The sequence below is a fragment of the Tursiops truncatus genome, chromosome 2 (genome assembly GCF_011762595.2).
Source record: "Tursiops truncatus isolate mTurTru1 chromosome 2, mTurTru1.mat.Y, whole genome shotgun sequence".
NCBI lineage: Eukaryota > Metazoa > Chordata > Mammalia > Artiodactyla > Delphinidae > Tursiops > Tursiops truncatus.
In genome coordinates, this window is record NC_047035.1 from 10928409 (window position 1) to 11037491 (window position 109083).

The following is a 109083-nucleotide window of genomic DNA, read 5'->3' on the forward strand; positions in this document are numbered from 1 at the left end:
ATCTTTATCCTTTATTAAATTTATATGCATATACATGTATCTGTGTCTATTTCTGGACAATCTCTTTTATTCCATTAGTCTGTCTGGTCATTACCTTTTATTACATTCTCATAAAAATGTAAACTCCGTAACAGTCATCTTGGTACCACCAGTGGCTAGCTAGAATGGTGCCTATCAAAAAGTAATTACTCAAGAAATACACATTGAATGATTGAGTGGACTATTTCTGTGCCAGAATCATGTTCTTTTTGTTTTAAACTCAGATTTGTTGAGTATTAATTTACCTATAGTAAAATTTTCCCTTGTTAGTGTCCAGTTTAATGAGTTTGACAAACACATACAGTTGGGGAATCACCATCACAGCCAATGTATAGAACAGTTCCACTACCTCAAAAAAAAATCTCATGCTTTTTTAAAATTAATTTTTTAAATTTAAATTATAATTTAAAAAAACTCACATAACATAAAATTCGCCATCTTAACCATTTTTAAGTGTTAAGTATAGTAGTACCATGGTACTAGTGTTAAGTACAGTAGTACTATAGTACTAGTCAGTAGTGTTAAGTATATTTACATGGTTGTGCAATGCGGCGAGCCGTTTCTGACCGGCAGAATAACGAGCCGCCACACGGAAGATTCTTCTCGTATCACACTTTATTGGAGCACAGCTTGGTTGAAGAAAGATGGAAGGAAGACCCCGCAATCCTATAGCAGTCTGCTTATATAGGGATTAAGAACATGTGTCGCTCTGTGATTGGCTTTCGCCGATGGTGCGATTTGTGAGCCAGCATCGGATAGGTCGCTACTTTAAAACCTCATTAGTATACTTAGCGCAAGCGCAGTGGCCACAGGAAGGATGACTCAGCTTATTTCAGCTTCCTGCCGCGTAGCAGTTAGCTGACCGCGCCCTACAGTGCAATAGATCACCAGGACTTTTACAGCTTGCAAAACTGTAACTCTGTATCCATTAACTACAACTCCTTATTCCCTCTCCCTTCAGCCCCTGGCTACCACCCTTCTACTTTTTGTTTCTACAAATCTGAAGACTTTAGATGCCTCATATAAATGAGATCACACGGTATTTGTCTTTTTGTGGCTGGCTTATTTCACTTAACATGTGTCCTCAAGGTTCATCCGTGTTGTAGCAAATGTCAGAATTTCTTTCCTTTTTCAGGTTGCATAATATTCCACGTTCTCTACCAAGTCCTTTTGTAGTGAATGCCTTCCCCACCTCTCAGTCTTCTGTCTCAGCAGTTCGGCCTTTTCCAGGCTGTTACATAAATGGAATCTGACAGTTTGCAGCCTTTTGAGTCTAGCTTCTCCCACTCGGCGTAAGGCATCTGAGGTCCATCCACGTTTTTGTAACTATCAGTAGTTCGTCTCCTCTTATAGCTGGGTAATACATCATTGTATGCATGCATCACAGTTTGTTTACCCATTTCCCAGCTGAAAATAAATTTGGGTTGTTCCCAATTTTAATTATTATGGTTTCATAATGCATTTTTATAGTGAAACCATTCAGTAAGATGCCAAACATATACCAGTTGTAGCCAGAACTAGTGGAGAAGCAGGTGTCCCTGGAATGTGGAGATAAGATTTCATTCTGGGATTGAGAGCAGGAAGAACTCACTTCTGATGAATGTGGAGAGCATCACTGATAACAGAAGACTTGTGGGAAACCGCCAGGTCCTGCCAATAAAACTGGGCCAAGTGAGCTCACCGGCAGTGTCATGAGGAGTAAGGCATTAGGGACATGAGCTCTGAAAACGAGGAGCTCTAGATGTGGCTCTTTCCCCTGATGCTTCCTTGCTGGTGATAGGGCAACCTCCTGGCCTGCTGGAGGCCTTGGTTTTCCATCTGTAAAATGGGAACACAATAGCACATTCCTCATGTGAAGCTGTTAGTGCAGCCACTAGCGCAAAGTAAGTGCTTACTAATTGCTTCTTTTTGTTAGCTATTCTCTTGGGAAAGTGAGGCTGGATCATGAAAAAGAAAGCCACGTATGGATTCATTCAGCTGTGTTTTTTCTCTGAAGAAAGAATGCACAAACAATGCAGGTGATTACGGTGGTTTTGAAACACGGCTGCAAATTCTTCAACATTCTTCCTTTCAAGACATGAGTCTATATTCTCTCTGCTTGAATCCGGATAGACTTGCAACTGCTTCCACCAATAGAGTGTAGCAGAAGTGATGGCGTGTGACCTCTGAGGCTGAGCCATGAACAGCCATGTGGCTTCTGCCTTGTTAGCTGGGCCTTCTGCTTTTGGAGGCCTGAGCCACCGTTAAAAAGGAGCCTGGCTATCCTGACGCCTGAAGCTGCAGGGGTGAGACTGTAACTGAGCAGGACCCCATGGGGCCTTCCTGGGACAGGCCTTCCCTTATATCCTCTGCTTTAGCTCCTCTCTGTGAAGTACCTAGAAAGCAGGATTTGATGCACATTTCCTGACTTGTTTTACAGATGGGAAACCATACCCCCACCTGCTCCCCACCAAATGGAAGATGTTAACAACTTGATCACCATGAGCCCATAGCCCCAGGCCTCCTGGAGCCTAAGGACTGGTAATGTGAACCCCTGTGACACTGTTCCCTCACTATCAACCAGTCAGAGGGTTGTGCACTAGCTGATCACATATCCCCCCTCACCTGGCTTTTTAAAATGCTTTGCCGAAACCCTTCGGACAGCTCGGGGCTTTTTAGGACATGAGCTACCCATCTCCTTGCTTGTCCCTGCAATAAACCTTTCTCTCCTCCAAACTCCAACGTTTCCGTTTGTTTGGACTCACTGTGTGTCAGGTACATGAACTTGTGCTAACAAGACCACATGCAGACCACACAGAAAAAGAAACCCAACAGGCACCTCAGCCCAGGAACCAGACGTGTGAGTAAAGAAGCTTCCAGATGATTCCAGCTCCCAGCCATTTGAGTCATCCCTAGCTTTGGGGACTCCCCAAATGAGGCCCCAGACATTGTGGAGACAACCCATCCCCTTTGTGCCCTGTCCAAATTTTTGACCCACAGAATTTGTATTCGCAATAAAATAATGGGGATTTTATGTCACTAAGTTTGGGTTGTTTTGTTACAGCCATAGATATCCGGGACGGTGGTCTAGAAGGGATTTAGGAAAAAAAAAAAAAAGGAAGGCAAAGAGGGAAGATTTATCAGTGTTCTGTTAGCAGCTGGTGGAAGCCTCCACCCACCCACTAGAGGAGCCTCACACACGTGGTGGGAGAATTAATCAGGCTTTTCCACGGCCTCAGTGAAACATCCCCCCAAGAATGTGTACCTTTGCTTCCTCTGCTTTTGTGCCTACTGAAAACCAGAGACTGACTAATTCAGCCATGATGGCCAGGAGTATTCCGGAGCCTGGAGGAGTTACATCAAAGCGGTAAACCAATAGCTCTGCGTTCTGGTTTGTACAACAGTCTCTTATGACTTCACATGTGTGAATCCCTTAAGCCCAAAACTTCTGGACCTCCTCAGCGGCACAGTGGAAAGTCACAGGCTGAGGCTCTGGGTCTAAATCCCAGCTCAGTTACTGTACCACCTTGGCAAGGTGCTTGGCCTCTGTGAGTCTCAGTTTCCCTGTCAGTAAAATTGAGTCAAGAATGTCTTTTTCGGGCTTCCCTGGTGGCGCAGTGGTTGAGAGTCTGCCTGCCGATGCAGGGGACACGGGTTCGTGCCCCAGTCCGGGAAGTTGCAGTATAGTATAAAAAAAAAAACGAAAAGACAACCTACAGAATGGGAGAAAATATTTGCAAATGATTCAACTGACAAGGGCTGAATCTCCAAAATAGTATTTCTTAATTTCTCTCCCCACACCTCCTAAAAAGCTTGAGGGCAAGTTCTAGACACAGTGATTCCTCCTAACTCTCCCTCCCCCTCTCCAGGCATTAATCCTCAGAAAACCTGGCCATGGGAGCCCAGCTTGCTCCTCTCTGACCCCTCCACCTCCGGCTACAGTGCTGTCCACAAAAGTGGAAACTCTTGGCCTGGCTGTTGGAGCCAGGCTGGCTTCCTCTGTGGACCCGGAGATGTGTCTTGACTCTGCTCCTAACCCCACAGGCTCCGACTTGAGAGGCTGAGGGAGAATCAAATAGGAGACGACAGAGAACACATGGCTGGGATGACAGAGTATATAGTCCCTGAAGGTAAGCAGCCCTGTCCCATCAATTGGTAGGATGGGAGAGAAGATGGGGCTTGGGAAATTACAGCCCCATCAGGCTGCCATCATCTCTTGCCTCTCATGAAAGTGACCAACAGCCCTTCGACTCTCATTTTAAAGATCAAATGGGAGGAAGGATGACTCCATCAGATTTCAGCCCAGGCCGCTGGCAGCCCCAAATGCCAGAGAGTGTGATGGATTGAGTGCCTGAAACACAGAAAGAAAACATGAATCTCCATATATCACTGGAAGACGCCAGTCAGATCCAAGGAGGCACGTGGTCCCTGCATCTTCCGGCCTCAAGACAGATCCTTGTGCTCTCTGGGGGTCCAGGCCCAGGCTCTGGAACATCAGTTTCAGGAGAGCAGGGGACCAAATCCATTTTGTTCAGCACACATTAGGCACTCAGTAAATATTAGTTGAATGAGTGAATGAACGAACAAACACTTGTTCTGTCTTTCTAGCTATGAGGTTTTGATCAAGTCACTTTGCTCAAATCAAATGGCCTGTCTTGGCCTCAGTTTCCTCATCTGTAAAATGGAACCAGGAATATCTACCTCTCCAGGGTTGTTGTGAAGATGAAATGACATCGTACAAAGAAAGCACAGTGGCTGGCATCCAGTACAAGGTGCCCAGGCAAAGGAGAGGCCAGGTGGGAGAGTCAGGTCACGAGGCAAAGTCCAGACGGGTAGGATGAGAGCCAGAAGGCCAGGCAGGGCCGGGGGAGTGGCTCTGTAGGGCACAGTCCTGAGACGTTTGGGGCAAAGATGGCTCAGCTTTGACTCATCATCTTCACTCACCGCCCAGCTCTCTGTCTGCGTCCCGTCTGCCTCAGAGGAATCATGCAGAATGCTGTGACATGTGCTTAGCGGATCCTTCACTCCCGGTGACAAGAGAATGGTATTCACAAAGGATTCACGGAAGGGGGTCCCTTTGTCAGGAACAGTTCTGAAGGCATTGTGGAGGGAGGGACATCTGTACCTGTCTGTAACAGGCAGACAGAGCATGGCTGGTGGGGCTGGAACCCAGGCATGTTTGTGGGCTGGGTGCACCTTCTCTGGAGGCTCCAAAAGGCCAGGCTGAGGACTTCACACTTCACATCAAGGCAGTTGGGAGCTATGGAAGGTTTTAGAGCAGGAGTGATGACTCCAAAAAAATTCCTTAGCTTTGTTAAACAATTAGTGTTTTGACTCTTCCACAGAAAGGGGTCAGCAGTTCAACATTAGCGCCTACCATCCAGGCGAAAGAAAATAGCAGGGACGTGATGGCAGGAGTCACGAGCTCTGGGTTCAAGCCCCAGCTCTCCTGCTTACGGGCGCCAGTCCCACAGGCAGGTGACTTCACTGCTCCAAGCCTCGGCCTCCTCGTCTGATTACTGAGCTGGCTGCACGAGGATTCTGTGTCAACGCCAGGCAGGCTCTAGCGCAGTCCCCACCTGGCAGCAGGAGCGAGCAAGTCTCAGCTGGATTTTATTAGTATTTGTGTGAAACAGAGAAGGAGCGGGAAATGTGGTGAAATAAGTTATCTTGAAAGGGGGAAAAAGACTTCCCTAGTGGCGCAGTGGTTAAGAATCCGCCTGCCAATGCAGGGAACACGGGTTTGATCCCTGGTCTGGGAAGATCCCACATGCCGCAGAGCAACTAAGCCCGTGCGCCACAACTACTGAGCCTGCGCTCTAGAGCCCGTGAGCCACAACTACGGAAGCCCACACGCCACAACTACTGAAGCCCACGCGCTCTAGGGCCTGCGTGCCGCAACTACTGAGCCCACGTGCTGCAACTACTGAAGACCGTGTGCCTAGAGCCCGTGCTCCGCGAGGAGAGAAGCCACCATAATGAGAAGCCCGCGCACCGTAACGAAGAGTAGCCCCCGCTCGCCGCGGGCACCTAGAGAAAGCCCGCGTGCAGCAACGAAGACCCAGTGCAGCCAAAAATAAAAAAAGAAAGGGGGAAAAAGAGGGGGAGGCAGGACATTGAAGTTCAGGTTGTCAGATGTGGGCGTCACCAGGGTGCCTTTGGGAAGTGTCCTGTGAGTGATAGCACCAAAAAATAACTGACCCTGGGTAGGAGGTTAAGTTCTTCTTTGCCCCCAGGATTCTTCTCCTGCCCCTCCAATTTTTCCAAAGCCCTAAGGGGCCTATTGGCTGAAAGAGGCAGTGTGTGGGTTTCTTCTCTCAGTGGGGGATGGGCTGGTTTGTGGTTGAATCTCGGGTTTCCTCTGGCCAAGGGCTGCCTGGTTACAGATCCCATCTGAGCGTGGGGTTCCTGGAGATGCACCCTCACTCCCCATGGCCAACACGCATCAGGATCATAAACTCACTTTGTTTCCCCATAGATGACAAACAGACAGGGAGAAGGGAGCGGGGATGAAGCCCAGGCTGGTGCCTGGAATCTGGGATCATGACGTAGCCTGTTGGAATGGGATCCTTGGCCCAGAAGGTACACTCTGCAGCCTGGCAGCCACTGGCCTTGGCAGTTGGCCAATGTTCCCAGAGCCCCTGGCACTGACTGCCTTTCTGCTTAAACAGGCTGTGCCTTTGCAGAACAGGGAGAGGGCTACAAGCCCAGTGTCCACCTCAGCTTAGCAGGACGTACCCAGTCCACAGGTCCAGGCAAAGTTGGCTTAAATAAACACAATGAGGAAAAAAATCTAACTGGTCACTCATGGCTTCTCACTGGGACCTCCCCGCCACAGCCCCGTAGCTGCCATTTCCTAGCCCTCCAGACTCACTCCCTGCCCCGTTTACACCTGAGCATGCAGCCAGATTTCTCTTCCCAGATTACAGCTCTGGTCAAGTTATTCCCCACCTCAAAATGTCTGCTGTGCCACTATGGAGAACAGTATGGAGGTTCCTTAAAGAACTAAAAATAGAATTACCATAAGACCCAGCAATCCCACTACTGGGCATATACCCTGAGAAAACCATAATTCAAAAAGAGTCACATACCACAATGTTCATTGCAGCTCTATTTACAATAGCCAGGACATGGAAGCAACCTAAGTGTCCATCGACAGATGAATGGATAAAGAAGATGTGGCACATATATACAATGGAATATTACTCAGCCATAAAAGGAAACAAAATTGAGTTATTTTCTGTGAGGTGGATGGACCTAGAATCTGTCATACAGAGTGAAGTAAGTCAGAAAGAGAAAAACAAATACTGTATGCTAACACATATATATGGAATCTAAAAAATAAAATGGTCATGAAGAACCTAGGGGCAAGATGGGAATAAATAATAAACAAGATGGGAATAAGCAGACCTACTAGAGAATAGACTTGAGGATATGGGGAGGGGGAAGGGTAAGCTGGTACAAAGTGAGAGAGTGGCATGGACATATATATACTACCAAATGTAAAATAGACAGCTAGTGGGAAGCAGCCGCATAGCACAGGGAGATCAGCTCGGTACTTTGTGACCACCTAGAGGGGTGGGAGGGAGGGAGACGTAAGAGGGAAGAGATATGGGGGTATATGTATATGTATAACTGATTCACTTTGTTATAAAGCAGAAACTAACACACCATTGTAAAGCAATTATACTCCAATAAAAATGTTAAAAAAAAAAAAAAAGAAACATGTCTGCTGTGGCTAAAAATTACCTGCACACTCCTCACTGTTGTTTTCCAGGCATCTCTGTCTCAAGGCCAATCGCAAATGCTATCTCCTCCAGGAAGTCTCTCCTGATTTATTTTTCTGAACTGTATGTGACTGCCCCCTTCACAATCCCCGTCAGCTTTCACTTATATCAGAACCGGTCCCAAGGCCTGGGGTGTAACACACAGAGCCAAGGAAGAGAAGAGGCAGTCCTTCCCCAGGGAGAGCTGATGGCTTCCCCAAGGTCCTACAACCACACTGCCATCTGCGAAATAAAGAACATGGTCACACAGAGAGTTACCCACCAAAACTGAGAGGCCGGGGAGGTCAAGCGCTGGGCAGCTTTGGTGTGTGCCTGAATGTGTGTGTGTGTGTGTGTGTGTGTGTGCGCGCACGCGTGTGTGTGAGTACACGTGTGTGTCAGGGAAGCCCGGGGGCTGGGAACATCCCAGGTTGACAAATTTAAATCAAATTAGAGCGTTAGAACTGAAAGAGGCCTCAGATCGTTCAGTCCAACGCTTTATACACAAGGAGGCTCCAGAGAGGGGGTGGGATGGATTTCCAGTTAGAGATCACAGGAGTCATCATTTAGTTCATGCAATCACATGGTCATTTGTTCTTTCAGTTATTCAACAACTTTACTAAAGCCCTGATAGATTCCAGACCTCCTGCCAGACTTTGGGAACCCAGAGCTGAAGAAGAAATGGCTCAGCCTGCACGAGGCTGAGTCCATGGGGAGTGACAAATGCCAGTCTGGAGGTCAGCCCAAAGCGAGAAGAAGCAGAGAAGGGAGCAGAGGCCCTGTTGGGGGTGGCAAGGTGGGTGGACAAAAAGTGATCCCGGAAGGCTTCCCAGAGGAGGTGACATCTGGTCTGGGTGTGAGGAATGTTTAGGAGTTTCCTGCAGGGTCCAAAGAAGTAGAGTTAGCAGAACCCACGCATGAGGACTCCCTGCCCACTGCTCTTCCCTACCCTGCACTGTAAGATTTTAACATGTGAGCACAGCCTGAAGGTAGTGGGAAGAAATGGGCCCTCTGTCACCCCAGCTTGGCCCAACCTCCACATAGCCACAAGCCTGAGGCTGCGTAAGGTACAGCAATGATTGGTCCAGAGTGACTCTGAGAGAGCCTCTGCAGGGAGACAGAGAGACGAACAGCAACTCTGGGGCAGACCTTGTGTTCAATGATCCATCCACACTGCAACGCTTGACACTTGGAGTGGAAAAGACTGGGTCATTTTACAGACAAAGCAACTGAGGTCTATGCAGACAGAGCCGCCTGCTCAAGCTACGCAGTAAGTCAATAGCAGAGCTGGGACTCAGAACAGGCTTCTCAGCTCCTAGGCCAGCGTGCTTCCCTGGCGGGGAGTCAAAGAAATCAGGGAAGCCTCCCCTAGGGAAGCATCAGAACACATTATCTTAAAAGTCTTTATAAAACTCACAACCAGGGCTTCCCTGGTGGCGCAGTGGTTGAGAGTCTGTCTGCCGATGCAGGGGACACAGGTTCGTGCCCCGGTCCAGGAAGATCCCACATGCCGCGGAGCGGCTGGGCCCGTGAGCCATGGCCGCTGAGCTTGCGCGTCCGGAGCCTGTGCCCCGCAACGGGAGAGGCCACAACAGTGAGAGGCCTGCGTACCGCAAAAAAAATTAAAAGTAAATTAAAAAAAAAAAAAACTCACAACCAAAAAAGACCGAGAGCCTGATAAGAAATACAACCAACACCAAATGTAGAGGTTAGGAGATAAGTCAAGACAACTTGTAAAAAAGTGTTTTTCAGGGCTTCCCTGGTGGCGCAGTGGTTAAGAATCTGCCTTCCAATGCAGGGGACACAGGTTCGAGCCTTGGTCCGGGAAGATCCCACATGCCGCGGAGCTACTAACCCTGTGTGCCACAACTACTGAATCTGAGCTCTAGAACATGGGAGCCACAACTACTGAACCTGTGTGCCACAACTACAGAAGCCCGTGCACCTAGAGCCCGTGCTCTGCAACAAGAGAAGTCACCGCAATGAGAAGCCCTCCCACCACAACGAAGAGTAGCCCCCGCTCGCCACAACTACGGAAAGCCGGCGGGCAGCAACGAAAGCTCAAGGCAGCCATGAATAAATAAATAAATAAATAAATAAATAAGTTTTTAAAGGTGTTTTTCAGGGGTCATTGATTCCCCTTCCTTCAAGAAGCATTCTCCCTTGAAGACTCCCCTCCGGTTGCACTGGCTGTCTCCACCAAGCAACCCGGGAACGGAGTACCGTGTATCCTCATCTACACTCGAACTTAACAGACCTCTTCTCCACAGTGAAGGAGAAGCTCCTTGAAGGCAGGAATGGTGTCTCTTTTATTGCTGTGCTCCAATTACTCGGCGTATTGTAGATGCTCAGTAAACATTTGTTAAGTTAATGGCTGCATTAAAAAAAAAAGAGTAATGCTTCTTCCTAAAGACAAGGTCTCTGCTGTAAATTGAAGTTCCATCCATCGTCTCTCTATTCTCCCATCCCTCCTTCCAACCACCATCCTTCCATCCATTCATTCCTCCATCTTTCCATTCATCCATCATTTCCTGCCTAACCCCTTCCTCCCTTCCTCCTTTCCTCCCTTCCTCCGTCTCTCCCTCCATCACCCATTTATCTATGTATCCAACACCATTTTTTGAGCACCACCATGGGCAGGCCGCTGAGTTAAACAAAGAGAAACGGAGTCTGGTCTCTGAAGTGAAAAGCTTTCTGTTGGCAGGGGCCTTCATAGAAAACCATCATCAGTGTTTTGGAGAACACAGCAGAGTAATTTAGAGATGTGATTTAATCAATACTTCCTGGTCCCTGAAATCCATCTCTGTTAAGTGACCAACAAAAGATGGAGGCCAGGGAAGTACCACTGACAAGTGAGAGGGGAGAAAACTCAGTGTGACATCTGATGGGGAAAAGATCCACCTGCTGGGTTAGGGCTGCTAAAACCACCAGACACCTTTGTTATTAGTAATCACTGTACAGGGGCTCCTGACAATGAAAGCAGCGTCCCCATGCCTGAAGCTCTGCTGCAGGCAGCGACAACAGGTCTCAGATAATCACCTGAAAATTCCTCCTTGTGGGAAGCTTTGCCTCCAGCTTGACTCCAGTCGGCCTCCACACAGCCCATCACCACTCAAGACCCTCTGCCCCCAGAGAACCTGCCCAAGGGCAGCAGTGATGGTAGTAGCTGCATATTCTTGGCAGCAGGACACGCCTTCACATTCTTTTCTCCTTTGAGCCCTTCCCCTTTCCCAGCTAAGAAAACAGAGGCACAGGAGGATGAACCGACTTGACAAGGTGATAAAGTTTGCAACTGTCAGCGGGAAGGCAAACTCGGTTCCCTGACGGACTGCTCCCCTCCCCAGGTCTTCTGGGGAGTTGACTCAGTATCAGGACATAATTAAAATCCTAAATGGCATTTTCCAGGTGACACCCAGAGTGAAAACAGCCCAGTGCTGGCCTGGAAACTAGGAACATTATTAGGACTTAAAGTTAACACCCCAGCACGGTGTTCTAGTACCCACGCTCACGATGCGGGTGGATGCCCCCTGAGCTCCAACTGCCTTTCAGAGGCTAGGAGAGTCCTTAGTCAGAGTACTGTATCCATTTCAAAGCAAGAAGGCATTCGTGAGGGCTGCCAGCTGTCATTTCTATAATGGAATTTGCTTTCAAAGCCCCAGGTCATGCTAATGACAAAATAAAGCACACTCAGGAGAAGTAGGCTCGAGCAAGGCGGGTGGGAAATGCCAGGACACCTCCAGCAAGGGGGGGGGGGGCTGCGGAGCACCGAGAGTCACGACTGAGTTGCCTACACTTGTGTGCTTTTGCACACACGCACACATGCACATGTACTCACACACACTCCATGGGGAGGTTCTGGAAACCAGGGAGGGGGGATTTAACCTGGGACGGAGATCCTGGGGGGCACTCGAGAGCTGTAAGTCCGTTAAGGGCTTTTTACATGGGAGAGAAATTAGAATTAATTTGAACGATGGTTGCTCCTCATTGAGTGTTTACTATGGGCCAAGCCCTGCACTGGGGGCTTTTATCTTCTCAGTCAATCCTCACAGCAAACGCAGGAGGGATCCTTTTCATCCCCATTTTGTAGGTGACAAAGCAGCGGCTCAGATGTAAGACCTTTTGCCCAGAGTCAGAGCGCTGGTAAGGAAGGGAGCTGGGACTTGAAAGCAGATCTGTCCTCCTCTCCTTACTACTCCACCTCCCTGCAGGTGGAAAAAAAAAATACTATAATAAAACAACAGGCTGGTGTCTCCACAGGGCAGAACTGAATCTCATGGGGAGATGTCACAGAGATGAAGCCACTGTCTCAATCCAAGAAAGAACTAAAAGCCAGGGCTGACCCCAAGTGGAACGAGTGGTGAGACACCTGCCCCAGGAGGTATGCAAGAAGCAGCAGAAACCGGTCACTGGGATGACCCGAGGGTCTGTTGGCTCCTGAGGCTGAAGCCAAAAGAGCTGTTTTTCAGCCCCCGCACAGAGCATCCACCCTCACTTCCGACTAGCCCCCGAGCTCCCAGGCAGAGGCTTCGCCCACATCCCGCGCTGCATGGCTCAGGGAGCTGCCGCGTGACAGTCCGCCTCCGAGGGCACCTCGACCCGTGGGTCGAGAGCCCCCATCGCCAGGGAGTTCCCACGCAGGCTCCGCCCCGCAGTGGCTGAGTCAGGAGCTGCCTGGTTGTCAGCACCGCCGGCAGCCCCGCCCACGGCAGGCGCTGCGGGGAACTGCCGCCCTGCTAACCGCCCCTGCGTGTCAGGTGCCACCCTCACGCACTCTGCCCCAGGCGCTGTCTTCTGCCTCCCCAGCTCTGGAGCACTCTCTGAGTGCCTGCTATATGCCAGGGCGGTGCTCAGGAAGCGGAGTCCGGACTTGGATGGAGTCCACCAGTGCATTGCCGATCCGGCTTCTCCGGGATCACCCCATGACTCAGTTTCCCCATCAGCAAGACTGAGTAGTCACAGCCATGACCCAGGCTGGCAGGAGCACTAGAGGCGCTGATTAACATGAAGGGCAGAGAAGGGTGCCCGGCACACACCGGACAGCAGTCACTACAGCCTCACTTAGTGCCCCCAGCAGGCCAGTGAGATCTCGCTTTACAAAGGAAGAAACTGAGGCTCAGAGAGGCAAAACCATGCTCTCAGCTGGCAAGGGGCGGAGCCAGGACGGGAACCCGCAAAGTTCTGACACCAAGTCCAGGCCCCTCATCACTTCTCCTCTGCTCAGTCCCAAAGCCTGACCACACCTCTGCCACATCCAGCAGCCCGCCCCCACCCCAAGCTTCGGGTCACACCTGGGCTGCTGTGACCATTTCCTCTTGGCTCTCCCGATCTGGGGTCCCAGCAGGGTTTTCCCATCCAGCTGGAGGTGGGACTCTCATCAAAGAAGAAGCAGCGTGAAAGGTTTGGGCCAGATAGATGGCAACCACAGAGGGCAGACACTGGGGCAGGGGCACCAGGAGGGAGGGGGCTGAGGGCTGAGGCTCCTCCAGTTAGTCACTGGTAACTTGGGACAAGTCATTCCACAGTTTTTTCATCATGAAATGAAGAGAGAAGAATTCTTGCAGGGCTGTTGGAAGGATAAAGTGAAGCGATGAATAGAGTGCCTAGCACGGGGGCTGGTATAAAAAGGTGCTCAGTAGCTGAGAATTGGAATTAGGGGTGGAACAAGCAGAGCTCACCAGGGCATCAAAGGCACCATCTCTGAAACTTGCTCTGCCCCAGAGGTAGGTCCATGGCTGATCTGCTCCCCATAAGTCATTCTTCTCTTAGTCCCACAACCAGGGATTGAACCTGGGTCCTTGGCAGTGAAAGCGTGGAGTCCTAACCATTGGATCTCCAGGAGATTCCCTCCCCGTAGGTCATTCTAATGTTTATTGAGCACCTACTATGTGCAGGGTTTTCAGCAGCTGCAGCGCTCTGCATTGAGGCTACGGAGCTGAATGGGGTGGGATTCCCAGCCTCAACAAGTGTCTATCTGGGGAGCTCAGACACACAAAAATAGCTCCAATACACCGTGTGATGCCTCCGTGAAAGAGGAGCAGGTAAAAAGCAGTGAGTATGTGGCGGAAGGAAAGCGCAATTCCGGCTGTGGGAGGAGGGGGCAAGTGGGGAGCTGGAGGTCAGGGAAGAACTCTAGCAGCTGGGTTTTAGGGGACAGGATTTGAATCAGGAGATGGGCGAGGGGCTTTCATCGTAGCAGGCACAGCCTCGGCAAAGGTGTGGTGGCTGGAAGGGCTGATGGAGCTCCAGGAGGGCAGAGCCCTGCGCTGGGAGTCTCTGTCCTTCCAAGGCAGGTGAGGTATGTTGTGAATTCCGCACGTTCCGTGTGGACAAGGCTGGGCCTGTACCCAGGGCCTGGCATGCATTAGGCACCCCGCAGAGATCTGTGGAATGAATAAGACGTGAACCAGTGTCCAGTTCCTCTGAGTTTTGTCCAGCTGTTTTCTAGAACACGTAGCTGAGTAGCTTACGGATTTAGTTTCTGGAAAAACTGCTCGGGTCAGAGTTCTGTGTCTGACTACCTTGAAGAGTTACCTAAATTCACCATTAGTAGTGAAAGTTAACATTTATGGAGCCCTGTGATGTGACCGGTTCTGTGCTAAGCAGGTTCAAGGATTGCGCCTTTAAGTCTTTATAACGACCATTTAAAGCAAGGGCTGTTGTTTGGTTTAATTTACAGATGAAGAGATCAAGGCCCAGAGAAGCTAAGTAACTTACCCAAGGTCACACAGCTGATAAAGGCAGGAGAGGAACTTGACTATAAATAAAGTGTTCATGCTTTTCACCACGATATGATGTTGCCTTGTCTCTAAGTTGCTGTACTTTTGTGTCCAATATTATTTGGACTGGAAAGAAAATTTATCCTCAGAGAAATGTTTCTACAGTGTAGATTTTTAATTATCTTATTTTAGCTGTAAAGTAAAATAGAGGTATATGTAAAATACATAAATATGTAATATAAGTAAAATAATATGGAATAATAATTTGAAAGAAGAACTAAATGACACTCATTTAAGAAAAGATCGATTCACGCACTCAACACTCAACATTATTTGGCGCCTACTGTGTGCCAGTGAGGCGTTATTCTCAATGCAGTGGTGAACAAAGCAGACAGTGCCCTCAGAGTTTACATTCAAAAATAAATGATAAGTGGATGATGGAAAGAGAGAGAGATACAGAGTGTGATGAGTAAAAAACTAAATAAGAAAAATAAAAAGTAGAAATAAATCTGAAATTTAGTATTGCAAAGTATGAATCTAGGGTGAAGTAACAAAAATAGGGTGAAGTGATACACAGTGACTCGGTGATTACTTCAGATGGGGTGGTCAGATCAGGGGGGCCCTCTTGGGGAGGGGACAGTTAAGCTGAGAGGTGACGAGAAGGCAGCTGTCTGACCATTCTAGAATACGGGAAAGGGCAGTGCAAAGGCCCTGAGGTCAGAACCACTTGGCACATCCCTGAAAGAGAGAAAGAGTTCTATGTGCCGAGGTTGAAGAGGTGGGCAGGGTACACCATGGGGACTTCCTGTGCTGGGCGAGGGGGCTGGATTCTGGTCCAAGTGCTGGGGGAGGTTTGGAGGAAGTTGATGGGTTTGACTCCCACTGTTTCAAGGTCACGCTGGTGGCTGTGTGAGGGCGATTGGACTGCAGAGGGCAGGAGAGGAAGCTGAGGTCCAGGTGAGGTCCAGAGTAGTGACAGTGGAGATGGAGGACAGGGTCACACTGGAGACACACTGCATTTTGGAGGTGAAGTCAATGGCTCCTCCTGATAGAGGAGATAGCGGACAAAGGGGAATGGAGATATTCTCCATTTCTAGGTGCTTTGCCCAAAAGACCAGGGGGACGGTGGTGCCTCTAAAGGCACAGCTGGATTTGGGGAGGGGATGGTAATCAAGGGGGCTCCTTCAGATGCCCACGTAAAGTCCATTCTGGAAATACCAGCCTAGAGCTATGGACCTAGCGGGGTAGAGACGTCCATCTGGGTGGCATTGGCATATGGATGGTTCTTAAAGCTGTGAGCCTGGGTGGGGTCCCCTCAGGAGGGAGGGAGTCAGACAAAGGAGGTGGCCCAGGTGTGCAGAAATAAACAAGAATGAGGGACCAAGATGCCGTGTAGGTCTTCTCAGAGGAGGAATGGCAGCACCGAGAGCTGAGCTGGGCGGCCAGAAAAGTAGGGAAGGCCAAGAGGAGAAGGAGGAAGCGGCCGCTGAACTCACTTGCTGCCCATCAGCAAGATGCTGGCAATGTGCTTGGCTGGAGTGAGCCGGGGGGAAAAGGAGGTACGGAAGCACCAGAGATGGTAAACGGAGACTGAAACAAAGCTCAGCTGAGCTTTTCATAATTTGTGCCCCGGGAAGAGTAGCAGAGAAATGGGGTGACCCCTGCAGGGGGATGTGAAGTAAGGAGAGAACATTTTAAAGCTTGGAGATGCTAAAATATATTCCTGTGCTCCTGGGAATGATCCAGTAGCGAGGGAGGAATTGCCAGTTTAGGAGATCATGGATAATCACAAAGCTGTACCGGGAGGGAAGGCAAAGGGTTTGGGCACGGAGTGTACCCACTGGTTGCTTTGAAGCCAAGACAAGGAGGGAACCCCTGTCCACTTGATTCCTGGCTGAGGCAAGGCTACCAGCTGAGAGAGGGAAAAGTATGCATTGTCAACTTAGAGAGCAAAGAGGAGTGTGGGAGGACTGGGGGCAGGGTGGAGGCCCCCAGGGGCTCACGTGTGCCGATCACAGGCTTCAATGTGCTCAGAGTGGTCGCTGTATAAATAACATTGCGGTGAACATCTTTGCATATCGACCCGTTTCTATACTGTGCGCTGTTTTCTCAGAATTGAGTCCTCGAAGTAGCTGTACACATTGTTGTGTGTACAGCTTTTCCATTTATTTGATTCATGTTGGAGTGAAGCATTTTTTCATAAGCTTACTAGCTACTTGTCTTTTCTCTTACTGTAAATTGTCCTTTTGTGGCATATGTAAAGAGTCTCCGAGGTAAATCTCAGTGAGGTGATGGCCACACAGCCCATTAGGAGTGAACCAGGGGGTAAGCTTGCAGAGAGGGATTTTCTGGCTATTTCTTCTCCTGACAGTTGCAAGGGGGTAAAAAAACCTGTAAACTGAGTCAGGGCCATAAACAGCATATTTTGAAGCTAATTTAAAATAGGAGGCTTCTTTCAAACTGTTACCTCTCTCTTTCTTTCTTACATAAACACAAACACGCACATATATGATGATGATAGCGAGGAATTATTTACGGAGTTCTATCTCGGCTGAGCTTTTTCTGATGACTTTTATTAATTATTGACTCATTCGATAAATAATTCATGATTTTCCTGCTGGTGAAGGCATCATCAAAAACTCTTGAATACCCGTCAAGCCATCTCCTGGTCTTCCTGAAGCCGCAATAAACCCTGATTGTATTTCCATGAATGTGTGAATGTGTGTGTGTTTGTGTGCGTGCCCGAGTGTGGGCCAATGAGTGTGGAAGCCTGGTGTGAACAAGTGTGCGAGTGGTTATGCGTATGAGTGTATATCGAGCATGTGGTGTGAGTGTGCCAGTGGGGCGGGGCGTCTATAGCCAGGTGAGAATGAGTTGAAAAGGAATTTCTCTGTGACACTATTCTGCACGTCGTTATCATTTCTTTGGCTTCTGGTGGTGGGAGCAATAGTTCTTTCTTTGTTATCTGTATAGATCGTTCCTTAATAAAAACAGATTTGGGATAGAGGAAATTGTAATAAAAAAAATGTGTGCCTTGGGGAGCAGTGAGGAGCTGGGGGGGCCGGGGAACGATGGGGAAAATAAGGAATGTCACCTCCACCAGGAAACTTTCCCTGATTCCCCAGGCTGGGCTTCTCAGTGTTTGGCACCTAATAGTTTTGGACAAATCACTGAAGGCTATAAAAGATAAAGAAAAGGAGAAGCTCCTTTAAAAAGGAAGACAGACCCAGCCATCGATCTCATCAGCAGGGCTTCTAGTCTGACCCCTTTGGAGGAGGGACCTGGGGCTCAGCCTGGAGATGGAAGGGAGATGGCTATGGTGGCCAGTTTGAGTACCCTGTGTACTGGGGTTGTTAGTTAACATGTCTGTGCTGCTGCCTATAAAATTACAACGAGAAATCCCTGCCCTGTGACCACTGGGGGCTACTGTTAGAGCCTTGAAGAGAAGTGAGTGCTTTGTGCCCAGGGTCCCCAGGGCTTCGTGGGAGTGGAAAGAACAGGAGACAGAGGACAGTTCTCAGTTCCTGCCTGGTCTCTCTACCATTAGCTGGCTGTGCAGTGAGGGGCAAGTCATCTCGTTTCAATTAGGCTCAGTTTCCTCAAGTGGAAAATGGGACACCATCAAGTATGAGATGGGAGCAAATGAAATCAAGCAGGACCATGGTGAGAATTAAATGGCTAACCCTGGCACACAGGGTCTGCACACAGCTGGCTCGTGGTAACAGTTTACTCATTCCCTGTTCATCCCCAGGGGGCAGCATCTGAGCCCACAGATTGCCGTCTAGTTGCAGCACCAGTTACTGAGAAATAAGCATTACCGTAACCAACTCTGTGGATGTGTCCACTTCATTATGCTCTGGCCGGTTTTGTTTTACGCATTTGGAAGCTATTATGTGCCCCCACATTTAGGATTGTTACGTCTTTCTGCTGTATAGACCTCTTTATCATTATGAAATGTCTCAGCTTTGTTCTGAAGTCTACTGTGTCTAATATTAAGACAGTCACATATCAGCTTTTCTTTGGTTAGCATACACATGGTACATCTATTTCTGTCCTTTTAATTAATCCTATGTCTTTATAGTTAAAGGACATCTTTTAAAGGCAGCATATAGTTGCTCTTTTATCCAGTCTGACAATCTCCGCTTTTTAATGGACATTTCGATCCATTTACATTTAGTATAATTATTGCTGTGGTTGGGTCTATGCCTACAACTTGCTTTCTTTTTTTTTCTATTTGTCTCAGCTTTTTTGCTTTTCTATTTCTCCAGTACTTTTGCTTTTCTACTTCTCCTGTTCTTTTGTATTAATTGATTTTTTTTTTTTTTTAGTTTTCCATTCTATATCCTCTATTGCATTTTTAGCTATACTTCTTTTCATTATTTCTACTGATTGTTCTGAAGATTCTAATATACATCCTTAACTTACCATGTCCCCTTAGAATCAATATTGTACCACTTCATATTTCACTCTTCACATTTCAAATTTAAGAACATTACAAGACTACAATTACATTTATCTTCTTATCCTTTGTGATATTATTGTCATATATTTTACTTCTACATAAGTGATAAACTTAACATTATAATGTTTTCATTTTTACTTTAAGCTGCGACATTTTTTGTTAAAGAGATTAAGAGAAGAAAGTAAAAGCTAACGTGTTATATTTACCAACATCTCTATCATTCTGGTGCTCATCATTCCTACCTTCAGATCTGAATTTCCCTTTAGATTCATTTCCATCTAGCCAGAAAAACTCCCTTTAGTGTTTCCTGCAGCACAGGTCTGGTGGTAAGAAATTTTCTCAGCTTTTGTTTACCTGAAAATATCTTTATTTTCCCCTCATTTTTAAACAGCTTTACTGAGCTGTAATTCACATCCCACATGATTCACATATTTAAAGTGTACAATTCAATGGGTTTTGGTATCTTACATTATTGATTTTTTTAAATTGTGGTAAAATATATATGACATAGAATTTGCCATGTTAACCATTTTTAGTGGCATTAATTACATTCACCATCTGCATGATTATCTCCACTATTTCCAAAACTTTTTCATCACCTCAAATGCAAACTGTACCTATTAAGCAATAACTCCCCATTCCCCACCCCAGCCCCTCTAATCTATTTTCCGTCTCTATGAATTTGCCTTTTTAGGTACCACATATAAGTGGAATCACACAGTATTTGGCCTTTTGTCTATGCCTTATTTCACTTAGCATATGTTTTTAAAGTTCATTCATGTTGTAACGTGTCAGTACTTTGCTCCTTTTTAAGGCTTAATAATATTCCATTGTATGGATAGACCACATTTTGTTTATCCACTCATTTGTTGATAAATACTTCGTTGCTTCTACTTCTGACAATTATGAACAATGCTGCTATGAACATTAACATACAAGTATGTGTTTGAGTCCCTGCTCTCAATTCTTTTGAGTTCGTTCTTCTTTCTTAAAGGTATAGAACTCTATGTTGGCAGTTTATTATTTTCTGTGCTTTTAAGACCTTATTCCATTTTCCTTTGGGTTTCCATTGTTTCTGATGAGAAGTCAGCCTTGATTTTTGTTGTCCTCCTGTATGTAATATGTCATTTTTGCCTGACTGCTTTTAAGATTTTTGTTTGGTTCTCAGAAGTCTGACTATGATGTTTCTAGGTTTGCTGAGCTTCTTGGACCATTGATTGGTGATTTTCATCAAATTTAGGAATTTTCAACCATTATTTCTTCAAATATTTTTCTACCCTATTTTCTCTCTCCATGTCTTCTGGGACTTTAAGTACATGTGTGTTATACTGCTTGATATTGGCTCGGAGGTCACTGGGGTACTCTTTATCAAAAAAAATTTTTTTCTCTCTGTTCTTTAAATAGGGTAATTTCTGTGAACTGTCTTCAAGTTCACAAACTCTCCAATCTGATGTTAAACCCATCCAGTGAATGTTTCATTTCATTTCATGTTGTATTTTTCTGTTCTAAAACATTCATATGGTTCTTTTGCTTCCATTCCTCTGCTGGGATTCCTCATCTGTTTGCTCAATCAGACCATCTTTTTCTTTAAGTCCTTGAAAATATTTATAGTAGCTTCTTTAATGTTCTTGCCTGCTGATTTCAACATCATGGTCATCTCTGGATCTGTTCCTACTCACTTCTTTTTTATTATTTATTTATTTATTTATTTTTGGCTGCATTGGGTCTTCGTTGCTGCGTGAGGGCTTTCTCTAGTTGTGGTGAGCAGGGGCTACTCTTCACTGTGGTGCATGGGCTTCTCATTTTTGGTGGCTTCTCTTGTGGAGCACAGGATCTAGGCGCGTGGGCTTCAGTAGTTGTGGCTCGCGGGCTCTAGAGTGCAGGCTCAGTAGTTGTGGTGCACGGGCTTAGCTGCTCTGCGGCATGTGGGATCTTCCCGGACCAGGGCTCAAACCCATGTCCCCTGCGCTGGCAGGCGGATTCTCAACCACTGCGCCACCAGGGAAGCCCCTACTTCTTTTTTCTTAATTATTGGACATACAGGGGTTCAAATCCCATCTCCTCCACTTTTTACATGTGCAACCTTGGGCAGATTAACATCTCTTAGAGTATTTCCCCTTCTATCTACTAGGAATAGTAGCAGTTACTTTGCAGGACCGTCAAAGGACTGAATAAGGTACCGTGTGTGAAGAGCCTAGCACATAGTAGGCGTTTAATGCAAGGTGGCTATTACTGACCTTCAAGATTAGGCTCATGAGACATCTCTCCCACAGGAAGCTCTTTCGGATAACTCCATTTGGAGTTGGTTGCCTCTTTTCTGTGCCCCTCAATACCTTGGGCTTACCGCTCAATGGCACATTATTGTACTATCTACTCACCCCTGTCTCTCCTGCTAGACTATGATTCTTCCAAAGTAGGAACGGGTTGTATTCAGCTCTGTGTCCCTGGCTCACAGTAGGTCCCAACGCACATTTGTTCCACCCAACCAAAGCAGCCCTTTTCTGAGAAGCCAGGAGCAGTTTCACAGACAGCACAATTTACTACAGTCTGCAACATGGTAGAGAGTTGCAATAGTTCAGGAATTCCCCACGGGCCAGCAAACCTGGGGTCCCTTGTGCCTCCAGCCCTGTAAAACTCTAATTGAAGCTCACGCTGCATTAAGCATTGCTTGTATTAGGTCTCGAGGCAGTGCAGTTGCTCTTTGCCTCTAATATACCACTGACATTTCATTTTTGTAGCATCAGTGTCTCATTATTACCCATGGCTTCTGCCATGAGACCATAAACACCTGGTACACGCATCAGGATTTTCTCGCCACGTGACACTCTCATATCTGAAACTGCCCCCAATCCTCCCCCTCCCCTCTAACTCAGAAACCTGACTCCTGGTCCACTGTTCTGTCCAGTGAACTCGCGAGGCAGATATCAGTGACGGTGAGAATGATGATAAATGGGCCGATGAAGACTAAAGCTAATGAACTGAGGGATTACCGCGTCCCAGGCACTGTGCGTGCTACCCCACTTAATCCTTATCAACTCTGAGCAATGGGTGTCATTATTCTCATATAAGAGAGGAGGACTCTGGAGGCAAAGGGAGCTGATGACTTGCCCAAGGGCATGTAAATGGTAAGAGAAAACCCAAACTTGCTGACTCTTTGTCCAGTGCTCTACATTTTTTTTTTTTTTTTTTTTGCGGTATGCAGGCCTCTCACTGTTGTGGCCTCTCCCGTTGCGGAGCACAGCCTCCGGACACACAGGCTCAGCGGCCATGGCTCACGGGCCCAGCCGCTCCACGGCATGTGGGATCCTCCCGGACCGGGGCACGAACCCGTGTCCCCTGCATCGGCAGGCGGACTCTCAACCACTGCGCCACCAGGGAAGGCCTGTCCAGTGCTCTTTTCTGTGGACTGTTGGTGGTGCTCAGCAAACCCTGACTCCGTGGACAGGTGCATGTGCCCAATCTTACCAGTCACATCAAGATGCTCCTGGCTCTGAAAGCTCTGGGGAGTGGTGTTTTTTTTTTAAAGGGATGTGCCTATCTGTGACGATTAAGGTGGATGGGGTGACCAGGGAGAGCTGGAGAGGGTGAAGTCCACAACAATTGTAATGACAGACGTCACTTTTTGAGGCCCCATTGGAGCCAAAGCATACGCTGGGCAATTGACTTATATTATCTAAGTCCTCACAGCAATCCTGCAGGGTAACTATTATTCCCATTTCACAGATGTGGAACTGAGGCCTGGAGAGATTCAGTAACTTGCAGCTCCCCAGGGGGCCTGCTCTCCCCTATCCCCAGGCCTGTGTCCATCCTCTGCCTCTTTCCCTGCCTGGTTCGCTCCTGGTCACCATTTGGGTGAACTGAGAAGTCACCTTCCTGGCCTGTGGCTCCCCCAGGCTGGGTCCGGGCCCACCTGGCCCCATAGCAACCTTGCCCTTCACCTCATCATGGAGCTTCACATACCGCACTGTTCTTACCCATTTTCTACCCCGAAATTGAAACTGTGAGTAGCTCACATCTCACTTGGCTCAATATGTTTAAATGAATTAGTAAACGTAAAATGCCTGGCGCTGTCTCTGGTGCATAGTTGGGGCTCAGTAAATGCTGTTACTTTTTTTTTTTTTTGGCCACGCTGTGTGGCATGTGGGAGCTTCGTTCCCTGACCAGGGTTCAAACCCACGCCCCCTGCACTGGAAGGGTGGAGTCTTAACCACTGGACTACCAGGGAGGTCCCAGTGCTGTTACTTTTATTGTCTCTGTTGCTTACCATAATACCAGGCGCACAGCAGGCCAAGAGACATCTGTTAAATTAAGGAATGAATTACCACCATATGGCCATGCATTCACAGAGCCAGGGATATGATTCCTCTTATCCCTGAAACCCACACATTGCCTCTGTCACCCAAGCTGGATATGTGGGATGACCCCCAACTACCTGTTGCCGACGTGCCTTGACCTCCAGGCAGCACCCCAACTCCTAACCCACCAGCAGAGGCAGGTGAACACATTGGGAGCAGAGCTCTCCGGACAGAGCTCACAGAGGCCTAAGACCACTGCCCAAAGCACCTTGGGAACGGAGGGCCCAAGCTCTGTCCTCTGCAGGGCTCGCGGAGGGAAGGGGACTCTGCAATTTTTCTTGGAATTTTCCAACATAAAACGCTGACCTTTCTCTTCTGAAAGAACAGGGTTTTAAGACTGGATTTGTTAATTGGCCTTCCTTGGTCATCTATGAAGGGAAGCCCTATGGCTGCATTTCTTGCCGAAGCTAGGAATCGTGTGCCCCAGGCATACGCCTGGCACTGGGGGTCCAATGGACCTCGTCCCTCAACCCCATTTCGTTGGCCAGTTCCCCTCTTCCTCTTCATCTTCCCCTCACCGCCACCACCATCATCATTATCATCACCATCACTGCTAGCTCTTATTAAGGGCTTACAGTGTGTCAGGCACTGTTTGGAGCACATTACATAGGTAAACATCATTTCATATAACTAGATCCCTACACTACTTTGGACAACTAGGGCCTGATCCTAGAAAACAGGTCCACTTGGTGGAGGTCCTGAGACCTCCACTCAGGTAACTAGACACTGTAACCATCATGGACAGAACACCTGGAACTTCATCCCAACTACCCTTTAGAACCGAGGCTGCTGATTTGCCAGGTTCACCCATGAAACTGACTTCTCTTGAGCGTTGGCACTAGACCAGATGGGGTCCAGCTGTGCTCTAATACCTGGATCCTGGATGTGGGTTGTGGGATCTGCCATTAGGGCCAGGCCAGCAGGCCAGGGCAGCTTTGCCTTCCTCCCCTTACCCAAGTCATGCCTGAGTTCCCAGCCTATGTCACGGCCAAGCCCACCTGGGTTAGGACATGAATTCTCCATTTGAACATCCACAGTGACCCAGTGCCCCCAGTAACTGATGAACTACCTGCTTGAATTGTCTTGGTGGTGACTGCCATCTTGAGCTGCCTCTCTAGTTCTTCTCCTCCCTCTACCCTCTCAGCTTCTATAAAAGGCAGGATGGAAACATCACGGGTGTGACTCTTGTTAAAGCTGAAAAAGTCCATGTAGAGACATGGTTATCTTGTTAAAGCCATAAGAGAAAACCTATTCCATTTTATTTTATTTTATTTTATTTATTTATTTTCTATTCCATTCTAGACCGAAGTTGAGGGTCCCCCATGGAGAGGACGGTATTCCAGTTCCTACAGCTGCAAATCGAAGTATAGCAGCATCAAACAGACCTTTGTTATGCTCATGGATTCTGTGGCTCGGGAATTTGGGAAGGGCTCAGCTGGGCAGTTCTTGCCTGGGGTCTCTAATGAAGGTGCCGTTAGATGTTGATTGGAGCTGCAGTCATCTGAGGGCTTGACAGGGCTGGAGAATCCACTTCTAAGGAGAATCATCACATGGCTGGCAAGTTGGCACCAGCTGTTGGCTGGGAGCCTTGGTTTCTCTCCACAATGGCCTCTCCATGAAGCGGCTTGAGGGCTCTCATAGCATGGCAGCCAGCTTCCTCCACAGTGAGATATCCAAGAGGCCAAGATGGAAGCTGCAACACCTTCTATCACCGAGTATTAGAAGTCACTCACTGTCGCTTTCACCATATTCTGTAGGGGACACAGGCCAGCCATGATTCAGTGGAGGAGGGGTCTACACAGGCGAAAACACCAGGAGGCAATGACCATTGGGACCATCTTGGAGGCTGGCTGCCATGTACACCATTCTCGAGGAGGGAGCAGGTCCCCCAGGTGGGAATGGAATTGGGGGCCGAGAGAAGATGCCACATCCCTCCCTCGGTTCTGGATTTGAAGGTGTCAAGATGTCCAGCCACACTGTCCTAAACTGTGGGTGCCACAGTCCTGTCCACCATGCGAAGTAAGACTGAGGAGGAGATAAAAGGACCCTGGGATGGAACCCAAACTGGAAATGGGTAAATGTCACTGACACTTTTGGCACCCGCCCTACCCCCCTCGCTCACCTCTGATGCCAGCTGTAGCTGTGGTGGACAGTTCTGGGCACGCTGCAGAGTGTCAGCTACAGCGCCAGACACATCTTGCTTCCCTGCCTGGTGCTCACTTGGCCCCGACACAGGGCAGCCCAGAAATGCAGAGGAGTTAACAACCCCTACCAACAGGGGTGGCAGTCGGTGGGTACAAACCCCTGCCTCCTTTCCCTTCCGGGAACAGTGCTGAGTTCCTTAGGGGTCCTCAGTGAAGCTGAGCCCCAGTGGCCCACAGCAGTGTGATAAAGCACTTAGTATTGCCTGTTTCTCCTTCCCTGTTCTCTCGCCTTCGGAATAAACACCTGTCACCCAACTCCTTGACTCAGACTCTACTTTGAGGGGAACTCAAACTAAGCTTCATCTCACATTCTTTGTGGGCCCCATTTCCTCAATTCATAATATCCTCTGCTGGTTCTTTTATTCAGCAGACGCTTTTTGAGCACCTGGTCTGCACCAGACGCTGGGCGCAAAGGCAATGATCTCGGTCCTCGAAGACCTCAGCCTTGCCCACGGCAGTCCTAGACAAAGGCACCGACTATTAGCACGTTGATGAAGCCAAGGACCCGTGTGTGAAAGGAGCCCAGAAGAGGGGTCTCTAAATCAGACAGGGGTCTGGAGGTCTTCTCAAGATAAATGATGCTTGAGCTGAGAGTTTCAAAGGATGAAAAGTTGCTAATGAGACAAAGCATGGGGTGAGGTTGGTTTGAGCCAAGAGAATTGAAAGGGAACAGCATTGCCGAGGAACTACTGCTAAGGCTCTTTGTTGTTGTTTTTTTTAACACTTCTGGAGGGCTTTTCCAAGTGCCCAGCCCTCACGTGGATTATTTCATGGAATCCTCACGACACTTTATGCGCTAGGCATAATTGTCGCCATTTTATAGATGAGAAAACAGAGGTAAGAGTTAAGTAATTTGCCCATGGTTGCCCACCCAGTACGTGGCGGAACCATAATTCAAACCCAGGTCAACCTGATTCCAGATCCCAAAGTCTCAGCTCTACGAACGTACTTGCTTGTACGGTTAGCAGTACATGTGGAGGGTGGTGGGGACAGAGCGGGGACAGGAGGCAGGTGCTAGGTCACAGACAGCAACAAACTCCGAGAGCTTAAACGAGGGAGTGACAAGCTCATGTCTGGTATTTTCCAAAGATAATTCTAGGCATTGTTAGAACATTCTCTCCCACGTTCCAGAGGATGAAAGAAAGGTTTTTGTCCATGTTGCACCCAGAGGGATAAAGGGCAAGCAGCGCCCCCATGAGGCTGGAATGGGGAGGCAGCAGGTGGGTGACACCATCCTCGTCCCAGTATCCCCCCACCTCACCCCAACCCCGACCTTAAGAAAGTGCCCTCCAGTGCGAACCTTCCAGGGCCCGGGATTTCATTAAGGAAAGAGGCATTTTCTTTCAGGTTTATCCCTCTTGGAAAGCGTAATAAGCATCACCTAATGAGCATCAAGGGCCTCCAGGGCGCAACGCTATACACGATGACTATTTTTGACTCACCCTGTTTTTTTCCAGGACAATCTTAATTAAGTGGAAGGTGCCAGTAGCTCTAAAAGTATTTATCAACTGCCTCTCAAAGTGACTCTGATTAATAGCAGAGGCGCAAATGTGTCGCCATAACCAGGTCACATGACATAATACAAATGACTGTCTGTTGCTATTTTTAAATAATGTTTATTAGAATCCCTTGGTGCGTAATAAATTTAATTTACAGCAGCTTGAAGCCCAGCCTGCACATGGCCTCCTGTGGCTTAGTTCATTAACACACTCAGGGAAGAAATGAGTTTTCTCCTTAATTCTCCCATTCCATTTCTCCTTTCTAATGAGGCCAGACAGTGAAACTCTTCAGGAGAGAATTTCTCCACTGTCTGCAGTAAAAATCATTCCTAAATGTTCAAATTTTTTAATTGTCACAGAGGCACACAGCACAAATTCATGTTAGACGGCTCGGGGCAGAGCTGGAGGAATAAACAGTGAATCATCCATTCTCACGTGAGTGGGTGCGGGCCCTCAGAAGGGAGGACAACAAGAGGAGTCCTGTGGGTACCAAGAACATTCCAGTTGGAGACTTGGAGGCTTTTAAACAAATCCAACTAGAAAGTCCCCCTAGAAGCAGTAGCAGAGCTCTGGACTAGGAGACCAGAGACCTTGAGTCTAATTCTGCCTCTGAGTTTTGATTAGAAGACCTCTGAGGGCCTATCGAGCTCTTAACTGTCTGATTCTTTCCATTTCTGGGCCTGAGGACCAAACTGAAAGACCAAACATCTCAATCAAACTATCATGTAGAACAGGAGTGTACAAACTTGTTCTGTAAAGAGCCAGAGAGTAAATATTTTAGGCTTTGCAAGCTAAGAGGCAAAATAAGGATATCGTATAGATACCTACATAATAAGAGCAAATTTCCCCAAGTAATGATTGATGAAATTAGAAATATAATAATTACGTATAAATTTTGTATAATAAGTCTACCAATGAGAAGAATGGAATTCCTTTTTGTGGGATAGCATTTGTTTAATTGAGGTTCAAAGTAACTGTTCCCTATCATCAAACCGATTGAAAATATTCATCTATAATAACCTTTCTTAGCTCATAGGTTCTACAAAAACAGGGGGTGGACTGGATTTGGCTTGCAGGCCATAGTTTGCTAACAGCCAGAATAGAAGAGCATCTAAGAGTGTGGGCTCTGCAGGAAAACCACCTGGGTTCAACTCCTGGCTGTACCGGTGATTGGCTGGGAATTTACGTAATCTCCTGCTCAAGCTATCCAGTGTCACAATAACGCTGCTAAACCTTGGTGGTGTACAGTGAGAACTATCTACCTAGCTCCCAGATCTGCGGAGGCCCCCTCAATCTGGGTGGGCTCTGCTGATCTAGGTGGGTTTACTCATGCAACTGGAGTCAGCTGCAGATTGGCTAAGTAGCTTTGCTGATCTTGGCTGGGCTCACCCACAGGTCTGAGGTTCAGTTGGTTGTTGGCTGATCTAGGGTGGCCTCAGCTGGGAGCAACTCAATTCTGTTCCATGGGTCTTTCACCTCTGGCAAGCTAGCCAGGGCACCATGTGACCATGGGAAGAGAAGCAAAAGTAAGAAAACCCAGTTACACAGCACCCTCCAAGCTCTGCTTACACTACACTTCCCCATGGGTCCAAAGTAGGTCATCCCACGTGTCCAAAGTAGGTCACAGAGGCCCAGAGTCAGTGGGAGGGCAATACCGAGTCACGTGGCATAGAAGGTAGATGCCGCAAGGGGCACACTCTGGAACCACTGATGCAGACTCATCATTCTTTCCCAGTTTCCTTATCTATAAAATGGTGACAAGCACAGTAACTACCTTATAAGTTTGCCATGAAGATATAAGGAGTTAACACTGTAATATCTTTGAAACAGAGCCTGGTGCTGTAAACGGCCGAGAAATGGTAGTCGTTCTCATTGCCTGGTTTACCCAACTCTGGGTACCAGCATCTTAATTCTATTCACTGTGTAGGAGCTATGCCTGCTAAGGGTCTACAGATAAAAGTACCTGGAAAGAATGATTTACTCTGGGGCTCTTTTAAAGCTTTCTCTGTGCTCAGTTAGGTATGGACCATGGATGCCAGAAGAAGTCTGGGGGTGTCTGGTCTCAGCCTGCCGCTCCACCCATTAAGGAAGTGCAGAGAGGCTGGGAGAGAGGAGCTGGGCTTTCAGGGAGACATCCCCGTGTGTTCCAGGTTGTGTGGCCCCATGCTGTCTACGTGGGCTGGCTGCCTCTGGTTTAGAGGCTCTTTCACACTCTTGCAAAACTCAAAGGTTTGCCTCCCTCCGGACGGTCCACCTGGCCTGCTGCTGCCATGGGCCCCTCAGCCCCCTGCCTCTCTGACCTGAGCTCCATGAGGCTGCCCTCTGTCTTGCTCATCATGGTTGCATCAACACGAGGGGCTGCTCAAGCCTCTGCCAAGCAGGTAGGTGTCACTGTCTCCTTGGAATACGATCCAAAAGAGGGCCCCCATTACTGGGGAAAAACGGATATCCTTGAACCTCTTATATAACATAATTAAGCACCCTTCCTGCAACACAGCCTCTGGGGTTGCTCTTTCTTGTCCCATGTCCTAGGGGTGACATACATTTCACGTTTACGAAATCTAACATATGAACTCCACAGTGCAAATCAAGAAATTGCTAGTTGTCTAGTTGCTCCCCAATATCAGTATCTCTCTTATTCATCAGTAATGGCATCTCTGATTTTAAGCTGGGCACATAGCTGCTCTGAAATGCTTTTCCCAGCTTCCCTCGCAGCTAGGTGTTGTCATGTGATTATGCCCAGGTCTATAGGCTGTAAGCAGAAATGTCATTTGATACTTTCAGAAAGTGTTCTTAAAGGGAGGAAGCTACCCTTCTTTTTCTCTTCCTTTTCCCTGCTAGTTGGAATGTGGATCTGATGGCTGGAGTTCAAGCAGCTATATTGGACCATGAAGTAAAAAGAAACCTACATGCTGAGAACTGCAGATCAACAAGCTAGAAAAAGCCTGGACCCTACTCTGTAGAGCACCATACTAGCCCCAGGCTTCCTTTTACCAGAAATAAACTAACATGTTTAAAGCCCCCACTGATTACTGATCATGTCTAGTACTTGCATGGTATTTTAGAGTTGACAAAACCCATTCCCATTTATTCTCTTGTGATCTTCCCAGGAAAAGAAAGTAATTTCATTGTTCCCATTTTACAGATGAGGAAACTGAGGCTCAGAGACTGTAAATGATTGCCCAAGATCACACAGCTAGGTAAAAGCTGCGATTCAAACCTAGACCGTGTGACTCTAAGTCCAGGCTCTCAACCGGCACTCGCTTTGCCCACCTTCCATCTGAGCACCCCTTCACTCATATCCCTCTTTCCTGTGATGCCAGCATGGTCTTTATAAGTCACAAATGTACGATGCCATTTTCTTGCTTAAAACTGTTAAATCCTTCCCTACTGCCCCCCAAATGAATTCCAGATATGTTTGCATGGCTCACGAGGCCCACCACGGTCGAGTCTTTCCTTCCCGCAGCTCTTTCCTTGTACTTTCCCACCCTCTTCTCCAGCCATGCCCGAGAACACATAGCCAGGAAGCAGCAGTACTAAGATCCAAACGCAGCTCTGTTTGATATCAGAGTCAATGTGTTTTTCTCCCAAATCGTGCGCCCCACCCCTACGCCATCAATTACTCATTGCTCACACAAGAGGGTAAAAAGGGCAGCTCCTAAGAGGCAGGCTACAGACAGCACAGGACAGGATGAGGTTGGTGGGGCGTTGGGATAGGGGAGAGAATCTTTCCTGGGCAAAGCGATGTAAGCCAGGATTTGGAGGATGACTAGGACTTTGCCATGAAGATGGAGGGAAAGCATTCCAGGTAGAGGAAACTGGACATGCAAAGGCAGGGAGTTGTAAACAGCAAACGTGTGCAGAAAATCACAGTTTGGTTAATCTAAAGCAGAAAGTACAATTATGCCGAGATGCTGAAAGCACTAGGTTCTTCCTGAAAGTTTGCAGCCTGCGCTCACCTCTATCACAGCCCTTCTCACACCGTGTTTATAAGCATCTCTTCCCTTCTCTGTCTCCCCCACTAGCCAGGAGCTCCCAGAGGGAGGGCAGGGACCCCGACTCAGGCAATTCTGATCTCCAGTGCTCAAGTCTGGCCCATAATCTGTGTTCTATAAATGTTCGTTAAGTGCCTAAATGAGCACAGAGTATCTCAGTTATTTCAGGGACAAACACACCAAGGTAATCCTTCTCATCATGCTCTGAGGTAGGCATGCTCTTTGAAAAGTTATAACAAATAGCTGAGCGATGGGCCAGTCAAAGCGGGTGTTAGCAGATCTTCAGGCTCCTGGATGCTTCCGACATTTCTGACTAAAGTAAATGGCAAAATTCCTCATTCCCTGAAAAATCTACAAAGCTCAAAGACTGGCTCCCGGGCAGAAGCCATTCTGTGAAAATCCTAGTGTAAACAAGAAGAAACAGGATTCAGCAAGTTCACCTTGTGATTAAAAAAGAGTCACCCAAACATTGCATCAGAAAGCAAGACACAAAATGGAAAATTCTGTAAGTTGTCTCTCTTTCCGTTCACTCCTTCAACAAATATGTACCGGGCCGTCATAGGTCAAGCATGCTCTAGGCTTGGAGTGTACTGGCCTCTTGGTTTGGGTTCTCCCCAAAGCGGTGTGAGACCAGGACTCATGTGGGTGATCTGTTTGGAAGATGAGCCCAGAGGAGGAGGGAGGAGCCAGTTAAGGCTGTGTTAATGGAGACAGTTACCCGGCCCCCTCACCGCAGTCAAAAGGGCCTCAGTCCACCGAGGGGGGACCCCCAAGGAAGTGTAAGAACGAGCTTCAGAATAGTCTTCAAAGAAAGGCAGGCCAGGGTATGTGTCCACAGCCCTACTCCATTGTTCAGGTCCTTCGGGAGGCCTCGCTCCCCACACTTCTGGTTTCTCCCTGCTTTCCTTGGCTCTCAGGCAGCTTACTGGGCGGGGCGGGGGGTCGGGGTGGGGGGGACCCCAGCGTGCAGAGGAGCTGTCCATCATGGCTGTGCTGAAACCAGTGGTGTGTTGAGCGGATATGGTGCAGGATACAGGAAGTATCCTCTCCAGGCTATGAACAGAGAAGTCCAAAGCCCCTGCCCTCAGGAAGCTTACATTTTAGTATGAGAGGAGACACATACTGATCACAGGAAACAAGGTTTAAAAGTGTGTATTAGGAAGCAATATATACTAGTGAGAAAAATAAAACAACATGGGAGAATGGGGAAAGCCAGCAGGCATTGTCTATCAAGTTAAATAGGGTGGTCAGCACGGGTCTGGGTAGAAGAGTGACAGGCAAACAAAGACTTGAAAGGTGTGAGGGAGTGTGCCCTGCTGAAATGGGGGAAGGGCGTTCAGGCAGAGGGAACAGCCAGGCCCAGGCCCTGGCCCTGAGGCACGCTTGGGTCTGAGTGTTTAAATAACAAGGAGGCTGGAGGCGGGGTAACAGGAGACAGTGAGAAGGGAGGTTGGAGAGTGAAGGAGACCCTTGCACAGAGGCCCAGTGGCACTGGGTTCTACAGTCACTCTCAAATATTTACGGAGCCCCGGTTAGACGTGGGGGGCTGCCGGGTGTCTGAACTCAGAGATGAATAAAACAGAGCCCCTTCCCCCAAGGCCCGCACAATTAGGAGAGGAGACAAACTTGCACCTAGGCGGAACAGACAGGATTTCTTGAGGGCCTGCGCTGTGAAGGCACTGGGCTCTACGCTTTACATGCGTTATTTCTAGTATTTCCCCCTGTAGCCCAGCAAGGTGAATGTCAGCACCCTTGTTTTGCAGACAGGACAAGTGAGGCTCAGAGAGCTGAACGGAACTTTCCAGATTCCTCCCCTGGTCAAGCAACCCCAATACCAGAGTTCTTTCCATTAAGTCCACGCCCTGCTGCATCCCTGACTGCCCATGTCCTGATAATTCCAGTGCCACGATGGAGAGGTGTGTAAGATCGGGAGAAGGGAGACAGGGACAACTGTATAGGAATTAGCCAAGTTGGCAGGAGGAGAAGGGATTCTCAGCACAGGAAACAGCGTGAGCAGAGCTGGGAGATATGAAACAGCAGGAAGTGCTGGAGCACCAAGGACAAAGAGGGGAGTGAGTGCGGAGTGGCAGGGCCTGGGGACGCTTGGGCGCTGTGTGAGAGTCTTCTGGGGGCTTGAAAGCAGAGAAGAGAAACGGTCCTATTTGCAGCTTAGGAATCATGTATGTGTCTCCTCCCTCTACTAGAATGTGAGAAATTGGGGAGGAAGATCTATCTCCTTCATCCTGACGGCTCCTGCTTGGCCCAGCACGTGGAAGAGAAGAGATGAAGCCAGCTCTCTCAGCTGGGCTGGCATTTGGACTTGACCCACTGGGCCAGAGGGGTGGCCCCCCGAGCAGTTCCAATCAAACGTCCTCTTGGATCATACCTGTGTGGACTCTCCTGTGACACTGGAAAATGGCACTGGACCAGGCGGCACCACCAAGCATGCCCAGTCCTGACAATTTCCCCCAAAGTTTTGGTCCTTTCTTAGGATTTAAGAAAGGACAACAAATGAGGGAAGATACAAGTGGTTTTAAACAAAAGTTTAAAATCTGGGCTTCTTCCTGACTCTCCTCCATGTCCAAACGTCTGGCTGCAAGAAATCTAGACCAAAATGTTCTTGGGGAAAGGGCCTAACTCAGAGTCTGGGGCAAGGCAAATCTGCCCACATAGCCCTTGTAATGAATCCAGCTCAGCTCTTAGGTCACTGGTTGGAGTGTGGGACCAACCTCAGAAAGACCAGTGAGGTCTGGGACAACACCTAGGAGAGACTTGGGTTCCCGCTCCCCCGATACGAGGGCAATCAGGAAAATGTCCTCTCTGGACAGAGTCACAGCTGATCTATCAAACGTGACATAGACGATTCCATATTTCACTCAAGCAGAGGTAATGAACGATTTGGACACCACCAATGTCTTTTTCAATAACTGTGTTTATTTGCAGTATTTCAAGACGTAATTACCCTGCATAACTTCATGGTTCAATGAGGGCTCTTTTACTGGTCATAAAGTGTTTCCTTTGTTTCCTTGTGTTTTACTTAAAAAGATTCCTGATGCCAATTAGCACTTTTGCAAAAGGGCAGCGTTTTTGCGCCTTTATCCGTCAAAATAATTAGAGACTCCTTCGCTGAGCAATTATTATGTGCCAGGCTAAGTGTTTATATGAATTATCTCAGTTAATCCTTCCAAGAACTCTGCAATCTAACTCTATCTAAATACTATAATTCCTGATAGACAAAGAAAAGGAGGCCAGCTTTTTTTTTTTTTTTTTTTTTTTTTTTTGCAGTACGCGGGCCTCTCACTGTTGTGGCCTCTCCCATTGCAGAGCACAGGCTCCGGACGCGCAGGCTCAGCAGCCATGGCTCACAGGCCCAGCCGCTCTGTGGCATGTGGGATCTTCCTGAACCGGGGCACGAACCCGTGTCCCCTGCATCAGCAGACGGACTCTCAACCACCTAGCCACCAGGGAAGCCCTTTTTTTTTTTTTTTTTTCCGTAGAGGCCAGCTTTAAAGGTTAGAGTATTCTACAAAGACTCCACAGGTTATAAGAATCAAGCAGTCTGGCTCAAGAGCTGGTGTTCTCAACCCTCATGAGACTCTTCCCACCTAGAACTTGCCTGGATGCACAGGAGTGGGGACCTGAAGAAGACCATCTGGATGCTTAAGGAACCCTTTGAATTTGTTGTGGGCCTTCAGAGGCTGCAGTAGGAATGCAGTGTCCTACTTCATCTTATGCATGTGGCCACACCCTCTAGAGCCCATGAACCCTCCGAGAACTTGTCTGAGCCTAAACTCCCCAGGAACCGGAAGTAAAGCAGAGGTAATAACAAATGTGGGGGGAGCGAATTTCTAGGTCAGAAAGAGCAAGGGGAAATTGGCAGGGAGGCAGGGAAGGAAGGAAGGCAAAGAAAATGTGGGCCCTTCACTGGTCTGGCCACAGCTTTGCTGGGGAACACAGCCAACTGCTTAGTCACACAAGACAGACTCGAAGAGGCCAGATGGAACCAGATGGAGATGGAACCACGGATGGAGAAAGGGTGATGGATCATCTCCCACATCTTTCCCGACCCTGTCTCTCCTTGATCCAAGTCTGTATCACAGAGACTTAACTCTCTACACTTTCAGGTCCTCTTCCTTGGCCCCTACAGATAGCTGCTCTGGGAGTCGGATCCCATCCACCATGGTGTGGGGCTTCGTCTGAGTATGGGATTGGTAGTAGGAGCCCAAACCTCCATGAGTCTGGCCCCCTCCATTGCTGTTGGGACCCCTCCTACAGTGGGCATGATGGAGGCCACACTGAAGCTCAGCTCTGCCAAGGCGGGGAGGCTGAGATGGCCACAGCGTTAGGAGATGGGATGGTGGTAGCTCTGGCCGCCCTCTCCAGGGAGCAGAGTAGGGAAGCAGGTGGAGCCAGACAAATCTAGGTGCCTAAATGTGGTCTAATAGAGTCCACCCCCTGCATTACTCAGAACTGTTCACATCCTTCTATGCTATTTGCAAGTAACTTGAGAAGAAAATGCCATCAATTTGAGAGTGAAGGTACAAGTCCAACTGTAACTTCCTAACAAGACAGAAAAGATGAGCAAGCCAAGCTATAGTCCCACTGCTGCAGCTGGTCCTAGGGCCATAATTGATATTCATCATCTCCCCCCGCTACACCTCCCATTCTAGATCTCTATGGCCAGCTTTTCAGCTGGTCCGGGGTTCTTACCTGGACGGTCTTTGGACGTCTTAACTGCCCGTTCATGTTATCTCTGAGCAGAGAAGCTCCAGAGAATCCCAGAGTATCAGCTCGAGCTGCCATAACAACATACCACAGGAGGGGTGGCTTAAAGAGCAGAAATTGGGCTTCCCTGGTGGCGCAGTGGTTGAGAGTCCGCCTGCCGATGCAGGGGACACGGGTTCGTGCCCCGGTCCGGGAAGATCCCACATGCCGCGGAGCAGCTGGGCCCGTGAGCCATGGCCACTGATCCTGCGCGTCCAGAGCCTGTGCTCTGCAACCGGAGAGGCCGCAACAGTGACAGGCCCGCGTATTGCAAAAAAAGGAAAAAAAAAAAAAGAGCAGAAATTCATTTTCTCACAGTTCTGGAGCCTGGGAGTCCCAGATAAAGGTCCATAGAGTCGGTTTCTGGTGAGAACTCTCTTCCTGGCTTGCAGAGCTCTTCCTCTGAGCACATGCAGAGAGAAGGAAAGAGAGCTCTCATCTGTCTTCCTCTTCTTGTAAGGACACCAATTTTATTGGATTAGGGCCCTACCCTTATGAGCTCATTTAACCTTCATTTCCTCCTGAAGACCATTTCTCCAAATACAGTCACATTGGGGAATTATGGTTTCAACATACGCATTTGCGGAGTGGGGGCGGGTACAAAATTCAGTCCGTAGCCAAATATACTCTTCCCCATGCCCACTGCGTAACAGCAAGCCTAGATCCCCATGGTAATCAAGGATGACCGCCCTGCCAGTATAGCAACTCCTCTCTCTGACTGCTGGTCCACTGGCAAGAGAAGCCCAAGGTGCCCAGGTAGAACTTACGGCTTTCAGTTTTGAGCATCCCTTTCTGTGTTCACTGGTGGAGGCATCAGCTTCTAGGAGCCAAGACCGCTAACCGCTTAGTGTCTACATTTGCAGGAACAAAAAACACAGAGTCTGCAGGTATCTCTCTGACAGGTGGGCTCAGAGGGACCAATCGTACTTCACTCCTTTGTTCCCAGATTTCGTGTGTTCTTGCTGTTGGAGACACATCTATCAACTCACATGCAACCAGGAGAACAATGGCCCAACCCCACAGGTTGTTGTCTCCCAGCTGATGCCACGGCTCAGCCTTCAGCAGACCAAGCCATCGTTCAGGGAAGCACTAAGATGGCCAGAGAGAGGGGCTGGCTGACTTCCACAGGATGGGTCATCCTGTCCAACTGATTGCTGAGAGCCTCCTTAGCAATGGATGCTCCCTGGTGAGTATGAATATGAGGCAGGACCATCCGTACCCTTTGTGTCCACCCCTACGCGTTCATCCATTGACTATTTACCTGACCTCCATGCCCCTGAGTTTTCAGTATTGTTATTTCCACAAACAATTAGCTGAGCCACTTCCCCCTGTAGACCTAAGATTTTCAGGCTTGTTCGCCCAAATATTCCTATTCTAGATCACAAGGTCCATCTCTTTCCCTATCAGAGCCCTGATGTGAACAGCTGGGTGGCTGCACGTGTACTGTTCTTTCCAGCTCTGCCACCCTTACAATCAGATCCTGGGCCTATTGTTCAGGTGCCTCGTGGATGTCAAGAGATGAGAGTGTCCTCAAAGCTTTCACAAAGTATGCCTCAAGTTGGCAAATAGCTTCCCTATCACTTTCTTTTTGCAAAATCTCCAGTGCTGTCAGAAGAAGCCATCTAACCTCACAGTCTTTATGATTATCATTGATCAAACACAGTGGCCACTTGACCTCCCATAGCCTTGCTTTTTACCCACATCTCATCTCGCTTAGCCAGAGGTGAAGCTTTACAAATAGTAATGTCAAATATATGCGTGATTATGACCTGCTTCCCGTCAGTAATGGGGCCCCTATGGCTTCCAGACAGATGGGAAATCCAGCTCCAACATCTGACCCTGAAGACTTGCTTTCTGGACCACCTGTGGTGCCCATTGTCCCCGGTTCCTTAGGAGACAAAGCATGAAGCAATGCTTGCTTGCTAACACTTTATTGAGGGCTACAATTCTAGGACAAGAAAAAGAAAAGAAAACGGAAGTAAAGGAAGGAAGGAGGACAGTAAATACAAGGCCGTGGGTTATCCAGGTGGCTGCATCTTTGGAAGAAAACATTGCCAGTCACTCAGCCACACCTCCTGGACATCTGACAGGCCAGATGGAACTACTACCGTCCATGTGCTGGTTCCCTCCCATCTCTTGTCTTTTGTTCGTCAAAATTTGCTGCAAGGTTTAACGCCCCTGCATTTCTTTTTTGTGTGTGTGTGGTACGCGGGCCTCTTACTGCTGTGGCCTCTCCCGTTGCGGAGCACAGGCTCCGGACGCTCAGGCTCAGCGGCCATGGCTCACGGGCCCAGCCACTCCGCAGCATGTGGGATCTTCCCGGACCGGGGCACAAACCCGCGTCCCCTGCATCAGCAGGCAGACCCCCAACCACTGCGCCACCAGGGAAGCCCGCCCCTGCATTTCTCGAGGAGAGTTACCTGGCCCTGGTAGGCAGATCCCAGGTACCATGGGTTGCTTGGTCTTCACCCTAACAGAGGTGTGATATTCCATGGCGTTAGGAGGGCTGGGAGAATGTGGAGCCAACTGACACTCAGGCGGTGCGTAGACTGGGTCCAGTACAGGAATACTGAAGATCAGAATGGATGATGCAGGCTTTCCAAGAGGCACAGCCTGCCTAGGCTCTCCAGAAGTGTTGGACCTCTGGTTGGGGCCAGTACTTCTGAATCCCAGGTGAGCAGCTGTATGATTCTGGGAAAGTCACATCTCCGAACTTGTCAAATGGGGCAATTACATTTACCCCACAGAACTGTAAGAACTGAATTAGAATGTGATTTAAGAACATTTTTAAGTAGCAAAGTGTTCTATATAAACCTCAGGGGCTGCTGTCATATCTAAAGACTGAAGTCGTGGACTGAACAAAATACCCTGGCCAGCTTAAGTGGAAAGGCGTTAGAATACCGTGTTATTTTGACCTCAGCTGACCAACAGGGCTCATTCTGTGCCTCATTCTCCTGCTTCAAACCACTGGTGAAAGCAAGTCATCCAGGAAGCCCCTCCTGCCCCGACACCTATATTTTCTTCCCGTCCCTCCTCCCACGATGATGGGCCCCTTAAAGGCAACAAGAAGATCTGATTTGTCCACTGTTGTATACCCAGCATCGAATGCTCTGTCTGGCCCTTAGTAGGTGTTCCAGACACTATGTATGGAATGAATGAACAAATGAACAAGCATCTCCACATCTTTGCCCAGGGGGTTCCCAATGCCTGAAATACTCCCCCACTCCCGGCTGGTCACCCAATCTTGGAAGCCTTTCCTGACCCTCCCTCCAGTTTTCACTGCTCTCTCCTCCCCTTATAGTGCTGTTGTCACACACAGCTGACAGCAGAATGCCAATGGACAGCGGAATGGCTGGTTTTGTTATCTGTCTCCCAGATCAGACCCCAAGCTCTTGGAGGGAAGGGACAGGGCCTCGTTCACGACTGTGTCCAAACATCTCCTTGGTTCAGATGCGGCTCTACGGAGTTTGCATGGAGAAGAGCCTCGGGTCAGCACTCAGTATGAAAGAGGTCGCTAGGAAATTGGTCTGAAAGCCGGTTTGCAGAGCAGTTTATAGAGTGTGTGTTTGCAGGGGGTGACTTAAGGGTGCCCAGAGAGATTGGGGAAAGGAACTAAGTAAATGCTCCTTCGATGAATGAGCTATGGTGTCTGACTCTCCGCTCTGTCCTGACCCCCTGGTTCCTTCACCCAACCTAAAAATAAGATTGTCCATGCGTTGGGGGCGGGGGCGCTCTGGAGAGGCCCTCTATACATCAAAGCGCTCGTCAGGTGCTCTCACCCGACCAGCGGAGGCCATGCATACCTGTGGTGCGGCCTGGCGGGGCCCGGGGCAGCTTGTCTGAAAGAAACGTAACGCGCTGCTTCGCCACCGACTTGTTGATAATCTCGCCTCAAACAGGAGTTTGAGATGGCTGACGAAAAGCAGTGGTGGAGAGGTCCTCCCCGGGGCCGTCGGCAACTCCTTCCAAGGTGCAGCCGTGTGGCTGGAACGGTCCCCCCGCCCGGGACTACAGAAGGGAGAACACAGCACTTGGCCCCGAGAGTGGCGGCCTGCACCTTGAGCCCGGACAACCGGGGCGCCTTCGGCACCGTCCGAATGGGGTGGAGGAGGGGAGGGATTCCGCAGGGATCGAGCGCAAAAAGGGGTCTCCACGAGTCAGTCCTTACTCCCTTCCCGCCCCCTCGGAGAAACTTGGCGGGGGGGGGGGGACGACAGGCAAGGAGCAAGACCCTCGGGAGCTGGAGTCTGCCTCGCGGGTGGATAAATTATTAAGCGCCCAATACACAATAGCCTCACTAGATGGAGACGAGGAATCACTGCAGCGGCGCTGGCGGCAGCTGCGGCGGCGGGGAGCGCGGGCGGGAGCGCAGCCCCGGGCGGGAGGCGGGCGAGCTCTGGCTCGGCTCACGTCTGTTTTCCTTTTTCGTGCATTATTTATTTCGCCTCCGCCCGCGGCCCTGCGGCCAGAACAGGCGCTCGAGGCCAGCGCCTCTAGCCGCTGCTTCTCACGGGCTGGCGTGACGGGCGGCCGGAGCTCGGGCACACCAGCGTCCCGGGCAGCCGCGCGGCGCCACCGGGGAGGGCGGGGACCCGGGGAGGGCACGCACCGCCCGCTCCAGGCGGCTAGGAGGAGACTTTCCCCGCCCTCCGCCTCCGCCTCGGCAGCCCGCCCAGGCCCTGGGCGCGGGGTGCAGCCCCTCCCGCCCCGCGCGCGGCCAGGCGCAGCCCGGAGCCACCGCGCCCTGCGCCCTGTGCGAGCGCGCCCTGCCGGGGCCCCCGGCTCAGCCGCCCCGGAGGCCCAAACCGCGCACAAACTTTTGCTCCAGTGCCCGGCGCTCCTCCCAGGCATGTGAAGCCCCCAGGCGCCCGCGCAGTCACCAGGGTGAGGACCGAGGCCCCGCCTAGAGGGCGGGGGACTGGGGAGGCGGCTGGCTTTAAATGGGGGCCGTCCGGCCGCTCGGGAACAGATTCTGCCGCGGGGGGGAGCGGGCGCCTCCCTTCCTCGCGCCGAGGATCGGCTGGGGCCGCCGCCAGGCAAGGTGGCGTAAGGCCCCGGAGGGGTGCGGGCGGAGATGGAGACGCGGGGGGAGCTCGTGCCCTGAGGCCGGAGGCCGGGGCTCGGCAGAGCGCGAGGGCAAACGGGGCGCGCACTGAGGTGCATGTGTTGCAGTGTGCGCAGTGAGGGCCGGCGGGGCAGAGAGGGTGCACGCAGCGTGTACATGCGGGGTCAGCGAGCGTGCGGGCAGGAGTCGGTGGGTGTGCACGGCCGTTTCTGTGGGTGTGCACGCAGGGTGAATGGTGCCCGCCGGGTTTGAAGTGTGCTCACAGTGGGAGAGAGTTGTGCATGGCTGTTTCTGGGGAGGTGCACGGGCCTCAGTAAGCGTGCTTGGCTGTTTCTGGAGGTGTGCACGGGGCCAGGGTTTGCGCGCAGGATTCCGGGGGCGTGCACCACGACGGACTGTAAGTTCTTGGATGCCGGCCCCTGTGAGTGTGCATGAAGGGTCAGCGAGGATGCAAGCTGGAATGAAAGGCCAGGCTTGGTTTACGAGGGTGCCCCAGGGTGCGGGGCGTGCCCGCCCAACCTGGACTGCTACGTGTGTGCGGGTGCGCAACCACGGTGGTGCCGGCGGCGCCTGCCTGACCCGAGCTTTGCTCCCCTGACAGTTCGCCCCGGGAGCGGGTGCCGCGGGCCGAGATGCTCCTCCGGGACCTGGTGCTGCGCCGTGGCTACTGCTGGCCCTCACTGCTGCTGCACTGCGCGCTCCACCCGCTCTGGGGCTTCGTGCAGGTGAGCGGTGGCGCGGGCTGCGCGCGCCTGAGGACCTCCTGGTCAGGACCGGGTAGGGGGTGGTTGTCACTTCACTCCCACGACCCTGGCTTCCTGAAATCGCCCCTCTGATCGGTCCTGGGAAGAGTTTAGGAAAAGAAAGGATGCATACTCTCGCTCTGAAAAGATAAGAAACTCCTGAAGGAGGCTTCGGTCCTGGCCTGCTGAGGCCTTCAGGACAGCGCCTTGGAACAGAAAGGGCTGAGGGAATGCCTTCTTGGTGATAATATTCTATTGCAGAAATGCAGACAAAGAAACCTTAGAGCTTTTACAAAGTTAAAAAGAAAAATGATACCAAGAATATACCTTCTTTATTTCCCATCAGAGCCACTAGTAAGCTTCATATTAGCCTTCTTAAACTGGACTTCAACACAGAAGGGGTTGTTTCTTGTAGGTAGTAGAGTTGAGGATGTGGACAGGTTTTGCGAGGTGGCCACTGGTGGGGGAATGTAAGAAGGAGCTGTCCATCTATAAGGACTGCCTGAGGATGGAATCTTCACCCCGGGCCCCCCAGTCCCCAGGGCAGAGACCAGGTAGCCACCAACTCGAGTGACCTGTGTTAGAGTCAGAGAGATGGTAAGATGGGATGGTCCCTAGTCCCTCCCAGAATGCACACAGTCAGCAGTACAGTGGAATGGTGAAGAGGTGGACTTTGGTGTCAGCTCTGAATTTTGAGCCCCAGCTCTGCCCCTTACCAGCTGGGGGACTTTAGACAGTGCGCTTAACCTCTCTGGGCTCTGGTTTCTTCTTCCTCCCTGTGCTATTATAAGTACTTGATGAGATAAAGATTACTTAGCGCAGCTCCTGAACCATAATAAACACTAAATGGTAGCTGGTGCTGCTATTATTGATGTTAGTAATAGTAACGTCACTCCTCTGGTTAGCCAGGTACTCTGTTGATTGCTACGTAGTCTGATCAACAATTTTGAATGGTTTTGATCAGCATTTTTACCATTTCAGTCATTGAAATACCCACTCTGGGGTGTTTGCAGCTTCATGTCCTTCTGTTGGCATTTTGGGGCTTGGGGACTATTCAGGTAGTTGCCCTGAGTAGGAGGTGACAGTCCAGAGAAGATGGGATTGAGCAACACTGCTTGCCAGGCTGCCAAGGCTCATGAGCTGTCCCAAGTGACGGGGCGTTGCTGGGAACCAGGGTGGTCAGTCCTGCTTGTATGGCAGCCCTGGTGAGCCCTGGAGAGAACCAGGGGCTCTAATGCTGGAACCAGCCAGCTCAGGGGAGAGCTCGAGTGGGGGAGGGGCATACCCCCTGCTGCAGCGCCAGGCCCATCTTGTGCTCTCTTCCCTGGCTTGCTTCTGTGTCACTCACAGTTGTTTTCCTTTCGGAATTTGACAGCTTTGTTTAATGTGTGAAGCGGCAGTTATTAAACTCAGCTGTGCCTCCTTGGGATTCAGAATTTTGTCACTTCGAAACACTTGGGTGGTTTGGGACCAGTTTCTCTCGTTCAACTTTTAGCTGAACCTCAGGTGTTAAGCTCACTTCCTTTTTGTATTCGTTTGTTTACAATTTTCCCTCTTCTGGGAGACTTTTTCAGCTAGTACAGAGAGCAACATGATGATGTTGTTAATCTCCAAGGACTGGAATTTTCTGCAGGAACTAGCAGGATAGAAACAGCAGCTCCACCACCTCCCTACCCACTCCCACCACCAAAAGAAAGGATTTTGTAAAGTAGCTTCATTTTTTAGCAGTGTTCTTCAGCCAGGCAGTGCTCACACAAGCAAATGTGTGTGTGAGTTTGTGTGTGTGTATTTCAGATGCTGTTTACTCAATACAAATCAAGTTTTGTGGAAATCAATTAGAAAAGAAATCCTCCAGGCAAGTAGAACGGGTAAAATCTTGGCTGGAGGCACTGGAAAGATTAATCTACAAATGATAAGGACTGAGAAGTCAAGGGAAAAGGGGCTTTGGAAGGAATGGATTTGGTTTTTGAGCAAAAGAGCTGAAACCAGAAGAGAGAGGAGAAGAGGAAAAATCAAAGTGCACAAAGCCATGTGTTTCCCTTTAATTGGAGAGAGTGTCATTTGTCACGTCATAGGAGTTTCTTGAATATAAAGAAATCTATCTGTGCTTTCATGAACTTTTTGCCAGAAGAATCCCTCTAAGTCGTAAACATCTGGAAGGGTGAGACCAGCACAATAATTGGTGAAGCAAGAGGTCTGTGGTCCCTCAAAGCATCAGGTTCCAACCTTGAGATCAGCCCGGAGCCTCTGGCTGCTGCCTGGATGATAAGAAACTTAATCATTACAGTCAGATGACATTAAATGGCCACAAGGTTGGTGGGGGCACTCTTGAGGCTCTTCCCTTTTTTCCTTCATGTGTCTGGAGTTGAGATTTTGAGCTTTTGTGATTTAGGGTTCTTCTAAGTTCACTTCCACATGAGTCCTTTTTTTTTTTTTTTTTGCAAGTGAAGAGGATGACAGGCTGGCGAATTTATTAGGTGTGACAGGAGTGTGTCTCATCAAGTTACTGTGGTGCTGTAACAGTATCGAGTTACTGTCTCGATAAAAGATGCCAGAAGCCATCATCCTTGTGGGCGCCCCCCTAAAGCAATTGTCATGGAGACAGGCTCTGATCCGGGCCTGTGGGTCTCTGTGTGGCAATGAGGAGCCATCCCAGACCCAGGCGATGCCGACCCCCTGCCCCTGTGGTCAGTCATTACAGCTTCACTTATTTAGTCAGCTGCAATTATTGGGCACCTACTGTTTGCCAGGCCTCCCGTGTTAAGTGCAAGGGATCTAGGGGTCCCTGCCTTCATGGCATTGACAGTCTAGCACCGGAGAGATTGTGAGACAAGTCATAATAGGCAGGAGTGCTCAATAGGAGCAAATAGCTTAGAAACGGGAGCTTGTGGAGGATTCAGAGAAACCTCGCGGATGCAGCGCTTCGGCTGAGACACGGACAAGGAGAAATCAGGAGTCAGGATGCAAGCGTGAGTGAAGTGTCCAGGCGGAGGAGGGAACAGCCCCAAGGTGGGAGGAGAGGGCAGGGCATTGGAAGAACGCAGGCGAGGCCTCTGTTGTAAGCCACTAACATCGTGTCTTACAGTTTGGACTTGATCCTGAGGGCTCTGGGGGCCGTGGAAAGTTTTAAGAAAGAGACGACACAACCTCAGATTGGCATTTTAGAAATCTCAGTCCAGCTCCAGCACAAAGTTTGGATTCAGGGAGGGGGCGAGGCAAGGGGCACAGGGGCTGGTGAGAGTAGGGTTGCCAGATTTAGCAAATAAAAATACAGGCGGTCCAGTTCAATTTTCAGATGAACAATGGATCGTTCTTGAGCGTTAAGTATATCCCATACAATATTTGGGACATATTTATACTTAAACAATGTTGTTTCTCTAAAACTTTACAGGGTGCCCTGTATTTTATCTGGCAACGCTAGGAGAGAGGCAGGGCTACCCGGTGGGGATGTGATGATGTCCTGGTTTAGGGCTGTAGCACTGGGAGTGAGGAGAGGTGGATGGATTCAAGGACTATTTAGGGGGACTGGGCCAGAGAGCTACACTGGTTGGCCAGAAGTGGGAACTGGCTGCCACAGGACTGTGTCCCCCAGACCACGGTGCCAGGGACCAAATCCAGGTGACTGCGGAAGCTCTCTGGGCCCCAGGATTCTGGCCCCAGGAGGACGCGGCAGAGCAGGGACAGGATGGCAGGAGATGGCGAAACCGGAATAAAAAGTGGTCACAGGAAGTCACGATACCGGCTTTAGGCGGGTGGTTGACCTCTCTGGGCCTCTGCTCCTTCTTGGTTAAGTCTAGCTAAGAGCAAGTGACTTCAGGGGCAAGTTTCTTCTCCTTGTAAGACTCCCCAGGATGTAAACCAACCAAGCCAGGCATTGAGACAAGCTCGTGGTACTGAGGTTTCCTCTCTGCTGGGCTAAACACAACACTGCCGACCCGCAGAATCCCAAAGTGGACCCGGAGCTGGGGGATGGGGTAGATCCCGTGTTTCTCCACTGCTGGGCAGACAGTCCCCGGCACACATTTTTACTGAGCGCCCACGGAACGCCAGGCCCTGTGCAACTTTGGTAAATCACTTAGCTTTTGCCAAGCCTGTCGTCCCAGCCAGTAAGCGTGGATGATAAGAGCTACCTCTCTTGATTATCCTCATGGCGAAAGGAGAGCCTGTTTCCCATGACTGACACACAGTAGGGCTCAGGAAGTCACGCTTAGTCAGGATTGATAAAGCACAGACCCACTACCTTTCTGCTCCAAGATGCTCACAACTTAGTGTGGGAGGACATTAACAGTGGGAAAAGGGCCCCAAAGGGGAGGGTTTACGAGGTGAAGAGGCAGCACTGGGCAGCTGGGTCTCATCTGGGGGGGCGTGGGGTTCAGGACAGATTGCCTGGGAAAGCCATGTAAGAGCTGGGTTTGAAGGATGCATAGAAGTCGGCAAGTGGATAAAGGACCCGTGTAACCAGCTGTCAGTCTAGAGAGGCTCAGCGGCCACAGGCTTGCACTGGACCAAACCAGTGAGGAGCCCCAGGGGTCCCCGCCTTGGGGAGAAGGACAGCCCGCTCAGGCTCGCTAATTTTGTGATGACCTTTGGGTAAGCAGTTATGCCCGCTCGCATTTCAGTGGGACCGTTACACGAGAGACCACAGATGTTTAACACGCTGTGTGTGCCTGCACTTCCCCCACTTCAGCCTTGAAACTTGGCCCTGGTTTCCCTGCCTGTAATTTCATCACATTAAGCACTCTTATCCATATGTGCCCTTACAGCCTCTCATGAAAATAGGTCATTGTTTTGGGCCAGGTTAAAGAAACGTGCTCCCCTTGAACGTTCTTGCAGAAATTGCACCTCGGAGGGTGGGAAAGTAATTGCTTTGGTGATGGCATTGCTTGAGGTTTGCCCACTTGGTAGAGTTCAGCGGAGGAGCAATCTCAGAGGCCAGCCGTTGGGAGAAGGGAGAGTTCGAGCAACCGCCATGGTCTTAGAAGGTCAGAATCCAGATGGTGATGGGAGGGCTGACAACTACGCTGGGGGAGAAGCCAGTGGATTTGCCATGACATCTAAGGAGTTAATCATCTCCGTAAAATAACAGAAAAGGCTCACGGTCTGAGGAGATGCTCTTCCCGGCGGGAGGTAAGATTGCCTTCCAGAGTTTGAAATGCAGTCAGTGGTCCTTTAAAAACACTAAAAGGTGGTGAGCAGGAGCTTCGTGGCCTCGTCAATATTAAGTCAGGGCTGTGAATCAATCCACCGCCTGCTGCCATTCCGGTAGCCGTTACCCATCCTGTTCACACCTGCCAAGTGGCAAGGGAGCAGCCGACCTGCTGGCTCTCTCTGCGGGCCTGGAACACGCGCAGCAAAGGGTCTGCACTGGCCCCCAGAGGCAGGCCTTCCGTGGCTGGTTGCAGGGAAATTGGGGATCTGGGTTTCTACTCACCGGAGATGACAGCCAGAGAGATGAACTGTGGGCATCACTGAAGTAGGGGGTGGCCACCAACTCTTCCTTCATGCCTTTAAATCAGCTGTTCTCTGGACAGGCAGAAAATGCTAGGTTCAAAGGTCTATGGCACTCTGCCATAGAGAGGGATGTTGGCAGTTGGTCTAAACCAGCCGTTCTCTCACTGGCTACATAGTTTAACCTGGGCTGCTTCAACAAATACGCATGCGCAGCTCCGCCTGTAGAAATGCTGACTTCACTGGCGTGGGAAAAGCTCGAGCATGGGTATTTTTTAAAGCTGCCTGGAGATTCTGATGTGCAAGAAAGGCTGGGAACCGCTGGGTGAACACAACCCACTTTTGCTCCCCTTTTTAGTTTACAGATGGGGAACGTGGGACTGGTGTTGAAAGAACACCAGCCCAGGAATCAAGAGGTGTGGATTTTGGTGAATTCCAGGCGTTTCCTTAGGTGTTATGATGGCGAGAGAAAAAACAAAAGGCCTGACCCCTGACCCCATAGACCTTAGAGTCCAGTGGTAGATAGGCGGCTGAGCTAGGTAAAGGCCCCCGTGTGGATTTCTGCCTCACAGAGTGAAATCCGGTGCCAGGAGAACCTGTAAAATGGAGATCTGACCTGGTGGGGGCGGGGCGGTCAGAGATGCTTCCCTGAGGAGGTGATGGCCAAGCTGAGTCATGGCTAAAGCAGAGGGAAAGGTGTCGGAGAAGATTCCAGGCCACTGGAGCAGCGTGCTCAAAGGGAGGGAGCGTGACCAGGCGCCAGGCACCGGAAGGAGGGCTTCGAGAGCAGAGCAGAAGGCCAGAGCAGGAGGGGAGGGGGGCCCTCCCTTGCAGGGCCCTGTGGCCCGGTGATTCCCCGGAGCTGTGGGTGAGCGTCCGGGCATGGCGGGGCGGGGGCTGCAGGCAGTGTGGTCAGGTGTGTTTCCCACAAGGCCACTCGGGTGGCTCGTGCATCACACTGGGGAGGTTGCTCTGCTCCCCTTCGTCACGTGCGCCACCAGAGCAGAGGCCTGGCCGGGTAAGGTTCCTCCCCCAAGGCGGGGGGACCTTGGCCCAGAGTGGACACAGAGAGGCCATCAGGAACTGTGGCCAGAGAGGAGGCGAGGGCTTGGTCCTGCACCGTAGCCGGGCAGATGGGAGAAGCGGTTAGGTCAGGTTACGCAGAAGGTAAAATCAGTGTCCTGTCACCATCTGGGTGTGAGAACCTCAGGCGGCCACTTCTCCTGCCTGGGCCTCAGTTTCCTCATTTGCACGATGGGGAGATTCTAGAAGCCTCTCATGAATGCCCAAGCCAACTGTCCCGGTCCCACAGAGCTGGAAATACAACCTAGGGCTCCATCCCTGCCAGGCCAGCCCCGCGTAACACCGTTCCCTGCGAGCCAGCCCAGTTTCTGGCTCTTCCTCCTGCCTAGGTCTGGGGAGGGGTGCGTGCGTCGGGGTGGTCCCGTTTGGGCTCCCAGATGCCGCATTGGCTTCTCTCGGGCGCCCGTGCCCATTCCTGCAGGTGACACACGGGGAGCCCCGGAAGTCCTGCTCCAAGGTGACGGACAGCTGCCAACACATCTGCCAGTGCCGGCCCCCGCCCCCGCTGCCCCCGCCCCCGCCGCCCCCGCCGCCTCCCCGACTCCTCTCCGCCCCAGGTAAGTAAAGGCTCAGCTCTGGTTCCGGTTTCTCTTCGCGTTTTCCTGGGCCCAGGAAGGACCTGGGAAGCAGGTTCCCGGGAAGCCAGGAAGCAGAGGGCAGCCTTGCTTCCTTTGTAATTTTCCACTGGCCGAGCAGGAGGGAAGCCAAGACCCAACTTTTCCCTGCAGTCTGCAGAACGCCTTTCCCACAGAATGTTCCTGTGAGATGGAGAAGGATGTTTCTCCATTGGTTAATCAGATAAAAGTCAATCTCCATTTGATGAGTGGCTCTGCCTGGATTGTTCCGAAGGCCAGACCTTGAAGGGGGGCAACCATGGGCACTGGTCTGAAATACCCCTCTCATGAGCATGGTTTCATTTTTTGATTTTAATTCATGTGTAAGGGAGCAATTAGTATAGAACCGAGGTGGAGGCTCTGAGAGCAAAGTTACACGGGTGCCGTTCAGCTATTTGCAGCAAGTTCTGCCACACACACACACACACACACACACACACACACCCACACCCGCGCATCCCCTCCCCCGCCTCGTCACTTGTTTTCCTTGATTTCATCTCTGAACAATCTGATTGCAAACAAAGGAGGGTTTCTTTAGCCAGAAATGGCTTCAGTCCTGACCCGTAGGGGTTAAGCTCCCTGCTTACAATTGCCAGTTGATAAGGTCTCTAACAAGAGATTCTGTATTCGGGTTTGATCACTCAAGTTGCGGCCTATAGAATGCCCAAGCTCATGTGTGGAGCCACCTCATTAAACACATCTCCGTTGAGTTATTTGGGGCATGTTTTAAATAACTTTGACGAGGCTTATTCTCTGGTAAGCCATGTTTCCAAGCTTGCGGTGTGCAGGCAGGGATGCGGTGTTCTGGTGGAATCTTTTGCGGTTCCCATGTGTTTCTGCAGTTTGTCTGCTAGGCCCCCACCTGTCTCCATTCTTCCCTGACTCAGTGCTTCTCAAAGTGTGGCCCTCAGCATCGCCTGAAGCATTCGTTTTAAAGTGACGCTGCACAGGGCCACTTCAACCCACTAAGTCAGAGCCTTTGGCGTGGGACTTAGGAAGTGGCATCCTAACAAGTTCTGAGATGATGCAAGTGCAAGTTAAAGTCAAGAACCTCAGCCTACCAGGCCCTGTGCTCCCGGCCTCTGCAGGGTCCTGCCATCCCAAGATGCTCACCCTCCTTCTCTCTCCTGAAGGAATCCCTGGGCTGTACTGTAGGGCCCCGCCTCAGGCCCCTGGCCCCTCACTCCCTTCCCTTCCATGAAATTCCTTCTCCCTCTGCTATTCAAGCTCCAGGCCCCTGCTGCTTCCAGGTGTGTTTGTACCTAAATGGATCCACATCCGCCAGTTAGAGTCTGTTCAGTTCATCTTGTGCGAACCGAGCATCTGTGCCAGACACAGACCTGAAAGACCATTCTGGTCTCTGGGATCTCTCGGCCTCAAGGAAGGCCTTCTGTCAGCAACCGACAAAAAGTGACCTGAGAGAGCACAGAAATTGTTCTCCAGGTGCACTGGAAACCCTTGAGTGGCTGGGCCAAACTACAGCCACAGTAACATTGACTTGGGTCTTCATAATAAATGGAATTGTTCTAGGTCATTGAAGGGGTGGTGGGGAAAGGGCATCCAGGCAGAAGGACCATCGAGAGCAAAGGCTTGGAGGTGTGACGCTATGGGACTTCTCATGGGAGGTCCAAGCCCCTCAGACTGTGATGTGCCTTGTGTGCCTGGCCGAGTAGATCACATTTCATCCTGTGAATCGCTGTTTGCCAAACATTCCCCTATCCAGATACCTCCTGTTGTTTGCCTTATTTTTTTTTCTTTAAACAGACTCCCTTTTGTGTTGATACAAATTAATCTCCAAAGAAAACTTTAATAACTACCATCGGTGAAAAACCAGAATCACTTGCGTAAGTAGAAGGTGACATAAAAACAAATGCAAACACACCGGTGTTTTAAAGTTCTAGCCTGTCGTGAAAGGTTCTGAGCTCGAGGCCTCCTTTCTTTCTGCTAAAAAGGGAGCGCAGCAGGTGGTAGGTAGACGGGTGGCAGACCTGTCGTAGCCCCGTGCGGAGATGTTTCTCAAGAAAGAAATCAGAAGGTTTGTGAGAGAATCAAAAGGGGCCTAAGTTTCTTCTATGTTTCTGTGTGTCTGAGCACCAGGTCCACGTGTCATCCAATACCAGCTCACTTACCTGCAGGGACACGCGCCCCATCCTTTAGGAAACGCTACTCTGGGCAGCGATGAGCCCACGAAGGTATTAAGCAAAGAAGTGACACGATCCCACACCGTCCGCTTCAGAGTCAACTTTCCTGACCATGTGGAGGGTGGATCGGGGTGAGCTACCCGACTGGGGTAAAGAGGGGACCACTGAGATACTTCAGGCCCCAGACCAGCCATGGAGGCCTGAAGCCAGGTGGGGGCCTGTGGAGAAGGGGAGGCGGGTGGCCGTGCCAGGTGTGAGGGGACAGAGGCCTCCTGTGAGCTTGAGGCCTGAGAGCACTTCTGGGTTGGAGGACAGCAGGTGTAGTTTGATTCTATGGTAGGACTTTTTCAGTTACAGATTCTATGGTAGGACTTTTTCAGTTAAAAGTAGCAGAAACCCATCTTGAAGTGGCTTAAGTGATGCAAAAACTAGAGAGAGCTGTTCGTTTTTTGGCTCATGTATTGGAATATTCCAGCAGCAGGTCTTATATGATGACGGTACTGGGTTTCTGTGTCCATCTCTCTCTTGTGATTTCTCCCGGGTCACCTTTTCTCTCAGGCAGGCCCAGTCTCTGTGGCTCCAAGCTCCAGGATTCCATCAACCTTACAGTTAGTAATCTCCCTACAAGGAGAGCTCCTCTTCCTCAATCATTCAACTAAAGACCCAGGGCTGACTTTCACTAGACCAGCTTGAGTCACATGTCCATCCTTGAACCAATCATGATGGCCTACGAGATGGAATGTGCTGATTGGTCAGGCCTCGGCCATGTGACCACGGTTGACAGTTGAGGCTTATGGATAGAGGTTAAGAGGGTGGTGGCTTCTGAAAGGAAAATCCAGGTAGAGGGGTTGTAACCCAAGGATGAAGACGTGGACACTGGGCAGGAGGACAGTGGATGCACCCCACAGCCATGGGGTTCCTGGCAGATTAGACCAGTGGCAGAGAACGTATTTTGTACACCGTCTTGGTCCTCACTGAGCTCAGCCCAGAACCCCACACACGAGTACTGCCCGGTAATGTCAGACAGAGCTATGGCCACATCCACAACTTCTGCATATTCTTTAATCCCTGAGGAATTAGCCTCTCCCAGAGGGTACGGGGCTTCAGCAGGTGTGCACGGAGCTCCCCAGGTGCTGGCAGGGGCTTGGAAATCAGCTATGATCAAGAGAGGAGCAGCTCCTGCCCACAGGGAGCTCACGGTGCGGTGGTCCGTAATCTGCAGAGGGTGTGTCTAGGAGTGTCCTTTCCTGCCATCTTTCTGGATACACTGGCTCCAGGCACATGCCAGCCTTTGCTCCTTTGGTCATCAGATGTGCCTGCATCCCTGCCGCTCACAAGGGCTTCTGATTTACCTGGTGAACGTTTGCCGAGTGTCTGCTCTGCGTCCAGCCCTGTGTTGGGTGCACTGAAGGCCCACAGAGAGTTGTTCTCAATGGCGGGGCCCGAGTAATGAAAAGACTGAGAACACGGCATGAGAGGTTGAGACCCTGAGCCTGGGTTGATATGCCAGCCCTGCCACTTCCTCTGCATGATGGTAAGAGGGCTGATAAACTTTTTTTTTTAATTTTTATTTTATACTGGACTATAGTTGATTTACAATGTTGTGTTAGTTTCAGGTGTACAGCAAAGTGAATTAGTTATACATATATCTATTCTTTTTCAGATTCTTTTCCCATATACGTTATTATAGAATATTGAGTAGAGTTCCCTGTGCTATACAGTAGGTCCTTGTTGGTTATCTATTTTATATATAGTAGTGTGTATATGTTAATCCCAACCTCCCAATTTATCCTTCCCCCCAGCTTTCCCCTTTGGTAACCAGAAGTTTGTTTTCTATGTCTATGAGCCTATTTCCAGTTTGTAAATAAGTTCATTTACATCATTTTTTTTAGATTCCACATATAAGTGATACCATGTGATACTTGTCTTTCTCTGTCTGACTTACTTCACTTAGTATGATCATCTCCAGGTCCATCCATGTTGCTGCACATGGCATTATTTCATTCTTTTTTATGGCCGAGTAATATTCCATTGTATATGTGTACCACATCTTCCTTATGCATTCATCTGTTGATGGACATTTAGGTTGCTTCCATGTCTTGGCTATTGTAAATAGTGCTGCAGTGAACATTGGGGTGCCTGGATCTTTTCAAATTATGGTTTTCTTCAGATACATGCCCAGGAGTGGCATTGCACGATCATATGGTAGGTCTATTTTTAGTTTTTTAAGGAATCTCCATACTTCTCCATAGTGGCTGTACCAATTTACATTCCCACCAGTGGTGCAGAAGGGTTGAAATAGGGCTGGTAAACTTAAGCCTGAGTTTTAGGTGTGAGGTTTTCACCCACCAATGGGGTTGACTGGAGGATTTATGGAAGTGGCAAGCACTTTTGAAAACTGGACCGGTATCCATTGCTGCTAACCATTGTGGGAAACGGTATCCATTGCTGCTAACCATTGTGGGAAAATCTTTCTGATAAAGAGCAGCCTCTGAGTGTTAGACTTAGGGAAAAAAGCGGTGCTTTGGGGGAAAGATATTTAATTCCAAAAGGGGCAGGAAGGGAGGATCAGGACAACATGGGAGAATTTCCAAGTAGACCTCGGATAGGCAGGAGCACAGGGTGGCCGGACAGTCCATGGAGAGGCTGAAGCAAAGGCCCGGAGTTCGGAGCCCGAGGATCAGGCAGGAGGCGCCCTGCTGCAGGAATGTCCTTCTGCAGGAGTGTGGACATCGGTACATGTGTCGGGGATAGAGGGAGAAAGAGGACACAGGGAAACCTCTGTACCTACTCACACAGACCTATAAAGTCGCCTGTAAAAGGAAGAGCCAGAAACGTTTGCCAGAATTGTTGGGCATCCTCCCTGTGGCCACGCAGGCCTCCCTCTTCATCCAAACAGCACCTGCTGCTGCCCTGCTGCTCCGGGCTACCAACGTATCCCGGGTTGGCCGGGACTCTCCTGGTTTTAGCCCTGAAAGCCCTGCCTCCCGGGAAACCCTGTAGTCCTGGGCAAACTGGGATGGTGGGTCACCTACTGCTGGGCCACCCTTCTGGCAGTGGCAACATGGTCTTTCAATTTATTTCTTATGTTTTATTTTGTTTTACTGTGAAACTTTCAAGAGCACTGTCCCCTCACCCCCCGCCTCCAGCTCCATTCTAGAACGTGTTGATCACGGGGGCAGCTCAGCCCCACATTTGTCTGTGGGTCCCCAGCTCGGCTGCCCCTCCCAGCCGCCCTGGGACGTCTGTTGAGACAGCCTTGCCCTGAGTCCTACTTGCCACCGAGAAGGAACTTGGAAAGGGTTCTTGTGATGTGGAAGATTCTTGACCGGCATCTCCAGTTTCTGCCCTTTGTTTCCCAAGCTCTGCCCACGTCCTTCACACTTTAGGTGGCGACTGCCTAGGGCAGCTGCACTTTGTAAACCTTTGCAAACAGTGGGAGGCACTAGACTGGGTGATTCTCAAATGCAGGTGTGGTCCGAATCCCCTGGAGGGCTTGTCCAAACACAGGTTGCTGAATCCCATCCCCAGAATTCCTGATTCAGTCGGTCTGGGGTGGGCCAGAGGATTTGCATTTCTAATATATTCTCAGGTGACACTGATGCGCTGGCCGGCCAGGGCACACCCTTTGAGAACCAGTGTCCTAGAGAACGGCAGTCAAGTCAAGGGACTTTGGAGTTACGTGCAGCTCTTCCACTCCGAGCTCTGCGACCCTCGGCACACCTCATCCCTCTCAGCCTCAGTTTCCTCATCTGTAAAATGGAGCTAATGATACTTAACCACAGGAGGGATTGCAGTGAAGACTGGAAATTATACAGCCTGTACTTGGCAGAAACTACATGCTTAAAAGTGGTGTTACAGCACAGTGGCTCAACCTGGCTGTCCTGCCCTCTAGATCTGGGGTCCACCCTTGTTCATGAGCTAAGTGATTTGGGCAACGTGTCCTTAACAGCTTGGGACCTCAATTTCCACATCTGTGAAGTGGGGCTAATGACAATACCTGCTGCATATGGGCTGGGCGGTTGTGAGTATTCCATGCCATGAAGTTAACACAGCGCAGAGCCTGGAACCCAAGTGACACTCACTGAATGGCAGCTAATAAGTAATACTAATGATAACAGTAGTAGTAATAATTATAATACTAGGTCACTGACGTTCAGGTTGGGAGTTGTTTAAACGTGGTTCCGGCACCTCGCTGCTGAGAAAGGAACATCTGATTAGAAACGCAGGGAGGAAATGAGTGCTTTAAGGATGTGTAGATGCCCCTAGGTATTCAACAGGAAAGAAGAGGTTTACTGAGAGTACCACTCCTGCCCCAGTAGGGGCAGCTGTCACCAGGCTTGTGATCCCCAGGGTCAGCCCCAGAGTCCCTGGGTGAAAGTATTTCTGGAAGGCATGGGCAGGGGTGAACCCTGGCAAAGCAAAGGAATAGACGTGCTCGAGGACCCGACCAAAAAGCCCACGGCAGCTGCCAGGGCTCAGGACTGGGCCGACTTTGTAAATGTCAGTGATGGCCCACTCGTCCCCGCGTGTGACTCAGACGCTGCGGCCGAGGAAGGAGCCGTGTACCAGCCCTCAAGGAAGAGCATGTACACCCCCTCCACGAGACCTGCTTCTGAGGCTGATGGGGCCAAAAATAGCTGTGGCAGAACAGAGGCGTGAGCCTGCATTCCCATAGTGCCTGTCTTTAAGGAGCTCAAAGCACTGAGATAGATTTGATTTTTCGCCTTCATTTTATTCTTAGAAAAACCCGAAGAGAGGTTGACTCCGCAAAGGTCACACAGCAGTGGTGGAGCTAGGAATGGGGCCACCTGGTTCCCTTCCTATGTGCCAAGGGCCACGTTTTAACAGAGAGAAGCAAGTGGGACTGTGGAAGTTCTAGAATGCTTTTTTTACTCAGCCAGAACACTAGGAGGAACTGGTACTCAGCCCCCGGTACTGAGGTGGAAGGTCTGTGCTTCTCTTCTCCTTTAATCCTCACGTACTCCTTTGTAGGAGGTCGTATCAGCCCCGATTTCCCTTAGGAGCCTGGGACTCAGAGAGGGTGACTTACTTGTTCTCGGCGGCCCAGCTGGTAAGGAGGGGAAGTACTTCCAGGTCACCAGATTACTTCCTGCTGAGTCCTCTGCCTAACTCTCCTCCTCCATCCCTGAGAGTCCGCTTCAGGGGTCCCCTTTCCTCTCCTTGAATGGGCCTCGCTCCTTCCTGTCTCGGAGCCTCTTGTATATACTAGTCCTCGTGTCTGCCAGGCATCCCCTCAAAGTAGTTAACCTCAACTCAGGCAGATCTCAGCTCAAATATCCTCCAGGAAAACCTTCCCTGACTTCTACAGAGGTCGCTCCGTTGCCTGTTCTGGGTCTCGACGGCTATGGGGTCAGTTGCGCCAAAAGTTAGTGGTTAAAAAAACAACCCAAGTGTACTGTCCTTTCCTCTCAGCAGTTATGGGGGGTGACGGGGCTCCACCAGGAGGGTCTTGCTCGGGGTCTCCGTGCAATTGTAATCAGTTGGCTGGAGCTGGAGCCACGTCGAAGGCTCCCTTGCTCGTGCCTGGTGGCTGACGAGGGTTCCTGGAGGGGTCCCCAGCTGGTCTTGTTTCTCCACGTGGCCTGGGCTTCCTCACAGCATGGTGGCAGGGTTCCAAGCTTGAGAAGCAGGTAGAAGCTGTACGCCTTTGATGATGTAACTGAGGAAATCATGCGGCATCGTTTCCGCTGCATTCTGTTCCTTGGAATCGAGTAACCAAGGCTGCTCAGCTTCTAGGTTCAGGGAATTCGATTCCACCTCATGGTAGAGGAGTGTCAGGGAATTTGTGTACGTTTTAAAACCACGCACATACATACACACACTCTTTGAACTTTTTCTTTTCCTTTATAGCAATCATCCTACTCTTTATATCTAATTAATCATTTGACTAATGCCTGGGCTTTTTGCTCGATACAAAGAATCGCGTGTGTCCGCCGTGTCCACTTACAGCCCAGCTTGTTAGCATATGCCTGGCGCATCACAGGTCCTCAGTAGCTACTAATTTGTTTCTTTTGCAAAGATTCTTATGCTCTACTGTATGCCAGGCACTGTGCAAGGTTCTGGGCACTGTGCCAGGCACTGTACAAGGTTCTGGGAGTGCAGTGGTGAACAGGATGGAAGGGTCCCTGTGTGGGGGACAGAAAATAAACCAAAACTATCGCCAGAAAAATAGAAGATAGCGTATCCTACAAAGGTAATTAAAATCACAAGATCTGATAGGGGGTGACTGGGTGGTCACTTAGATTGTGTGGTCTGGGGACAGGAGATGACATTTCAGCTGAGACCCGATTGAAGGGAAGGTGTGGGCAAGGAAGACGTGGGGGAAGAGCGTTCCCAGCAGCGGGAACAGCAGTGCGAGTTCCTCGTGCGCTCGGGGTGTGTGAGGGGCCATTGTGGCTGCTGGCTGAGGCGAGGCCCAGGGGGAGGGCCTGGGAGGCCAGGGAAGGGGTTGGGGTTTTATCTTAAGTGTAAGCAGAAGCTTCGAGAGGGTTTTGAGCAGGGCTGTGGTGTGGCCTCATTTATACTTTACAGAGCCCGGCTCCCAGCACGGAGGGTGTCCCTTCGGTCCAGGTGGTAATGGGGAAGCCTGTGAGGTGGCCTGGATGGGGGGAGGGGAGAGGCAGCAGCGTCAAGGCCTGGTCTGATTTAAGATGGTTTTGGAGGTGAGGTGATGGCTGCGGTCGTAGGGAGCAAGGGCAGCAAGGATGCTGTTAGGTCCTGTGGAATGAAGAAGCGGGGAAGCCTCAGGACGTCACTCACAAGCTCCCCCTCCTTGGTCCCCTTGGACGTTTGTGATCTCAGCAGCGGGATAATGATGCAGACCCAGGTGCTGCCGGGAAGAGGCGAGCGTGTGACACGGGACTTTGGATATCCAACACAGGCTGTGCCACTTGGGTCGCTTCTTGTTTCACAGGCCATGTTGGTGCCAAGCTGGTCTTCACTGCTGCCGTTGATCTGGACCTTGGGGTATTGGATGTTCATCATTTGCGGGAGGAGGGGTTTCTGTGCTGTTATCTTTGAGCCACTTGTCTGGTCTGTGAGTAGTAGGATCTGGTGGCTGGGCCCGGCTCTGTCTCTTACCAACTGTGTGCTGGTCACTCAACCTCTCTGAGCTTCCGTTTCCTCATCTGCCGAAGGGGGTTCAGGATGCCGTCCTCAGAAGGTACTTGGGGAGCATGAATAATATGTGGGCCTAGCCCAGCACCCGCTACGTTCCCACTCCCAGTAAATGGGCTCTTGTCAATATAATCCTTGCTTGAGCAAATCTCTTATCCAATCCAGTCTCAGCTCTCCCATCCCTAAAAAGGCCTGGCTGGCTCTGCCCTGAGTTCCCCTCGACACTGAGCATCACGTGTATGGTAGCATGATTTTCTTGTGCCCGAACTCGAGTGTCTGATATCCGTAATATCTTTCAGTACATGGAATCGTTTGTCTTCCATGTATTTGCTCATACCCAGCAAATAAAAGATTACAAATTGACGTGGACTTTAATTTCTTAACAAACCTATACTCGTTGATTTGAACAAACGTTTGCCAAGAGGTTGTGCCCTGGCAGGTCTTGGGGCTGCAGAGGTGAGCCGTGCACAGCCCTGCCCTCAGGTAGCCTGCCTCTGGCTGGATGCCTGAGCCCTGCTGCATATCGGCATCCCCCGGGAGCTTTAGACACGACTGGTGCCCGGGCCCGCCCTCAGTGGAGATGCTTCTTGCATGAATCAAGGTTGAGACCCTCAGCTGGAACCGGAGGCCAGAGGCAGGAAGTGGTCTGTACCAGAAGGAGGAAGACGTGAGGGCCCAAAAGCCCGGTGAGGCTTGCACGTGCGTGACCTCCTGGTACGGCTACGGGCGCTGTGATGACCCCAGAATTGGGGCCAAACAGGGCAGGGAGGGTGCGGCCCCCATAATGGAAGGGGAGCCTGCTGGGTGGGGGGCATGATCCTGGCTAAAGGGCCCCGCCTGTCGCACCGGGATGGAAGGCTGGTTCTGACGCCCTGTGACTCTGGCCTCACGTGGACCTCGTTTTCCTCATAGGGCTGTTGAGAGGGTCACATGAGTTTGAAGGTGACGGTGCTTAGAACAGTGCCAGCACGGGGTGATCGCCCTGCCAGACGTAGCTATCTCGTATTATTACGGAAGTCATCTAGAATGTCCCTCTTACGTCCGGGTCAAAGCGGCCAGCCTGGCCCGTTTAGTTTCTGATCCAGCCCCTGAGGTCGGGAACTGTTGTTTCGTCTTTGTCCCCAGAGACAGCTCAGAGCTTGACATGGAAAGCGCACACTGAGTGTTTGAATATATGAATGCATGTGTGACTAAATGAGGAAGACAGAAGAGAAACTGTCCAGGGCAGGGGGGTAGAGAGGGGACTGACATGTTTTTAAGCGTCTGCCATTTGCCGAGGAGCATTTGGGACCATGTCTTATTTAGGGCTCGATGGAGGGTGGGGTGTCGACTTACCCAGGCAGAGCTGCAGCCCTGGCAGTTGGAAGCCTAGCCGGCGAGCCCAGGAAGGGCACCGGCAGCACCTGGTACAAGTTGGTCCTCAGTAGCTCCACTGTCATTGCCACAGGTGACCTTGCCCCCGTCAGACCCAGATGGACCCACATCTCCTAGCTAGGAGCCCACACCTCTCTTTAGCAGCCAAGAAAGCACGTCAGCATTCAAGCGAGTGTTCTCCTTTCATAAGGATACCTAATTCATATATTTAAAGAGCAGCAAATCACTCACAGACATTTACTCATTCCACAAACATATGGAGAACTCTGCTGAGGCCACAGACTGAGGAGGACACAGTGGGTAAGACTGGGCGAACCCAGGGAAGCTTCAGTGGGGGACGATCCGGGCTCTGCTTTCTCTCATGTGGAGTTTGGGATGCCTGTGGACAGCCAGGAAAGGCAGAACACACAGGAACTGTAGGCTAAACGGAGCACCAAGTGTCCGCAGGCCGTCAGGCCCCTGAGAGGAGAGGGTCTGTCCTAGAGCAGGTGTCCTACAGGAGGCACTGGCTGAGCTGAGCGGGGATGATTCTCCAGGTGAGGGCTGGGCGTGCTCACAGCACAGAGAACGGCAGGGGCAAAGGATGGGAAGCCACGGTGATGGGAGGCATGGTGAGAGAGGAGTGGAGGCGTGGCAAAGCCTGACAGTGTGCGGGAGTCTCAGACTCACTCCCCGGGCGGTGCGAGCCCTGGAGGGTCCGACTGGGTCCGACTGGAGAGGTGCCACCTAAGCTGCCTTTACTCAGCCCTGGCTGGGGTCAAAGTAGAAGGAAGTTGAAAGCAGAGGGTGGGGAGGAGATGGTGCCCTGGGACAGGCAGCAGCTATGAAGCACGAGAAATTTCAGGACTCAGTGACCAGCTGCTGTCCAGGGTGAGGGAGAAGGAAGACTCTGTCCTGGAGACAGGACACGAGGGAGAGGGATGGCCTCAGGAGTTCCAGGCTTTGTCACGAGGCATTGGAGGTGGCACAGGACAGCGGGGGAGATGGTTGGCTGCTGGGTCTGGAGTTGAGGGCAGAGGGCTGAGCTGGCCCTAAGGATGGGGTGGGAGCAGCAACGGCCTTGGGGCCCAAGCCACTGGAGGTCACCTGGGGAGAGCAGGGGGAGGACAGAGCCTAGGGTTCCGGGAAAGAGGATCCCGAGAAAGGGCAGCCAGAGGGGAAGGAGGAAAACCAGGAGAGGGGAATAGGCAAGGAGTCGAGCGCTGGGAGGGCTCACGGGATTCGTAACCAGGCGCTGGTATCCACCCTCCTGTATCCACTTACCTTCTCCTCTAGAGTGGAGAAGAATGAAGGAGGAAGAAGCTTAAGAACTGAAACAAATGCGTGCTCCCACTTAGGGACCACTGGAAGTCAGGTGGTGATAAAGTTAGTCCAATCCAGGGAGGCTTCAGGGAGGAGGTGAGCCCACTCTGCATACCTGCAAGGTGGGGAGAGGTACGATTGGCCTCAGGAAGATGAGCTGAGTGGGAAAGGGCATGAGCAAGGTAGGGGAGCTAGTGTGGACGTGGCTGGGAGCAACCAGGGGCCCCCAGTGGAAGATCTGGTCTGCGTTGTCACAGGTGGGTGTGCTGATCAGGGTTCAGAAGCAGAGTCCCCGGGATGCTAGGAGCTGAGGCTGGGGGAGGCGATGGCAAGACCGGGAGACCTATATTCATTCAAACATTTCTTGAGCATTTCTACATTCCAAGAGCTTGGGCTACACCGTGGAACAAAGTCAATGCAGAGCTGCTACTCTGGCAGGGGAGAGAGAGCAGAGAGCAATAAACTTGATGAAACTTTAGGCTGTAGGGTGTGCTAGAAATGTAAGTGCTATGGGAAGAAAGCAGCGAGGGGTGGCCGGACACTGCAGTTGCTACACGGCGAGCAGCTCCAGTGGGGTCTGCCCCAGAGATGCTGGGACCAGGGCTGTCCTGGAACCAGGACAGAACCATCTGATTTCAGGTCCCAGCGAGCCCCTCAATGAGCACTCGGATTCGAACAAGGCTCTGATGAAGGGCTTTGTAAGTGGCCTGGTACTGGTGTAATTAAAAGAGGGAAATGATTTCTGCATCTGCCAGGTGGGGGATGAACGCCTACCACCCAGTGCTTCCGGGTGTGACGCCTGAGTCCTTCATCACTTTCATGGCACTGTGATTGGCTATGCAGCCCAGATCTGCCCCACCTGTATCTCCAGGGCCCTGGGACTGGCATTCCCAAAGTCACCTCTTGGGTCTCAATCCTGGCACCCAGGTCTAGCCCAGAGCAGAGGCCTATTGTGGAGGAACCATCATGAGGTCATTTCCGTGGGTACAGGAAAAGAGTTGAACTCTGTAAGAAACATGGTGATAGTTTCTCTGAAGTGAATCAATGCTGACAAATGAAAATAACAGTTGGGTTTAAATATACTCAGGAGCAAGAAGCCACTCTTTTTTTTTCTTTTTTTTTTTTTTACTGAAGTCTAGCTGATGTACAATATTATATGTTACAGGTGTACAATATAGTGATTCACAATTTTTAAAGGTTATACTCCATTTGTAGTTATTTAAAAATATTGGCTATATTCCCTGTGTTGCACAGTATATCTTTGTAGGTTTTTTGTTTTTTGTTTTTTCTTTAATTTATGGCTGTGTTGGGTCTTTGTGCGCGGGCCTTCTCTAGTTGCAGCGAGTGGGGGCTACTCTTCCTTGCAGTGCGCAGGCTTCTCATTGCAGTGGTTTCTCTTGTTGCAGAGCACGGGCTCTAGGTGCATGGGCTTCAGTAGTTGTGGCTTGCGGGCTCTAGAGCACAGGCTCAGTAGTTGTGGTGCTTGGGCTTAGTTGTTCCATGGCATGTGGGATCTTCCCAGACCAGGGCTCGAACCCGTGTCCCCTGCATTGACAGGCGGATTCTTAACCACTGTGCCACCAGGGAAGTCCCTGTAGCTTATTTTATACATAACAGTTTTTCCTCTTAATCCCCTACTCCTGTATTGCCCCCTCCCCCCACTGGTAACCACTAGTTTGTTCTCTGTATCTGTGAGTCTGCTTCTCTTTTGTTACATTCACTAGTTTGTCGTATTTTTTAGATTCCACATATAAGTGATATCATATAGTATTTGTCTTTCTCTATCTGACTTATTTCACTTAGTGTAATGCCCTCCAAGTCCACCCATGTTGCTGCAAATGGCAAAATTTCACTCTTTGTTCTTCTTTCTCTAGTTGCTTTAGATGTAACATTAGGTTGTTTATTTGAGATTTTTCTTGTTTCCTGAGGTAAGCTTGTATTGCTATAAACTTCCCTCTTAGAACTGCTTTTGCTGCACTCCATAGGTTTTGGATCATCATGTTTTTGTTTTCATTTGTCTCTGGGTATGTTTTGATTTCCCCTTTGATTTCTTCAGTGACCCATTGATTGTTTAGTAGCATATTGTTTAACCTCCATGTGTTTGTGGTTTTTGCATTTTTTTTCATGTAGTTAATTTCTAATCTTGTAGCGTTGCGGTCGAAAAAGATACTTGATATGATTTCAATTTTCTTAAATTTAGTGAAGCTTGCTTTGTGGCCCAGCATGGGATCTATCCTGGAGAATGTTCCATGTGCACTTGAAAAGACAGTGTATTCTGCTGCTTTCAGATGGAATGCTCTGTAAATATCAATTAAGTCCATCTGGTCTAATGTATCATTTAAGGCCTGTGTTTCCTTATTGATTTTCTGTCTGGATGATCTGTCCATTGATGTAAGTGGGGTGTTAAAGTCCTTCACTATTATTGTGTTACCGTCAATTTCTCCTTTTATGTTTGTTAACACTTGCCTTACATATTGAGGTGCTCCTATGTTGGGTGCATATATACTTACGATTGTTATATCTTCTTCTTGGATTGATTCCTTGATCATAAAATTGCATTTTTTTGTGGCTGAGTAGTATTCCATTGTGTATATATACCACATCTTCTTCATCCATTCATCTGTTGGTGGACACTTAGGTTGCTTCCATATCTTGGCAGTTGTAAATAATTGGGGTACATGCAATGAACACTGGGGTTCATGCATCTTTTAGAATTAGTGTTTTTGTTTTTTTCAGGTATATACTCAGGAGTGGAATTGCTGGGTCACATGGTAGCTCAGGAGTGGAATTGCTGGGTCACATGGTAGCTCAGGAGTGGAATTGCTGGGTCACATGGTAGCTCTATTTTTAGTTTTTTGAGAAACCTCCATCAAGAAGCCACCCTTGGTTTCTGCTATGGAAAAGCTCACAACCTGGGGCTTCCCTGGTGGCGCAGTGGTTGAGAGTCCGCCTGCCGATGCAGGGGACGCGGGTTCGTGCCCCAGTCCGTGAGGATCCCGCATGCCGTGGAGCGGCTGGGCCCGTGAGCCGTGGCCACTGAGCCTGCGCGTCCAGAGCCTGTGCTCCGCAACGGGAGAGTCCACAACAGTGAGAGGCCCGCGTACCGCAAGAAAAAAAAAAAAAGATTATAAAAAAGCTCACAACCCAAAACCCTTCTAACTTTTTGGTCAAGAACCAAATGAAACTAGAGTCCGGATGCCCAGTGGGAGATTGTTGCAGGTGTTCAAACATCTGCTGAATTCCTGCTCTGGGGTGGATGCTGTGGCAGGAGCTGGGGATGTGAGGATATAGTGGTGATTACATGGCAGAAACGGAGGCTACAGAGAGGGCCCTACCTTGGACAGAGTGGCCAGGATAGGTCTCTCCGAGCTGTCTGATATTTGAAGGAGAAGGAACTAGCCTTGTGAAGACCGGGGAGAGCATTCCAGGCAGGGAGAATAGCATGTACAAAAGCCCTGTGGTGGGAACAACTGTTGTGCTGGGTGTGGTGATCAAGGGGGAAAGTGGTTTAAAACGATGTTAGAGAGGTTAGTACCAAATCACGCAGGGCCTTGAAAACCATACTTTACACACTACAGAGCTGGATTTTTCCCAAAGTGCCATGGAAAACCACTAAAGAAGTTTGGACCAATAAGGTGGCACTAACAGATTTACTTTTGAAGACAATCATTGGTGGCCGAGTGGAGAATGGGCTGGAGGGGAAAGAGAGTTATAAGGAAGACCAGCCAGGAAGCTATTGCTGTTGTCCAGGTGATGGGAGATGGAGTCCTGGACTGGGGCAGTGGCCAAGGGGAAGGAGAGGTGGACAGACAGATCCCAGACACAGTTTGGAGAGAGAGCCAGCAGGATTGGGTGGAGAAGGATGAAGAGGAAAAGGAGAGAGTCTAAGAAGGAGATACAAGGACGAGAAGTTGATGCCAACCAGTGTCTGCCAACAGTTTGGTGGCCCTGGTACCATCTGCTGAGCAAGGATGCTGATTCACTCAGCTCATTTGTACGGAGCACCTCCTATGCACTTACTGGGTGCTAGGGTGAGCAACACAGAGATAAGTAAGAACTGTTCCCTGCCCTGGAGGAGCTCACCAGCCATGGGAGGGGGGATAAAAAGCTGTCATCCAGCGCAGAGTACAATGGATACGAAGTGCTGCTGAGCCCAGAGGCGGGAGCTCTGAACCATCAAGGATGACTGCTTGGAGGAGGTGGCATGGAATTGAGAGCAGTTAGGATTTTGAAGAGCAGATGTGGGGAGGGGTATGAGGGTTGATGGAAAAGGTGCTCCTGGGGAAAGAAACAGCATGAGAAATGTGGGGAGTCAGGAGTCCCAAGGCCTTTTGGGAACCTGAGCGTGGTCCCACTTGTTGGGAGCATGGGGTACCGGGGCAGGGTGATGAGAGTGGGCGCTGTCTCGGGATGGACCGGCTGAGGAGTCTGGATGTGATTCGAGAGGAGCTAAAGATTTGAGCAGCTGAGTTAAGCCGACCAGGTGGTGTTTGAAGACTATTAATCTCACAGAGACAGGAAGGAGGCCGAGTCCACTGCACAGTTGTGTGTCTCTTTCTAAGATTGTGCCAAGATGTTGGCCTTGTTTTGTTCCCCTTTACAGCCCAGTGTATGGGGACTTGATTTATGCTGGCTCGCCATCCCATTCCTCTCTCTAAATATGGTTAGGTTGCAAATGCGGATGGTATCTGTTAGTCCTGCAGCGTGGGCCTTCCTTCAGTTTATCAAGATTGGACAGGGGGCTTCCCTGGTGGCGCAGTGGTTGACAGTCCGCCTGCCGATGCAGGGGACACGGGTTTGTGCCCCGGTCCAGGAAGATCCCACATGCCGCAGAGCGGCTGGGCCCGTGAGCCATGGCCGCTGAGCCTGCGTGTCTGGAGCCTGTGCTCCGCAACGGGAGAGGCCACAGCAGTGAGAGGCCCGTGTACCGCAAAAAAAAAGAAAAAAAAAAAAAAAAGATTGGACAGGACCTGACAGTGGCACCCATGCACCCCTTTGCCCTTTGGCCTCCAAAGAAAGAACCCAGTAAAGGTTCAAGGTGTCTGGGACCAGCCTGTCTGGGATGCTGGGATGCTCGCACTGGGGCCTCTGCCAACATCCAGAGAGGTGGTGACGGCAAGTACTTCTTCTTGGTCACTCCTCTTCCAGGAAGGCCTCCCCTCCTCTAGGCCTGGAAGTTGGGATTACGAATGGGTTGCTCCAGCTGGCTTGTTGGGCTGCCTGGGGAAGAGCTGTTTTTCTTCCTTTCTTACTCAGCCAGGAGAATTGCTGGGCTTAAGAGATTCCAAACTCTGATTGTGCTGGAAATACAGATACCTTGACTACTCAAGAGTATTTTGATTCTGTGAAACAGGCACTTTTCCTCTTTCCCCTCACCGCCCTCTCCAGCCCTTTCCCTCGTACTCAAGTTCATACTTCTCCAAGTTCAGATGAATCTCCCCCACCCAACACACATACACACACACACACACACACACACACACACAGAGGCAGTGCCCTGCCCTCCGACACCCTCTTTCCCTCTCTCACCTTGAGCTGACTTTGATCCTACCTGTGGTTCTCAGTCAGGGGTAAATCAGCCCCTTAGAGTCCATTTAGAAAAGTGGGGGAATTCTTGTTTGGGGGGGGCGGTGAGTGCTGCTGGCATTTGGTGGTCAGGGGCCAGGGATAAGAAATGTCATGCAGGGGGCAATTTACACGACAAAGGCCCTCCCCATGATACAGGGATCCGGCTGAGAAACTGCTTAGCCGCCAGGCCTTGTTTTGAAGCAGCCAGTCTTCAAGTCCTAACCCGGTGTCCCCAGGAGAGTTCTCTCTTTCCATTTTTGGAAAACTCAGTGACCCGCATCGCTACCCTGGAAGACAGTTACTGTCTCTTTCGATGATTCTGTTTCACTTTGGATAATGGCTTGAGGCTAGTCCACATTCATTTATCAACCATTTATGAAACACTTTGCGAACAACAGAGAGATGCAGAATAGGCAAGACCTGGCCCAGGTCCTTAGAGAGCTTGTGTTTACGTTGCTGAGTGACTCTAGAGGTCTTCGATGACCCCAGCAACTCACAGTCCCCTGGAAGGCAGAGAAGGGGTCTGCTTCTTTCCCACGTCCGCCCCACAGAGCTGCTTTACGTGGCCTGCTCGTGACAGGATGCCGTTCACGCCTGTCGGCATTCTGGTTGGCTGGAGGACAGGGCTCTTGGTGATCCATTACCAGGGCTTTTGTTCTCCCCTATGCTGTCAATGCTGATGTATGAAATTGAAATTTGACGCGTGGTCTTACGTGGTCAGGTACTTGTATTAGGCTGTGTCTTTATAGGCGTCATGTTTTTCTTGACTTTCATTGGTCATCTTGTCTTATATCAGGTGCCCTAGGGGCAGAGCCTGAGCTGGGTTCAGCTGTGTCATCATTGAAGGAGGGTCCTCAGGAGGGAAGTGAGGGAAACAGGACCCAAAACGGAAGGAGCCAATCAAGGGTGTGGTTTCCGGGGAACCCACAGGGAGCTCAGGATGTGAGTGGCTCCAACGAGGAAGCCGTGAGGCAAGGGGGCAGCCTTTTATGCTTCCAAATCACTGTCTGCCCCAGTGGTCCATGGGGGACCCCAGCAGCATCTCCTACATCGCTCAGAAGCAAGGAGCATCTCCATCAGGTTAGGTGCTGCACAACATGCCCTCAGTTTCTTGGCCCAAACCAGGCAGAATCCTTTGCTATAAAGACCTACCCAATTTTGTCCTCCTACCTTTGAGATTTTTAAGTGTTTCCCCACTTTTTGTTCCTTTCATTCCCTTTGTCCCCCATTTCCACTGGTCTCCTGATCCCACCAAGACAGAGCCCGGTGCCCTGAAGTACCCAGCTCACCTCAGAGACTTGGGGAGCTGGAGGGGTGCACACGGAAGGGGATGAGTCACCCCAGCCCTTAGCCACAGCTGATCTGCAGCGCAAAGCCCCCTCCCTCAGGCCCCACCCCCAGGCCAGAACCCTACCTTCCTCTACAGGGAGAAATACACGAAAGACTTTTGTCTCATCTCTGAGAACATTCTGGACCTTATAACCAGCAAAGCAGTTTATCTCCTTTCTCAACCCTAAGATGCTTTCTGCGGCCCCTTAAAGCCCTGTGGGATTACCGGCTCTGACGTTTACTGCTCCTCATTCCGGGGGAGACTGTAGGAGGGGGAGCGTGCTGGCGGCTGTTTATTTAGTGCTGCTGTCTCCGAGGTGCAGCCGTTAAGTAATACCGCTAATTCCTTTCTTGCTTTTTTTTTTTTTAAAAGCACATCCCACAACTTATCCATCCTCCCCTTGGAAGTTAGCCCACTCTGTGCTGGCTCCGGCAGTTCTGTCACTGCCCGGAAAGTTTCTAGATTCTTCCCTATAAGGGTTTGAACCCGCGTGGCCAAAACGGGGAGGAGAGTTAGGCATCTGATTTACAATTTACAAGGAAGATTCCGGCAGCTGTGTGGAGGATGGGTGGGGGAAGGGAGAGACCAGTCAGGAGGCTGCTGTCAAGAGGGCAGGTGAGGGCGGAAGGGACGGGAGGCCAAATTCGAAGGAAGAAATGACGAGACTTTTGTTGCGTTGAAAGGAGGGAACGGTGAGGGGAGGGGGGGTGTCAGGAAAGACCCCCCAGTTTCTGAATTGAGCAGCTGGGTGAATGGATGATTGGAGAAGGAGGGGGTTGAGGGGTGAAAAGTGAAGAGTTGGGTTTGGGACACAGACAGTCTAAGCTGGTCTGTGGACCACCTAAGTGGAGATGCTGAGTCAGGAGCTCAGGGAAGAGGCTGGGTCTAAACAGTAAATGTGGGAGTGGCTGGCACCTGGCTGGTGTTTGAAGCCCTGGGACTGGATACATCTTCTGGGGAGCGAATGGAGAGAGAGACAGGTATGGGAGAGGCCGCCTGCAGCTCCAGGACCTAAGAATGCTGCATTCACTTTCTCTGTTTTTCAAGATGACAGCTTCCTTGCCTTCCTTTATTCCCAGAGGAATAAATCTTACAGCTGATCCGTTACTGAGGCCATCACCTGGGTCATTGCCCCCCAGAAGGATGGGAAAGGCAGCCATATCAGATACCACGCTGATGGGCCCGTGGCCGCACGGGCCACACCCAGTGTTTAAAAAGAGAAAGAAACAATATGTAACCATCAAAGATAGTTCACATTTTAAAACTCCTGATTTCGGTGTTCTCTTAAAAATCAGCACCTCGCAGTGCTGTGGAACGGAAGTGTGAGCTAACGCTCAGAGTGGCGTCCTCCAGGTGACGAGGGCAGTTTGAGGCAGTGTGGGGTTGGGAGGGGAGAAAAGTAGAGAGAAGGAGGCTGGAAGGACTTGGGGGGGCGGGGGCGGGGGGTGCCTGGAGGGACTGTAGTGAGTGTTTGTTCTTTGCTAAGCTTGGTGATCCCTTCGTGCTTCTCTAGGGAATCTTCGGCAAATGCTCATTCCTCATTACTGCCTGTGGGTTGGCCCCGGGGGCTGGGGGCGAGAGATGCTGAGTTGGCCTCAGGGTGAATTTGGGACAGGAGGCAAGGCCCCAGGAGCCCGTGGCATCTGGTTTACCGTCTCTGTCTAACAGAAGTACTGGAAAGGCTCCACATCCCTTATCTGAAACTTGGGGCTGGCTGTGTTTTGGCAATCAGAATGCTTCAGATTCTACAAAAGAGGCATCATATATCAATACATATCATATATCAACGGATTAAGTCACACCTCCAGGCAGCCCAGCAGCCAATAATATTCCTGCAGTGACGTGTGGGTACTCACACTAAATGAGACAATCACAACCATCAAGAAACCCACTTCCTCACAGCTCAGGTTTGGCTACCAAATTAATTTTGGCAGCAAATGACAAAGAGTTGAGGTCCTGCATTTGAAAAACATCCTCTTCTGAGCTGGCTAGATAAATCGTGGCATATCCATACCTTGGCACTCCATTCAGCAATTTTTTAAAAAAGGCAGCTCTGTTCATACTGACGTGAAAGCATTGCCGAAATATATTAAGTGAAATATATATTATATCTGACAGCATCCCTGGTGTATGTATAGGATGCTGTCTTAGTCTGTTCTGGCTACTCCAGTGGAATAGACTGGGTGGTTTATAAACAACAGAAATTTAATTCTCACAGTTCCAGAGGCTGGAAGTCCAAGATCAAGTTGCTGGTAGATTTGGTGTTTGGTGAGAGCCCCTTTCCTGGTTCATAGAAGGTTGCCTTCTTGCTCTGCCTTCACATGGCAGAAGGGGCGACAGATCTTTCTACAGTTTCTTTTATAAGGGCACTAATCCCGTTCATGAGGGCTCCACCCTCATGACCTAATCACCTCTCAGAGGCCTCAACTTTTAACACTGTCACTTTGGGGGTTAGGATTCTGACGTATGAGTTTGGGAGGCACACAAACGTGCAGTCCATAAATGGTGTTCTCACTTGGAATATATATAAATACAACAGACCTGCTGTCTCAAGGGACACATGAGAAATCGGGTCCAGTAGCCTCTGGGGAAGGAAACTGGGTACCTGGGCTAACCCTTAGGCCTCCACGTCCTTTCACTGACCAGCGTCTGGGTTATTGATCATATTTTACAGTTCAGATTCCCTAGAACTGAGGAAATCTCACCATCAGAAGAGCTTCTGAGACTCCACCTCATTCTCAGGGGAGGGGGCTGAGGCAGAGCCGGCCTCTGCCCAGGGCCGTGGCTGCCATGGCATTTGTTTGTGGTACCTTGGGTTTTCTGAAGCAGGTGGACACAGCCGGTTCCTAAAGTGTCACCCTGTCTGTATGAGGCAGCCCTTGTTTCAAGGCCCCATTGATGTCCCTGTCAAAGGCAGATGATGGGACAGTTGATTATGGTGACCTGTGTGGCCAGCTGTCATGAAAAATAAAGAACAGGCGACAGTGTCTGGGTTCTTGAGGTGCTCAAGAGCCGTTGGATTTTGGAACAATGTGTCCAGGGAGCTTGTGACTCTAAGGACTTAAAGAGGGGAGGGCTTCCCTGGTGGCGCAGTGGTTGAGAGTCCGCCTGCCGATGCAGGGGACACGGGTTCGTGTCCAGGAAGACACGGGTCCAGGAAGATCCCACACGGGTCCAGGAAGATCCCACATGCCGCAGAGTGGCTGGGCCCATGAGCCATGGCCGCTGAGCCTGCGCGTCCGGAGCCTGTGCTCCGCAACGGGAGAGGCCACAGCAGTGAGAGGCCCGCGTACCACAAAAAAAAAAAAAAAAAAGGGGGGGTAGTATTTATCCTGAATGTCACATAAAAAGTTTCTCCCAATCTCTCCCTTGCTGAGAATTTTATTTCCCTTTTCCATCACTCCTGGGGTCCAGGGTGGGCATGACTGCGTTCCCAGGTCTTGTGCACATCTCACGGATCTTCGGTTGAGTAAGTCCTGCCCTCCACCCTTAAGAGGAGTGAGTAAAGGGCTAGAGAAGGCTGGGAGTGTGGCCGGGGACACTCCGCATGGAAGCCATGGGTCTGAGGTCGAGGCATCCCCTGGCAATGTTCCAATCTGTTCTTCCAGCTGGGCCAAGGCGCCCTGCCGCCAAAATCCAGTAACAGTGGTCTTTGCCTGGTTGGCAATAGGATGTGGTAGAAAGAAGACGGACTTTGACATCAGATGGTCCTGGAATCCTGGCTTCTCCGGTGACCTCTCCTCACTGAGCGTCTGTAATTGGGGACAGTGACACCCACGTCTTCTGATGGATCAGGAGACCTCAATCAGGTGATACACATGCACGCAATGTGGCTTAAAAAGGGCTTAGCAAAGGAGGGGCTGTTATTATCATTATAGTTGTATTAAGCTCCTTGAAATATTTTTAAGACATAAAAGTAGTCCTCCATAAAATTTTCTGAAACCTTAGGCATTTGCTAGTCTGCCGATAGATAAGAAACAGAGAACACTAGTGAAGGCTCAGAAACAGCCTGGCAGCCCCAGTCTAGAGGTCTGACGTGTGTGAACGCAGGCGACAGTGGCCGTGACTTTGTGTAGATGGCGATCACGGCACCTTTGTATGATGGGCAAGTTGTTCCTACTTCACCTTGTGGGGTTTAATGCATCCTGGACCGTGACCTCCTGCACCCGGACTTTGAGTTGCTCTGCCCAGAACGGGACAGAGACACCCTGCTCCACTGTGCCTTCCACTCTCGAGGGAGTCCTGTTTGAAAAGAGGGTGGTATCATCTCTCCAGTTAAGAAAGGGATGGTGTCCAGTGGCTTTTAAGAAGAATCACTATTGTTTAGTCTTCTCCCCAGGAAAAATGACAGAGTTCTGCCTGGCGGGTCAGGGAGGAACGTCCATTAGTTTCTGTCCCCTTCTTTCACCAGAGAAAAAACAAGACAACGATATGAACAGTGCCCATTCCCAGCTCCCAAGTTTCTGTGTCACCCTCACCAGCACTCAGAGAAGGCTAAAGGCTACCGTTTCCTGGAAGGGGTGTCGGCCTGCCCTCCGCCCCTCCCGAGAGTGAATGGGCTCCTTGTTCTCCGATTTAGAATGAACTGGACTGTGGGCAGCAAGGGCACATTGTCTCCTGCCTTGGCAGAGAGAATTACGGATGCTTCGGAAAATAATGCCTTCCCCTCTTCTTGGATGCTGTTACGGGCAGTTCCGCTGGGCAGCCTCTCAGTAGCAGGGGGTCGTCGTGGAGGCAGTTGGCTTGGAATCTCAGGTTCCAGCTGGGAGGCCATCAGGCCTGACTCCTTCTGTTGGCTGGGACGGGTGTGCTGGACTCTGGGAGGCAGGTCAGGGCTGCACTATTGGCCGTGCCCGCATTGGAGGCATCCATCTCTGCACCGCGTGGTGGAGCCAGGGAACAGCCCTGGAGACCTTCCAGTCCCCTGGTTTTCAACCGGGAGATTTTGTTCCCCAGGGAACATTTGGTCATCACAGTTGGGAGAGGGATGCTCCTGGCACCCAGCGGGTAGAGGCTGTCAGCTAGTGTGTCCAGTGCACAGGACAGTCCTCACGGCAAAGGAAGATCCAGCCCAAAATGTCAACAGTGTCGAGGCTGAGGAACCCAGCTCTAGGCCAAGCTCACCACTCCCATCTGGCATATGGGCATTTGAAGTCCAGACTGATGAAGTGACTTTCGAAAGTTCCAGGGGTTTCCAAACAACGCCACCAGGTTATGTGGCCTTGATCTTGAGAATGAGCTGCTTGTCCAGAAAGAGATCAGAATTCCCAGGCAGGAGCCCGCTGCCAAGTTGAGACCTTCTGCCCGGGGTCAGCTTGCCCCGTCCTTCAGACAGGCCAGCGTCACGGAAGTTGTCCACGGGGAGTGTGACGGTGGGGTTCTCGTGGGCCTGGCCCCATTCGCCTGCAGCGAAACCACTGCACAGCTGCTCATCACGGAGGGCAGAGCCACCGCTTCATTATCTCAAAGACAGAGTGACCACTCTGGGTCACGTGTTCCACTCACCAACCACATGGCTGTTGAGTGTGTCTGCCAAGCGTGGGTGTTAGGCTGCGCCCCAGCACGCTTACAGCTCCTCAGAGAGCCGACCTGTTGGGCCTCCCAGCTGCTGTCATTGTCCTGGAACCTCCCAGCAGTGGCAGCGGAGGCCTTGCAGCTCAGAAGCTCTGCCTCGGTGACTCTGCCAGTGACTCTGTGACTCTGCCTCTTTGGTCCTTAGGAACCCTCAGTTTCCTTACCTGTAAAATGATGCTCAGAGTTGCTGCCTTGGCCTATTTGTGGGGGAGGAGAAATGAGAATGAAATAAAAGAATCTGAAGAAGAAAGGGCTTTGAAAAGAGCACAGCTGTCATATGTGTGGCTGTCGTCATATGTGTGGCTGTCGTCATATGTGTGGCTGCCGTCATGTGTGGCTGCCGTCATACGTGTGGCTGCCGTCATATGTGTGGCTGCCATCATACGTGTGGCTGTCTCATTTTGCTTCCCATGAGGTATGAAAACTACTCTTGGCTGCCTCTTTGGAAAGCGAAGCAGGACATCTCACCTCTCATCACCCTGGACACGTGGCAGTGCCGTCCAGTAGACTTCCTGCAATGATGTAAATGATCTGTACCCGTGCTGTCCAGTACGGTAGCCATTAGCTACATGTGGCTACCGAGCACTTAAAATACGGCCATAGTACAAGTGAGAAACTGAACTTTTAACTCAATTTAATTAAATTTAGGTAGTTACATGTGGCGGGTGGCTACTCTGTCGGAGCGCAGCCACGGACCATCCATACAGGTTTCTTTCCTTCTTAATACTGTGGTTTTGCCCCAAAGCTACAGACATTGCAGGTTTCTTCCTTTTTTAACAAAGACCAATTGAGCAGCAGTGATCTTTTTCAGCTGTGTCACTGTCCCTTTGTAGTCGCATTCAGGACAAAAATCATCCTTGGGTTAACCCAGCAGGGACCTTTTAAACAGAACTTAGGCTCAGTCCAGAGAACTAGCAAAAGGTGGTTCTGGGAAGGAATCTTCCAGAACATAGAAATCACACATGAATCTCGTTGGGATGTAGTTTTATTTATTTGAGGCCTTAGAAGGCAGGCCATGATCTTTCGGTACCATGGTGACCTCGAGTCTAGGGCTCCTGACGTGGAACCTGTCCTCAGAGACAAGGATTCTTAAAGGAGGCGTTCCCAGGGGAGACTGGAAGGCAACAGAGGAGGGGGGACGGGGCGGGGAGGAAGCCAAGTGAGAGTCCAGGAGGCCTGAGCCTGACCCCATAGGGGGCTCTGGAGGCTTGGTGATGTCTCACCACTGTCCCCAGCCGGTGGCAAAGGCTGACTGTCCCACCTGGTACCTGTCACGGGTTGAGAACTCTCTGGGCTTTGGAGGAGTAAATTCCCAGGTTCTCTGCCTGTGCTCGGCCACTCTAGCAGCCCCAGGCAGTCTTCTAAAGAAAGTACAGGTGCCCAGGGAAGTCAAGGTAGCTGCATGCCTCCTGCACCTCAGCACAGGTGGGAAGCAGCGCCCGCCTTACCTCCCACACCTTCACAGCCAAGTCTGGGCAAGGCAGCTGCAGCAGCTGATGTCCAAATGCCCAACAAATAAAAAGACCCCGAGATGTACCCATGAGGGGGGCCAGTGGGAGGAAGGAGGGGCCAGAGGCTCTCCTGTGCGCTTAGAACGGTCCGGGGAGGAATGGAACAGAGCCGCCTGTGCCGCTGCTAAGCTGAGGCTAAGCCTTTCAACAGAGCAGGAGCCAGAAGCGTCCTGGAGCCTAACGCCAAAGCGGCGGCTGTCCCAGCCTTAGGAATCAGCCTGCTCCACTGAAGGACAGTTAGTGTCGGCAGCTCCTGGGGGTGTCAGTCCTAAATCTGCCCCCGTCCCATTGCCTCCACTCACGGGCCCTAGACCTGACTTGAAGAGCCACCAACATGTTATGGTGGTGACCCTGCCCTTTGTTGTCTGCCCCTGCAGCAGGGCCGCGGATGGTACCTAGCATATTACCACAGTAATGCTCCCCACCCGCCTTCCAGGGAATGTTGTGCCCCCAGCAACTGACCACTTAGCAGGCGCGGTGTGGCCAAGTCAAGACTGTCACTGTTAAAACTCCCAGACAGAACAGAGCCCTGTGTCACATGTCTAGACACCTCCCCACCAGGGCACTGGTGGGACATTTGGAGTAAAGGGACTTTCTAAAATATAAAATAAGGAGTGGAACGTGTACTTGTGACATGCAAATATGCGGTATAATTTCAGGGGTCTCTCAGATCAGTTTTCTAAGCTTGTCTGAGAATCTCAGCCGAAGACCACGGAAGTTAGGGAGGGGTGGACACACTCATTCTGTAAAAGGCCAGAGAGTAAATAACTTAGGCGTTGCAGGCCATACAGTCTCTGCTGCAGCTACTCAGCTCTGCCGACGCAGCAAGAAAGCAGCCGTGACAATATGTAAACAAATGGGCGTGTGTCTGTGTTTCTATAAAACTTTATTTACAAAAGCGGGTGGTGGGCCAGATTTGGCCTGTGGGCCCGAGTTTGTTGACCCTTGGGCTGAGTTGATCCTGAACCCCTCTTCACAGTGATGACGGCTGTTTGGACCGAGCAGATTCTACCTGACTGGGCAGTCATGAGACCCCGTCATCTAAGTGCCCTCTGGAAAGGGAGAAAGTTCTCCCAACAGGTATTGAGTGTCAACTCGGTGCTGGGGCTCTGCTGGGCGTTTAACATAAACCATTGGGAGCATGCACCTGTCCCAAGGTCATGAGCCTCTCACGAAGATGAGCCCATTGCGCTCCGTCAGCCTATGTTGGGTCTTCGTGTTCGGGGAATTCTTATTTTTTTGTTCTGTAGTTTCCTGCTGTTTGTACCTAAGGCACATGCCCAGTATCTTGGTGAGGCAGGAATCAAACGTGCATTTAGCTGGTGGTTAGTGAATTCGTGTCCATTCTTCAGCAGACTGGACCACAAGGGCAGCGTCCCTGTGTGTTTTTGCCAACCTTCCTCTCCCCAGCACCTAGCCCAGTGCGTGGCATGTCGTAGGCTCTTAGCAGATAGGTGTTGAGTGAGTGAATGGATTTGTCCTCGAACAAGGAGGAGTCGGGGCAATGAGGGTGGGCTTAGGTGGTCCCCCAGAGCATTCCCCTGTGGCACCGTCTCCTCACTTCTGGACAGCGCTGCGCTGTTCTAGGCTGGCTGAACGTAGCCCTTCCAGGCAGCGGTGCATCTGCAGCCCTGGGTGGGAACTGAAGGCTCGGCGGATCTGGGGAGGGTTCCCAGGGCCGGGCACAGAGAAAGTGTGGGCTGCAGCTCCAGAAAGATAGCAGAGCTGCTGAGCACAAGTCCCGGCCTTGAGGAGCCTCACAAAGAGGGCTGTTTGGGTGAAGAACAAGGGGAGACATGTTCTGCAGTCTCCATCAGAGGCAAAATTAATTGCCCCCGGCAGCAGCCTGCTGTTCTCAGGCCTCCACCCAGGCCTCTCCCTGGCATCGGGAAACACCAAGGCTGCCCCCACCATAGACACTTCAATCCAATTCATAATTTTCCTTTCCTAATTAGGCACGGGAAAGATGGAGACAATTATTAATAATGTATTGGGTTTTTTCTTAATGCCCCCCCCCCCCAGGAGCCGATCCTGAGAACCGTGCCCTTTACGATAAGCGGCCACATTGCCACCACGCTGGGCTCCATGCCCGGGACGCCGGGCAGAAGTAGATAAATCAGAGGGGTGAGCATCTCGTGGAGCTCAGGGAACCAGCCGGGACTCACAGATGGAAGGGCCCAGAGCCCCTCAGCAGGGCTTTAGCGGGGTGGTCCCATCACCAGGGGGGAAGCAGAGGCTTGGGGCACCAGCTGCCCATTCCCCATTCTTTCTCTTGCAGCCTAGGCCAACCCAGACAGGACCTTGCCATAGGGCTGTCCCCTGTCCCCAACCCTATAGGGCTCAACCAAAATGCCACTTCCTCAAAGAGGCTTCCCCACAGCTCAAGGTGACACCGATCTTGCCTTTCCACACCCGGCATTGCTCCCCTGGATTTGCTGGCTCGCTGGTTTTTGGTCTGTGTAGCAGTTACGGGTTGGCCCTGGAGCCAGATGTCTGGGTTCAAATCCCAGCTCCGCCACCCACCCAAGTGGAGCTGGGCGTCTTCACGTGACCAGGCGGTGTGCCTCCGTTTCCGCCTCTGGTCCCGCACCGTCTTCACTCCCCGGGTGCACCCACTTCATCATACACGCTGGGCAAACCCGGCTGCCCCCCGCCGGCAGCTGAAGGCGGCTGGGCACAATGGCCAACCTGGAACGGACTCGCCCTCACACCACTGGCCCTTCAAGCTCCTCCCTTCCCCAGCCAGACCAGTCACCCACCTGCCCTCCTAGAAAACCAGATCACCTTCTCTGCTCCCCTGGAACGCCCACCCCCTCCCCCATCCTGCTCTCAGCCCTGGCGCTGGCCTGGCCTCCCTGCGAAGGCAGCTTCCACTGACTCTCACCTGTCATCCCCCCACCTTTCCTCCACAGCACAGCTCCTGCCACCTGTGCACAGGCCGCCCCCTCTCCTGGGTCCCGCCCACCAGCACTCACACACGCTGCATCTCCCGTCTTAGAATCCTTCTCTTGCCACCACTGCTCGCCCCAGCTGTGGCTCCATGTTGCTGTTCCCTTTTGCAACACAAGTCCACCAAAAAGCTGTGCATACTTGCTGTTTCCATTTCCTCTCCCCACATCCCCTCCTAGATGGCCCCGGTCAAGCTTCCTCCAGCGCTTCCGCAAAACCACCTGTGTGGCGGTCAGCGGTGACCGCCACGTTGCTCCATCCAGTGGCTGGCTCTCAGCCTCGTGGCGTTTGTCCGTCAGCTGCAGCGGACACAGCGGACTGTCCCCTCCTCCTTGACGTCCTGCTCTGACTTGGCCACAGGACCCCACATCGCCTTGGCCCCTGTCCCTGCTGGCCTCTCCTCCCAGCCTCCTTTGCTGCCTCCTTCTCTGTTCCTTGGCCTCTTCCCGTGGAGCTCCCCAGGGCTCAGGCCTGGACCCTCCTCTCCACTCTGCTCACGCTCCCTCACTTGATGAGCTCATCCCCTCTCGGGACTGGGTGCTGACAGCTCCCAAATTTATGCCTGCTGCAGAGCCCTTGCTGCTGAACTCAGAATCTAGATCCCGCTGCTGGGTTGCCATCTCCCTTGGGTGTGTGATGGGAATTTCAGACTTTACTCCCGACCTCCACACCCAGCAAGCCTGTCCTGCCCCAGCTTTCCCCGTCGCTTGACGGCAGCTCCATCCTTCCGCTTGCTCAGCCCCCAATCCTTCAAGTCATCCTTACCTCTTCTCTGTCTCTCACACCCACATCCAAGCTTTCGTGAACCCTACCTTCCAAACATATTCAGAATCTACCTTTGCCCACCACCTCCGCTGCTGACCCCCATCTGAGCCACCGTCAGCTCTCTCCTGGGCTTTCGGCAGTATCCTCCCAGCTTCCCACACTGGCACACACCCCCTGCCACACACACACACACACACACACACACACACACACACGCACACACACACACACACGGTCTATAGTCTACTCTAAACACAGAGTGATTGAGCCAATGTGTAAGTCACACCTCACCACCCCTCTCTCCAGACCCCTCAATTGCACCTCATTTCTCAGTGTAAAGGCCCACACCTCTCTCGTGGCCTCCAGACCCTGAGCCATCTCATCTCCTCCCGTCCTCCCCTTGCCCACGTCATGCCAACATGCCAGGCCCGCAGTGACATCAGGGCCTTTGCTTTGGCTCTTCCCTCAGGTACCTGCATGATGAACCCCCTTACCAAACCCCAGTCTTTGCTCAAAAGTCGCCCCTGGAGGCCACCCTACTTCGCATTGCAATCCACCCACCCTGCACGCCAGCACCCTCAGCGCCCCCAAAGCTGCTCTGTTTGGTGGTAAAGAAGGGCATGGCAGTGTCCACAGGGAAAGAAGCCTGCCTGTTTTCATGCCTCTAACAGCAAGGAGACAGGTCTGGAAGCGTCCGGCAGACTGTTCCCCGCGTGTCATTGGCCAGAACTGCATGACGTGCCCACCTCTGACCCAATTAGGAGCAGAGGGCTAGAACGACCAGGCCTGGCTGAGACCTGAGCTGGTCCCGCCTCCCCAAGGCCTGGGCCCTGTAGAGGGGATCAGGGACACAGGAGGAGAACTGGGGCTCTGCGAGGGAGAAGGGGAAGGATGCGGGGGCAGCTGAGGGGAGTCTGCAGCGAGCTCCCTGATCTCATATCTCATTTCATCCTTGCACCAGCCCGGTGGAGGAGGTGCTGTTGTTTCCTCCCAATTTATAGTGGAATTTAAATTGAGATTAAATCTAAAAGATTAAATGATTTTCCCAGGGTCGGAATCTGGAATTTAACCCCAGATCCTTCCAGGTCCTTTGAAGAGCCACTGTGCTGAACTGGGGGAGGTACCCCAGGGATGAGGGGCCTGGTGACAGTGATAACCAGACAGGACTCCCCAGGAGTCAGGGAGAGGCAGGTGGAGAGGAGGTCGGAGTGCTCAGCCACACTGGCCACTGGTGGCCTAGCTGTGGAGCAGAGGGCGTGCTGACCCCCAGGCTGGGGCCTGAGCCTGGAACGAGGGCAGGACAGGAAGGGGGCAGCTCACTGATGGTTGTTTCCAGCACGGAAGGTGGGGATTTGAGAGAGGCTGCACACACGTAGCAGTGGCGGAAAAGAAGCCGAGGCGGAGAAGATGTTTGGGGGGCCACTGGTAGCGCAGTGAGGGGAGGTCCAGGGGCCCTGGGCAGCCCTCCCTGTGAAGCCCAGTGAGATGTCCAGCCCGCCTGGCCCTTGTGGCTCCAGCCCCTCTGGAGTCCTGGTGGCCAACTGAGGTCTGTCTTCTGGCTGAGCCCCTCACCAGAGGCTGGCTAAGGCCTCCCGCGCTTCCATAGACCAACGAAGTCCATCTACAGAGGACGAAAGCCAGGGAATGCTCAGCTGCAGCAGCCCCTAGAGCCCGGCTGGCAGGAACAGGAAGGGGGCTCCCGGGCTGGGTGTGGAAGTCAGTGGAGACCAGCGACAGGACTGCGGGAGGCGTAGTGGGCAAGACAGATGGCCCTCCACGCCGGCCCGGCACAGCACGGCTTCCCCAGAACACTGCCCCTCCCTGGCCGCCCTGGAGGCCAGGGACCCCCATTCAGGCTGCAGTGTCCAACCTGCAGGGTGGAGAGGGAGGGGCCCTGGGTTCTGGAAAAGGCAAACTGCTGAGGCCCTCCCCCAGGAGCAGGGAATTCACGCCTTCTGCCTGCTCTTACTAGGCAGCCTGGGGCTTCCTGCTGTGGGAACCTCAGGTCTGGGGGAGGAATGGGGAAGACTTATGGAAAAGGGGGGTCTCTGTGCTGCACCCAAAGCCAGATTCCCAGCGGCCGAGAAGGGGTGGAAGGAGCCCCCGCGCTGAGGTGCCGATGCTCACTGCTTTCATCGGAGCAACTCAAACGAGGCTTCTCCTTTCTCTCCAGAAACGGGGGCTGATTGCAGGGCGTTGTGTAAAGCATCAAGGTCTGAGCTTGTATCTGTGGTTTAAAGTCCGGCCACACACGCTGGCAACGTGCCGGTAGGAAACGAGTGAGCGCCTCGCCCCAAGCTGGCCCAGGCAGGGGGGTGGACGCCCCTGGCACAGACCTCCCAGTGGAGGCCTGTGCCGGTGAATGGAGAGCAGCGGCCTGAGTTGGTCCCTTGTGTCCCGCAGACAATGGGCTCTGTGTGGGGCGTGAGAGGGAGGGGCCGTCGCCGTTGGATTTGGGGTCTGTGTCAAGCAGCCCAACAGAGGTGGGGCTGGGGACCCCGAGGCAGTGAAGGGAAAGGGCCGTCAGCCCGTGAAGGAACTTCTGAGAATCCAGGTCCTTCACGGTCCTTGGGGGCAGCACATAAAGCAGGGCTGGGGGACGGGAAGCCCAGGTCTGCCCCTCCCCTCCTCCCGGCCTCGTGTCCTCCTTTGTCTGAAGGGTCTGGGGGCCGGGTGTTGCCACCACACAGATGTACTAGCAAAGTTCCTGGACCCCTTGCTGTCCTCGTGCGCCACATAAAACCAACAGGGGTTTTAGGCGAGCAGGCAGAGGCAAGACGAGAGTAACCATCCTCTTAAAGGCTCTTCAAACACTCCACCAACTTGCAGTGTGTGCATGATTCCTAGACATGCTGGACCCTCCACGTGGGCGGCAGGGTGTGGAAGTGAAACGGAGCCCACCCACCCTGAGGGCCAGCTGTGCCCCGAGACCGTCCCTGGGATCGGGGCTGTGTGGCCCCCTTCACATCTGCTCCCAAAGCCCAGGGCAGCACCTGATACCCAAGGGTGACGAGTCCCTGGCCGTGTCGTGAGGCCCGGGCCAGCTTCTGACCTCAGTTTCCACAGCGCAAAGGCTGAGCGTGTCCGCTGCGGTTTGAGAAGCATGTTTACAGACATCAGCCCCTCAAAGGAGACCGGTCTCTGCAGCCCAGGGGACCCTTGACACTGCAGCCCACGCTCAGGGGCTGTGATCCGCCCAGTGGGCTGGGAGCTGAGCTGTGAGGGGCAGGAAGCAGAGTGGCAGCTTTCTGTGCAAGTCACACCTCCTCACCTGGCCGTGACCAAGGCCAGCTCCTGGGCATCAGTCGGGAAGCCGCTCGGGTAACCTGGGCAGGAGTCACCAGACTGTGAAAGTTGGAGACGTCTAAGGATGGCCTAGAGGTTACTGCATGCCCGTGGTGTCACCAGCAGGGCCTGGCAATCAGGCTGCGCTCAAGGAACACTGAGCCACGTGAGCGTGGGGCTGGCCTCCGCAGGTGGCCACGTGCGGGTCCAGAGGCCGAGCCAGGGAGAAATCACAGCCTCCATCTCACAATGGAAACATCAGGTTAAAACAAAGAACATGGCTCTCACTCCCTTCTAGCAATCCTTGAAAAATACCTTGCAAAACTAAGGTTGTTTCCACCCAACTCACTGTTCCTTTGATTCATTCATGCCCCACTCAGTTCCCCTCCTGTCAATCAGACATCTCCGGTGCACAGCGGGCTCTGAAGAAGAGATGGAAGTGGCAGGCCCCAGGTCCAAGGTAAAGATGCGCTGAGTTGGCCGTGAGTGTTGTCACAAGGCACACCTGGTTCCAATCCTGGCAGGCCCCTGCCTGTGTGTCCCCACTGCAGAAGGGGGACTAATAGCGGCCTCAGAGTTGGTGCCGCGCGAGGGAGGGAGGTACTCCTGGTAGCCTCGAGAACACTGTCTCTGTCGTCCCATTTGATAGACACAAATACCCCAGTGAGGAATACAGGAAAGGCGCTTGTCCCAGAGAGCAGCTGACCTCACGCAGTTCCTCTGTGACACCGGACCTCAGGCAGGTCCACACACCCCAGCAGGAACCTCCTTGGTCTGCTTAGCCCCCGTGATACCGTCCAGATGGGGACATCCAAAGCGACCCCTCTGCCCCCAACTGCTTCTTTTCCAGACACCTGTGGGGGCATCTCGGCCTCTTCTCCATTTCTTTTCTAGCACTTACCATAATCTGTAATTATTTATTTGTGGGTGCTGTTGGCTCCCTCTGCTTTTCTGCAGGTGCCCTTGGGGAGGGGCCTCATCTGTCTTGCTTCCTCTCGGCCCCATTTCCTCGATGTTCTCAGTGGGCTGGACCTGGGCGGCATCTCCCTTCCAGGACCGATATTTAGAAACTGTCTCCAGGCAGTAAGCTGGGGCAGCCGCACCGCTCACCTTCTCTGTTTTTGTTTCATTTTGTTTTTTGACTGCACTGCACAGCTTGTGGAATCTCAGTTCCCCCCAACCAGGGATGGAACCCAGGCCACAGCAATGAAAGCCCAGAACCCCGATCACTAGGCCTCCAGGGAACTCCCACCTCCTTTGTTTCTTGTCTCTCGCTGCCTTTTGTTGCCTTGATGTCCGTTGTTTTGAGACCATTGTTTTGTCTATTTGGTACATCTTTTGGATGTTGGGAGGGGATGGGTAGTGATGCCAACTCTGGGCCTTGTTACTCCACCTTGGCCGGAAGCTGCAGTCCCAAATATAAGCTTTTAACGCTGCATTTCTTGACTGAAAAGACAGCAGCTACTGCGAAAAAGCAAAACTGAGTCCGTGTTGTTCTAAATCCTCTCTGGTTGCCAGTCTCATTATCTTTACAGGCATCAGGGGTGTTTAATGAATACAGCAGACAAAGCCTCATTGAGTCCCAGGAGGGAGGGTGTCGTGACCCCTGAGATATCATGACAGCTCCTGCCTGTCTGTCGTGTTTGCAGAATCTTGGCAGGGAGCGAGGGGGAGTGACAGAGAAGTCAGCTCCGCGGCAGCCTCGTGTCAGCGGCTTCACGCTCTGGTGGCCTCAGCACCCTCCTCCGTCTGACCACCTGCCTCTCACAAGGCATCACCCTCCCCTTGAACCTTGGCGCCGAGTGGCTTCCTCTCCTCGGCCACAAGTGACCTTCCCCTTGCACATCAGCACCTCCTGTGTCTCCTCTCCTCTTGGAGCCTGCCGCCTCCTTGAGCAAGGTGATCAGGTCTTGGCAGCTGGCATTAGACCCGGGAAGGGCACAGGTTACATCTAATTCACCTCTGTACTCCCAGCTCCTAGCACGGTGCCAGGCACAGAGGGTGATTAGTAAATATGTGGTGGATGAACGAACAAATGAATGAGTGAGTGAGAACCTTCATGATTCTGTCTTCTCGAATGTGAGCCATCCGTCTGCCCACAGGGTAAATGGTCTTATCACATCTGGAAAGGAGTACTGGCCACGCCCAATGAGAAGGAAGTTCAGGCAGGGGCAGACCTGGCCTGCAGCCTGAAGATCCTGGGGTCCTAATCCTGGCCCCTGGGAAAGCTGCTTGATCCCCAGCCTCAGCATTTATTCTCTTTTCTGAAATGACACCTCCTAGGCTTCCTCAGACTCCGACATCCCCTGATCTTTTCTAATGTAAAAGGCATGAGTCAAGCAAGGATAAATAAGGATGCATTCTTTGAACACAATAGCTGTTTTCTTGGCAAAATCCAAGATTTATGCCTTGGACTGTTTCACAAAACACCTCCCTTGCTTGGGGTGGTTTCCTCACATGCAAGTGGTGAGCAGTACACTGCTGAATATTAGAGGGGGACCCTCTGCAGAAGGACCCTCTAGAACAAAGCTCCCTGCTTTCAGCATCAACTGTGTTTGAAAAAAGTCAGCAAGAAGGAAATTCCCACCTCATTAACAGCGAATATAAAGGAAAGAATATCACGAGACGCCCTCTGAAATTTAGCGTCTAATTCCAAACGAAGTTTAGAATCAACCCTTTCTTCTGTTTCAAGTTGATGGAATTTCTCAACAGGGGCCCTGGTGGCATTCTGGAGGGACAAGTCTACCTTGCGTGGGAATATCCGGGTCACTGTTGTTAATATCCATAGCTGCTAGGCAACCAAAGACAGCCCCCACACCCGGATTTCCAAATGCCCCCAGGAGGGATGCTGCCCCTGGCTGAGGCCACACACTGGTAGATGAATGCCCTGGCCATGGGAGTGTTGGGTAAATTGTGGGCCACTGGTGTGAGGGTTACCATGGGCTGCAGGCTTGGCCCTGGACACTTGCCCAGAGGTGTCATAGCCTGGGTGGTAGAATGGACAGAAAACAAAATTGCTTCCCTTGGCAGTGAAAATGCAAACCATTGGGGGCCGGGACCCCGTGTATCTGGTTGCTCTTCTGATTCTCCAGCAATGACCACTGTTGTGGGGAATATCTGTCCCCAGTCACCCTGGGGAGACTGAGCGAAGCCAGAGGCACCCCCAAGATGAACAATGAGGGGGAAGGATTTTGTGTTTGATATTTCACAGAAAAAGCACTGAAGAAGTTCATCATGGGGAAAAATGAGAATCCTTTCGGATTGCCTCTCCCTTATTCTAGAGTGTATTCCCCTTTTGAATTCTATATTCTCTATCTCTTCAGTGTTGCACTTTCTAAAGGCCGGCTTTCACCGGGCTGAGAGCAGCCGTGTGGCTCAGTGACATCCTGTTCCAGTCATTTCTTAGGATGCGTTTCTGAATCTGCTTGGCCTCTGTGTGGATCTGAGCTCCACCTCTGGGGACCTTGCACCTGTTAATGGGGCTTTAGCACCTGTTCCCTGGGAAGCACATAAAGGCTTCCTGGATCTCCTAATCCAGATGCAACAATGCCACAATTTGATAACAGTTTGGTAACCTGTAACCACTCCCTTCTCTCCATCTTTCCTTGTTCCCAACAGGAGTATACAAGAGTACAAGCACTTGGGGAAAACAGCACGGCAATTCCTTACAACGTTAATCATACACAAACCACAGGATCCAGTGATCCCATTCCTAGGTGTTTATCCGAGAGAAACAGGAACACGTGTCCATATCAAGAAAGTATGTCTACACCATGTGCGCAAACGTTTATAGGAGCTTTGTTCACAAAAGTCGAAACCCGGAAACAGCCTAGGTGTCCATCAGCAGGTGAACAGGATAAACAAATTGCGGTATATACATACAATGGAATACATCTCAGCTATAAAAGGAAGCAGTTACTGAAATATGCAGCGATGTGGGTGAATCACAAAACCACTGCTATACAAAGGAAGCAAACAAAAATACACACGGCATGATGCCATTTACGTGGATTTCAAGAACAAGCAAATCTAATCTGTGACTTTAGAAAGCAAAACAGGGTTTTGCTGGTTGCCATTAGAAGGAGGCACAGGGAAGCTTTCTGGGGTGATGGAAATATTCTATGTCATGGTAAGAGGTGTGGCTTACACTGGTGGACGCATCTGTCAAAGCTGATCAGATGGTACACTTAGGATGGGTGCATTTCACTATATGTAAATTACACCTTGATGATTATAACAATAACAACATCATCAATAATAGTAATTTAATAATGAAGCCACCCATGGTGTCCTTTGGGAAATCTGTCACTATTCCCTGTTACTATTCCCTGTCATTTTCCTTTGGGAAATCTGTCACTGTTGTACCCTTCGAGGTGCCTATTATTATTATTATTATTATTTTTTTTTTTGCGGTACGCAGGCCTCTCACTGTTGTGGCCTCTCCCGTTGCGGAGCACAGGCTCCGGACGCGCAGGCTCAGCGGCCATGGCTCACGGGCCCAGCCGCTCCGCGGCCTGTGGGATCCTCCTGGACCGGGGCACGAACCCGTGTCCCCTGCATCGGCAGGCGGACTCCCAACCACTGCACCACCAGGGAGGCCCTCGAGGTGCCTATTATTAAGTCTGGGGCATAGTTTTGATTCTTTTGCATATATTCACGTCTTGAAGAACTGCCCCAAACTAGTAATGTCTGTATGTCTGTCTGTCCTCCCTTACAAGCCCCCTGTCTCTTTCCCTCCCTCCCTCTCCCTTTTTCTCTCTCTCTTTCCCTCACTTCCATTCCTTTTGCAATTCCAGGCAATTCTTTCCAGTTGGGTCTAGGTCTTCCAGAGCCTCTGGGATAGGCTGTGTGATGTCTCTGCTTTTCTCGGAGCCGAGTAAACCGGCTCTGTTGCAAGCCTCATCTACACCCGTGTGTGGGTCCACCCACACAGCTCACGCCAAGGGGGAGGACAGGTTCACCCCAAGGACCCCACAGACTGAGTAACGACAAGGGTGTCCTGCAGCACCCACGTCATATGCTTTCCAAATTGTGGCCACCCTGTGCAGGCTGAGACAGCTGCGGAAACCCACCACATGGACCAACCCAAGAAGGGAGAAAATTTGCCTCTTGCAAAAAATTAGCTTACGAAACGGACGTTGACAGGCCTCCCTTTCTCTCCCCCGCCCATGGTGCTCTGCGGGCCCTGCTCGTCACCCTCACCTTCAGAGGAAGCAGATTTAATGTCCCAACTGAGAGAATGAGATGTTCTGTTACTTTTCATGGGAAATTAAACCCGACCCTGCTGTCAGTTAGCTCATGCCAAGGGAGGATGGATGGCCCCGGGTGCGGTGCTTGACCCCAGCTCGGAGCACGTTGCCTGGCTGGAGGCCAACCATGATGTCACCTGCCGCTGGGTGGGGGTGGGGACAGCAGGACAGGTTGGAGAGCCTTCATCTGGGTGATGGATGGCGGTGAGACCAGCCTTGGTGTCACCCGCAACGGTCCAGCTCTGATGCCGGCTGGGACCCACTCATCCAGGGGACGCTCAGGCTGCTCCCGTCTCTTTCAGCTCCCAACGCTACCTCGTGTCCCACTGAGGAAAGCTGGTGGTCGGGGCCGGTGATCATCATCGCGGTCTGTTGTGCCTCCCTGGTGTTTCTCACTGTGCTTGTCATCATTTGCTACAAAGCCATAAAGAGGTGAGTGCTCACCCAGCTCTGAGCCCAGAGGGGAGCCCAGCTGGGCTCAGGGGTCCTCTGCCCACCCCCATTCTGTTTTTGGTTGTTTTTTAATAATAAAAATTGTTAAGCGTTTAAGAAGCAGAAAGAATGTACAGTGAACGCCCATCTACCTTCACCCCGATTCAACAGTTACCAAGATCTGGCTAATATTTACTCTCTTTCCTTTTCTTTGTACCTTTTTATTTGCTGAAGTATTTAAAGTTGATCTCAGATATTATGCCCCTGTCCTTTTAGGGGGTTCAGCGAGCAATTTGATGAGTGCCAATTATATGTCAGGCTCGATGCGGTATAAAGCTCCCCTATCCGTAAGTCGCAGGCCCTGCTGTGAAGAGCTCTCTCCAGGCCTGGGAGCATGGAAGTAATCCTTGCAGGGTGGGTGATGGAGCGGCTGGAGGGGGTGCCATGCTGGTTTGGAGTGGGAACTGGGTTTGGGAGTCCGATCTAAATTCAGACTCCAGTTCAAGCTGTGTGACCAGGAGGAAATCAGCTCTCTGGCCCTCAGTTTCCCTATTGGTAAAATGGGAGTCAAGAATAACGGTCTCACCCTGGGGAACGGTGAGATGCCTTCTGTGAATGGCCTGCATAATATGTATACTCTGCAGTGCCTGGCATACAGTACGTGCTCACCAAGTACTGCACCAACTTTCACTGTTTCCATAGTCAAAGACAGAGGAAGAAGGCTGACAGAGGAGGGAGCGAGGTTCTCTTGGGAGGAGAGGTAGTGATGCCTCAGAGAAGGTTTTCCGTGAATGTGCCACCTCAGCTGGGTTTTGAAGGATGAATAGGAGTGTTCCAGCAGGATCATGAATGATCCAAACAGCAAATTATCTTTCAATAACACTCTCCGTCATTTCTGTTAACTACCATCTCACTTGAGTTGGGGTGTGCAGCTCAATATGGTTATTGTTGGGGCCTGAGGAGGTTTGAGGTGTGTCCAGGGCCCTAAGTACTGCAGAATAGGCCACGGTGTGACACCCCCTGCACTTACAATACAGTAGCTCTGGCTATGTCCTTTGATTTCCAGTTCTTAGCCTCCTCCAAAAAAATGGCCTCCCTGGCCTTGGGGGATGTTAGGGGAAGATAAAATCAAAAGACAAACAATAATGTTGCAAAACGCCAGCGGGCCATAGGGATTGTTAATAAGTTTTTAAGAAAGTTTTAAAAAAATTCCCTAAGGCCCAAAGTTAGAGGATCTATTCTGAGCAATCATAAGACCAAAGTTATTTAACTTTACCCTTTTAGTCGGTTGTTCTGTGTGATTTCACTTTAATAATTCAAAAGCAGAAAGAGTAAAATATCAAAAGTCTTAACATGCATATGGTCAGGGCTGCATCAGGCCAACAGCCTGGGAGTGTCCTGGTGACCAGGCAGGAAAGGCAGAAGGCATGGGAACTCTGATGGGGATGAAACAGCATTTGAGCTGAGAGCCTGCTGCAGCGGGAGGACGATTTTAAGAAGCAGAGCAGGGGAGCCATTCCAGGCACCAGGAAGCCCCTGTGACGGGGCAGATGAGGCTGGAGGGAACCCTGAGCCCGACGGCGGAGGCGTCTGTCCCACCAGGCGAGCTGTTGGCCCGTGATTCAGTAGACACAGGGAGCTACTGAAGGTTCTGGGGGAACAGTGTGCAGGACCCACCTGGGGCACTGCCAGAGAACGGGGCAGTAGTCCCCTCAAGGACCCTCCTTCCCGCAGAGACAGGCTGCAGCATCTTTTTAATAAGCTCAGGCACTTCCAAAAGATACAGCGTCGCTTCTGCCTCTCTCTCTCTGCCCCAAACTCTCCTGAAGAAATGGGCTACCTGCTCCAAGGGCAGGAGGGCAGGGCGAACCGATCAGAAGAAGCTGACGGTCACAGCTCCGCACCGTGGCGTTCCGGCCAGCGGTGGCCTTGTTTCGGCGGAGCGGCGGCCGTCACAGAAGGTGTGTGGAGGCCCCGCCCTCACCTCCTTGGAGCAACCGGAGGGGCCTCCCGTCTCCTTCCGCTGGCTCTGGGCTCTTGGTTCCCGGGTCTGTCAGCCGCCTGGAAAGACAGAGAACTCACCCCAGACGGCTCAGTGGATCCCTCCCATGGTGTGGCTGGGACTCCTTCCCGGAGGGTGGGCGGGGCTTCCTCCCAGGGGTGTGGGCGGGGCTTCCTCCAGGGGGTGTGGGCAGGTCCACCGAGCGGTGGAATTCGTGAAGCATTTCAGGACTAAAAGCGGTGGGAGCTCTTAGCACCCCTAGGACAACGGAAATAATACAAGGGGGAACCTAGAGAGCCCGGAGACTCGAAAGAAGGGCTAATCAGCAGGATCTGTGGTTGGAACTGCGGGAGATGCAGCCCCAAAACAGCAGGTGGGGGGGAGAAAACTCCCCACCCTTTCTTTCTCCAGGCTCCCAGGTCTCCTGGAGGTGCCTCCCATTGGCCAAACCCAAGAAACAGAGGAGCCCAGGAGATACTGCATAGGTGTCAGCCTCCTGGGCCCACGTAGTAAACGGAGCACAGTCCCTCTTCTGCCCCAGCGCCCAGATCAGCAACCTCCTCTGGGTGAAGACCCAGCCCTCTGCCGTCCAGACCCTCGCAGTCCAGAGAGGGCATCCCTGGCGCAGGAGGACAGATAATCAGTGACAGGAGGGGCTGCTACTCACGGTCAGTGGGGGCAGAAATAGAGGCCAGTTCTCCCAGAAGCCTCCTGGAAGGAAGCTTGACCTGGGGAAGGTGGGTTGGGGGAGGAGCAGCAGAAGTTACGCCCGGTGTAGGAGAGCAAATGCCCCCTCCCGGCTCCCCCAGTTGACCCTGTAAGAGATAGCCTGTCGCAGGCAGCTGTCTGTGCATTTCTCTCCCGAGTAAATGGAAGATTTCTTGCTCACAGTCAATTCTTTTTGGTTAATAATTCATCTGAAACATGCCTTTTCTCTCAGGAAACAAAAGCATTGCATGTCGCTATAAAACCATTGAAAGGAAAATTCAGTGATAGACCCTGCTTTCTTAAAAAAAACACTGTCACAGCCTGGAGTCCTAGGGGAGGATTTCCAAGAGATCTTTGTGAATGGCCACAACACAGCCTTTTGGAGCCAGGTTGCTGGGAGGATGGTTCTAGGATCAGCTGGGATGGGAAGGAGATGATTCTGGAGATGCCAGCTCGGCTTGGCATGTGGGTTGTGGCCGCAGGGACGAGAGAGACGGGGTGGGGGGGCAGATGCAGAAGGAGCACCCCCATGGTGCCCTCACTGGGCATTGACCTCGATGGGAGGTGGGGTCTACTTAGCACGTTCCACACACAGACTCAGTGACTCAAACGTCATCCTGTGACTCAAATAATGTTCCCAAGGTCCCAGCTCTGTGCTGGGAGGTAAGGTGCTCAAGGCATCCAGGTTGGGAGATCCCAGAGGAAGGGGCGCCTCACCTAGACCTGGGGGCTTGAGAAGTTTTTTGGAAGGAGATGGGCATCCCATGTGTTAGTCAGTGGGACTAACACGTACAGTGGCCCCCAAGTCCCCTGTCAGTCACCCAAATTCTGGAGGGTTCCCAGCCGTGGGGAGCCCACGCGGTCTGCATTTCAGTGGCTCCTTGCTCTGAGCTTGCTGTAACCACGGGATGGTCAGGCCCCAGAGCCCTTGGGCGTTCTGGACCTCGTGCTCCATCCAGGCCGCTTCCCCACCCCAGGCCTGGCATGTACCTGTCATCAGACAACAGGACAGCCTGGAGCTGTTAAAAGAACCCAGAACTGGGAGTCAAGACCCCCGCGTTCTGTTCCCAGCCCCAGCCCAGCTCAGTGGGTATCACTGCCCTCATCTTCAAAGTGAGGGTCCCTCAAGTCTCTCGCCGGTTCCCTGAGCCTTTGTTTCTCTGTCCTGGCATGGCAGGCGGACCACTGCCGCTAGGTCCTTCCGCCACCCAGACGTGTAAATACTGGGCCGGGGGCCAGGGCTGTGCTTGGCCTGGGCGCTTTGGCGGTGGGCGCTTCAGGCACAGCCCCTGTCTTCACTGCACACATCCCTAGGGGGAGAAGTGGGTGTTAATCAGATTGCCCCCTAAAGGACCAGGAATTACAATGGGAGAGGACTGCCTGCAGGGGAGACCAAGGCTCTGTGAGCAGGGACGACAGAAGAACCTCTTGGTCCAGGGCAGGACAAGGACCTCAGACAAGCCGGAGTCAGCGAGAGGCATGGAGATCAAGCTCCAAGGTGTGGGGTGCCCAGTGCCTGGGTAGGAGGGCCAGGTGGCACCCCACAGGCCTGTGGGCCCTCAAGAGTGAGGTCGTTCTCCTAGGTGGGTTTGCAGCTTCTCTGCCGGCCACACCCTTCATGCAGAGGCCTGCGTTGCAGAGATGGCCTCACCCCTCCCAGCCCCCTCCCTTGAGATACCCCCACTCCCAAGGCACAGGAAGAACACCCTACTTCCTTTGCTGGTGCATGGCACGGGTCTTTCACCCTCTGCCACCGATTTGCCATTAAGCCACTTGACAACCATTTCCTTCTAATTTACAGGGTATTGGCTGAAAAACCAATAAAAGGCTGCAGAACAGTTTGGCCGATCCTGCAGGCTGCTAATTGCAGACAATAAGCAAGCATGCTGCTCCCTGGGAGTACGCTGCGTGTGCACACGTGTGCCTGAGAGCGCCTGGGCACCCGCATCATTGCTGGGCTCCCGCGCACATCAGCTTTTCGTGGTTGAGTTGCTTCCAGGAGAACAGACACTTTTGAACACCCAAGGGCCTTAGAACCCACTGACCGGCATAGGCTGCTCAGTGAGCCAGTGCTGGGCCACACATATTTATCGAGCACCTACTGTGTGCTTGGACCTAGATGTCAGGGATGTAGCGATAAACAAGACTGGGTCCCTGCCCGCCCCCTCCTTCTGGGGGAAGCAGATCAAACATACACACACTGGCAAATTAATAAATGAAGTGCTTTAAAAGACTGAGTGCTATGAAGAGGAAAAAAGAGAGCCTCGGGGTAATGAGGGAGAGGAAGAGAAGAGGGTGGGAGAGGTGCTTCCCCTACCTCAAGTGTCAGGAGTGCCGTGCGTGCCTCTGGAGGCGGCTTTATGGTTAGAAAGTATGGTTAGGGCTTTGAACGTTCATTATCACTTTTTAATTTAATTTTTATTTTTATTAAAGTAACACATGCGCATAGTTAAAAATGTCAAATGAGTCACAGCCTACTAAGAAAACCAGCAGCCCCCTGATTGTCCCTCTTTCACCCCAAATCTCATTCATAAGAGGCAAGCACTTTTTTTTTTTTTATTTTGGCTGTGTTGGGTCTTCGTTTCTGTGCAAGGGCTTTCTCTAGTTGCGGCAAGCGGGGGCCTCTCTTCATTGCGTTGCGCGGGCCTTTCACTGTCGTGGCCTCTCTTGTTGAGGGGCACAGGCTCCACACGCGCAGGCTCAGTAGTTGTGGCTCACGGGCCTAGTTGCTCCGCGGCATGTGGGATCTTCCCAGACCAGGGCTCGAACCCGTGTCCCCTGCATTGGCAGGCAGATTCTCAACCACTGCGCCACCAGGGAAGCCCGAGGCAACCACTTTTGGGTGTTCGTTGTTCCTTCTGGTATTTCTCTGCATATTCTAAGTGATGTGGATACTCTATTTACCTTTTCTTTCAATCTGAAACATTATCAATTGACTTCACTATAGCAGACACAAGGTTCGGGACCCTAACACTACCCACAGACGTACAGAGCACTTCCCCGCTTCCCATCCACTTCCTATAGGTGTCTCCTGTGAGAGGTTCAGTGACTAGCCAGTGTCTCCCTTAGTAAGTGATAATGTAAATATTGATCCCAGCTGAGTGAACTATGATTCGTTTCCTTCCCTGGAGTGAGCAATGCCTCTTCCCAATATGGTCAAATACATCAGGTGATCAATCTGTCAGTTCCATGTTTGTCTTGGAGAATCCGTCCTCCTCTGCAGGTGGATGGTAGCTCTCTGGGCTTGATGCACAGCTGTTGCATTCTCCAGCAGCCTTCCAAGCTCCCCTCTGGGAACTTGCTGCCCTCAGCTCTCTCCCTCTCCTTCTCCCACTCCAGTTCTTTGCTTCTTTAGCTTGACTCCATCGTGGAATTTGTCCTAGATCTTTCCTGAATCATAGACTCGATAGCAAGTCCGTTTAGTGAAGTTAGTTTTCTTTTTAGAATTGACGTGCTTTCTGGAGCTTTGGGATGGCCCAGAAGAGGGTTAGCTCTTACTGAGTGTGTGGCAGGTCAAGAAGACCTGGTTCCCAGGCAGCTGGAATGCCATGGAGGAGGGCAAAGGAGATTCCTGTGATGTCTGAGCCACAATAAACCTCCGTGGTCGTAGGAGGAAGCTGAGACCTGGATGGGGACGAGACGTGGCTCAGGTCACAGAGGGGTCCAGCCCTCGTCTCACATTCTTTGAGGATGCAGGGAGCTGCCCTCCTGGCTTCCAGCTGAGTCCTTACTGCTCACTCAGGACCCAGCTCAAACACACCTCCTCGGACATGGCGCCCTGGACTGGGGTAGATCTTTCTTCCCCACCAAGTGCTAGTTGTAGCTCTCCCTGGATTTACATTTCTGCTTTCTGCTCTAGGTCGGTTAATGTTGGTGTTTGCATGTGCATGTGCTCGTGCACGAGTGCGTGAGTGACTGTGCACACGCACGCACACGCACACAACAGGCACATTAGACGGGGGGGTGGTCGTCCTGTCTCACTCATCTCCTCTCTCTCCTCCACAGCGCCTGGCACACGCCTGGCACGTGGTACTCTTCCATGACTTCCTGTGGTGCGAATGGAGGCTTGTTTGTACAGACTTGCCAGAGTCTGCCTTTAAAAATGACAAACTCTATGTACAATTTCAGTAAACTTAGTCGTTTTGTTCCTCTCCCTCTGGGTGAGTGAAGTAGGATCTGCTCTTAGAGTGAATAATGTGTGCACGGTTTTAATGCCTGGCCTCACCCCTTCATCAGCTTCCTGACCATCTGCCATGTCTGCCCCCTCCCGCCAAGCCCCTTCCCGGTACCCAAGATCCAGCGCTCGCACACTGACTCAGCAGCCCCCTGTCACGCCCGGAGAGGCCTGGCCTCCCTGCCACGCGCACGTGACACACTCTCAGGCTGAGACTGCCTCAGAGGAGGCAGGCCCTGCCATCTGCCGCCTCCCCTTCCGCCCCAGAGGACACGCCCAGCAGCCCAGCCCTCTCTTCCCTGGCCTCTGCTGAGCTGCCTAGTCAGGGTCAGAGCAGGGGCCAGAGGAAGACCAGGTGGGCTGGGTCCAGGATTCGGAACAGGAGTGGAACCTCTTCATCCAGCCCCAATTTGCCGTGAACTTCCAGGAGCAAGAAATTCACCTCGAATCCATCTTGCATCCCTGGGTCTTGAGCCTGAGGTTATCTTTTGCACCAACACCTCTTGGGACAGGTGGGGGCCTAATGCAGTGATTGGGTGCTTGAGACCCAGCCTTTCCCATCTGCCACTTCTATAGCAGTGCTGCTCCCCCCAGGCCCCCAAATCCAACCTCTCTGGCTGGAATTTGAGACTCTCATGTCCGGCTGTACCGTGAATTAAGTTAAAAGTAGTACGCTCCAGGGAGGGACCCTTTGGGCATCGGTGTTGAGCACAGATGCATGGCTGTGCTCAGAAACCGTCTGACTTCCTTTGGGACCTGGGCTGGATTCAGAGAGCTGATTCCAGTGCTTTGCGGCAGGACCAAGACTCAACCGTCTAACTCCTGGGCCAGCACTCCTTCCCCTGAGCCACGCTGCCATCCTCTCGGCTGTCCCAGTGGTGGGACCAACACACAGATTTCTTCTGAGTCCCAGATGCCACAGGATCTCTCATTATTTTTACCATCACCACACTTCTCCCTCCAAGAAGAGACTGGGCCCAGAAGGGGCTGGGGCGCAGGGTGTCCTGACCTGCCCTGGGCTGGGATACTTACTTGGGCTTATTTGTGCTTCTCCCCCGCCCCATAGGGGTCCACATGCTGTGGCGGGTGATGGAGTCCCATCCTGGCGGTAGGAGGCGGGCTGTAGGGACCAGCTGCTCTGTCTGCCCGGGATCCTCGGGTCAGGAGCCCTGTGGGGTGCACCAGCGGATGGGAGACTTAGACGGGTCCCTGCTTCTTAGGCCTTCTCTTGTCACCAAGAAGCTCCATCCTCCCTGAACTCGTCTCTCCAGACACTGGAGCAAGGCTATGGGGCAGGGTGAGGGGTAGACAGGAATCCCCGATACAAGGAGTCCTCTGATGGCTCCCACTGCACTCAGAATAAGATCCAGATGCCTGGTCCTGCCAGCCAGGTCCCGAGGAGGACATGAGTCCCAGAGCCTCCCCAGTGCCATCCTTCGACTTGCTCAGCAGATGTGGCCGAACAAGGAAGCCCTGGTGGTTGGTGGGGGGACGGTGAGCACAGGGGACGCGACTGGAGTGCGAGGTTCCCCAGCCACGTGGCTGGCTCGCCTTCCCCTGGTGGTGGCAGAGGGTGCGGGGCGGGAATGGGGCTGCTGCTCCTCACGGTCAGGGACGCCCTCTGTGGCCCAGAAAGGCTTTTCTTTGGCTTCTTGACGAGGTTTGGAGAAATCTGCAGTCTACAGAGGCGTCTCATGGTAGAACCGTGTGTGTGTGTGTGTGTGTGTGTGTGTGTGTGTGTGTGTGTGATATGTGTGCATGTATGTGTATATGTGGGGGGGGCATGTATGAGTGTATATGTGTGTATGTGTGGGTTTGTGTATTGTGTGTGCATGTGTGTGATGTGTGTAGTGTGGTGTGTGTGTGTCTGAGCATGTGTGTGTGTGATACACGTGTGCATGTGTGTGTGTGTGTATGTGTGGGTGTGGCGGGCATGTATGAGTGTATATGTGTGTATGTATGTGGGGGTTTGTGTATTGTGTGTGTGATGTGTGTGGTGTGTGTGTGTGAGCATGTGTGTGTGTGATATACCTGTGCATGTGTGTGTGTGGTATGTGTATGTGTGGGTGTGGCGGGCATGTATGAGTGTATATGTGTGTATGTGTGGGTTTGTGTATTGTGTGTGCATATGGGTGTGTGTGTGATGTACGTGCAGTGTGGTATGTGTGGGTGCATGTGTGCGTAGGTATGTGTGTGTGTGTCAGGAGTGGGCTGTGGGGAGGATGAATGCCTTTGGAAGAGGGGGTCTGAGACCTTTAACCTCACTTCGCTGAGAATGACCCTCCATGGGGTGCGTGAGACAAGAAACCAGCCGACAGCCTCCCCCTCAAGCCCTCAGAGCTGTTCTTCGCTTCCAGTTACCCCACAGAGCAGGGGCTGCGGGTGGGGCCCGTGGCAGCCGTGCCAGCGTTGACCGAGAGGGCTCCGCCTGCCCAGGCTGGACCAGCCGCTGCTCTGCAGGCAGTGAGGCATCGGCGCCGCCCTCCAAGCAGAGAACGGGGGCCCCTGTGCACCAGGCCGGGGTGGGGTGGGCGTGGGGTCTCAAGGTGGGAGACCTCACCCTCCGACAGCTGGGAGTCGGGCACAGAGCCAAGGAAGCGCTCACTTCCCTTTCTCTTGGTTTTAGGAACCAGGCCATGTAGGCAGCCGTTTGCGCCCATCTCTTCCCACACAGACCGGGTGGAAAGGCCTTTCTTTGGTTTAGCGGGACCTCCCCGGCTGGCTCACGGAGGGGCCCGGCTGGGTCCGCACAAGCCTCCCTAGCACTTCAGGAGCCCTGCAGGGGGCACACTAGGTGGGAAGTCTGTGCGGACCGGAGACCACTGGCTGCTCCCCGCTGACCCCTTTCCAACCGCAGTACTGAGAGCTAACACACACTTATGGGGCGCTTACTGTATGCCAGGTGCTCATCCAGGGGCTTGACACGCATTAACGTATTTAATCCTCCCCACGGGCCTATGAAATGGACACCATTATTGTGCCCATTTTATAGACCAGGAAACTGAGGCCGAGAGAGGTTAAGTGGCTTGCCCAAGGTCACACAGCTAGAAAGTGGTGGAGCTGGGTTTACTGAGCCTGATTCTTCCTCCCAGCACCTCTGCAGCGTCACCCTGAAGAGCCGTGCTTAGAGAGAGGACGGAGATGGGGTTCAAGGCAGAGGCTTGTCCTGCCGTAGGTGAAACTCCAGCTTCCACCGGGCTCCAGTGAACCCCGGAAGGGCTTTAGGACTGGGCTGCCCAGGGAGCAGAGTGGGCGGGGGCTCAGCTCCAGTGGGGAGGGGGGCAGACCAAGTTCACTTCTCAGAAAAGCCCTTGGGGCAGCTACTTCTCCCCTCAGCGCACCCAGGCTCTGGGACTGCTCCTGAGGCAGTGTTGCGCCAGCCAAGAGTTGCCTTCTTTGCCGGGTGGAGCCCCTGCCGAGACCCCCTTTCCTGTCTGGGAAGCTGGCTGAGTCACTGAGGAGGCCCTGGAGCTCTCTCCTGGCCCTGCCCCCAGTGTCCCTCCAGCCACTCCCTCTGAGCCACCGTTGCCCCCAAGGCCCCGGGAATGCAAAGGGGTCTCCCAGACAGCAGCCTGCGTTAGCAATGTCTCCTCTCCTCCTGACAGAAGGAATCCTGCTCAGTTCCTACCTACTCCCTGAAAAGGGCAGGAAGGGCTTCCCTGGTGGCGTAGTGGTTGAGAGTCCGCCTGCCGATGCAGGGGACACGGGTTCGTGCCCCGGTCCGGGAGGATCCCACATGCCGTGGAGCGGCTCGGCCCGTGAGCCATGGCCACTGAACCTGCGCGTCCAGAGCCTGTGCTCCGCAACGGGAGAGGCCACAACAGTGAGAGGCCTGCGTACCACAAAAAAAAAAAAAAAAAAAAAAAAAAAAAGGGCAGGAGCTCTGTGCCCTCCAGGCTTTGTCCATTTCCCTGTGAGTTCCAGGACCCCTTCATCTCTTCATTATCCACCCCGCTTTTTTTCTTTTTTTTGGCTGTGCCACGAAGCATATGGGATCTTAATTCCCTGTCCAGGGATCAAACCCGTGCCCCCTGCAGTGGAAGCGCAGAGTCTTAACCACTGGACCACCAGGGAAGTCCCTCATTATCCACCCTTGAAGGCCCTTAAGCCTCATCTCCCCTGCCCTGGACCCATTGCCGCTGAGTTTTCAGACCTAGCCCAAGAGTGAATATTTATTAGGGAGAAAAACAGAAAAATCTTTGGGCCCAGAGATTTTTGCCTCTATTTTCTGGAACCCTGATTCTGATGAAATCCCTCTATATTAATGATAAATTTAGGAATCTCACATAAGTCCATCGGTGGCCTCATGTTAGGGGCAACAAAGGATCCTACTGTAAGAATATGCATCCCCACACCCGATTTTCCAGGCTGGGTAAAACTCCCTGAGTCAGAAATCAAGCCCACCCAGCGAGGTCAGAGCTGCTTGAGGCCCCTGGAAAGGGGTGGGTGGGACAGGAGGAAAGGTAAAGGAGACGGAGGGAGAAAGGCGCAGGGGAGAGGTCAACTCAGAGTCCGTCATTTCCAGAAGCCCATCACAAACACGGCAACTTGTCTGAGCCCTTTCTGAATTCCAGAAAGTGTCTGTAAGCATCTACATAAATGGGGTGTTCAGACCCTAGAACATAGCATGTGCTGGGTTAAAGCAAAATGCGACAGGCTTCTGGGGGGACTTGAGAACTCTGGGGAATCTCCAAGAGGAGGACGGAGGAGGGCCTTCCTAAGGTGACTGGACCACAGAGCCCTTTTGGCAGGGGGCGGGGGTGGGGGTGGGGAAATGCCTGCTTTATCATCAGTAGCAGCAGGATGCTGATTCAGCAGAAAGATGTCTGGACCAGGACATGGTAGTGGGTGGTGTTCCAGGTCCCACCACAAACTAGCTGGGAGGTCCTTGGGCAAGTCACAGCTCTCCCTAAGCCTCAGCTGCCCCATGAAATGAATCCCATAACTTCAGGCCTATCTTCTTCAGGGGGCCGTTGTGAGAGGGGACAACCACAGGGGACATGTGATAACCATGTCACCTCTGAACAGGCCTGGTAGTCCCACCCCGTGAAACTACTGATAAGCTGCTCACAGACCCTCCCTCCCCTAAACTAATCACCAAGGCCTTTATCCCATAGGCATCAAACAGTCTCCACCTACCAGGCCTTCTCCTGATGGGTTTGGGGAGGCTCTGAGGACATTTGAGAAGGCAGATGCAATCAGTCCCTAGGCTTTCAACCATGACCGCAAGAGTTCAACTTAGACAACACACAAAGCCAGTTCAGGCGCAATCCCAGCATTATTGGGGATACAGGAGGTGTCTGAGCTGCTGCCTCATGGGCCTCAGATCCACCCAAGAGACAGCAGGATTGTGGCATGGGGTCGGGCTACGCAGCATGTATGGCATGGACCTGTTGGGAGGCTGTGGCCACTCAGGCCTGGGGCTGGGGGCCGAAGCCCTCCTGAGCCATGCAAGAGAGGAGGTGGGATTTGAGCCAGGCCAGAAAGCAGTGCTGTGAATTCAGAGTCTCAGCGGAGTGGGCACGAGCCTTCTCAAAGCCATCCTCCCAGCCTTCCCGATGCCCTGCGTTTGTAAGACGAATGGCTCCTGGGGTTAAAGGGCCTCTGGAGTGAGTTTCAAATGGCTCGATGTGAAGTGTTTGAGAACCACTGGGGTGCACTAGTTTAGTCTGGACATTCGCCATCACCACAACCACCACCGTTGCCATCTCTACTGTCATCATTATTACCAGTACCTTCAACTGCACCACCATTACTATTACCACTGTCATCATCGCCATCATCACCACCACCATGACCACCACTCTCATCACCACCATCAACTCCACAAGGACCTCCACCCCCATTGCTATTACCACCACTTCCACCCACCATCACTACCACCTTTACCATCAGTGCCACCACCCGTCATCACCATCACCGCCTCCACCACCATTACCACCATTACCACCATCCACTTCATCACATTTTCCACCTGCCTTTGATCACACAGAGATAAGATTATAAAGTCCAACTACTGGCACCTCTCCTCTCTTAACCGTCTGCACCCCAAATATTCATCGTCATGTCTGTTGGCTCATAATCAAAGAGACCAACCAAAGCCTGATATCATACTAGGCTGAGCATACATTCTGGTTTGTCCAGAACAGTTCCAAATCCTGCCTGTTGTCCCTGCTTCATTATTCACAGCTCCCCTCTTTCACTGTCAGCTACGTTTGCATGACATTATATTGTCACCCTAGTTTAAGACCACATCCCACTTCTGATTGAGTCCCACGAAGATTAGCACCCCAAGGATGCTGACCTGGAACAGAGCCTGGCGGGAAAACTAGGAGGGTGAGATACCCCTCGCCAGGCTTCGATAACTAATGGATACCCCTGCCTCCCCCTCCCTTGCCTTCCCGCTGCTGCACCGGCCCCCAGGAAACCCCTGAGAAAAGAGGAAAACGGCACCGGTGTTGCTGAGTATCCCATGACCTCCTCGCACAGCAACAAAGGGGTGGACGTGAACAGCGCCGTGGTGTGAGTCTGCAGGCCCTGGGCCGCTGGCCAGAGGGGCACCTCGGCGGCACTAGTGGACACAGGAAAGCAGGTGGACACGAGCTGACACTGGGCTTGTCGGGACTTCATTGCCTTGCAGGACTCGAGCCTCCCGAAGGAGAAACCATACTCTGCCCAGCCTTGCCCCCTGGTCAGTCCGTGGGCAGGGGCAGCGGACACCATGCTGAGCCAGGCTCACCTGCGTGCAGCACCCGGGGCAGCGCTGCCACCCGCGGCCCCGTCTCTTCCTTGTCTTGCGTTTGATCCGTTGACTGTCTCCGGGCTGCTGTCTAAAGCACACGCTCTGAGAAGGCAGGGAGTCTGTCTGCTGGGGCGGGGAGGCATCCCCCTTTAGCCAAAAGGAAACCTCTCCTCCTCCCCAGGAAGCCCGCCTGCTTCTTCCTTGACCAAGCTGTCCCCAGCAGAAGCCATGGGCGCATCTGGGAGACGTCCCCGTTCAAAGGTGCTTCCCACACATCTGTCCGCCGCCCCGTCTGCAGCTGTCTCAGTCTTCAGGGCCTGCCTTCTCCCTCCCGTCCCCACCGACGCCTGGGGCCCCTGTCTGCTGACCTCCTGCCACGGAGGGCCATGAGCCCAGCCTACAGAGTCCCCTCCGGACCCAGCAGAGGGGCCCATTCACACCCCGGGGTGGAGTCTGGCCGTCCAGGGAAAAACGACTCACTGAACCTCAGGCCCGGGGCCTGGGAGGGGCAGGGGCCACTACGCCTGTCCTCAGGTTCATTCCCCCACCTGACCCTCAGAGGAACCAACGCTTCCATGTGAGCCAGGCCCTGCCTTTCCCCCGGCAGAGGCTGCCACTTGTGCCAAACCCACCGCCGGCCCTCTGGGCTGGGCCCACCCTGCCTGGCGCTGGGGCCCCTGATGCTCCCCTGAGGCCTGGTACCCAGACCCTTCCCTGAGAGTCTCCAGGCCTCCCGTCACCCAGAAGGAGGCAGTGTTCTTCCTGTGGCTTGCTTTGAATGTCTTTTATGTTCTAAAAGCGCTGAACCCTCCAGAGTGGTTGGTAGATGAAGGGAAGAAAAGGAGATGTGAGGAGAGGGACCCTCCAGATCTGGTGACCCCCATCTACTGGCCCGGTGACCCCCATCGGCCAGCCTCTTTGGCAGTCGGCCACCTGCCCCGTGGGCACATTGCTAGGCCCTTGGAGACAGCAGCCTTGTGGTTCTGCACAGCCCATGCGCTGGGAGAACACGCCCCGCGGTTCCCTCACTGCCCACACACCTGCTGAGAAGGGACCCGACCCAGCCAGCGGCTCCACTGGCTGGCTATGTAGGGACTTAGCCTGGGGACCCTGACCGCCTCCTAAGCCATCAGTGTCGTTCTCTGGGGGGTGTTTGGGCCACAGGTGAGACTTTCCCATCCGGGGGAGACTGATAGACTGAAAACCAGTCCCCATTTGGGCTGAACCTTGAAACATCCATTGTCCAGGAGCCCTGGTGCCCACGGAGTTGTCTGTGGGCCGAGCGCAGGGAAAAAGGTGAGTGTGCTGTGACCCTGACCAGGTCCTGCTCCCAGGTCAGCGGGTACAGGCTGAGGACAGGTCCAGGGCAGACTCTCCCAGAAAGGATTTTTCCTGCTTTTCTATTTTCCCCGTGCGTTGAGGCCTGAGTGTGGGTGCGGATTGGATTTTGCTCTCCCTGTGCACCTTAGCACAGGGCCACCTGTGGCCTGCATCCCTGGTGAGCACGTGACAGTACTCACGGTTCATGCCCTCCGGTTCCCAAGGATGCAGACCTGGGTGACAAGCGGGCCAGAGGCTGTGGGTCCTCAGCGGGGCACACCCCACCCCAGCGCACTTCCCCCACTGCCTGCAGCCTCCTGCTGAGTCCCCCCTGATCCCTGAACAGAGACCCAGGCAGGACCCCAGCCCTAAGCACACGCCATCCTGGGTTCGGAAGTGATAGGAGAGCACCTTCAGGCAGAGGGAAGGATCCGAGCTAAGGGATCGTGGAGTGCTGGACAGCCAGTCTCGGGGGGACCCCGAGGGGGGCAGGTCACAGCCCGGCTTTTGCACAAACCTACTGGTCCACCTTCCCCAACCTGAGCTTAAATTTAGGAGGCCCGGATTTTGCAATTAGCCTAATCCTCCAGCCCCAGCGAGGTTCCCCACGAGGAACCCCAGTGGACCATCCATCCATCACTCTGGGGCCAGTATCCCCTTGTCTGGAGACACACAGCCAGGGCTCCATGAAAAGCTAACGTTTGTGCGTAAATTCCCCCAAATTGGGTTTGTCAAATCTCCTCTCACCAGTTAGTGAAAACTAAGAGAAGGGCCCAGTTTTTAAAAGAGAATTCACTTGAGAACAAACCCAGAACCGGCCATTTGGAAGACAGCTCTCACGGGTGCAGGGGGAGAGCCCCACTGGATTTTCAGCTTAAGCAACAGAAGCAACAATAAAACTACCCCAGCCTGGTGTTTGAGCTTAGAACTTTAATTTAAGGAGTGTATCTGCAGCCCCTAAACACGGACCAATCCTCAGACTAGTCTGAACTTTCGAGAACGAAATGCACATTCCTTCTCTGCATTTTCTCAAATAGGTATTTTTCAACCGTCTCCTAGTTGAGCCCAACTTTCGAGTGGCATATAGATCCCCCAGCGTTTTCAGGTGTTCCTTAGACGCTTCTAAAGTCAGTTTTAGAAGAAAGACTAATAGCTGTAAAAATATAGACATATATATTATGTATAGTTATATATGTATATTTAAAGAGATATCTATATCTATATCTAATTACTGTACTCTCTGAATCTGTACAAAGTATGATTTAAACAGCCCAGGTAGTGTGAGATATCCAATGCATGGATGTAAATACCCTGAGACCTGCCTTCCTAACCGTGTGCCGAGAGTACCCGGGAAGATGGCTCTTATTCCCAGGAGTTCTGTCTCAATGGACAAATACACGCGTCGGGGCCGTCTTGCCCACCAACAAGCCACTGATGTCGACTCTGTGCTGAGATGTTGCACAGGAAGCAGGACGGGCAGCGCTGGGCGTGGGCTCCGTGTTACTTACGACGAAGAAAGCATCATACCTTTTTATTTTCAATAAAAATATACTTATAAAGATGGCTGTCAGCTGTCCTTTGTGGCGGAGTGGGGAAGGAGAGAGCGGACTGAGTGTGGTGGTGTGGTCCTTCCCTGAGGCCCTGCTATAGACCCAGGTACCTTGGGTACCTGGCTGGCCGTGGTACTTTGCTTGCCTGGTTTCTATATGGTTTTATCGTAATGCCCCGAGGCTGGCATTTGTGGGCATTCCAAGGTACCAAGCCTCTCCGTCAGCCCCAACCCGGCCACACTGATCCTTGACTCAAGTGAGAGGAGGGTGGCCAACCATCCCAGTTCGCCTGGGACTGGGGGGTTTTCCTAAAATATGGAACGTTCAGAGCTGAAATGGGAAAAGTGCCTGGTGGACTGGATGAGCCAGTCGCTCTAATTTGACAAGTGCTCACGGGAATCAGGGGGGCCAAGGATCCGCGGGCCACGCTGGAGGGGAGATGGGTTACTTCTGTGGCCAGTGACGGGCCTCCTACTATATCTACCCCCAGGTCTAGACCTCGGCCCTCAGGGTCAGTCTGCAGCTGCTCAGATCACTGTGGTGTGGCCTACCCTGCGCCCCCAAGCAGAGGGACCCCAGCCCCACCAGGAGCAGCCCTCTTTCCCTGTGCTTTTGGAGAGAAGAGGCTCCTGTCTGATGGGCCAGGCAGGATAGAGAAAGAAAACAGTTGCCCCTGCAGCATCATCGTTTTTATCTGAGGAGTGAGGAAACAGTTTGGAGACGGAGTGACAGCCAAGGTCACGCAGACACAGGAAACGGGTGGGACTGGGGTTTGCACCCAGACTTGGGTGTCTTCAGCATGCAGCCACTGGACACGGCTGAGGGGGACCCCAACCCAGACTGTCTCCCCACAGTTGGGGTGCTGCTGGACCCCATCACCTCTACCTGGGTTCCCCACGGCTTCAGAGTCAGCTCCGTGGAGGCAATTGGGAGGCCCCTGTGTGCCCGGAGTTGGGGGCCTGGAATTTCTCCAAGCTGACAGCCCAGGGGGATGTTGGCTCAGTGCAGCGGCTCTGGAGGAAAGGGCCTGTGTCTCAGGCATCTGGGGTCAGGGCAGCGGAGGGGAGCCGTGGAAGTCCCTGCTGAGAGCCAGGAGGCTGTCATCCCAGTGTCACAACCCCCGACCTCCACCTGGGATTCCACGAGCTGTCATCTCCCGAAACTTGACACGTGTCCTGGCAGACAGTAGGCGCACGGTGGGTGGTGGCCACCATTGCTGTCACTGTCACTGCTGTCATTAATAAAAGGCTGCCACCCAGGCCACAGGGAGAGCTCCTCCGCCCACTGGCCACTTACCCGGGTCCCCTGTTGGGGGCTGGTGAAGATTCGGTGGGGCACCTCCGGCCTTGCTCCCGAGCACCCCAGCCTGGCCAAACTCACAGCAGCAAAGCCCAAGGCCAGCAGGGCGTGTGGCAGGGAGCACCAGGCCTGGGTGTGAGGCTCTGCTGACCCCTGCAGGTGCCCGGCGGGCAGGAAGCAGCACCAGCCTAGGAGAGGACAGGTGCTGGGGAGCCGTCAGCCCAGAGAGGCAGAGTGCCCCCGCCACTTCCCATCTCCACCCCGCCTTTCTGGGGCTTTTGGCCACGCTTCCAGCTCCAGACGGAGACCAACACGGCAAAAAACGGCGGGTGCTCCGGCCGCCTGCCAGCCCCGTGCCCACCCATGAGCCTCGCCCCTCGTGCTCGGGGTCCTGCTGCCGCCACCCAGGTGTGGGACACGGTGAGATCCACAGATGACCGGGATGGCCGCACGGAGCTGTGCTGGAATGACTGCCCCTGGCCAGTGGGGGGCGGCTCTTCCTCCTTGCTTCCCTCAGACGCCACACTGAGACTCACCGTGTGTGGCATCTCGGGAGACGGTCCTGTGAGGTGGAGGGAGCAGCGGCACGTGGTTCCCGGTGCGGACTCGCTGCGGCCTCATCTTTGGCCATGCCCACCCACCCCACCTGCCTAGGGACCGGCCCCACTGGACCTCCACTTCCTTCCTCCACCCTCCCCTGCCACCCACCCCCGCCCAGGAGGGAGCCATTAAGCTCCCTCCTCCCTCTTCCCAAAGTAGCTGTCAGGAAAGCGCCTGAAAACTTCCTTGACATAGTAGTTTTGATGCCCTGTCTCCTGTTTCCATCCCTGGCACAAACAGTGCCACCAGTCCAGACTCCGGGCGCCGCTGTGACTGCCCTTATCCAGCACATCCGACCCCTCGGGCCACCCCTCCTTCCCATCCTCTGCTGGGGAGCGGCTCTCCCGAAAGTACATCCTCAGGCTCCTGACTTCAGCTGTCAATCATTTGCTCAGTCAATCCCCAAATACTTACAGAGCATCTGATACGTGGCGGGCAGCACACTGGACACTGGGGTTCAGCTTCCCCGATGCTTGAGGTCCCAACTCGTCCCTGCCCTCAAATCCGGAGGGTCCCGCCCTGGCCCTCCAATCGGCTGTCCAGTCCCACCTCCGCTGTCCCAACCCCCAGTGCTGGTCCCACTCCCCACTTTCCCCAAACTCTGCCTCATTCCATCTAGCCTCTGTCTGCCCACAGGAACTTCCTCAAACCTACCCCGCTGACGGCTAGGGACCGCTCCCTGGCCACGGTCTCTGGCCTGGCTGCCCTTCCCTGGGCCATCCCACACCGCTCACCGCAGCGCAACTCCACGCGCACACCTCCCCGTCTGCAGGTTTCAGGCTCCCCTCCCCCACCCCTTGGCCTGGCTGCATGGCCACATCTGATGTGCTATGCAGATCCTCTCAGAAGCTGCCTCTTCCCTGACCACATGGACCAAAAGCCCACGGGTGCACAGAGCCCAGTGATTTCTACCTTCTCTGGACGGCACAGACAGCCCTGCGTGCACAGCTCTCATGTCTGCCCTCTCCCGTGGACAGTTCTAGAAGCTTTCTCCTCTCTTGTGTGAACCTGTCACCCCCTGGAGAGCCTGCATCCACTCCTACCCTAGGTGTTGATCATGCTGTGTCCTGGGGATTCAGAGAAACAGGAGAGGGCCCCACCCCCAGGAGCAGTTTGGTGGTGGCGATGCAAACAGACAGTGACACTGGTGTGGAGATGGAGGGACACCCAGGGTCGACTTCCCAGCACTTCACGTACATCATCTCTTTTAATGCTTCCTGCAAGCCTAGGACGATGTAGACCATCCCTATTTCACGGAAGAGTAAACTGAGGTTCAGAGAGGTTCAGAGGGGTTCAGCGGCTCACCAAGGGTCAAAAAAGCAGTAAATGGCAGAGCCGAAATTCAGACCCAGTTCTGTGTGGCTATAAGTTCTAGGCCCTTCCAACCCAGACAGGCCCTCAGATTTCAAATGGTCCATCCCAGCTAGATTTACACCCGATTATCTTCCCAGCCCACAAAAAGCAAACAGGACACTCAGCGTCCCCAGCCCCTGGAAGCTGGAGTCAGGGATTCATGGATCTAACATGAATCAATTTTTGTGATTTCTTTTTTTTTTAACTGAAGTATAGTTGGTTTACAACGTTGTGTTAATTTCTGCTGTACAGCAAAGTGATTCAGTTCTACATATATATACATCCTTTTTTAAAAAATATTCTTTTCCATTATGGTTTATCATAGGATATTGAACATAGTTCTCTGTGCTATACAGTAGGACCTTGTTTTTTATCCATTCTAGATATAAAAGCTTCCATCTGCTAACCCCAAACTCCCACTCCATCCCTCCCCCAACCCCCTCCCCCTTGGCAACCACGAGTCTGTTCTCTATGTCCATGATTCTGTTTCTGTTTCACAGATTGGTTTATTTGTGGCCTGTTTTAGATTCCACATATAAGTGATATCATATGGCATTTGTCTCTCTCTTTCTTACTTCATTTAGTACTAACATGAATCAATTAATATGTGATTCTGGCAAGTCCTCTCCCCTCTCAGAGCCTCAGTTTTCTCACCCGTAAAATAAGAGTAATAATCCCTGGCCAGCTGCTTCTCCGGGATGTGCACATGGAAGGGACTGGAAGGGTCCCAGCATCACCGGATTGAGGTCACAGCAGTTGGGTCCTCATTCCAAGCCTGCAGGAACCTGAAGCTCTCCTGTCCTCTCTACCCATCCCTTGGGGACTTACATCTGGCTACAGACTTCAGAGCCTTCAGGGTTGCCCCTGGTCCCCAACAAGCCGGCCGTCACGTGACACCCAGTCCCTGCTTCCTGGGTCTCCACAGAAGATTCTCCAAGTCCTGTGAGACATTCACGTACGGGACGACCTTAGGGGGGCTCTGTGTAGGTGGGTGGGGGGAAAATTGCCTTCTCAGTCAGTACTGGCACCTGGACCCTGAGGATGCCCCCAGCCTCAGGGAAGGAACCAGAGATGGGCCCGAGACCCAGGCGGCCCCAAAGGTGGGGCCAAAGGTGGGGAGCCCGCGCCAGGCCCCCCAGGGGTAGTAGGGGCTCCCTGAAACCAGAGGGGCCTGCAGGGCTGCCCAGAACAATGTGAACGGCGGCCCTGGACCTCCTGACTCCCCTTGGCTGGCGCAAACAGCCTGCTTCCCGCCAGGCCCAGCTGCCGCTGGGTGTGGGTGCCTGAGGTACCCTTGGCCTCGCATGTGATGGCTCTCTGTGTGTGGCCGCGTGGCCTCAAGAGGGTCTTCCTGGGACGGCTTCTCAGGGACAGGAAGCAGAATCCTGCCCCCACAAGGTTGCACTGGGCTCTCATCCTCCCTGGCCCCTGGTGGGCATCGTCACCCCTGCTTTGGCTGCAAGGGCGGTCTTTCAGAGTCATTCCCTCAACAGAAGCCCTTGACCTTTGACCTCAGCCCTGTGCTCCTGCCCTCATGCCACATCTCTATTTCTTCCACTAAGTTTCCTCAGGGGGATGGGGGTCCTTTCCTGTCGCCTAACCACAGCCAGAGCCATCTGGGGCCAATAGAGAAGCTCTTCTAACAGTGAAGCCCAGAAGGGACAGGGTTCAGGCTTAGTTCTCTTCTCCCAGGAGCTTCCTGAGGGAAAGCATCCTCCTTTTTTTTTTTTACGAAGACAAACACAAGCCCCCCTTTCCCAAAGGAAATGAGTGTCTACGGACTCCCAGCTAAGAGGGGCCCTCAGGAATTCCTCCCAGAGCAAAGAGGCAACTTGCTGTCTCCACCGTTAGAACTGGAAGAAATCAGAAGCTTTTGTTTTTTGCTCCTCATGTGCCCGCCCTACACCCCTTAATTTAAAAAAAAAATGTCCTTTCCAGACTCGCTGATACATGGGGATAATGCAATTATGAAAAGGGAGTCAG

The 109083-nt window shown here is 52.0% G+C and overlaps 1 protein-coding gene and 1 long non-coding RNA gene across 5 annotated transcripts; one reads left to right on the forward strand and one right to left on the reverse strand.

Annotated features, from left to right (window-relative positions):
* Window positions 1–37694: 37694 nt before the first annotated feature.
* On the reverse strand, window positions 37695–40330 carry LOC141277932 (uncharacterized). The gene is made up of 2 exons (XR_012329862.1): window positions 39583–40330; window positions 37695–38537 (listed from the first exon to the last, which is right to left on the reverse strand). It is a non-coding gene; the product is annotated as an uncharacterized lncRNA (long non-coding RNA).
* Window positions 40331–40500: 170 nt separating this feature from the next.
* Window positions 40501–103857, forward strand: PRIMA1 (proline rich membrane anchor 1). 4 transcript variants are annotated; one of them, XR_012329861.1, is made up of 6 exons: window positions 40733–40820; window positions 41446–41569; window positions 48540–48675; window positions 87223–87352; window positions 96863–97030; window positions 100660–100765. XR_012329861.1 is itself a non-coding variant. In XM_033850687.2 (5 exons), exons 2-5 carry the CDS (start codon window positions 41477–41479, stop codon window positions 100760–100762), a joined length of 462 nt encoding a protein of 153 aa, XP_033706578.1. In that variant the 5' UTR covers window positions 40501–40663; window positions 41446–41476; the 3' UTR covers window positions 100763–103857. The 4 variants fall into 4 exon arrangements, 3 of the variants coding, with proteins under 3 accessions (XP_033706578.1, XP_033706577.1, XP_019774201.1); XM_033850687.2 differs by lacking the exons at window positions 40733–40820; window positions 96863–97030 and adding an exon at window positions 40501–40663 and having other exon boundaries at window positions 100660–103857; XM_033850686.2 differs by lacking the exon at window positions 96863–97030 and having other exon boundaries at window positions 100660–103857.
* Window positions 103858–109083: the final 5226 nt, after the last annotated feature.

What these genes read in the sequence shown, in the direction of transcription:
- PRIMA1 (XM_033850687.2), top strand. Translation starts at nt 41,477, where the DNA reads ATGCTCCTCCGGGACCTGGTGCTGCGCCGTGGCTACTGCTGGCCCTCA. An exon ending in CGCTCTGGGGCTTCGTGCAG is followed by an intron (nt 41,570 to 48,539) that starts GTGAGCGGTGGC and finishes CCATTCCTGCAG; the next exon opens with GTGACACACGGGGAGCCCCG. An exon ending in TGCTACAAAGCCATAAAGAG is followed by an intron (nt 87,353 to 100,659) that starts GTGAGTGCTCAC and finishes ACCGGCCCCCAG; the next exon opens with GAAACCCCTGAGAAAAGAGG.